Genomic DNA, 119687 nt, shown 5'->3' with positions numbered 1-119687 from the left:
GAGAAAATTCTGGAAGGATATATAATGAACTGCATCAGCTTAGTGATTAATTATAAGGTGTTAATACAACTTGGAATGCCGTTCATGTGCCCCATCCTTCCATCCTCCCGAAAATAACCACTGTACTGACTTATACAGGAATCACTTCGCTGCATTTCTTAACAGCAGTGGTTCTTAAAGCGTGGACTGTAACTTCCAGGAGCCCCCAAACCTTTCTGCACGTCTACAAGATCAAAACTGTTTTCATAATAATACTAAGACATAATTTGCCTTTTTTACTGTATTGACGTTTGTACTGATGGAGAGAGATGGTGTTAAAACTGCTGACACCACAAATATCAAGGCGACAGCAGCTGACTGTACTAACAGTCATTATATTCTTGAACATGAGGCATGCGTGGTTAAAAAAAAAAAGCCAGCCTCACTTAAGAATGTCTTAATCTAGTAATTTAAAAACTATTAAGTTATGAGTCTTGAGTACATGAATTTTTAATATTCTGTAAAATTAAATTTTTTTCCTGATATTAATATTATGGAGAAAATGAGAAAGTATGCTTACTGCACTTCTGCTGATTACTGAGGTATTGTGCTTTTCCTAAAGAATAGTTTATCAACAAAAGCCTTTGAGCTGTTTGCACTCGATAATTTTTAGGAGTGGAAAGGCATCTTGAGACAAAAAAGTCTGAGAACTACTGCTTTATGGTTTTATCACCCTATGTGGATCCCTATACACTTTAATTTAGCTTGTCCAGTTTTTAACTTGATAGGAGTTTTACAGCTTCCCCTCTTTTTTTTTTTTTTTTTAGATGTTTGTTTATTCTGGAGACAGAGAGCATGAGTTTTGGAGGGGCAGAGAGAGAAGGAGACAGAGAATCCCAAGCAGGCTCCATGCTGTCAGCACATAGCCCGATGCAGGGCTAGAACTCATGAATTGTGAGATCGTGACCTGAACTGAAATCAAGAGTCAGACGCTTAACCGAGTGAGCCACCCAGGCACCTCCCCTCCTCCTTTTTTTAAAATGGTTATTTATTTATTTTGAGAGACAGAGAGGGGTGTGTACACTCACATGTGTGCGTGCAGGGGAGGGGCATAGAGAGAGAGGGAGAGAGAGAGAATCCCAAGCAGTCTCCATGCTAGCACAGAGCCTGATGTGAGGCTTGATTTCACAACCATGAGATCATGATCTCAGCTGAAGTCAAGAGTCAAATGCTTAACCAACTGAGCCACCCAGAGGCCCCTCCCCTCCTTCTTTTAAAAACAGGTTTAACTGACGAAAATAAACTTTGGACAACTTCATAAGTTTTGACATATGTATCCACCTGTGAAACCACAATCACAATTATGATAATGAATTTGTCTACCAACTCTAAAAGTTTCCTCATTTCCTTTGATGGTCTGACTTACCCAGCTCTCCATACCCTATCCTGACCTCTGACCTTAGACCCTAACAGGTCTGCTTTCTGTCACTCTACAATAGCTTGCATTTCCTAGAATTTTCTGTAAATCATATGGTATGTTGTCTTTTTTTTTTTTTTTTTTTGGTGTGGCTTCTTTCAGTAAGAATAATTACTTTGAGGTTTATCCATGTTGTGTAGTTTTGAGCTATTACAGATAAGGTTGCAATGAATATTTATGTACTAATCTTTGAAAGGACATAAGCGTTCATTTCTTTTTTTTTTTTTCATTTTTTTTAACGTTTATTTATTTTTGAGACAGAGAGAGACAGAGCATGAACGGGGGAGGGTCAGAGAGAGGGAGACACAGAATCCGAAGCAGGCTCCAGGCTCTGAGCTGTCAGCCCAGAGTCCGACGTGGGGCTCGAACTCACGGACTGCGAGATCGTGACCTGAGCCGAAGTCGGCCGCATAACCGACTGAGCCACCCAGGCGCCCCAAGCGTTCATTTCTTTTAAGCAAATACCTAGTAATGAAAAGGCTAGATCATAAAGTAAATGTACACTTAATTTTTTTAAGGAATTGCCAAAAACTGTTTTTAAAGGTGATTCTACCATCTCATGTTCCCATTTCACGTATGAGAGTTCCAGTTCCTCCATATCCTTGCCAACACTTGGTGTGGTCAATCTTTTTCTTTTGAACTGTTATGTTACATGTGTGTTGGTATCTCATTGCTGTTATGATCCTGCATTGTCCTAATGACTAATACTTAGGATTTTTTTCTTAGCATTTTTTAATGTGCTTGTTTGCCTTGTGTATATTTTTTTACTGGTAAAGGTGTGTTTAAGTCTTTTTCCCATTTAAAAATACTGAAGTATTACTGAATTTTAAGAATTCTTAAATATTCTAGATGCACACCCTTTTACTGGGTATATAATTTGCAAACATTTTCTCCCAGTCTGTAGTTAGTCTCTCCATTGTTTTAACAGTTTCTTTTGAAAGGCAGAAGTTTTTCACATTTTAATCTTCAGGGTCAATCAGGCTTTAGGTCAGTGTCTCTTAAACTTTTGTGTGCATCTTTATCACCTGCAGGGCTTGTTAAAACAGACTCATGGACCTATCCCAGAGTTCCTGATTCAGAACTCATGGATGGGGCCTGAGTATCTGCATTCCTAAAAATTCCCAGATAACATTGATGCTGCTATTCCTGGGACCATGCTTTGAGAGCCAGTCATCTAGATCAGAGTTTTTCAGCCTTGATACTAATGACATTTTGGACCCAATAATTCTTTGTGGTGAGGGCCTGACTTATGCATTGTAGAATATTTAAGAGCATCCCCAGCCTTGACCACCTAGATGCTAGTAGCACTTCCTCCTGAGTTGTGACAATTGAATATGCGTCTAGACATTGCCTAATGTCCTTCTTGGAAGGCAAAAATCACTCCAGTTAAGAACGATTGGTCTGGATCCATGGTTCTCAACCTTGTTGCACACTGAAATGACTTGGAGTGGTTTAAAAACCATTGAGGGGGTGCCTGGGTGGCTCAGTCAGTTGAACGTCTGACTTTAGCTCAGGTCATGATCTCATGGTTCATGGGTTCGAGCTCCACATCAGGCTCTGTGCTAAAATCTCAGAGCCTGGACCCTGCTTCAGATTCTCTGTCTCCTTCTCTCTCTCTGCCTCTCCCCTGCTCACACTCTGTCTCTGTCTTTCAAAAATGAATAAACAGATGAAAGGAGAAGATGGTGGTGTAGGAGGACGCTGGGCTCACTGCATCCTGTGGATCACTTAGATTCCACCCACACTTGCCTAAATAACCCAGAAAACTGTCAGAGGATTAGCAGAATGGAGTCTCCGGAGACAAGCGCAGATGAGAGGCCCACGGAGGAGGGTAGGAAGGGCAGAGAGGCGGTGCATGCTCCACGGACTGGCAGGAGGGAGCCGGGGCGGAGGGGCAGCCCGCCGGCCAAGCAGAGCCCCCGAGTCTGGCTGGCAAAAGCGGAGGGGCCGGACAGAGTGTGTTCTGACAGTAAGCGGGACTTAACATCTGGAAGGTAATAAGTTAACAGCTCTGCTTGGAGAATGGGAGGGCTAGAGGACAACGAGAGGGAGAGTTGTTGACCCCCGACGACAGAGCTCAGCTTGGCGGGGAACAAAGGCGCTCAACTGCGCCATCTCCCTCACTCATCCCCCAGCCAAAATCCCAAAGGGAACCAGTTCCCATCAGAGAACTTGCTTGCACCGCGCAAACACCCAACGCTGTGCTTCTGCAGATCCATCCCTCCAGTGGCAGGTCTGACTCCCTCCCGGTGCCGCAGGGCCCCTCGCTAAGCAGATCTCTGAAGGAAAAGCCAGCTGACCCTGCCCCTCCCGCCCCCGTGCACCTTGCCGATCCACCCCAGCTAATACGCCAGATCCCCAGCACCACAAGCCTGGCAGTGTGCAAGTAGACCAGACGGGCCCCACAGTGAATCCCGCCCCTAGGAGAGGGGAAGAGAAAGTACAGTCTGACTGTGGCCCCAGCGGTCGGCTGGGGGCAGACATCAGGTCTGACTGCTGCCCCGCTCACCAATGCAAGTTACTCAAGACAGCACAGGGGAAGTGCCCCGAAGTTCCACACCACTCCAGGGACTACCCAAAATGATGAAACAGAAGGATTCCCCTCAAAAAAACCTCCAGGAAATAATGACAGCTAACGAACTGATCAAAAACGATTTAAACAATATAACAGAAAGTGAATTTAGAATAATAGTCATAAAATTAATCGCTGGGCTTGAAAACAGTATACAGGACAGCAGAGAATCTATTGCCACAGAGGTCAAGGGACTAAGGAAGAGCCAGGAGGAGCTAAAATTATGGAAAAAGAAGAAGCTGAGAAAAAGAGAGATAAAAAAATCCAGGAGTATGAGGGGAAAATTAGAGAACTAAGTGATGCACTAAAGAGAAATAATATACACATAATTGGTATTCCAGAGGAGGAAGAGAGAGGGAAAGGTGCTGAAGGTGTACTTGAAGAAATAATAGCTGAGAACTTCCCAGATCTGGGGAAGGAAAAAGGCATTGAAATCCAAGAGGCACAGAGAACTCCCTTCAGATGGAACTTGAATCGATCTTTTGCACGACATATCATAGTGAAACTGGCAAAATACAAGGATAAAGAGAAAATTCTGAAAGCAGCTAGGGATAAACATGCTTTAACATATAAAGGGAGACTGATAAGACTCGTGACGGATCTCTCTACTGAAACTTGGCAGGCCAGAAAGGAATGGCAGGAAATCTTCAATGTGATGAACAGAAAAAAATATGCAGCCAAGAATCCTCTATCCAGCAAATATGTCATTTAGAATAGAAGGAGAGATAAAGATCTTCTCAAACAAACAAAAACTGAAGGAATTCGTCACCACTAAACCAGCCCTACAAGAGATCCTAAGGGGGATCCTGTGAGACAAACTACCAGAGACATCACTACAAGCATGAAACCTACAGACATCACAATGACTCTAAACCCATATCTTTCTATAATAACACTGAATGTAAATGGACTAAATGCACCAACCAAAAGACATAGGGTATCAGAATGGATAAAAAAGCAAGACCCATCTATTTGTTGTCTACAAGAGACTCATTTTAGGCCTGAGGACACTTTCAGATTGAGAGTGAGGGGATGGAGAACTATTTATCATGCCACTGAAAGCCAAAAGAAAGCTGGAGTAGCCACACATATATCATACAAACTAGACTTTAAATTAAAGGCTGTAACAAGAGATGAAGAAGGGCATTATATAATAATTACAGGGTCTATCCATCAAGAAGAACTAACAATTATAAATGTCTATGCGCCGAACACAGGAGCCCCCAAATTTATAAAACAATTACTCACAAACATAAGCAACCTTATTGACAAGAATGTGGTAATTGCAGGGGACTTTAATACCCCACTTACAACAATGGATAGATCATCTAGACACACGGTCAATAAAGAAACAAGGGCCCTGAATGATACATTGGATCAGATGGACTTGACAGATATATTTAGAACTCTGCATCCCAAAGCAACAGAATATACTTTCTTCTCGAGTGCACATGGAACATTCTCCAAGATAGATCACATACTGGGTCACAAAACAGCCCTTCATTAGTATACAAGAATTGAGATCATACCATGCATACTTTTGGACCACAATGCTATGAAGCTTGAAATCAACCACAGGGAAAAGTCTGGAAAACCTCCAAAAGCATGGAAGTTAAAGAACACCCTACTAAAGAACGAATGGGTCAACCAGGCAATTAGAGAAGAAATTTAAAAATATATGCAAACAAATGAAAATGAAAATACAACAATCCAAACGCTTTGGGATGCAGCGAAGGCAGTCCTGAGAGGAAAATACATTGCAATCCAGGCCTATCTCAAGAAACAAGAAAAATCCCAAATACAAAATCTAACAGCACACCTAAAGGAACTAGAAGCAGAGCAGCAAAGACACCCCAAACCCAGCAGAAGAAGAGAAATAATAAAGATCAGAGCAAAAATAAACAATATATAATTTAAAAAAACTGTAGAGCAGATCAATGAAACCAAGAGTTGGTTTTTTGAAAAAATAAACAAAATTGATAAACCTCTAGCCAGGCTTCTCAAAAAGAAAAGGGAGATGACCCAAATAGATAAAATCATGGATGAAAATGGAATTATTACAACCAATCCCTCAGAGATACAAGCAATTATCAGGGAATACTATGAAAAATTATATACCAACGAACTGGACTACCTGGAAGAAATGGACAAATTCCTAAACACCCACATGCTTCCAAAACTCAAACTGGAGGAAATAGAAAGCTTGAACAGACCCATAACCAGCGAAGAAATTGAATCAGTTATCAAAAATCTCCCAACAAATAAGAGTCCAGGACCAGATGGCTTCCCAGGAGAGTTCTACCAGACATTTAAAGCAGAGATAATACCGATCCTTCTCAAGCTATTCCAAAAAATACAAAGGGAAGGAAAACTTCCAGACTCATTCTATGAAGCCAGAATTACTTTGATTCCTAAACCAGACAGAGACCCAGTAAAAAAAGAGAACTACAGGCCAATATCCCTGATGAATATGGATGCAAAAATTCTCAATAAGATACTAGCAAATCGAATTCAACGGCATATAAAAGGAATTATTCACCATGATCAAGTGGGATTCATTCCTGGGATGCAGGGCTGGTTCAACATTCGCAAATCAATCAACGTGATAGATCATATTAATAAAAGAAAAGATAAGAACCATCTGATCCTGTCAATCGATACAGAAAAGCATTTGACAAAATTCAGCAAACTTTCTTAATAAAAACCCTCGAGAAAGTCGGGATAGAAGGAACATACTTAAAGATCATAAAAGCCATTTATGAAAAGCCCACAACTAACATCATCCTCAATGGGGAAAAACTGAGAGCTTTTTCCCTGAGATCAGGAACACGACAGGGATGTCCACTCTCACCGGTGTTGTTTAACATAGTGTTGGAAGTGCTAGCATCAGCAATCAGACAACAAAAGGAAATCAAAGGCATCAAAATTGGCAAAGATGAAGTCAAGCTTTCACTTTTTGCAGATGACATGTTATTATGCATGGAAAATCCGATAGACTCCACCAGAAGTCTGCTATGAATTCAGCAAAGTTGCAGGATACAAAATCAATGTACAGAAATCAGTTGCATTCTTATACACTAATAATGAAGCAACAGAAAGACAAATAAAGAAACTGATCCCATTCACAATTGCACCAAGAAGCATAAAATACCTAGGGATAAATCTAACCAAAGATGTAAAAGATCTGTATGCTGAAACTATAGAAAGCTTATGAAAGAAATTGAAGAAGATATAAAGAAATGGAAAAACATTCCGTACTCATGGGTTGGAAGGATAAATATTGTTAAAATGTCAATACTACCCAAAGCTATCTACACATTCAATGCAATCCCAATCAAAATTGCACCAGCGTTCTTCTCGAAGCTAGAACAAGTGATCCTAAAATTCATATGGAACCACAAAAAGCCTCGAATAGCCAAAGTAATTTTGAAGAAGACCAAAGCAGGAGGCATCACAATTCCAGACTTTAGCCTCTACTACAAAGCTGTAATCATCATGGTACTGGCACAAAAACAGACACATAGACCAATGGAATAGAATAGAAACCCCAGAACTAGACCCACAAATGTATGGCCAACTCATCTTTGACAAACCAGGAAAGAACATCCAATAGAAAAAAGACAATCTCTGTAACAAATGGTGCTGGGAGAACTGGACAGCAACATGCAGAAGAATGAAACTCGACCACTTTCTTACACCATTCACAAAAATAAACTCAAAATGGATCAAGGACCTGAATGTGAGACAGAAAACCATCAAAACACTAGAAGAGAAAGCAGGAAAAGACCTCTCTGACCTCAGCCGCAGCAATTTCTTACTTGACACATCCCCAAAGGCAAGGGAATTCAAAGCAAAAATGAACTATTGGGACCTCATGAAGATAAAAAACTTCTGCATAACAAAGGAAACAATCAACAAAACTGAAAGGCAACCAACGGAATGGGAAAAGATATTTGCAAATGACATATCGGACAAAGGGCTAGTATCCAAAATCTATAAAGAGCTCACCAAACTCCACACCTGAAAAACAAATAATCCAGTGAAGAAATGGGCAGAAAACATGAATAGACACTTCTCTAAAGAAGACATGCGGATGGCCAACAGGCACATGAAAAGATGCTCAACGTCACTCCCCATCAGGGAAATACAAATCAAAACCACACTCAGATATCGCCTCACGCCAGTCAGAGTGGCCAAAATGAACAAATCAGGAGACTAGAGATGCTGGAGAGGATGTGGAGAAACGGGAACCCTCTTGCACTGTTGGTGGGAATGCAAATTGGTGCAGCCACTCTGGAAAACAGTGTGGAGGTTCCTCAAAAAATTAAAAATAGACCTACCCTATGACCCAGCAATAGCACTGCTAGGAATTTACCCAAGGGATACAGGAGTACTGATGCATAGGGGCACTTGTACCCCAATGTTTATAGCAGCACTCTCAACAATAGCCAAATTATGGAAAGAGTCTAAATGTCCATCAACTGATGAATGGATAAAGAAATTGTGGTTTATATACACAATGGAGTACTACAGGGCAACGAGAAAGAATGAAATATGGCCCTTTGTAGCAACATGGATGGAACTAGAGAGTGTGATGCTAAGTGAAATAAGCCATACAGAGAAGGACAGATACCATATGGTTTCACTCTTATGTGGATCCTGAGAAACTTAACAGAAACCCATGGGGGAGGGGAAGGAAAAAAAAAAAGAGGTTAGAGTGGGAGAGAGCCAAAGCGTAAGAGACTGTTAAAAACTGAGAACAAACTGAGGGTTGATGGGGGTGGGAGGGAGGGGAGGGTGGGTGATGGGTATTGAGGAGGGCACCTTTTGGGATGAGCACTGGGTGTTGTATGGAAACCAATTTGATAATAAATTTCATATATTAAAAAATAATAATAACATGAAAGGATAATGCAGTCAAATCTAATTCTAATAAATGCTACATTAACAAAAAAATGAATAAACATGAAAGAATAATTAATTAAATAAATAAGATAAAATAAAGTAAAATAAATAAAATAAAAACCATTGAGTTTCCACCTTCAAAGATTCAGATCAAATGGGCCCAGAGTGGAGCCTAGGTATCAGGATTTCTTAAAGCTCAAAGGTGATTATATTGTACAACCAAGCTTGGTCTAAACTCTAATTAACTGTGCAGATTTTATAGTTAACAATAGACTTCCAAAAATAACACAAGAAAAAACAAAGAAAGTGACACCCCACATTCTGAAGGCTCTCTGCCCCCAGAGTAAGGACTCTGATTATATCAATTAATGGGATTCTCATCTTGCCTACCTACTCCCTGTGGGCATTCTGAACAGGATCCCATCTTTATGTTCCTTTATAGAAAATAAAATACTGGGGCGCCTGGGTGGCGCAGTCGGTTAAGCGTCCGACTTCAGCCAGGTCACGATCTCGCGGTCCGTGAGTTCGAGCCCCGCGTCGGGCTCTGGGCTGATGGCTCAGAGCCTGGAGCCTGTTTCCGATTCTGTGTCTCCCTCTCTCTCTGCCCCTCCCCTGTTCACGCTCTGTCTCTCTCTGTCCCAAAAATAAATAAATGTTGAAAAAAAAATTTTTAAAAAAAGAAAATAAAATACAGTTGACCCTTGAACAAGGTGGGGGCTAGAAGTATTGACCACATATAGTGGGAAACCCATATAACTTTGGACTCCCCCCAAACTTAACCACTAATAGCCTACTGTTGACCAGAGGCCTTACTGATAACAGTCAACGAACACATATTTTGTATGTTATATGCATTGTAAACTGTATTCTTACAATAAAGTATTTAGAGAAAAGAACATGTTCTTTAAAAAAAGCATAGGGAAGAGAAAATATATTTACAGCACGATACTGAAAACAATCTGCCTATAGGCAGTGCACCCAGCGGTCCCTCAGATCTGTCTCTTGCTTCAACAGTATTTGGGCAGAACAGGCCCAGGGATGCCCCTCCTCCAGCCTCCCACCACCCTCCAACCTCTTTTCCAGTCACAACATTTAGAATTGTCTCAGCTACCCTCTGTCTGTGGGACCAGCCAACACTGTTTTCTGAGCTTAACTGCTTATTGCTGATCAACCATGAGCCCCCAGATCCATCAGAATTATTCCACTCAGGTGGAGGCCACCATCAGCTACCTGGTCAACACGCATCTGCCGGCCTCCTACACCTCTCTCTCTGGGCTGCGGTTTCAAATTCCACCATGTGGCTCTGGAGGGTGTGGGCCACTTCTTCTGTGAGCTGGCTGAGGAGAAACACTAGGTCACCAAGCCTCTCTTGATGCAAAACCAGCAGGGCAGCCATGTCCTGTCCTAGGAGGCAGAAGCCAGCCCAGGATAAGGGGGTAAAACCCCCAATGCCACGGAAACTGCCAAGGTCCTGGAGACGCGCCCGAGGCAGGCCCTTCTGGATATTTATGCCCTGGGCTCTGCGCTGGCAGGCTCCCATCCCTGTGACTCTGTGGAAAACCACTTCCTGGATGAGGAGGTGAGCTGCATCAAGAAGACAGGGACCATCTGACTAAGGTCCGCAGGCTGGCCAGTCCTCAGGGCTGGAAGAGGATCTCTCAGAAAGGCTCACTCTTTCATGTGACTGGGAGCCTCCAGGACCCAGCAGCCCTTCAGGGGCCCCTCTGGCATCCTCCTGGCATCATGGTTTCTGTCTGATGATCTCAGCCACGATAGGGCTCTTTAAATACCCTAGAGCCCTCTCCTAAGCTGTGGACCAAATGGAAACAATAAAGCTTTCATAGTAAGGGGAAAAAAAAAAAAAAACCGTAGCAAATAAAAAAAAAAGTATTTAAGTGGACCCATGCAGTTCAAACACATGTTGTTCAAGGGTTAACTGTAGCTTCTTGAAGAATGTGTACCACTTAGCAATTTGGTAATAAATTATTCAATTTTTAAACAAAGAACTGTGTTTCTAATTTTTTAAAAAGAGTAAAACTTGTGCTAATTACTAAGGTGACCACACATGTTTCAACCTGATACGTAGACAAGGCTTTGCACCTCTCAGGTCTGCACGACCTCTAATTCTTTGGGTAATCTTGGGTAAGTCATTCAGCCTTTATAAAATGTTTTCCTCTTCTGTAAAATAAAGGAGCTGGCTAAATGACTTTGAGAACATTTAGGTCATACCAATTCACCACTGCTCATCTTATAAGTTAAATAATTGGAGGCAAATCACCTAAGAGGAAACAGATGGTCTCTTGAATGCTGGATTTTCTCTTCTGTTTCATAACACAGAGTGCTTTGCTTTTTCGACTCCTACAAATTTCATTCAACATGAATCCAGTAAATATAAAATGTCATGTGCGTGGTCAATCTAAGGTTGTGAATCCATAAACAAAATTTCTCTCCCAGATATGTGTATGTGTGTGTGATTGTGGGAAGAGAGAGAGAAAGCTTAACCTCACTTATTCCCTTATATTTAAGGTAGTTTCCAAGGTTGTCAAGTGGCAGAGAAATTAATTTACCAAGGTGTTTAAAGAATATGATAGTTAGAGGGATTCCAATTGCAGCAAAGACAGCACGGAACATCTGTTCACCAGCAGTTCTAGGAAATATTGTTCCATAACCTGATAAAAGAAAAAAGGATAAATGCGATCCCCCTCAAAATATGGTAACTTGGTATAATTTGCACATTTGACACTGGGCTTTGAGAACAAATCTTTAGTCGTTGGTACTCTAAGAAGCCTAGCACACACAGCACATATTAAAAAACAAAACAAAACAAAAAAAAAAACATGAGAATTCAGATTTCACTCTAAGAAAATAATCAAGAAATGTGAACGAAAACGAAAAAGATTTTTCACAGTGTCAGCGTTACAAATTAAAAAAAAAAAAAAATTGGAATCAGTATACCTGTTCAGCAATAAAGGAACCTGATCATGTACAATATGGTATATCAATGCAATGAAATATTGTCAGATCTTTAAGGGTCATAATGAAATATATATGACTAGAAAGATACAGATGACATATTGCTCTGAGAAAGCCATCTAAAACTGACTATTGTCATTTATATATGAAGAACTTTCTGAGACAAAAGGTTGACAGTTCAGGTATGGGGAGCTGTGAGATTATGCTTAATTGTTTAAAAATTGTGGTTTTCTATGTATCCAAGTTTTGCACGTAGCACATTCTACTTTTGCAAGCAAACCAGAAAGTGAAGAGCATTTGCTTTATTTATCAACTAATTTTTAAAATGCATGCCACAGTTTATGAGCTCGGGCCTTCACCCAGATTCCTTTGAACCTTTTGGTATACTCTCATTCCCAGGTGCCATAAGTATCAACCGCGAAGGCAGCGTGTCCTTCTCTCGAGAAGTAAGTGTTCCTAGCCCAGTGGAGATGCTGCACCTGGGAGGTCTGCCCACACCTCACCTTGGGAGGCACGAGTACCAACAGCTGACTGACAGAGGGTTATAAAAACACATCTTGTGGGGGCGCCCGGGTGGCTTAGTTGGTTAAGCATCAGGCTTCAGTTCAGATCATGATCTCATGGTTCGTGAGTTCGAGCCCTGCATCAGGCTCTCTGCTGTCAGTGCAGATTCTGCTTCAGATCCTCTGTCCCCCTATCTCTGCCCCTCCCCTGCTTGCACACGTGCTCTCTCTCCCTCTCTGTCTCAAAAATAAATAAACGTTAAAAAAAAAATTTGTGGTGTAATTTAGTAATAAATTATCTGCGGTGCAATCCCTGCTTCAGAGCTACTCTGTTGGATTAGACTAATGTTTGTGGTCATACCTCCCTTTGTTGATTTATCAATTTTAGGTATTTTGTAACTGAAAGGGATTCAACCCCTATAACCATCTTCTTCCATCTCTCCAAGTTTGATATTTATATTACCACTTCTCATTCTTCTATGTTTGCCTTTGTACTTAAAAAAAAATACCCCTGTTTAGGGGTGTCTGGGTGGCTCAGTCACTTAAGCGTCCAACTGTTGGTTTCAGCTCAAGTCAGGATCTCATGGTTTGTGAGTTGGAGCCCCAGGTCCAGCTCTGTGCTGCAGCCCAAAGCCTGCTTGGGATGCTCTCTCTCTCCCTCTCTCTCTGTCCCTCCCTAACTCATGCTCTCTTTCTCAAAGTAAATAAACTTTAAAGAAAAAACACTGTTTAAATATTCTTTATAAATTCTTGATTCCTGATATTGTAATAAGGAGTTTATCTTCCCTATTATCTTTTCTCCCTCTTTCCTTCCCCTCGTCATCATTCCATATTCTAGTTTTTTTTTTTTAAATATTTATTTTGAGGTGGGGAGGGATGGAGAGAGAAAGAGAGAGAGAATCCCAAGCAGGCTCGGAGCTATCAGTTCAGATCCTGACTTGAGGCTCGAACTCACACACAGCGAGATCGTGACCTGAGCCAAAAATCAAGAGTCAGACCCTCAACCAACTCACCCAGGTGCCCCTCTGGTTTCTTTTTTTATCATCCTCTGTAATAGCATTTGCACCCTGTTCTGCAGCTACAACCTACCCCTTTGGGGAGCTCCTTATTCTAAGAAAAAAATTTTTTGAACCTCATTCATGGGTCGATTTTGCCCACGAGTTGATGATGCACCTTTTGGGGGGGTGCGAGAAGAGAATGAAGTCCCAATTGACTTATTTGGGCACATTTTTCTAGCTTTGAAACATTTTTTTGTTGAGATGGGGTGGGGGTGGGGGACAACTTTTTTACTCCCCACACTTTCTGGTTCAGAGACCATACTTTTAGGCCAAGATTTTAAGAGACCCAAGTGTAGGAAAGAAGAAAAAATGTCCTTTTCACAGACAGCCATGAATATTGCCAGCTTCCCTTTTTTCTTAGTAGACCTAGTTCTGGAAGGGTACCTGCCCCTTAAACTGACTACTTTATTTAATTAAATCTAAGATACCAAACATATAAATATATGGACAGTATGCAGGCAGTTCCTTATGCAAAACATTTATCAAATATTTACATCCTCAGAAAAAAAAAAGCACAATATCTACCAATTGTAGATATGATGATTAAAGAAGTCGTTAAAGAGTTTCTAAACATCCAAAAGGAGGCACTAGTCTTATTTCCTAAGGGAGGTATTCCTGATAAGATGAGCGAAGTCATCATCTGCAAATTAAGAGAAAAAACAAAAACCAAAGTTGGGGGTTGTGTAATTTATGTTTCTTCGAGAAGACACTAAAGAAAATTAGTTTCATTTAGTTGGGTTAAAAACAAACCCATATTTAACTGGGTCAAGTTAGAATTTTTCCTTAGGCTCAGGTGAAATAGAAATGCTTAGGATGATCATTTGTGATGAAGAACCCTATTTGTTTTCGGGGTGTCAAACTTTAAGAAGTTGTGTATGGATTAGATAGGACTATAACAATATTTTTGGAGGAAACTGGTGAGAGTGTGTATATAAATTTAGCATCAGGATTAAAATGTTAATAAAGTTCAATTATTTTAAAGTAATTAGCAAATCTGGGTCATAGATAGCTACAGAGAGACTTCCAATTTAAGCAAACTGCGATCATGAGAAATAAAAGAAAAATAATATAAGAGCACAGTGATTTTATCACATCACTGGAGAAAAGAAAGGAGTTCATGACAGAGCCAGCAATTTCTGGAAAGTTTAAAATACATAGAATTTTGTTGGTGAAAGAACCTTGGCCAAATCTAAATCTAAAACAGTAACAATGGGGTGTCCCGGTTGGTTAAGCGTCCAACTCTTGATTGCGGCTCAGGTCACGACCTCATAGTTTGTGAGTTTCAGCCCTGTATTGAGCTTGGTGCTGACCATGTGCAGCCTGCTTCAGATTCTCTCTCTCCCTCTTCTCTGCCCCTCCCTCCCTCTCTCTTAAAATAAATAAATTTTTTTTTAATTTTTTAATGTTTATTTATTTTTGAGACAGAGACAGAGCATGAACGGGGGAGGGGCAGAGAGAGAGGGAGACACAGAATCGGAAGCAGGCTCCAGGCTCTGAGCCACCAGCCCAGAACCTGAGCGGGGCTCGAACTCACAGACCGTGAGATCCTGACCTGAGTTGAAGTCGGACGCTTAACCGACTGAGCCACCCAGGCGCCCCAAAATAAATAAACTTTAAAACAAAACAACAATAAAAAAAGAATGTACTTTTTTAGGCTACCTAGATATTTCTTTTCAAGAAAGTTAAGTTATATGGTTATTTTTCTTCCATTAGAAAATCAATACAAGTTAGTCTTATAAGTAATCAGACTTTTTTCCTTTTCCCATAACGATTAAGATTGCACAGTTGGAATCTTTTTTGTTGTTGTTGTTTGTTTGGTTGCAATCTTTTAATGTATTGTTGCCGGTTTTACATAAGGATAATGCCGATGTTACCACAGAATTTAAAGACTAAAACAATTCTGGCCAGAGTAGACTCACGTCTAGATGACTATAGCTTAATTTTTGATTTTTGATCTAGCCGAGTTTCAGTAACACCTTTCAGGACAGATATATGTGTTAGTATGGGGCGCCTGGGTGGCTCAGTTGATTAAGCGTCCGACTTTGTCTCAGGTCATGATCTCATGGTGCGTGAGATAGAGATAGCCCTGCATCAGGCTCTGCGCCTGGCATGGAGCCTCCTGGGGTTTCTCTCTGTCCCTCTCCTCTTGCCCCTCCCCTGCACATGTGTCCTTGTGCATGTACACACTCTCTCCCTCAAATAAATAAATAAATAAATAAATAAATAAATAAATAAATAAATAAATAAAATAAAGAGTAATAGTAGTGACCTGTTCAAGAGGTCAGTGCCTTAATTCTCTAAACGCTCCTGAGAAACTGCAAATACAGAGTCAGGGAGAAAGTGGAAAGTGATACAATGAGGAGAATAATTCAAAGATTTTTTTTCTGTGCTTCCTGATTCCTTATGAAATGTCAGAATAAATCTGGTACTAATATATCAAAACTAGACATGGATAGCAGAGGTATAAAGGAAGGAGGGAGAAAAGGAATAAAGGAAGGACATTATAAACTGCCTATAAACATAGAAGTCCAAATCTAAATAAAATATTATTAAATAAAATCTAGCAGAGTTATAAAAGAATACATTATGACTAAAAGCATGTACTAACGTTGAATAGGAAATCACTAAAAACATAATAAATTTAATATAAATATATATAATAATATAATAATAAAGATGAAAGCATATATTAATTATTTTAATTAGTACAAAAATAGATGAAATAGTTTTAGGGTAATATTTTGTAAGTTAGAAATAGGAACAGAATGTTTAAATTTGATAAAACAAGTAACTATAACAAACCCCAGCAGCTTCATGTTTAATAGTGAAATACTGGCGGTATTCTATTTCAAATACCTCTAAAAGCAAGGTAAGAATGCCATTATGGGAGTCACAGATAAATCTAATAGCAAAATTAAAATCCTAAAATTTCAGATCTTGTAGTGGTTGGTTACAAAGTACAAAATATGTTTGATTTGTTTAATGAGACAAAAAAAATAGAGACAGGTAGGAATACAAGATTACCAAGAAACACCAAACAAATTTAAAGAGGATAAAATAGAACTTCCAGAAAGGGAAAATATAATTCTCAAAATTAAAAATTCAAAACATTAGAAAAGAATATGGAGTCAAAAAGAAAATAAGGAAAGGTATGTCTTATTGTATTACTCAAAAAAGACAATGTAAAATAGGAGTTAAGAGAAGACAGAGGAGTGAAATAATAGGTCAATAATATTGGTCATTTAAAAAAAAATTAATGAATTTCCCAGAATTGGTAAGAGAAACAACTATGAAGATTCAGGAGGCAAACCCCAAGCAAAATAAGAACAAAAGCTCCATCTAGACTGTTAAATTAAAACTGAAAAAGAGCAGAGATCAAAAGAAGCGCATAGAATCAGAGAAAGTAGTTTCTGATGCCAGAGAGAAAAGATAAATTACCTACAATAGTATAGGCAATTAGATTGACAGAAAATGCCTTAAAAGCAGCTGAAGGAAGCTACAAAATAGTGAAATAATTTAGTCTCCCATGTTCTGAAAGAAAACAATTGTCAACCTAGTATTGCATACTCTGCTAAAATACATTTCAAGAAAGAAGATGAGATGAATACACACTTAGGCCAAAACAAAATGAATAAAAAAAGAGTGCTTTCACTAGCAGACTCTCACCAGAGAAATGTATTAAAGATGTATTTCATAGAAGAATTAAACTGGACCACTTTCTTATACCATACACAAAAATAAATTCAAAATGGATGAAAGACCTAAACGTGAGATAGGAAACCATCAAAATCCAGGAGACAACAAGCAGCAACCTCTTTGACCTTGGCCACAGCAACCTCTAACTAGACATGTCTCCAGAGGTGAGGGAAATAAAAGCAAAAATGAACTACTGAGACCTCATCAAGATAAGCTTCTGCACAACAAGGGAAACAATCAAGGAAACTAAAAGGCAAATGGCAGAATGGGAGAAGATATGAGCAAGAAAAAAAGTGGGGGGGGTTAATATCCAAAATCTATAAAGAACTTATCAAACTCAACACCCAAAAAACAAAGAATCCGGTAAAGAAATGGGCAGAAGACATGAATAAAGCACTTTCCAACAAAGACATCCAGGTGGCTAACAGACACATGACAAGATGGTCAACATCACTCATCATCAGGGGAATACAAATCAAAACTACAGTGACATACAACATCACGCCTGTCAGAATGGCTAAAATTAACAACTCAGGAAACAACAGATGCTGGCAAGGATATGGAGAAAGAGGAACCCTGTCGTATTGTAGGTGGGAATGCAAACTGGTGCAGCCACTCTGGAAAACAGTGTGGAGGTTCCTCAAAAAATTAAAAATATAACTACCCTACAACCCAGCAATTGGGTGACCTACTAGGTATTTATCTAAAGGATACAAAAATGCTGATTTGAAGGGCACATGTACACCAATGTTTATAGCAGTGCTATCAACAATAGCCAAATATTGGAAAGAACCCAAATGTCCATCAAATGATGAATGAATAAAGAAGATGTGGCATATATATATGTATATACATATATATATATACATATACATATATATATATGCCATGGTATACTACTCAGGAATCAAAAAGAATGAAATCTTACCACTTGCAACAATGTGGATGGAACTAGAGTGTATTATGCTAAGCAAAATAAATCAGGCAGAGAAAGACAAAACATGATATGATTTCATTCATGTGTGGAATTTAAGAAACACAACAGATGACCATAGGGGAAGGGAAGGAAAAATAAGATAAAAACAGAGAGGGAGGCAAACCTTAAGAGACTCTTTTTAAAAAAAATTTTTTTTTTTTTACATTTTATTTATTTTTGAGAAACAGAGTGAGATAAAGCGTGAGCGGGGGAGGGGCAGAAAGAGAAGGAGACACAGAATCTGAAGCAGGCTCCAGGCTGTGAGCAAGCAGTCAGCACAGAGCCCAACGCGGGGCTTGAACCCACAAACTGTGAGATCATGACCTGAGCCGAAGTCGGACGCTCAACCGACTGAGCCACCCAGGCGCCCCCTTAAGAGACTCTTAAATACAGACAACAAACTGAGGGTTGATGGAGGGGTTGTCTGTGGGGTGGGGGGGGGGATGGACAAAATGGGTGATGGGCATTAAGGAGGGCACTTGTTGGAATGAACACTGGGTGTCATATGTAAGGGATGAATCACTGGGTTCTACTCCTGAAACCAGTACTACACTGTATGATAACTAACTTGAATTTAGGTAAATAAATTTAAAAAATAAATACAATGACATTTAATATTCATACAACAACAAAAAGATATATTTCACTAGGAAAATTATCCCTGAAAGAACCCCTGAGATGAAGAAAGAATTAATAAAGAAACCAATAAAATGTGAGCAAGTCAAAACAGAAACTACATGTATAATAATACATATGGGAGTTTTAAAAATGAGACTGAACAAGAACACTCTGCGATGACATGTTAGATGAGAACAGGGTGATGGTAACCAGAGGTACAATACCCCAAGAGACAGACTGTAAGCATTAAGAGAAGGGAAGCAAATGAAATGAGCACAACTGTCCAGATGGTTTGGAAGTAATTTCTAGAATGGGACATAGAGAGGGGGATCCCCAAAGAGCATGACGATGTTGCTGAGTTGAGGAGACAGAGATTGGATTTCTGTAAAGCTAAGGTGGCTACAGTTTATGGGCAGAGTTTCATGGTGGAGGAAGCTACACAGAGAATGAGTTCTAGATATCTACACTGAATCTTTGGCTGGCTGAAAAACATTCTGCACATGAAACAGATGCAACTTTGTAAGGCTGGTCAAAAACAATTTTCTGAGCATGGCAGACAGACTCTCAAAGTGGCCCCCATGGTCTAGTGTTCATGCCCTGAGTGATCCCTTCCCTTTGACAGTGGGTAGGACCTATGATTTATTTCTAGTGACACATAATATATCAAAAGTGGTAAGACATCCATGATCCCATTTATGTGATTAAGATCAAATGAGATTGTGTGTTGCTTCTGCTAGTCTCTCTTTACCTTGTTGGCCTTGTTGGCCTTGTTGTAAACGGCCACGGGCAGGGACCTGGAGATAGCCTTGGCAGACAGCCACTGTGAAACTGGGATCCTTGGTCTGACAGCTGAAGGAACTATATGTAGCTAAAAGCTACATGAGTTTGCAAACAGGTTTGTCCCCAGTTGAGCATTGGATGAGACCACACCCCTGTCTGATACCTTGACTGTAGTCTTGCAAAGGACTCCTCTAAACTGTGCTGAGACTCCCGACTTCCAGAAACAGATAATAAATATGTTTTAAGTTCGTGTTAATGTTGTTCTGAAGCAACAGTTAACTAATGTATTGGGAAAAACCAATTACTGTGGCCTGTAAACCGGAATATTCCTGGAGTTCACACCAGGTTAGGAACTGTTTGAGTTTTCTCAGCTGGGGTGAACAAGGCTTCGTTGTGTGTTCAGGGCATTCAGTAGAGAACCCAAAAAGGCAGGGACTAAGGAGTGCAGCACAATTTGCTCCTGAGAAAGGGCTACTTTAAGCCTAAAAGGACCTTTAGACAAATCTTGAAAGGATTAAAGTAATGTGTAAGTAACTTAATTGCCTGTCACAGAACGTAAAGGAATTTAAAGGAATATAATAAAACAAAGCATCTCAAAACAATTTGCAATATCTATCATCTGATTTCTAAAAATCAATGGACATACAAAGAAGCAGGAAAATGCAACCCATTACCAAAAGAAAAACTACTTAAGAGAAACCAACCCATAAATAGTAATTCCATTAAACTGATGGAGTTTGTAGACAAGGAACTTAAACGGGCTAATATAAATATGCCCAATGGGGCGCCTGGGTGGCGCAGTCGGTTAAGCGTCCGACTTCAGCCAGGTCACGATTTCGTGGTCCGTGAGTTCGAGCCCCGCGTCGGGCTCTGGGCTGATGGCTCAGAGTCTGGAGCCTGTTTCCGATTCTGTGTCTCCCTCTCTCTCTGCCCCTCCCCCGTTCATGCTCTGTCTCTCTCTGTCCCAAAAATAAATAAATGTTGAAAAAAAAATTTAAAAAATAAATATGCCCAAAGATGTAAGGAATCATTAACATAATGAGGAGAGAAATGGAACATGTAAGAAGTAACCAAATGAAATTTCTAGAAATGAAAAATACAATATCCAAAAAAAAGAATATTTCACTAGATGAGATTTTCAGAAGAAAAGATTAATAAACTTAAAGATACAGAAGTAGATTTTATCCAAACTATCATAAGCAATGCAAACCAGAAGACTGTGGAACACTTTTAAGGTGCTGGACTAGAATTATATATCCAATGAAAATGTCTTTTTAAAAAAGGCAAAACAAAAACTTTTTCAGACAAATAGAACCTGAGAGGATATATCACCAGATTTTTGTGATTCTTCATATGCTGAGTACTTCTGGATTATATCATCTACATTTTCAATATTATGTTATGAGACTCTGAGGCTAATTTAAATCGTATGTTGGGTGCTGATATTTTCATGTTAGCAGGCAATCCACCTGTTTAGATTCAGGCTGCGAGTTCCAACTCACATTCTATGGAATGTGTTCACCTCCCATGGCTTCTGCAGTATCATTTGGACCTGTCCCACATGTCCATCCCTCGGGGGTCAGTCTGAGACCCAGACTCAGGCCTACCCACTAGCTCGGTGCTCAAAGTCTTTGATGTGCAAATTAGGATCAGATCCAGGCATGTGCATGTCCGGGTGAGTCCAGATCTTCAGCAGTTTGATAGGCTCACTTTCCCAAACAGCTTCCTCTCTGTGATCTCCCTTTCCTATTCCTGGGGGCTCCCCTTGTTGGTCTTCTAGCCAGAAACCAGCTACTACTTTCATGATTGCACCATATCTGGGGCCAGACAGTGGGGCAGAGAGAAAGAAGGAAGAAAAGGTGAAGGATTTGGCTCTGGCCTTGAAACTACAACTTCAGGGAACAGAATTTCCCTCAGAACTTTGCCTCTTGTGGCTTCCTTGTTGCTTCCACTGTTGCTTTTGTCACCACCCTAGGATTGCCTGACAGCTTGGGTGCAAGACAATGAAGAAAAGGAATAAATGGGAGAATTTCCACACGTTCTCTGAGCCATAAGAGCTCCCTTCCTGCTCCTGAGCCAGAACTAGAGGGTGTCTCCAAGAGCTCTCTGACTATTCACTTCTGACTTTTGAGTGCATTAAGGTTAGTCCGGGGGGGGGGGGGGGGGATACCAGAGCGGGGAAAATGGTTAATTCTCTGCCAGTACAGTGCTTCAAATTCTGGTGTTCTTCCTCAATATCTTGCTGCTACTATTTACTTTTCAGATTCTTCAAATACCTGATCTATATATTCTTTCTAGATTTTCAACATTTATTTATTTTTGGGACAGAGAGAGACAGAGCATGAACGGGCGAGGGGCAGAGAGAGAGGGAGACACAGAATCGGAAACAGGCTCCAGGCTCTGAGCCATCAGCCCAGAGCCCGACGCGGGGCTCGAACTCATGGACCGCAAGATCGTGACCTGGCTGAAGTCGGACGCTTAACCGACTGCGCCACCCAGGCGCCTCTATTCTTTCTAGATTTTATAGTTACATTCTGGGGGGCAGAAAGCGTGCAGTGTGCTTACTCTACCTTACCCATTACGGGAGCCCGGTCAATCGACTTTGGACAAAGTTGCCATGGCAATCTATGAAAAAACAGATAGTCTTTTCAACAAGTGATTTTGATACAACAGGTTGTGCGCATTAAGAACACCACCACCAAACCTTGATGCTTACCTCACACAATTCACCAAAAATAACTTGAGATGTATCGTATAGATACATATAAAAACCAAACTATAAAACTTCTGGAAATCTTTGTGATTTTAGTGTAGCTGAAAACTTCTTAAATAGAACACAAAAAGCACAACCCTTAAGAGAAAAAATTATAGACTAGAATTTATAAAAAAAAAAAATACAATTCTCTTCAAAAGAAACCACCAAGAAAATGAAAATCAATCCACAGTCTAGGAGCAAATATTGGCAATTCATATGCCTGACAAAGTGCTTTTCCCCAAAATGTATACCAAACACTTATAACTCTGCATTAACAAGACAAATGAAAACAAGGGCAAAAGATTTGAACAGACACTCACAAGAGATGATATAAAAATGGCCAATAATCTCATGAAAATGCTCAAGATAAATAGTCATTAGGGAAGTGCAAATTAAAATCACATTGAGATATCATTAGATGGGCTAAGAGACTTTACAACATCATTTTTTTGGTGGGTGTAGAGCAATTGAATTTTCACTTTTGCTGAATGGAGTGTAAAATGACATAACCACTCTGGAGAATCACTCTGTTTGGCAGTTTCCTATAGAGTCATACATACTCACCCGCATAGTTCATTTCACATAGTAATTTCCATAGTAATTCCTTCCCTAGGCATTTACCAAAACAAAATAAAAACATGTTTCCTCACAAATACTTACATAAAAAAATATTTGTAGCAGCTTCATTTATGATAGACGAACCTAAAAACAACTCAAGGCTCATCACTGTGAATGCATTAACAAATTTTGGTATAGATATATAATAGAATACTACTCAGCAATAAAAAGAAAAGACATACTGATAAATGCAGTAATGTAGCCTAATGTCAACAGTGTGGAGGTTCCTCAAAAAATTAAAATTAGAAATCCCATATGATCCAATAATTCCACTATTGTTTACCCAGAGAAAATAAAAACACTAATTGGAAAAGATATACACATCGCTATATTTATTGCAACATTGTTAATAATAGCCAAGATATGGAAGCAACCTGTGTCCACCAATAGACAAATGGATAAGGAAGATGTGGTTGGTATGTATGTACATATGTATGTATATATGTATGTATGTATCTATCCATCCATCTATCATCTACATTATAGAATACTACACAGCCATAAAAAGGATGTCTTGTGTTATTTGAGACAACATGGACAGATCTAGAGGGTACTATGCCAAGCGAAATAAATTAGATTAAGAAAGACAAATACCATATGATTTTACTCATAAACGGAATATATAATAAAACAAAAAACAAATGAACAAATAAAGAATAGAATCAGACTATGAACGCAGAGAATAAACTTATGGTTGCCAAAGGGGAGGGGGTGGGAGGTTGGGAAAATAGATGAAGAGGCATGGAAGATACAGGATTACAGTTACAGAATAAATAAGTCACAGGAATGAAATGCACAGCATAAGAAATATAGTCAATAATATCGTAATAGTGATGCATCCAGACTGTAGCTACTTGTGGTGAACATAATGTATAAACTTCTCAAGTCACTGTTATACACCTGAAATGATGTAACATTGTATGCCAACTATACTAAAAAAACAAACTCAACCCCCCAACAAAATAAAACGAAACAAAATCATGCCAAATGGAAGAAGCCAGCCGTAAAAGACTGCATTACATGATTCCTTTATACTAAGTGATTCCAGTTTGCCCTTAAGAATAGTCAATATCATCACATAATAGTTCTCCCCAAATTCAAAGAAATTTCAGTCAAAACCCCAGCAGAATCCATCATAAATTTGACAATCTGACCTTGAAATTTAAACCCAAGAATAGGAAAGTTTATTCCAGGACTTTTTGCAAGGCTATTGTAATTTTTTTTTTTAATTTTTTTTCAACGTTTTTTTTAATTTATTTTTGGGACAGAGAGAGACAGAGCATGAACGGGGGAGGGGCAGAGAGAGAGGGAGACACAGAATCGGAAACAGGCTCCAGGCTCCGAGCCATCAGCCCAGAGCCTGACGCGGGGCTCGAACTCACGGACCGCGAGATCATGACCTGGCTGAAGTCGGATGCTTAACCGACTGCGCCACCCAGGCGCCCCAAGGCTATTGTAATTTAAATAGGAGGGAATAGAATCAAAAGCCAGAAACAAATTTATGTCCAAATGAGAACCCAGAATACGATAGAGGTAACACGAAAAGTAATGAGAAATAATGAATTAATCAATAAATTGTTCTGGAACAATGGACTCTTTATAGAGAAAAAATATGTTCAACTAGATCGTACTTTACACATACACATACACACACATGCATACACAATCCAGGTTAATAATTTAATTAGAAATTAACTATTTAAATGTAAAAAAAAACAAAATTTTAAGACTTTTAGAAGAATGTTTAAGAAGGTGTTTTTGTGACATTAAAGTTGGGAAAGACATAAACTGTACAAACGGTAAAGAAAAAGAGTGATAAGAATGCCTACATTAAAATTATATTTACTCTACCACAAAAGATAGCATAAGGAAAGATTTAAGGGAAATGTGCCCAGAATTTAGACCATAACACTCTCTGGAAAAAGTGGAAGGGAACTAAGCCGTATTTCCTGCCAAAGTCTGATCTCCTTTTCGGAACATCTGTCTGCACTTTCTCTGGAATACTGAAAAGGATCGTTTCAATCAGAATATTTTTAGTTTTTATACTCATGTGGTGATTGCGTTGTAATTGATTCCTTCTCTGACTTCCACCTTCTTCCACCTTCCTATTATCTGCTGCTTTCTTTCCTCTTTCCAGCCTGCATGATTTCTTATTCCTACTCTTCCCTGTCTGGCCCACAGCTAAGATGTAGTTTCCTGTTTGGGTAAACTCTATGTAGTCTCAACGAAGGAAGTTATTGCACAGAATCTCACATCCAATGGCTTCTCTGCATAGGTAGCAGTCTTATGACTCTGAAAATAACCGTGTCTTCATCTCTTACCTGCACGAAGAGTTCCACATCTTCTTGAGTCATACTAGAACGCTTTTCCAGAAACGCAATTTTTGTTTTAACTGCCAGCTGGTGCTCCTGTACTTCCAAGTCTTTCTCCAAGGCTTAAAATATCATCGCCCCAAGCACAAGGTACAGTATATAGGTGAGCAACAGTGTGGCCTTCTGGAATCTGGTGTTTATCTCCTCTTTCTATACTGGAATGAGGGTCAGAGAATTCAAATCACTTTCATGTAAAGTGTAGTGTCCTCTCAAAAGAAACCCAATATAACAAAGCAAAACAAAATTCTCAGGCACAGAATGTGAACTCCCTTTTACTAACCTACCTTTAAACAACTAGACAAAAGAGACCAATCCTAAATAGTCATGGTAACAGAAAAATAACTCCACTTTGTTCTTGACTAGAAATCTGCTTACTTTAAAAAAAAAAAAAAAAACAAAAAACAAAAAAAAAGCTGAATTGTGCTATTTGGGGAGATAGGGAAATATGGCAGGGTCGAAGTTCGCCAAACGACTCAGTTATTCAATTTCCTGAGAGGACATTTTACTATGGAGTATGTCCAGCGAACGTTTTTAAAAGAGTACAACGTTGATGCTTTAATTGATAACATGGATTACGTTAGATCATCCACACTGTACCAGTTACTAGCAGTAACTTACGTATCCTTGCTGTGTTACCTTCCTCTGTAAAATGGAGATAATAATAGCTACTTGATAGGGTTGTTACAATGGTTAAACGAGGTAAGACATGTAAACCCTTAGAATGAAGTCTACCGAATAGGAAATCTTAGCTAGTGGTTGAAGCCGGGGTGGTATTTGTAGTAGCAGCAACAGTGTGGCAGGAGTATCTAGTCTGTATCCGGATTCCTTTACCTCCAGCTCTGCAAGCATGAAGCAGAAAGGAACGGTATCATTGCCGGCAAGATCAAGGAGACTCTTAGCTGAATGAGGCCAGATTCTGATAGTAAGAAAGGTGAAGTCCCTGTGTGTTTCACGTGCCTCTGGGACATTGCTTTGAGACAGGCATTCATAGCTTTGAAGAAGCAGTGTTCTCCACTCAAATCTGCCTCTTCCACTTTAGAGAATGGATGGGGCAAACCTCAGTAGCACGGACCCTCATCACTCGGCTGGGCTTTCTTTGCCAATGGGGTTTTAAAAATAAAGCTCCTGGGGCGCCTGGGTGGCTCAGTCGGTTAAGCGACCAGCTTTGGCTCAGGGCATGATCTCGAGGTTTGTGAGTTCGAGGCCTGTGTTGGGCTCTGTGCTGACAGCTCAGGGCCTGGAGCCTGCTTCAGATTCTGTGTCTCCTGCTCTCTCTCTGCCCCTCCCCTGCTCATGCTCTGTCTCTCTCTGTTTCTCAATAGTAAATAAATGTCAAAAAAAATTTTTTTTAATGAAAGCATGTGACTACATATTTTGTATGTGATACCCAGAACTCTAAGAAAACATGACAATCACAAGCACATTTAAAGCCCATATGCTTAAAACATCTGATATGTACCCTAATAGCAACATTACACAAGTAAACATATCAGAGTCAGTTATTAATATACATTTCCAATGTCAAATAGTACATTTAAGCATACTGCATGTAAATAATTCAAAACGACAATAAATCAGTACGATCTCGTCTAAGCAGTCCTTTCACTTTTCCATTTCCACCAGAATAATAATATGCTTTTATGATCTTCTATTTCCATGTTTAAACTAACAATAAATACTGTGACTAAAAAAAAAAAAGAAAAATATCTGAGTTAAATCTACTCTGAGTTTTCCTTAGGTCTGCCTGGCTTCAGTAAAATGTTAAGAAGAAGGAGAAATCAAATAATTATGACCTAAAACTACAACAATGTTAATGTCAGTTGTATTGCAATTAAAAAAAAAGAATACTTTCAGGAGCCATTACTTAGAAGAGCATTAAAAACGAATGCATCGGGGCACCTGGGTGGCTCAGTCGGTTGAGCGTCCGACTTCAGCTCAGGTCACGATCTCTCGGTCCATGAGTTCGAGCCCCGCGTCGGGCTCTGGGCTGATGACTCAGAGCCTGGAGCCTGCCTCCGATTCTGTGTCTCCCTCTCTCTCTGCCCCTCCCCCATTCATGCTCTGTCTCTCTCTGTCCCAAAAATAAATAAATGTTGAAAAAAAATTAAAAAAAACAAACAAACGAATGCATCTGCTTTAGCCATGTTTTGCACCAGGGCTTTCATTGATCTCTTGGGATAACACATTGGCCTGGAAGATTTTAAACCTTTCATTAGTACCACTTGGAGGTGTATTCTCCAGTCATACTACCAAGCCAAGGCTGCTCCCCACCATCCCTGTCACCCAAGACCAGGCCCCCCACTCTAGTGAGGCAATTTCAAAGTAATCCTACCGCTAGATCGAAAGTTTTGCGATTCAGACTTGTAGGCTGGATTGCTGAAAAGGGACATTTTGAGCCGGTCTAAATGAGCCTTTCACTCCACAGTTCCACCTAGAGCCTTGGGGACAGCTAGTTCTAACACAGTCGCCTCCATATTATTACCACATCCTTCCCGTTGATCTTGCCCAGGAATGTGATTCACAGACATTCTACACCCACACTGTCCTCACCTGCTACATCTTTGCTGTGGCCTCATTCGGCTCACGCTTCCTGTTCTATCAGGCCAGGATAGATCCCTTTCTTGGCAATGATGTGGCTCCCATTGGGAACCTCTTTATATTCACTCCTTCAGACCACTTCAACTCTTGTCCCTTCAGACTCATGCTCAATACTGTCAGGCCTCTGCTTTACCTGTGTTCTTTCTACCTTTGTCTGCATGCTGAAATGTTCTTCAGTCTTCCAGACTTGGATACGTGACATCATCTGTGATGACCTCTCTGATCCTAAGTAGAGAGAAATTTCTCTGCTGTTAACTCAATTATAGCATATATTCAAGCTCCGTCCCCCACAAAAGGTGTAGATAGACTTTACCTTATTCAAGTTATACCCCCTTTGAATACCTAATAGGGTTTTACCCACCCAGAAATGCTTCTTGGATGCAACTGAATAATTTCCATATAGCTTGTATTATTGACAAACTTCGTATTTTCCTCTCTAGATTATAATATCCAGAGACAATATAAACTATTGCAAAAATCATAGGCTTTGGAGTTTGGCAGCATTGGGTTTGATTCCTGGTTCAGTCATTATGTAGTTTGTGACCCTGGATAGCTAATGCCTCTGAATCTATTTTCTCATCTGTAATGTAGATTTCATCATGCCCTTGCATTATCATTTTGGATTTGAGTTTCTGTGCAGACTGCCTGACACAAGATAACGTCTCAATAAATAGCTTTTATGACTTTATAACTAGGTGTAATAATTGTCTTTGCAGAAAGAATCGGCATGGCACATTTGATGGTGACGTCCCTCTAGTGTTACTTTAAAAAAAATGTTTGTTGAGAGAATGGAAATGTGGTAATGAACAAACTTGGGGATGGGGTCTTGACCCAAAGTTTCTGGGAATAAGTCTGGGAAACGTGAATGGGTCATTTCTCCTTTTCTTGAACCCCAAAGAACCAAGTGGGATTCTTCTTCCACTAATTTATTCCTGGCTGTTGTGAACTAGGAATGAGACAGCTGTTTGAGTGTGAACCAAGAATGTGTCTCCCAAACTCTGAGGGAAACATTGGAACTGTTCCAGGTTTTTGTGGACATGAGTGACTTTAAACTTGGACCAACCTTTATGGCTATCCCAAACTGTGTAGAAGGAGGTCACGGTGTCCCTGTATTCAAATGTCCTAGTGGCAGATCACTATTGAACTGGCAGTGTCACCTGCATTGTAATGCTGGGACACACTGAAGGGTAAGATGGGTCAGCTTACTACAGAGGGAAGCTCCCAGACGCTAAATAACAAGTTGGAACTCTAGGGAAGAAAATTATCAATGTTATGCTTTTTACTTCAAAATAGTAACCTAAAGAAGAGGAGGAAAGGGAGGAGGAGGGGGAGGAAGAAGTACAGAAGAAGAAGGAGGAAGAGGATGAAAAAAGGAAGCTCTGCTGTTCTAGACACTTATCATGATTGAATCTTTCTGATCCACTTTAACACCATATAAAGTAATTTTAATTCTGCTGTTTTTACAGATGAAGAAACTGAAGCTTAGACAATGTAAGAAATTTGTCCAAGATCACACAGCCATTGTGACCTCAATAAGGTGAGATTCAAAATAATGTCTAAATAGCCCCAAACTTATGGGTGCCCTTCAATACTATTCATTCATGTATTAAATAAATATCAGTTGAGTACCTGTTTATTATCTCTTCTGGCACTGAGGATATAACAGTGGACAAAATAGACAATAATTCTTGTCTTCCTGGAACTTGCATCCTAGTGGGAGGGTTCAAATAACAAATCAATCAATCAATCGGTAAGATACACAGAAAGTGAGATGATGAAGAATGCCCTAGAAGAGAGTAGAATCATGAAGGGAGTGGTGGAAGTGAGGGGCCAGGGGGCCGCCACTTTTTTAGAAAATTGCTTGTCTTTTAAAATTCCAGTATACTGACCTCAGCCGTAGCAATCTCTTACTCGACACATCCCCAAAGGCAAGGGAATTAAAAGCAAAAGTGAATTACTGGGACCTTATGAAGATAAAAAGCTTCTGCACAGCAAAGGAAACAACCAACAAAACTAAAAGGCAACCAACGGAATGGGAAAAGATATTCGCAAATGACATATCGGACAAAGGGCTAGTATCCAAAATCTATAAAGAGCTCACCAAACTCCACACCCGAAAAACAAATAACCCAGTGAAGAAATGGGCAGAAAACATGAATAGACACTTCTCTAAAGAAGACATCTGGATGGCCAACAGGCACATGAAAAGATGTTCAGCGTCGCTCCTTATCAGGGAAATACAAATCAAAACCACACTCAGGTATCACCTCACGCCAGTCAGAGTGGCCAAAATGAACAAATCAGGAGACTATAGATGCTGGAGAGGATGTGGAGAAACGGGAACCCTCTTGCACTGTTGGTGGGAATGCAAATTGGTGCAGCCGCTCTGGAAAGCAGTGTGGAGGTTCCTCAGAAAATTAAAAATAGACCTACCCTATGACCCAGCAATAGCACTGCTAGGAATTTATCCAAGGGATACAGGAGTACTGATGCATAGGGCCACTTGTACCCCAATGTTCATAGCAGCACTCTCAACAATAGCCAAATTATGGAAAGAGCCTAAATGTCCATCAACTGATGAATGGATAAAGAAATTGTGGTTTATATACACAATGGAATATTACGTGGCAATGAGAAAAAATGAAATATGGCCTTTTGTAGCAACGTGGATGGAACTGGAGAGTGTGATGCTAAGTGAAATAAGCCATACAGAGAAAGACAGATACCATATGGTTTCACTCTTATGTGGACCCTGAGAAATTAACAGGAACCCATGGGGGAGGGGAAGGAAAAAAAAAAAACAGGTTAGAGTGGGAGAGAGCCAAAGCATAAGAGACTCTTAAAAACTGAGAACAAACTGAGGGTTGATGGGGGGTGGGAGGGAGGAGAGGGTGGGTGATGGGTATTGAGGAGGGCACCTTTTGGGATGAGCACTGGGTGTTGTATGGAAACTAATTTGTCAATAAATTTCATATAAAAAAAAATAAAAAGAAAAAAAAATAAAATAAGATTCCAGTATAATGTGCATTGTTATATTAATTTCAGGTATACAATATAGTGATTCAACAATTCTATACGTTACCCATCCTCCCACCCACTTCCCTTCTGGTAGCCACCCGTTTGGTCTCTATTATGTAAGAGTCTGGGTTTTTGTTGTTGTTGTTGTTTATTTCTTTTTCTCTTTGATTGTTTCGTTTCTTAAATTCCATGTTTGAGTGAAATTACGTAGTATTTGTCTTTCTTTGACTTGTTTCACTTAGTATTATACCCTCTAGATCCATCCATGTTGTTGTAATGGAGATTTCATTCTTTTTAAGGCTGAGTATTATTCCATTGTGTGTGTGTGTGTGTGTGTGTGTGTGTGTGTGTGCATATTCATATATATACTCACATCTTCTTTATCCATTCACCTACAGACGAACATGGGCTGCTTCCATAATTTGGCTATTATAAATAATGCTGTAATACACAATAAACATGGGGTGCATATATGTTTTTGAATTAGTATTTTCATATTCTTTAGGTAAATACCCAGTGGTGGAATTAGTGGATCATATGGTAGTTCTATTTTTAATTTTTTGACTAATCTCCATTCTTCTTCCGCAGGGGCTGCACCAGTTTACATTCCCACCACCAGTGCAAGAGGGTTCGCTTTTCTCCACATCCTTGCCAACACTTGTTGTTTCTTGTGTCTTTTATTTTAACCATTCTGACAGGTGTGAGGTGGTATCTCATTGTGGTTTTGATTTGTATTTCCCTGACGATGATTGATGTTGAAAATCTTTTCATGTGTCTGTGAGCCATCTGGATGTCTTCTTTGGAGAAATGTCTAGGTCTTCTCCCCATTTGTTTTTTGGGTGTTGAGTTATAGAAGTTCTTTATATATTTTGGATACCAATCTTTTAACAGATATGCCATTGGCAAATACCTTCTCCCATTCAGAATGTTGGCTTTTTGTTCTGTTGATTGCTTTCTTTTCTGTGCAGAAGCTTTTTATTTTGATGTAGTCCCAAGAGACATCAGGAGATCTATCTAGAAAGATGTTGCTATGGTGGGGACTGCCATTTTAAATGGCACAACTAGGGAATACCTCACTGACAAGATAAACGTTGGGCAAAGACCTAAAGGATTAAGGAGGAGAGTTGTGAGGATCTAGGAGTAGGCTTTCCAGGCAGTGGCAGTGACAAATGCAAAAGCCCTGAAACTAGAATATTAGTTCATTTTTATGTGTGTGAAGAACATTGGGGAAGCCAGGGTAGCTGGAGTAGATTTACTGGGGGAAGAGTGGGCACGCCACAAAATCAGAGTGCTGTCGCAAACAAGAGAGAATGGATGCTATGTGATTGAAAACAGCATTAGCGCATACAGGGTATGTGGAGGAAATTCATAAAAGAAATAAATGCATAGATAATGTCTGTGATTTAACCCCAGGAGTTGAACTCCTTAACTCCAAGGAGTTGAACAGGAGATGGGATGGAGCTTAGATTTTCCACTTAATATGCTTCTCTACTTTTTTTTTTATACCAAGTCTATATTTCATTTTTAAAGTTTATTTAAACAAGGGAATGAGTACTCATAGAAACGTACCTAGGTATGGGCACAAGAATACTTATTTCTTCACTTTTCATAATAATAATAAGTAGGGAACTGCTTTTAGAAAATGGACTATGCATAGAAGGCAATATAAAGATAATGATAAAATAGATCTACATACTGGTGTGGAAAGAGGGCTAGAGTCTAGAACTCAAAACACTGGAGCAAGAAATTTATCTTATAGATGTAATTGAGTAAACGTGTCTGTTTATTTATGTGCCAATGTACAAAATTCCTCCAAAAAGTTGTTCCCGCAATAATAGCAAAACACAATGGAAACTATCTGTTCAAATTATGGAACTGGATAAAAAAAGCTAGCACTCTAATGCTAACCTATTAAACAGTCATTTAAAATTATTGCATAGATCTGTATTTAGCATGAATGATGTGAAGTATATTTTAAATTGATAAAAAGCAAGTTTTAAAATTGCAGATGTGGAAGAATACACTTTTTCTTTTTAAAGAGAGAGAGAGAGAACAAGCAGGGGAGAGGGGCAGAGGGAGAGAAAGAAAATCTTAAGCAGGCCCCATGCTCAGCACGGAGCCTGACGTGAGGCTCAATCCCACAACCCTGGGATCAGGACCTGGGCTGAAATCAAGAGTTTGACGTTTAACCTACTGAGTCACCCAGGTGCCCCAGGAGGATTCACTTTTTATAAAATATCCTAGAATATAAGCTCCATGAAAGGAAGGACTTTATTTTTAGCACTGTATTTTCTATACCTGGTTCCTACAGCACGACTTACACACAACCAATACCTGTTAAAGGTTTAAAGAATAAATAAAAATGTGCACCCACACAAAAACACAAAACCAAAGGACCTGTCACAATATGTTAACAGAATTTATCTTAAACTAATAGCATTTACATGGTTTTTACTTTTCTTCAGACTTATCTACTTTTCCTAACTTTATTTTTTTTAAATTTTTTTTCAACGTTTTTTATTTTATTTTTGGGACAGAGAGAGACAGAGCATGAACGGGGGAGGGGCAGAGAGAGAGGGAGACACAGAATCGGAAACAGGCTCCAGGCTCCGAGCCATCAGCCCAGAGCCCGATGCGGGGCTCGAACTCACGGACCGTGAGATCGTGACCTGGCTGAAGTCAGATGCTTAACCGACTGCGCCACCCAGGCGCCCCAACTTCTCCTAACTTTAAACATTAACATATATCACATAACCAAAATACCACTCTCACTTAATGTTTATTTAGAGGATTCAAAGTCTCAATACATTTCAAGGCTAAGAGTTTAGAAAACACCTAATGTTGAGAATAACTACGATTCATCGTTTTCTGCTCAGGACTCAAACAGGGTTGGTTCACTCAGCAGGACCACTGACTTCTACTGGGTAGAAATGGTAGACTTCTACCATTTCAAGGAGCTGAGAAGGGGAGACTGAACAAATAAAAGGTAAAACCCAAGCAGAGTTTCTAAGCCAAAATAATTTCATGGTGCTGCTGGATCCTAGAAGGCATGCAAGGTATAGATAGCCCCAATCATTGGGGAACTTGATGAGTATGGTTATTCTTGTTTTACTTTTTGAGGCTGTGCTTGCAAATTAGGCAACTGCCTCTTGTGGACTCTCCAGTTAGGGTTCCCCAGGCGTGGGTGTGATGTGCACACGCACAATCAATTACGCATTTTCTCGTGAAAAATGATGCCTTCGTGAAAAAAGCAAGAACAAAATATGGACTTGCCAGTCTGCCTGAGCAGGAATAAGGCAGAGGCTTTGCATTTCCACTGGGACCAGGGAAAGAGCAGTTGGAGCTGGACCAAAGTGAGTTGGCTGTTTCTTTAATAGAAGGTTTAAAAAAAAAAAATCTAGACAGACCTACCTTCATCACGAGGCTATAGGGATACCTCTGTTGTTGTTGTTGTTGTTTTGTTTTGTTTTTGTTTTATTTTGTTTTTTACCTCACAGAATTCTATAAGAAATTTAAGAAGACTTTTCCTGGACTTGTATAACTTCTACAGCCTGAAGAGCTGTGAACTAAAATCGTATGAACCTCAGGCTTTCTGGAGCTGTTTCTTCCTTTTTTTTTTTAAATCTTATTTTAGCTATGTGCCTTTAATTGAATTTGTTTTTTTTTTATTGTTTTTTTTAATTTTTTTTTAACGTTTATTTATTTTTGAGACAGAGAGAGACAGAGCATGAACGGGAGAGGGTCAGAGAGAGGGAGACACAGAATCGGAAACAGGATCCAGGCTCCGAGCTGTCAGCACAGAGCCCGATGTGGGGTTCGAACTCACGGACCGCGAGATCGTGACCTGAGCCGAAGTCGGCCGTTCAACCAACTGAGCCACCCAGGCGCCCCTAATTGAATTTGTTGTACACTGTGTTTGATCTTTTTGTTGTTCTATTATTTCCTTTTATTCTTTTTTTTTAAATGTGTATTTATTTTTGAGACAGAGAGAGAACACAAGCAGGAGAGGGGCAGAGAGACAGGGAGACAGAGACTCTGAAGAAGTAGGCTCTGTGCTGTCAGCACAGATGTGGGGCTCAAACTCACGAGCCACGAGATCATGACCTGAGCCAGAGTTGGACGCTTAACCAACTGAGCCACCCAGGTGCCCTTCCAACTCCACTTTTTCGGTCTGTGGTCATGGACAAGTTGCTTAACCTCTTGGAGCCTTAGTTTCCTCATATGTAAAATGGATATAATAGTAACACCTCTCTCCTACGCTTGTTGTGAAAAACAAATCATGCAAAGGCTTGAAATAGGATTTTTGTGTTATTTTCACATTCTCAAATGTAAGTAAAACACTCATCTCTGAAGACATCATTAAACGTAAGTCACTTTTTGCATCTCTGATCATTTCTGGGAATCCTTTCCTAGGATGGGAATTCCTGGTTAATGTCTATTTGTGTTTGATACCTTAGCAGAGTTTTATAAAAATAAAAAAAAAGGCAGGGAATTCAGGCCTCAAGAGACAATAGTGAGAGGAATATATTCTATGAAAAAAAAATAGTATTTTTCATTTTAGTTGGTCTTTTGGTCACTCTCCCAACATTATAGAGTAGATTCACCCACTTCCTCTGAAGTTGAAGTCTTCCTAAAGAAGAAGTCTTCCTGTCCTTAAATTGAAGTAATTTGGTCCGTTCACAGGTCAAAATTAGCTAGTAACATATCAACATGTCTATTCTGGGGACCACTCAGATGACCTACTAGAATCATATTTTCTTTTTCAGTTAAGGATTCTCTTTTTGCTTTTTGAAGAGAAAAGTGATTTAAACAAAAATCTAGGCTTTTTCCTCCATACAACTTTTGAAAACTCATAGGAGCACAAGGAGTAGGTAAGAGAGTCCTTTCTGGAGGGAGCCTTATTGCAGCCCCCAGGCATAATTTTATTAAGCAGTTTAACTAACTACTTAATTAGGCAATTAAGGAGTTTCATCAACCAATTGTCAATTTCCTCAGGTACACTTTCATTCATCCTGTGTTTTCATTGAAAATGTTAGTATATCTTTAGCTGCCTGCTTTCCACAACATCGAAGAAAGGCCATAGGCTTTGTCCTGAATTCTTAATTACTAATCCTAGAATTCTCTACCCAGCATAGCAGACAAAGAGAAAATAAGGAAAGGAAGAAAGCATCTTCTGGTTTTTCCCTACTTGGAAAATCCTTTCACAAGACCCACTTCTACATAAATCTTTGAATCTTTAAACTACATATAAACGTTATTTTGGATTAAATTGCATTAAACTCATGAAAAAATATTTCATTGACTCCCAGCAGTTTTAAACGTAGATTCTGTGGTGGGTTTATATCTTGAGAAAACGCTTCATTCAAGGACACTCAAGAACTTCCATCTATGCTGCGTTTGCTGCCCTCCTGTGGCTGTCCTGGATCCTAACAACCTGCAAAGCCTTTTTTGTCCCTCTGCCCGTCTCCCCCTTTGTCAATGGCTTTCTCTGCCAGTGAGCCTCCTCCTGACTGACTCTCCTCTACGGTATCTGAAGGAATTCAGTCCTTCAATGACTCATCCAGATTCATGGCTCCATTTTGACCCAAGACTGTAATGTTATCCTCTGCTAGACTCCTATCTCCTTTCCGGCCCCGATTCTCCCACGTGTGACTAAATGCTTGCTTCCTCTTTGATGGAGAGTATACATTGTTAGTAATGGTGCATTCGGTGAGGTGATCATTTGTTTCAAAATGATATTTTCAGTCCTTGCTTATCATCTGGCCCTTCATCGGCCAGCTTATCAGGCTGGACACATTTTTTAGCAAACTTGGCTTGTTCACTGAGCATTTAATAGGCATTTCTGGGGCTACTTATTCTAGGGGGGTCTTTTCCCAGAAGCCCTTTTCCTATGTTTTTGTCTTTCCCACCATCCAGTTAAATATGCCTTTTCCTGGTTCAGAGAATCTCACAAAGATTTTTATCTTCAGTCTAAGGAAGGTTTCTAATTCAGAGTCACTTGCCAAAATGAAATGCCTGATGCAGTTTATGGGAAATTAATCATTTAGCTTTTCCTGGCACTTTCTCAAGTTTTCGGAAATGATTTCCTCTTCTCTCCCAATGGAAACAGCTTTTTAAAATTAAAATTGAAAAATATTTACGAGGGAAGATGCCAATTTCATTAAAAGCTAAAGACAACATTAAAAATGGGCTCATTGGGGCGCCTGGGTGGCGCAGTCGGTTAAGCGTCCGACTTCAGCCAGGTCACGATCTCGCGGTCCGTGAGTTCGAGCCCTGCGTCAGGCTCTGGGCTGATGGCTCAGAGCCTGGAGCCTGTTTCCGATTCTGTGTCTCCCCCTCTCTCTGCCCCTCCCCCGTTCATGCTCTGTCTCTCTCTGTCCCAAAAATAAATAAATGTTAAAAAAAAAAAATTTAAAAATGGGCTCATAAATGGGGTGACACAGAGATCTCAGGAAAGGACATTTGCCTACTCATTGTCTCTTAACTAAACACACCAGTACTAAAAATGTAGGTAAACAGTAGTAGGCACTGGATACATGACACAATACTAGTGAGTTAGCAATTCAAATGGATACTAAATTCTAGTATTCTCTACCTCTGTGAGCAGGTCACTTAAGCTATCAGTGCCTCAGTTCACTCACCTTTAAAGTGGAGATAATAAGGGGCGCCTGGGTGGCTCAGTCGTGTGGGCATCTGACTTCGGCTCAGGTCATGATCACAAGGTTTGTGGGTTCGAGACCCGCAATGGGCTCTGTGCTGACAGCTCAGAGCCTGGAGCCTGCTTCGGATTCTGTGTCTCCCCCGCTCTCTGCCCCTACCCTGATCACTCTCTGTCTTTCTCTCTAAAAAGTAAGTAAACATTACAAAAAAAATTAAAATGGAGGTAATAATACATACTTTTAAGGGATGTTATAACAAATATGTGGTATTTTTGCAAACTATAAATTGGGATACAAATATCAAATAGTATTGTTTACACCCCATCATTTTGGAGATAAAATTAAAAGCTACATCAAAACAGCCAACCAACAAAGATCCTCCTCTAATAGGTTCTTTATAAAACTTAAGCAACTAGGAACTGATAATTCATACAAATACATTTTATTCCAGACAGTTTCCTGTATTTTTCTGCCATAAATGCAAGAATATTTGTAGTGTGCACAACTGATGGTCTCTTACATTGAAGGAAAACTTCTAAGTACAAGTAGACTTTAGGTTGAAATTCACAAAGCAATGAAATTGGATTTTAGGGAGAAAATAGGGTAATGCCTAGTTAGATACTGTCACAAGAGTCTCTGGCCAGTCTGAGTCTAGTTGATTTCAAGGCAAAAGATTGACTTGATCATCGTACTGGAGAAGTGATCGTCTTACTAGAGGAAATATGATCTAAAAGGCGAGAGCATCATCTCAGAATTAATAAACTTCTCTACATGACCTGGAGAACACAATCGGGAATTGCCTTCCCAATTCCTATGCTATTCGCTTCCATGTGCAACCACCTTGTGTTGTGAGACTTCATTCTGCACAACTGCTAACTTCCGCTCACTCACTTGGGTCTTACGAAGCCTAAACTGTCATTGTAAGAGTTCGATTCTATAATGGCTCGATTAAAACAGTGCAGTTATTTTTGGCACAGTAGCCTTGCCAGATAATATTTTAAAAGAAGCAGAACCCCTGTTACAACCAATCCCACATGGAATTCCAATTTATAAAAGAGTTCAAAGGAAGCTGCTCCAGTTGAAATAGGAGTTGAGGAATAGTCTAGATCTCTCTGAGATTCTCCCTCAGCTCTCTCTCCCATCTTCCAACAGTGGCTCCCACGCAAACTTCAAGGATCTTTAAGACTCTAGGAAACACAGGTTGGAAACATTGTCTATGCTACAGTCGGGTTGTTTTCTAAATAAGAAATTAGGATAAACTCTAAAATAAAGGAAGGCGTCATGAGAGAAACCAAATCAGTCTCTAGAAAGGAGAATGCTTGAGAAGGGGAACAAGGGAACTTTCTAAAGTAATAGTAGTGCTCTGTACCTTGACCGGGTGTAAGTGCAAGCATTTCTCAAAATTGAACTGCACACTTAGGATCTCACAATATGCCTCAATAAAAGAACAAGGCTAGAGCCAGGCTGCAGCTATTAAGTCCCAGATAAATGCTGATTCGTGTTCACTTAACTAAAAAGATGCTCTGTCATTTCAATGGGTTTCATCTATAAAGGTCAAGTTCATGTTTATGGAGCACCACAAATTTTTGGCTAGTTAATACTATAATTCCAAATCAAGTAACACAGTCCAGTGCATCAGCTCAGGGGTTGCAGTTATGTACCAGTATTTAATCTCGAGTCTTTATTTATATTTGATCAAGATAAAGAAGGATGTTACAAGCCCTTATTAAATTTATTAATGCTTTGCATCACATAATTATGGTGAGAGCTAATACTGGAGCACCCTAGAGAGCATTCCTAGAAAAATGATTCCATAAAAACAGCCTAGTTTCAGGTTAAAGTGAAGCATTAATTCTCAAGTGGTATTAGGAGTTAGGAGTTTCATTCCAAAACAGTGGTCCGTATTCATGTTGGTTCTTATACACATTTGTGAATCTGATGAGATGGAAACCTTTCTCCCTCAGATACGTGCACACATGTGTACACACACACACACACACACACACTAAATGTTGGATACATTTCGGAAACTTACATTCCCTGAAGCCTATTCATGAATTCAAAGAATTCCTTCACTGAATATTTTCTCAGCTTCAGAAAGTCTCATTTGAGAATAATCACTATAGTTTGGTAGAATAACAAAAAAGTTGTCCAGGGGGCAATGATTTGATGCTCTGTTCCTGAGTGGGTTTATTGTTGTTGTTATTATTGCTGAGAAATTTATTTTCTACAAATTGGCTCATGTCTATTAAAGGAATATCTAAGACGTGTGCAGCATTGTTTGATTTTCAGACACTGGCATAAATGCCGTATGATTTACCTTGGGGATTTTACATAATTGACATCTATTGAATCAAATCTTAAACCCATACGATTTTCCCAACAATGCTAGAAGATTTCAGTCTCATTCATGGATAGGAAACCTTAGGTACAGAGATATCCAAGCTGATATCCAAGCTGAATTAGCGAGTCAATACAAGATTTAAAAAAAAAAAAAAAAAAGACTGAATCCTTGCTCTGGTACTGGCCCCTTTTCTTTTGGCTATGTTGCCAACCAAAGGTTTTAAATAAATAAATAGCAACAACAATAATAGAATAGTTACCATTTGTTGAGCAGTTTCAAGCATTAAGCTACGAAATGCTCAAAAAATCCACTCGGAGCAATAATTTTGAAATCAGAATTTTAAATGTGGATTCACACTGAATGATGATCTTTAAAAAATAATGTGAACATATTCTTTATCATCTGGTGATTGTCTTAACACTGAGTGTCGCTACTTCATCTTAGTGTTTGAGCTCACGCTTATCCCCGCCACTGTGCTCATGCCGTGTGGAAACTAAATAATTTCATGGCATCCTACACAAAGAAAGGTTTCTGGCAGTCCAACTGGAGAAATGTAATGACAGATCTGTGCTCACGGAGCACAGAGTAGCTTGAGAAATGTGCTCAAAAAAATCCTTGTTGTTGATTGAATAGTTTTGAAAATAATATTTAACTTTTCTTCCCGAATGCCAACTTAGCAGCAAATGTTATAGTAAGTGTAAAGAAATTCTGTTCCCACTTCCAGAACTAAATGGATTAAATTCCTATTTAATGTGGATTTCAATTCCCTAAAAATATTAACCTTGATGCTAATCTTTAGCAATTAATAAAAATTGGCATGTAAGAATTTCTTGCTTACAGAATTTTGACAAATTATAACATTTGACTAACTCGCACTATGAAACAAATCCTTGGAGTTTTAAATTTCAGTTTGTACAGCATATTTATGCAAGTAAGCCTTTTCTGCACTGGAAACAAGTGAAGCCAGAATGTTGCAAGTTATAGAACCTGACATGAAGCCTCATCATTTTAAAATTAAATTCAACATGGGGCGCCTGGGTGGCGCAGTCGGTTAAGCGTCCGACTTCAGCCAGGTCACGATCTCGCGGTCTGTGAGTTCGAGCCCTGCGTCAGGCTCTGGGCTGATGGCTCGGAGCCTGGAGCCTGTTTCCGATTCTGTGTGTCTCCCTCTCTCTCTGCCCCTCCCCCGTTCATGCTCTGTCTCTCTCTGTCCCAAAAATAAAATAAAAAACGTTGAAAAAAAATTTTTTAAATTAAATTCAACATTAGTGTCAGTGAACCTTATCTGTCATGTTAAATGAATACTATTAACTTATGTTGTTTTTATTTGCTTTATGTATTTGTTATGATTTTAATATTTATTGTTGAATAGGCCTGTAGGCGTAAATTACTTATTTCTAGTTTTAGGTTTTTATGCTTGAGTAATATCACAATTAAAATTCTAAATCAGGGGCGCCTGGGTGGCTCAGTCGGTTAAGCGTCCGACTTCGGCTCAGGTCACGATCTCACTGTCTGTGAGTTCGAGCCCCGCGTCGGGCTCTGTGCTGACAGCTCAGAGTCTGGAGCCTGTTTCAGATTCTGTGTCTCCCTCTCTCTCTGACCCTCCCCCATTCATGCTCTGTCTCTCCCTGTCTCAAAAATAAATAAAAAAAAAATTCTAAATCAATATTTGAGAGGTCCAAGACTAGATTTCCTTTACAATGGCTCTACATATTACTCAAGTCTGAGAAACATAGGTCCAGATTAGCACTGGTTAATTCATCAGTATTGTTGAGATATATTTTTGCCACTTAGGTATCTAATTTCTCAAGTTTATGTACAAGGGTACCATGAGAAAGTTTGTCAGGTATCTTGATGAAACCAATACATTTTTGGTGCCCTTTTAAGCATTTTGGATACATTTCTGGCACTCAGGCGATCTTTTCATTTAGTGATGCTATAAAAAATAATAAATTTTGGAATAAAGCTTGGGGGATAACTCGGTCTCTCTAGAGACTCAGGGAAAGCCATATTTGTTTCATGTGATTCACTCTGAAACCCATTCTTCACCACAAAGAAGACAGAAGACAAAATGGAATATAAGGAGCTTTGATTTGGGGTAGGAAAGCGCCACAGAGAGAGATGATCTCAACACTGGGTTAGGGGGTCCACTCTCTCTTTCTCTCCGTCTCTTCCTCTGGTAGGAAGAATGATGCGGCCATGTCAGAATGGCTAAAATTAACAACTCAGGAAGCAACAGATGCTGGCAAGGATGTGGCGAAAGGGCAACACTTTTGCACTGCTGGTGGGAATGCAAACTGGTGCAGCCACTCTGGAAAACAGTATGGAGGTTCTTCAAAAAGTTCAAAATATAGCTACCCTATGACCCAACAATTGCACTACTAGGTATTTATTGAAAGGATACAAAAATGTTGATTCGAAGGCGCACATGCACTGTTTATAGCAGTGCAATCAACAGTAGCCAAATTATGGAGAGAGCCCAAATGTCCATCGACTGATGAATGGATAAAGATGTGGTATATATATACAATGGAGTATGACTCGGCAATCAAAAAGAAGGAAACCTTGCCATTTGCAACAACATGGATGGAACTAGCGTGTATTATGCTAAGCGAAATTAGTCAGTCAGAGAAAGACAGATATCACATGATTTCATTCATATGTGGAATTTAAGAAACAAAACAGATGAACATAGGGGAAGGGAAGGAAAAATAAAATAAGGTAAAAACAGAGAGGGAAGCAGGGTGCCTAGGAGGCTCAGTCAGTTAGGCATCTGACTTCAGCTCAGGTCATGATCCCACCGTTCATGATTTTGAGCCCCACATCAGTTTCTGTGCTGACAGCTCAGAGCCTGGAGCTTGCTTCAGATTCTGTGTCCCTTTATCCCTCTGCCCCTTGCCCACTCATACTCTGTCTGTCTCTCTCAAAATATAAACATTAAGGGCGCCTGGGTGGCGCAGTCAGTTAAGCGTCCGACTTCGGCTCAGGTCACGATCTCGCGGTCCGTGAGTTCGAGCCCCGCGTCAGGCTCTGGGCTGACGGCTCAGAGCCTGGAGCCTGTTTCCGATTCTGTGTCTCCCTCTCTCTCTGCCCCTCCCCCGTTCATGCTCTGTCTCTCTCTGTCCCAAAAATAAATAAACGTTGAAAAAAAAATTAAAAAAATATATATATATAAACATTAAATTAAACAGAGATGGAGGCAAACCATAAGAGACTCTTAATTATAGAGAACAAACTGAGGGTTTCTGGAGGGGTGTGGGGTGGGGGCATGGGCTAAATGAGTGATGGGCATTAAGGAGGGCACTTGTTGGGATGAGCACTGGGTGTTACATGTAAGTGATGAATCACTAAATTCTACTCCTGAAACCAATACTACATTATATGTTAACTAACTTGAATCCAAATTAAAAAAAATAGAATAAAATAAAATAACCTGAAATCTTAATAGCCAGTTAAACTTATTGCTAACATTTTGTTGTGTATCCCTCATAGGTATAATTTAAACAACAAAAAAGACCTCTCATAGTCTTTAGTAACCATTATTTTAGGATTGTGTAATATTGTGCAGTAACAAGTATCACATTTATTTACCTCATAGGGGTGCTCAATATCTTCCCATTTTTTTCCTTTTCTTCCTTCTCCTTCAACTCTTCTTCCTCTTCTTCTTCCTCCTTTTTTCCTACTTATAAAGAGATCTGTATTAAGCACCCTTGTAAATAAATCTTTGCACTCGCCTATGATTATTTCCTCACAGTCCATTTCTAGGAATAAATAATTGTGGCTCAAAAAAAAAAAAAAAAAGAAGAGTATGTTGCCTTTGCTGTAGGCCAATATCTGCCTGTATCTTCATCACCAACTACAAGTAGCTGTAGTGTTCTGCCTCCTTCTGGAAAGCGGTCACATCTACCCATTCTAGGTCCTGAAATGGGGGTTCTATTACAGGTTCAGATTCTAGTCTCTGCCAGTCTCTGGACACAGGCCCCATGGACATGAAACTTCACCTCTGTTTTCTGGTCTCCTTTGAGGCTATGAGTCCCCAGGGAAACTATCATGCATGGTGGCATAGTATAACTGACCCATTGACTTTAATTCTTCCCAGCTCCTATCCCAGCCTGTGCTATACTGTGGCTACTCTAAACCTCAGAACTAACAGAATTCCCATATTTGGTCTCTCCTAGCCATAAGACCTGCGAGGGCAAGAACCTTGTTCCTTTTGCTTATCTTATTATTTTGAGCATCCAGCTTGGTACCCAGCATATAGTTGGCTTTCAATAGATACTTATTAAATGAATGAGTAAATGAATGCCCGTCTTGAAACATGTCCGAACTTACCAATTAAACAGAGACCTGAAGCATTTTTTTCCCACTTCAGAAACACAGATGATTTTTTTTTAATGCCCAGGTTATTTCATTTGTGTGGTCTCTGAATCTGACAACTCTTTGCTTATGGTCATTCTGGCTTCTAAAGGACTAAAACAAAGGCTTTCCTCACACCTTTCTCGGTCGCGGAGCAGGAGGAAATGCAATACTCCCAGGGCCTGGAAGCCGGCACCCTGTCTGTTCCAGGAGGTTAAAGAGAGGGGGTTCCAGCTGTCCAAATAGTGGAGGCAGAGACCTCTCCTTTACCTCAACACTGGAGGGAATTTTACTTTATTCTGCTCAGAAGTCCAGAAGGTCCAATGTGAACACAAAATAGGATTTAAAAATCTGTTCCCAGGAAAACTTGTGTAGTTACAGTAACCACACCACTTGTTCTCACTCTCTGCTTCCATAGAGCTACCCCCCAACCCCTTGCCCATTGTTACACTTGAGCAAAATGTACCCATGTACTGAAGTAATCTTATTTTTGCCTTTGCTTGAAAATGCATCCGTAATTTTGCTCATTTTCATTCTCATTTCAAATAAATTTTCCAGAATGAAAGGGCGTGATTAGGATCTAGCTCTCAAATCTCTACTGGAAATTCAGATTACTCACCAGGAATCCAGGACCTTCTCACACCAGAAAAATCTAATTTCTTGCTATAAAAAGCCACACTGTCGGGTGGCTCAGTCAGTTAAGCATCCAACTTTGGCTCAGGTCAGGATCTTGTGGTTCGTGAGTTCAAGCCCTGCATGGGGCTCTGTGCTGAGCCTGCTTCAGATTCTGTATGTCTCCCTCCCCTGCTGGCTCTCTCTCTCTCAAAAATAAATAAACGCTAAAATAAATAAATAAAAAAAAGGCTACACCGTCATTAAAAAGTGACATATTTGAGGAAAGTTAGCCTAAGCAGAAATAGAATGATTAATCACACCTAGCCAACATCTCATCTTAACATAAAAATTATGTCAAATTTTCAGTATCCCATTGTGCGTCAGGATGTTAAGAGTATTTTCAAATAAAAGGCCACAGCCATATTCCTGGTCCTGCACACTTTTCGTCAAGCAGTAGAGTCTACTTTCCTTCCTCTTGAAGTTGAGGTGACCACTGTGAATGTCGCCTAAACAAAGACAACACGGCAGAGGTAACACTGCAACCTTCCAAGGCAAGATCACAGGAGTTCTCTCTGGCTCTCAGTCTTGGGACATTCACTCTTCCAACCCAAGGATGACATTGTGAGGAAGCTCAGGCCACAAGGGGAGGTCACATGTAAGTGCTCTCGCTTGACGGCCCCCCAATCAGACTCAACTGACGGCAGCATCACCACCAGAGCTATGAGTGAGCAAGCCTTGAGCCTGTAGGTGATTACAGGCCTTGTTTTCAAACCGCCCCACCTGAAGCCCGAATGAAGCAGGAGCAAGCTATTTCCACCGCGCCCCACCTAAACGACAGGACAAAATAATAATTGTGGTTATTTCCGGCCACAACACCTTGGGTTGTTTGTTACACAATAGACAACCAGACCAGTCAAATACTATATTATCTCAATCCTGTGTTCATTTAATCCTCCTAACAACTGAAAGGTAGGTATGCTTAACTCCATACTGCCAGCGAATAAACAGGCATTGTGCTAAGCTCTGGAAATACATTAGTGAAGATGGCTGACATGTTTCCTGCCGTCACAAGCTTGCAGGGCACACTGACTATGTTCCTTTCCTTTAGAACCATAAGCCATTGGGGGCGCTCCTGACCCTTTACCCCTTCACTATACATACGAGAACAGAAATCATGTGTTTCCCTAAACATTGTCTTAATCATAATACTCTCCCACAGGAATAAATTAGATCATGTGTTTCTCTTGGCTTCAGATGCAGTGTGTGTGTGTGTGTGTGTGTGTGTGTGTGTGTCCTTGCATTAGAATTTTACAGACTGAGTCTTAAACGACAATGGTTGGCTTCCTAGTTTTCATTTGATCCTCTTAAATATGTTTTAAACTTTCTTATTATTCAATACGAATAAATACACAAATAAAAATATATTTATAAAATCTACAATATAAAACCTAAATACGTGTTTATTGAAGGAAAGTTAGAAAATACAATTAATACAAAACTAAAATTATACAAAAGTGATAATATGGACATAGGCATCCAGAAATTTGTTATGCCTACCTACGTATATCTCTGTCAAATGGTGGAATATTGCTGAGGGACACAAGACTTGTAATTTCTTGCATTTTAACCTCATTCACATTAGTACTAGAAATGAAATGACGGACGCTTAAAATCAATGCAAATAAGGGGCGCCTGGGTGGCTCAGTCGGTTGAGCGTCTGACTTCGGCTCAGGTCATGATCTCATGGTCCGTGAGTTCCAGCCCCGCATCGGGCTCTGTGCTGATGGCTCAGAGCCTGGAGCCTGTTTCAGATTCTGTGTCTCCCTCTCTCTCTGACCCTCCCCCATTCATTCTCTGTCTCTCTCTGTCTCAAAAATAAATAAACGTTAAAAAAAAATGAATGCAAGTAAAATCAACTTGACTTTGAAAAGTGTGATGAGTCTAAAGAGGACTCCCTTCGATTATTTTTTATTTTCTTTCACTTCAGGAAAGTAAGATAATTCAAATAGAGTATCCCTAATGTTATAGGACTCCTCAACCTCTTGGCTTATGTGTATTCCTGTATACTTACAATTATCTCAGACCTCCAAGTTCATTAACACATCGGCTGTGACTTTGAAGCCTTGGCTATGGAAGTTGTACTTCACCCATTAGCAACATCCCACATTCTCAGATGGCAACCTCTGGATTCCGTTTTAGCTGATTGTGGCAATCTGGGTTTCGTTATTTAAGAGAGATAAGATGACAGATTGGGCTGGTTCCCACTATCTCAGAATAGCAGCCTTAAGTATTTGGAAAATGTGAACACAAAAATATTTAGGGATTTGAAGAGTGAATGCTATTTGCTTTCTGAAAGAGCAAAAGCAGAAGATTATCACCCACACAGTGTTGATATTGGGTTTTATCTTCCTGAGACAAGCAGACTATGGGTGAAAGAGTCTGGTGCCATTTACTGTGAGACTGGGACTTAACTCATATCTCCAGCATCTCCCATTTGTTTCCAGCTTCATGTTTAGTTAATAACAGTAGAATCTGGGTACCAACATGTTTTTAGTAAATACTGTCCAGATCTGCCAGCGATTTCAGCTGCTCATGGCCATGTAGAAATAGAAAGCAGGAAAAGCAATGAAGAGGAAAAGAGCTTTCAATGAGGGAATGTTCAGAAAGGTTTCATAGGTTACAGTTCAGCTGTGAATTTCAACTTACTGCACCTGTTCTCTTACAGTATTCACACATTAATGAAGAAATGATCCTGGAAAAGAAATCATTTTGGATTATCTTTTTTTTTTTAATCACATGGAGGGTTATTTTTATTTTTATTTTTTTTAATGTTTATTTATTTAGAGACAAAGAGAGAGAAAGCGGGAGCAGAGGAGGGGCAGAGAGAGAGAGAGAGAGAGAGAGAGAGAGAAGGAGAGGGAATCCCAAGCAGGCTCCACACTGTCAGCACAGAGCCTGACACGGGCCTCAATGTCGCCAACTGGGAGATCATGACCTAAGCTAAAATCAAGAGTCAGACACTCACCCGACTGAGCCACCCAGGCAAACCTGGGTGATATTTTTAATATCCAATGGCTCATATCTTACAATCTTTATTTCTAAAAAGAATTCTATTTTCAACCACTAAACATGGCTCTACACTTAAGGGACTGTCTTCCTTCAGCAGTGAATGGAAGCCATGCACATTAGGTCTTAGCTCTAGCAAAGATCAGTCCTCAGGAAGCCTGCGTTCTTGCCATCCCTCATATGATACTCCGCATTTAAATTAGACCACCCAAATGGAATAGAAATGTGACCAGCAGTCATAAGCGTAGTAGAAAATATAAAGCCAAAATTGAATGACCCAAGAGATAGTTGCTGTTTATACTCTCTGCTTCCTCATGGTGTTACATGTGCATAAATAAAAGTACCAAAGATAGGAACAGAAGGCCAGATTGAACAGCTGGCAAATGTATGACAAATCTATAGTCAACTCACCTTCTGATTTCATTTCAGTTCTTTGCACCGAACGGTTCCAGTTCTATAGCAATTCATAAGCTTATGGGAGAGTCATTATCTTGCTCTGCAACACTAACTCATTTTGGGGTGAAATAGGCAGTGAGATTGCAGGTTACAACAGTTGAACAAAGGAAAGCCAATTCAATATTATTTTTATCTGACTGGGCATTTTAATGTCACTGGGAACAAAAGAGTTCTCCTCTTCCCTTTTCTTAACTGTGACCATCAAGGAAGACTTAGAAATGCTATTATAATTATGGCTTACGTTTCATAATTTCTTGATTCCCTGGAGTATATAGAAAATGAAAAGATAATGTTTTACCTTGAAAGGCTGAAATGGAAAAACCTCCTGTTCGTGAAATCTCTCTGGAATGGAGTGATTTGTGTGATTGCAATCACAGAGCCAGCTAAAATAGCATACGAATTCTCCAATGTCTTCCTTCTGTCAAAAAGAACATTTCGTTGAAACTACCTTTATAGCCTGGAATGGCTGTCTGCTTTCCAAAAAAGAGTTCTAAATGGCTATTAAGCAACCAGTAACTCTGCCTAAATGTGGAGCAATTAGAACCATTTTCAAAGTTTTGAAAGATTGTTCTAACCTCACCCCTTCCTTTGCCAAGACTTAGATGGAATCAAGAAAATAAGGGGCTTGGGGATGAATAAGACTGAAGACGTAAACGAGTCAGTGCGATGTTTGAAAGGGAAATGTGTCCACACCTTTGGAGCAATTTTTGAATTTTTAATTATTATGATTAACTCTGGAAAATGGGATGTCATACATCTCAGAACATTTCCTCCATTAAAAAAACAAAAACCATCATCGCATCAACCTCAACCCACATCATTACGTGTCTATGCAAGGCCCATCCTTTTTAAATCATTTTTCTCCACTTTCATTCTCTGTAGTGTGGTCATCTTCTCCAATGTGCTTGATATGTATTCATATGGATGAATAGACACTTATAAATATACTTTGTGTGTGTTAATTTACATAATGGTATTGTGGTATAGATACTCCTCAACAAAAACATTTTGCTTTTAAGATATACCTCTGTGGCTCTATGCATATCAGATGTTTTGTCTCTATCACTGCGTAGTAGTCTGTGGTGTGCAGTCACTGATTTCTTTATCATTTTATCTTTTATCTTTATCATTTTCTCTTTACCATTCTCCACTACGGACACTTCAGTGGCCTCAATCTCCACCACAATAAGCAACACTTGATGAATATCCTGGTACAGTCTTTCATGGATCTCTAAGAGAGTTTTTCTTTTTCTTTTTTTAACTATTGCTATTTTTTAAGTATATTTATTTATTTTGAGAGAGAGCGTGCAAGTAGGGGAGGAGCAGAGAGAGAGGGAGAGAGAGAGAGAGAGAGAATCCCTAGCAGGCTCTGCCCTGTCAGCACAGAACCCAATGCAGGCTCAAACTCACCAACTGCAAGATCATGACCTGAGCTGAAGGCGGACACTTAACTGAGCCACCCAGGTACCCCGAGAGTTTTGCGAAAGTATGGATCCAGTGGGGCAACTGGGTGGCTCAGCTGGTTAAGCATTTGACGTCAGCTCAGGTCATGGTCTTGCGGTTCGTGAGTTCAAGCCCCACATCGGGCTCTGTGCTGACAGCTCAGAGCCTGGAGCCTGCTTCAGATTCTGTGTCTCCCTCTTTCTCTGTTCCTCCACCTCTCACTCTCTCTCTCCCTCTCTCTCAAAAGTCAGTAAACATAAAAAAATTAAAAAATTAAAAACTTAAAGTATGGATCCAGGAGTAGGATTCCATAATTATATATGCCAAGCTAATTTTACTAAGTACCCTCGGCCCTACCCCTCTTGCTTCTCCAGGACAGCCAGGCCAGTTTCCTCTTCCACCGACGGTACACAGTTTGCCTCCTCACATTCTCATTAATATTTGATGTCCTTCTAATTTTTGATAATTTAATGGGAATAAGGTAGCACCTTGCTGTTTTAACAACACTGAGATTTTCCAGGGAGGTTGAGTTCATCTTGCTTGTGTGAGGCTAGTTACATTAAGTACGGGCTTGCTGTTGCTTCAAAGTTTGAGAATGGGAAAGAGAGTCTGTATGAGTGTTGAGCCGAAGGAGGTGCTCCAGACAGATGTGGATGCCCAGCTTAGACTGTTCCATGAGTCCTCCCAATGATTCTGTAAACTGCACATACCATTTCATAAACCCCTTTCTGCTTAAAATAGTTAGAAGGCATTTTCTTGTTGGCAACTGAGAAGGCTGGTTTATATAGTAATCGGTACCATAAGTGGTTGCAAACCCTCAAGGAATAAAATGGGAATCAAGGATAGGTTATTCAGATAGGTTAAGTGTGAAAGCAGTGAGGATCTGCTTCCCATTATAATATAGGTCACTGCAGCATTTTATCTGTGGACTTTCATTTTTCCATATACATTTTGGAATAGATTTGATGAGAGTACCAAAAGTACTCTTGGATTTTTAGTAAAATCATATTGAATTTATAGAACAATTTGGGGATAATTGACATTATTACAATATTTTGTCCATCGGTGAACATCGTATGGTTTTCTATTTGGGTTTTATTTTATGACCTATAATAATATTTTTAAAAGTTCTCCATAAAAGCTTTGTGGATTTTTGTTGGATTATTTTCATTTCTGGGTGATGTCCATTTCTCCTCTAGTCCAATAATAATCCTGTTTGATATACAGGAAATTATGAACCCTATTTTGTTAACCATTATAACCACATTATATGACAACTGTAAAATAGAAAGGGAATGACAAAGAAAAAAATTAAAAAACTTATTATGTATAAATATCTACTTACAGGTTTTTTAATGCTCTTCTGGATGATGCCTGGATTTCTAATGCATTTTCTAGTTGGTCGTTGCCTGTATAAAGAAATAGTATGAGCTAAGGATACTATCTACGCTCTCTTATTCAATCAGCTTCCCAGTTGATTCAACTTTTTAAAATGTAGATTGATCTTTTCATTTTCAAATAATGACTTTCCTTTCTTCCCTTCTAACCTTTAAACTCATTAATTTCATTGCCCTATTTCCCTAAAACTCTAATGCTGTGTTGAACGGGGTCAATGATAGAGAAAGTCTAGTCTTGTCTCCAGTCTTAAAGGGAATGCATAATAAAAGAAAGATGAATAACTTTGCAATCTGGCCTCTCCGTTTGCCACCCCTTTTCCAAGAATTGTCTCCCTCAGTTGTAACCAGCTGTCCTTGGAGTGTGCAGTGCTAGAGAAGGAGGGAAGGTGGGGAAGCCCAGGCCCTGTTTAGTTGTTTGCACTCATTTTATTCCTCCCCATCTCTCCTCAGCTCAAAGATCACCCTTGCATTAATCTCACTGATCTGGGCTTCTAATCTGCTGCCTCAAGTTTAGACAGAGAAGGCAAGAGCCAATCAATGCTCTCTTTCTATACCCATGCTATCTTCCATCGCCTCTTCCCTTCCAAGGCTCTTACTTCAGCTAGGACTCAGAACGGAGCCAACTTCTGTCTCTCCAGGGACTTTTCAGTTTTTCCAATATTTTCTTAGATCCACCATTTTCTTTCTCCCTTCTGTGACATCTTCAGGATTGGGTTTAGAGTAGGGCTCCGGAAATTCCTTCAGGTAACATCTTAAATTTTTGCTATCCTGGAATGTTGTCTAAAAATGAAAAGATAAGAGATAAAACTTGGTTGACAATGCAATAAGGAGGTAGCCACAACCTGCATGCCTACTGCATTATCTGTGAAATGCTATGAAAGTTGGCCTCAGGTGCCTGGGTAGCTTAGTTAAGTGTCCAACTCTTGATTTCAGCTCAGGTCATGATCTCACAGTTCGTGGGTTCAAGCCCTGAATCGGGCTCCGCACTGACAGCTCAGAGCCTGCTTGGGATTCTCTCTCTCCCTCTATCTGTCTCTGCTCTTCTCCATACCCCCGCCCCATCAAAATAAATTAATTAATTAAAAAAAAATAAAGTTGACCTAAGACTAGAAAGGAGACTAGAATTGACCCAGACCTCTGTACACCTCAAACTAAAAATAGATTTCCCTAAAATCTTGAGGGTTTTCATAAAATCTAGTGTCACAGTGCTGAAAGACACATCTTGATTCTTTGCACAGAGTGAGAATAACAGAGAAAGTGGCTGCACCTGAAGAAGATGTACTCATATTGTATTTCCATGTGTCTAAATTCTAATTTTCAGTCTATGGGGCTAGATGTTGTGAAATTGGGTAAGAGAAAGAGGGAAGGTGACAATGGGCAGATCATACACAAAAAACTTTGGCCAGAGGTCTTTGCCCTTGAACACCAAAAACTGAGAGAGACATTTCCCAGGGCAAAAGAAACAAACAAACAGATAAGATGGCATTTATGATAAACCTAAAACAGCTTTGGACTGCCCATCTTGGGCCTCCTCCTTCTTCCCCACAATATTCTCTAGTAGGAAATTAGCACTCCTCCAAGATGAGCAATCATCAGACAAATACTGATACTGGACCTGTGCACGGATATTAGATCTAAGTGGAAAAGAGGAAAGGAACATAAACAAAAGACAAATTAAAAACTTACATCACAAAGAATATTTATTTTTTAAAAATATTCACTTATTTTGAGAGAGAGAGAGAGAGAGAGAGAGAGAGAGAGAGAAAGAGAGAATGAGAGGGAGAGAGAGCTGGTGAGGGGTAGACAGAGAGGGAGAGAGAGAATCCCAAGCAGGCTCCGCACAGTCAGCACAGAACCCGACAGGGGGCTCAGACTCATGAGCCATGACCTGAGCCAACGTCAAGAGTTGGGCACTTAACTGACTGAGCCACCCAGGCGCCCCATAAAGAAGCTTTTAAAATGAAAATCTAGGGGCGCCTGGGTGGCGCAGTCGGTTAAGCGTCCGACTTCAGCCAGGTCACGATCTCGCGGTCCGTGAGTTCGAGCCCCGCGTCAGGCTCTGGGCTGATGGCTCGGAGCCTGGAGCCTGTTTCCGATTCTGTGTCTCCCTCTCTCTCTGCCCCTCCCCTGTTCATGCTCTGTCTCTCTCTGTCCCAAAAATAAATAAAAAATGTTGAAAAAAAAATTAAAAAAAAATTTTTAAATGAAAATCTAAATGAGGAAAGAGTTCATTATCTCAAAGCAATTACAAATCATGTTCACTCCACACAGGAACTGCTGCTGTTGGAGTCCCTCATTTTATGTGACTCCAGGTCTTCTCTCATACCTACTCCAGGGGAAATACCTTCCTCGTCTAGCTCTTGGTGAGAGTCTCATCACCTCCCAATCTCGGCCTTTCTACTCTTCCCAGGCGGGTTTGTTTTTCCCATGTATGAGCCAGTCACCACACACTTGAAAGGTCCCAATGATGCTCACCTCCCACAGCCTCCATCAAATCTCTTTTGGAAGCAGAAAAATTACCAAGTAAATATACTGTATGAAAGAAAAACATTTAAATGTTGTAAAATTTGATTTTATGTAAGCAAAAGATAACATTAATTGCATGGATTCAAAAACCAGAAGAATGTTTATATAACTATAGGCAAAAAATTATTATTTTCAGTAGCATTTATTTTTATTGTTTATTGTTTATTTATTTATTATTTTTTTCAACTTTTTTTTTTTTTTTTTTTTTTTTTTTGGGACAGAGAGAGACAGAGCATGAACGGGGGAGGGGCAGAGAGAGAGGGAGACACAGAATCGGAAACAGGCTCCAGGCTCCGAGCCATCAGCCCAGAGCCTGACGCGGGGCTCGAACTCACAGACCGCGAGATGGTGACCTGGCTGAAGTCGGACGCTTAACCGACTGCGCCACCCAGGCGCCCCTATTGTTTATTTATTTTTGAGTGAGAGAAAGACAGAGACAGAGACAGAGCATGAGAGAGGGAAGGGCAGAGAGAGAGGGAAACACAGAATCTAAAGCAGACTCCAGGCTCTGAGCTGTTAGCACAAAGCCCGACATGGGGCTCGAACTCACACACTGTGAGATCATGCCCTGAGCCAAGGTCGGGGCTTAACCAACCAAGCCACCCAGGCGCCCCTCATTTAGTTTTCTTTTTAAAAACTTGTGTTAAAATTTACATAAAATTTTACCATTTTAACCATTTTAAGGGTACAGTTCATTGGCATCAAGCACAATCCCATTTATGTGCAGTCATTACCACTATCCATCTCCAGAACTTTTTCTTCTTTCCAAACAGAAACTCTACCCATTAAATAATTACACCTAATTTCCTCTTCCCCTCAACATTTTTTGAGTCAATGAATTTGACTACTTTAGGCCCCTCATATAAATAGAAGCATTTAGCATTGTTAAAATCAAATAAATCACATTTTAGGGGCGCCTGGGGGGTTCAGTTGGTTGAGTGTGCGACTCTTGATTTTGGCTCAGGTCATGATCCCAGGGTCATGGGATTAAGCCCTGGGTCGTGGGATCAAGCCCTGGGTCAGGCTCTATTCGGAGTGTGGAGCCTGCTTAAGATTCTCTCTCTCTCTCTCTCTCTCTCTCTCTCTGCCCCTCTCCCCTGCTTGTGCTCTCTCTCTAAAAAAACTAAAAGAAAATGTAATTTAATTTCATTTAAAAATCATATTTTATTTTTCTATTAACCTCTACTTTGCACACTCACCATTCTCCTTGTTCCCCAGACTGATTAGAAAGAGGTTTGTTTTAAGTCCCAATTGTAACCATGTTACAGGGGGCTTTTCTTGGTACCAATAAGCAAGTCTCTCTGAGCTTTAAATGTACTAATACTGGAGAAAATTTATTCTGGATGGAGAAATAAAACGTGAAAGAGAAAGTTGAGAGAGTTCTACAGAGAGGAAAGAATCACAGAAAAGACCCAGCTAACAGAAGTCAGTGTCTCTCAGTGGATTGTGTAGTTTTAATTTAGTCATTAAGTAAGTGTACCAGCTGCCTTGAAACCACAGGGCTGGACATATCCGTCCTGGACTGGAATAGAAGGCAAGGTATCTGGCTTTGGTTCATCACAGGAGCTCATTCATAATTCAGAAAAAGAGAACATAGTCAGGCGTTTGTTCTTATTCTTGGTTAGGAAACTTTCAAATGCTGCAATTGTGAAGAAATAGTAAGATGATGGATGCCTGGGTGCCTCAGTCAGTTAAGCGTCCAACTCCTGATTTTGGCTCAGGTCATGATCTCAGTTCAGGTCATGATCTCACAGTTTGAAAGATTGAGCCCCAAGTCCAGTTCTGCGCTGACAGCACAGAGTCTCCTTGTGATTCTCTCTCTGCCCCTCCCCCACCCCTGTGTGAGCATGTGCACACGCTCTCTCTCAAAATAGATCAACGTTAAGAAAAAAAAGAAATAGTAAGATGATATTTCTGACTTCTAAAATTGATTCACTGGCTTTTCATAATAGATAAAGACTTCACATTTCAATTTTTTTATGTCTATTTATTTTTTGAGAGAGAGACAAAGTGTGAGTGGGGAAGGGGCAGAGAGAAAGAGGGAAACACAGAATCCGAAGCAGCCTCCAGGCTCTCAGCTGTCAGCACAGAGCCTGACACGGGGCTCAAACTCACAAACCACAAGATCCTGACCTAAGCCAAAGTCAGATGCTTAACCGACTGAGCCACCCAGGTGCCCCAAGACTTCACATTTAAATGGTATTCCAAGATGGCCTTTTATAACTGAGCTTTGTTTAGGTAAAATTCTGAAAGGCATCATTCACTAATCATCAATTATTTCATGATTCTCTGTGATGTTTCAGACACTGTGCTGGGCACTGGGGTAAAAAATACTACACTCAAATGCTTCATGAGAAAACAGTTGATAAGTGGGTAGGTAGGTTAAGTAGTCAGCTACATAGATGAAGATCAGGGTGAAGAAAAGAAGAGAGAGAAAGAATAAAAAAAACAATGTGGCAAACTAAGAAATCTGGGTAAAGGGCAAATAAAATTTCTTTGTACTATTTTTACAACTTTAAGTTCGAAATTACTTTTTAAAGGTGCTACAAAAAGTAAGAAAATAGAACATATAAGTGGTTATAACTAGTTCATTTAAAAAGTCATGTTATAAAAGGGACTTCCAACGTCATTTTTAAAAGGAATGATTCCTCATCACACTAATAGATATTTAGAGGAAAATGGAGCTCCACAGTTATAAGTTCACAAAATATATACCATGCACCTCTCCCAGTCGAATGTACATCTTAGCATACTCAAAGATCAGAGAAGTCCCATAGGAAATAAAGCCAACTACTGTATAATGTTTAATACAAAATATCCCAACGCATTTGACCATTGACTCCCCACCTCTTTTTTTTAGTGACATCTACTAAAATAGAGATTTCAGAAATGCCATTGTGAGATAAGGAACATTATCTCGATGTGTGCAAACTCACTTAGAAGAAGGAGTCTGCTTGCAATGCATTATATGTTCCTGAGTTTACACAGATGCAATTCCACTTGGTTCTCAGAGATCATTGTGTGAAGGTATAGACATGTGGTTCCTCTTTTAATTGGAAACTCTTATGCTTGATGTGGTATTTATTGAATTTCATGCTGAGATAAATAGCTTTTTGTTTATGCAATTTCCCAGGACTAATTGCTGAGTTTTTAGAACAGTCTTTCACTAAGCGTTAATGATTACAATTAAATGAACCACTAAGATAAAACAAATTATCAATTCAGCCACCTATTGTGAATCTGTTGATCTTGAACTACCTGATGTAAATATGTAAGACGGCTGGCTTTTTCCCATGATTGCTAGAGGCAAGATGATCCAGGTCATTTCTGCTTGTTCCCTGGAATCTTTTTCCTCAAAATTCCCTAAGAGTAGAAGGTGACTTCAGAAATATAACATCAGGTTTTTCTCTATATCAATAAAGAAATCTCTGTTATATGAATTCTCACGGTATGCTTTGTTAGTGGAAAAGGCTACGAGTGAATACTTTGGGGAATTTTAAGAAGTAGTTGAGAACAATTTTTCCTTCATAAAAAAATTCTAATAAAGATCTTGAATAAGATGTCTTATTTCTTAAGTGATAAAGACACATCCTCCTGGAAGTGAATTCAGAGAGTGCTAATTTTTAAAGTTCACAAACCATTGTGTATTCAGATGTTACTGATTAATTCTAGTATTCTATTCTCATATATATATATATACATATATATATATGTATATATATATATATATATATATATATATATATATATACATATACATATACATACACATTTAGGGCAAATGCCCCAATACCTGATCAAAAAATGGAAATACAAATCCAGTTTTATAAGGCATATAATGAATTGTCTCCACAATAATAATGTATATTGCTAGTAATAATGTAATATTATTGCTAGTAATAATAATGTAATTGCTAATAATTTTAAAAATATTTCCTAATTAAAGTAGGTCTTCTTCATAATTATACACGTAAAGTCATAAAACAGAACACAGTGATTCTTTTTGTTGTTGTTGTTTTTAAGTTTATTTATTCATTGTGAGAGAGAGAGAGTGCACCTGTGCATGGGAGAGGCAGAAAGAGAGGGAGAGAGAATCCCAAACAGGCTCCACACTGCCAGTGCAGAGCCTGACTCAACATACAAACCCACAAACTGTGAGATCATAACCTGAGCTGAGACCAAGAGTCAGATGCTTAACTGACTGAGCCACCCAGGTGCCCCCAGAACACAGTGATTCTTAAAGAACAAGTAAAATCTATTAATGGACCAATTCTTATTTAATTAATTGACTACACTGCTAAAAAAGTAAGTGTATAATGTAAAGCATGGTATTATTTTTTTAAAAAATTTTTTTAACATTTATTTATTTTTGAGACAGAGAGAGACAGAGCATGAATGGGGGGAGGGCCAGAGAGAGAGGGAGACCCAGAATCTGAAGCAGGCTCCAGGCTCTGAGCTGTCAGCACAGAGCCTGATGCGGGGCTCGAACTCACGGACCGTGAGATCGTGACCTGAGCAAAGTCGGACGCTCAACCGACTGAGCCACCCAGGCGCCCCAGCATGGTATTATTAAGTAGATAAAGGGAAGCAAGGTATAATGCCAGACAGACGAAACTTCAAAACATCAAATTGTCATCTTTCAATGATATTCCTAATTTGCATTTTTTTGAGAGAGAGAGAGAAAGAGAGAGAGAGACAGAGAGCACACAAGATGGGGAGGGGATGAGGGAGAAGGAGACAGAATCTTAAGCAGGCTCCACATCCAGCAAAAAGCCTGACACAGGGCTCCATCCGAAATCAAGGGTCAGTCCCTCAACCAACTCAGCCAACCAGGCACCCCCTTTATTTTTTTTAATTTGAGAGAGAGAGAGAGAGAGAGAGAGAGAGAGAGAGAGGGAGAGAACACTCAAACAGGCTGCACACTCTGCATGGAGTCTGATGCAGGGCTTGATCCCACAACCCTGGGATCACAATCTGAGCCAAAATCAGATGCTCAACCAGCTGAGACACCCAGGTGCCCCTACGTATTTCTTCACTGTTCTCTACAGTTATGCTCAGTACACTATGTAAACTGTCATTTAACCATGTTAATTACCATCTTGATTTCTTTGCTTAACCTTGTGCCTTGGATTACGCGAAATAAGAAGAAATAAGAAAATAAAGATTAAGGGAAGAGAGACAAAGAAGAAACCAACACTCCCTGAGACAGTTCTGTATTAAAATATAAAACGACATAAATTTTGTTCCTGAGGGGGAATTGTTATGTGTGAAATGCTAATTCCTTATTTTTCTTGGTTAGACCAAAGGTAGAGAAAGCGGTGGGCTTTAATTATTTGCAAAAGAACTACAAATTAGAGTTTAGTTAATTCATTGACTCACTTCATAACCACCTATCACTCATTCACTTAATTCAGAGATTTGTAAAGCACAACCCATGGGACAGCCTCCAGGTTCTATAAAGTTGAACTGGAACCAATCCGTGCCCATTTGTTATATTTTCCATGGCTGCTAAGAAATCAGAGTGAGCGGTCACAAAAGAGACTTTCTGGTCCATGAAGCCTAAAATATTTCCTATCAGGCCCTTTACAGAAAAAGGTTGCTGACTCCTGATTTAAGCAGGCCTTTAGTCATTTGTTTTCATTCAACAAGTATTTTGCAGTCGAAGTGGCATTGGCCTCAGTGCTAGGACCACAGCCATGAACACACAGCCCTAGTCTCTGCCCCTGTGGACTTTACATTCTAGTGGAAGAGACAATTAAACAGCAACGACATCAACAGTGTGATCAGGTCTAGAATACGGAAAGATGTAACAGGTGATGGGAACCCAGATCAAAGGCACCAAGCTGGAGTTGAGAGGAGCGAATGTAGTAAGGGTGATCCTGGAAGGAAATGATACCTAAACTGAAATCTCAAGAGTGAACGAGAGTCAGGAAAGTAAAACCCGGGGCTGGGAGGGGTGAGGCAGAGAAGGAAGGAGTCTGAGGTAGGTTGTGAGTATTGCAGGGAGAAAGACATATGTTGAGTCCCATGGGTAGATGAGAGTGTGGCATGAGCAATGTCTAGTCCAATGAGAACAAAGGCTTATTGGGAGAAGTAGTAAAAGGAAAGCTAGAAAAGCAAGCAGAACCCAGATTATGCGTCTTATAAGGAGCTTAATCCAAGGAAAATGGAAAGCCATGAAAGGATTTAAATCATGAGAGAGATACAATCATATTTATATGTTAGCATGATCACATACTCTTCAGTGTGGAGTTGGAGGGGAGAAAGGCTAGAGTCAGAAATAAGAACTAAGAAGCTATGTAGATATTTGGGCTCTTTCCATAACTTGACTATCGTTGATAATGCTGCTATAAACACCAGGCTGCATGTGCCCCTTCAAATTTGTAGAGTTACTAATTTGTAAAAATACTGATTCAAAGGGATGCATGCACCTCAATGTTTATGGCAGCGCTATATACAGTAGTCAAATTATGGAGAGAGCCCAAATGTCCACCGACTGATGAATGGATAACGAAGATATGGTATATATATACAATGGATTATTACTCAGCCATAAAAAAGAATGAAGTATCGCCATTTGCAACAACATGGATGGGGCTAAAGAGTATCATGCTAAGTGAAATAAGAGAAAGGCAAATACCATATGATTTCATTCATATGTGGAATTTAAGAAACAAAACAAGCATAGGGGGAAAAAGAGAGAGAGAGGCAAGCCAAGAAACCAACTCTTACCTGTAGAGAACAAACTGATGGTTACCAGAGGAGAGAAGGGGTGGAGGGATGGGTTAAATAGGTGGTGGGGATTAAGGAGTGCACTTGTGATGAGCACCAGGTGTCGTATGGAAATGATGAATCACTAAATCCTACCCTTGAAACTAATATTACATTGTATGTTAACTAACTGGAATTTAAATAAAAACTTTAGAAAAAAAGCTGTAGGGGTGCCTGGGTGGCTCAGTCAGTTGAGCATCTGACTTCAGCTCATGTCATGATCTTGCAGTATGTGAGATCGAGCCCTTCATCCGGCTCTCTGTTGTCCATGCAGAGCCGGCATCATCAGATCCTCTGTCCTCCTCTCTCTCTCTCTCTCTCTCTCTCTCTCTCTGCACCTCCCCCACTCACACTCTCTCTCTCTCAAATATATATATATATACACACACACACACACACACACACACATATATATATATATATATATATATATATATATATATATAGAAACTGTTTTAGAGATGAAATTCCCAGTTATAGCCAAGTGAGGAGACTGGCAAATCTGCTACCTGAAAAGCAACTATAAAGCTGGAAAAAACAGCAAACAAAAAAAATCACCTTTTAACAGTCTGAAAATGAACAAAAGCACGCAACAATCCGAGAAGCATTTATATTTGAAAATCTGCTTAACTTCCCAAGTAGGAACATAGGAATCTGTGGTGCTCTCTGGGCTTGGCCGCCCCTATCCCTCCTCCAGCTCGGTGGACAAGGAGGCTTTCCAGGGCAGGGCAGGTCCTAAGGACCAGCAGCTTCTCCCCGACTGGGGGAAGGGGCTTCCTCAATGAGGTGTGGTGGGAAAAGCCTGCACCCAGCAGTGTTATTGCTAAGAGTGACAACACAGCCCTAGTTGAGTAGGAAAGGCTCACAGCTCTGCCAGCCTGAGTTTGTAGTCATTGTGGGAGAAGGCATATTTCTTGTGTGTGTGTGTGTGTGTGTGTGTGTGTGCGCGCGCGCGCGCACGCGCGCGCGCACGCGTGCCGCTTCTAATGGAGAAAACCCAAACCAGTTACAATGCCTCGCTCACACTGAAGCTGAACATAAAAGGGCCCAGCAAAGGGCAGAAGCCTGGGCATACTTGAACATGGCATGAGCTTTGAATGTCGCCCCCCTGTACTCTCATATATATTTATCGGCAGAGAACAGAAGCCTTACGGGCTTGAAGTGGTTGAGTACGACCCCGATCCAACCTCTGTCTAACCAAGGCAATGCAGACACAGGGGTGACTTCACAGAAGCAAGGTTAAAAATAAAAACCAGAAGATTTTTAAAAACAAAACAAACAAACAAAAAACCCATGAAGCAGAGACATCGGCATTCACAGACCAGAGAGGAGACCGATTTCACAGATCTTGCCCGGGAAAGCACGAAACAAAGAAATAAGCAAAACCGTAACAACAACAATCTTCATGAGCGGAAAAATGAGAATCCAGAGTTGCACTAATATATTATATGAAATGTCCAGATTTCAACAAAAACTGCTGGACACACAAGGAGACAGGGAGGTGTGGTGCATGCTCGGGAAATAAAGGCGCCAGTAAAACGTGTCACATGTAGCTGAGTTGTGCTCTTCGGCAGTTCACGTCCTCTAAGAAGCAGTCCGAAGTGAGATTAGACACACAAGAGATTTGGTGGTGGAAATGCTTGTGAACGTGGAGAAGGCAGCAGAAATGGGTAGGGAGAGAGGCACCTGGGTGGCTCAGCTGGTTAAGACTCTCACTCTTGATTCTGGCTCAGGTCATGATCTCACGGTTCATGAGTTCCAGCCCCAGCCCCGAGTCAGGCTCTGTGCTGACAGCCTGGAGTCTGCTTCCTATTCTCTCTCTCTCTGCCCCTCCCCTGTGCTCACTCTCACTGTTCCTCAAAATAAAAAAAATAAAATAAAGAAATGATAGGGAGAGACTTCAGTCCACAGTGCAGGTCTGGGATCTATAAAATGAGAGCAGAAAAGGAAGGATTGGCTAGGGGACCCTAAATCGCAGTGCAGTTCTGAGAAAGTCTGGGCTCTGTGTGGTAGAGGAGCCTCATGCTGGGCGGGTTCAGCTCAGGTACCCACACTGAGTTCCAGCCCGGGAGTGACCCGGAGAAGTGTGGTCTTGGTGCGAGTAGATAGATGTGAAGGGCTCAAACTCGAAACCTTTTGGCCTTCCACGACACATCCACGCCGGCACGCTCCCTTCCAGCAGCTTCTTCCTCCTGTTTTGCTCCCCTTTTCTGCTGGCCAGAATAACTCTGGCCTCTCCACTTGACCCGGCATCAGCCATCTCTAGTCTTCTAAGAGCCACCCTAACCGTGAGTTTACCTGATCCTCTGGGGCCTCACCAGAGCCCCCCAAATCAATGAATTCTCCCTTAACCATTCTTTTGTTCCAACCCTCTTGATCAAGCACCCTCTCAATCTAATTCCAGGGGTAATCCACTCATTCTTAATGGTACATGCTGGTGAATTCTTATAATTCTTTTAGGGTGTAATTTCCTCCTTTCTCTTATCAGGCCCCGTACATCCCTGTCCAGGTCACGTGAAGATTTATTTAGCCCTGCTCATCACTCTGGTAGCCAGGAGAGGAGGCAGGAGTAGCTCCTGAGCAGGAGCACCTGTTTCCTCGCAGGGGAAATGTCTCTGCACTAGCAATCACAGGCAGGAGGGGGGATAGCTCCCTACTAGGGAAGGGTAGCCACCTCTGAAAGCCCTGAGTGTTCAGGGTCCCAGGGGTTCCCAGCCAAGGCCCTGACCTTAGCACGAAAGACCTGTCTGGTCTGAGCATTTAAACATCGCTGGAGCTCTGTGACTCTGTCATAGCTTCTTTCTGCTCCTGGGCTGTTTTTACTCTTCCATTTTAGAAGATAAAGATCTTTTCTTAAGCTGTCAGGGCCCTCTGGCTCACACACTTAGCCTTTAATGGTTTGTTAACTGCCCTCAATTTCTCATTATCCCATCAAAGGACATCAATATGGCTTGTTAAAAATAAGGCAATTCCACTCCTTGTAGGCATTACTCCCTGATATCTTTCACATGTCAGAATCACTGCATTTCTCTCTAATGGGACATTTTCTAAGGTCACCATTGGGGAAACCTTCAGCAACTGGGCTCTCACCTCGTGCCAGAGACTCTATCACGGCCCCCACATTCTATTCAGGATAGAGCCCTTTGTGCCAGCTAGCCAGTGAGGGTGCCAGTCCCAAGCCCCGTCTTTTTTTTTTTTTTTTTAATGTTTTATTTATTTTTGAGACAGAGACAGATCATGAGTGGGGGAGGGGCAGAGAGCGAGGGAGACACAGAATCTGAAGAAGGCTCCAGGCTCTGAGATGTCAGCACTGAGCCCAACGCGGGGCTCGAGCCCATGAACTGTGAGATCATGACCTGAGTCAAAGTTGGACGCTTAACCAACTGAGCCACCCAGGCACCCCCCAAGCCCTGTCTTAATGTCCGTTTTCCCAGACCCAACACTTGGTACCACCTATGTTAGTCTAGGTCCTTCAAGAAGTACACACTAAATTGTGTTAGCCATGCAAGAGGTTTCCTGGGGGAGGAGGAAGGGAAGGGAGCAGGGGTAGGTATGGAGAGCCTTCAGATTGCCCTGCAGGTAACTCCTGCAGAAGGAGAGAGGTAGGGAAGGATTGGGTGGGAAGAGGCTCAGACGACAGTGTAGTTCAGAGAAAGCCTCAGAGGGGCTGGTGGAGGGCCCCAGGGAAGACTGCCTCTAAGGAGTCCCACAGGAGGGAGGCATGGCCCAGCTCAAGTCATTGGCTTAGTTAGGATACCTTGCTTGGTCACTGGCTTAGTCATTGGACGGGAGCAGTCTGGGAAGCGTGGCTTGGGTGTGAGTGCCATGTGGCTCTAGGTGAGGCGGCTGGAAACTGTCAGTCAACTGTGACCCTCAGCAGTCCTACTGAATGATGATATGAGAAATATAATTCCATCCTCTACATGTGTCCTCTGCTGGTGTTTCTGAGGATCCCCAGACCCGACTGTTTGCACAAATGTCTCCTTTTGTTTTGAATTCCTACTCTTGCTTAAGTGATCTGTTTCCTTTAGTGATCTTACCACTTCTGGCAACCTTAATTCTCTCTTGGCATCGATGGCCCCAATCCGAAGATCTCACTTCATTCCCCAAAGTGGCACTATCACAGTGTTGTAAGTATCTGACATATGAAAGATTTGGTGGTGATGGGGAAAATTCCAAGAGAGGGAAATGAAACACTTGATTTTTAATTTTAGATGCTCTCGTGCCTAAAGTTCACTGACCCTTGTCTGTTACGAGGAACCTCCGTCAAGGCTTTCCCACCCCCTCCTCCACTTTACTCTTTCAGAGAACTTTTCCCCATCCATTTCTTATTTCAGTCTCCATTTGCAAAATTCTCCTTCCCCTGGGTTGTTTGGAAGGGGAAAAAATAATCAAGATTCCTCTGTTTTGCATTCCTTCATGTCGTTTGTGGACAATTTTTTTCTTTTATCTCAACTGCTACCTAAGATGAGGATCTGGGATCTAATTGGGCCTAGCCAGAAAATAAGGTGTTTTTAGTAAATATTATAGTCAATGCCAGATTTCTGGTACATTCTCATATCTTGGTTTTGGCCACTTCTCATCATATTTTTATTTGCTAATAAATTATTAAAGACTCCATCTCAGATTAAACAGAAGGTTATGATAGACCTAATGCAAAGACACAAGACAACAAATAGCCATAAGCCACAGACTTTTCTATACTATTTCTCATCTTAAGTTTACTTTCCAATCTATTGGTATTTTCATCTTTGAAGGAGGTAACATTCAGTAATGGCAAATGTACACAAAAAAAGATTGCATATCAATTTATGAACAGATGTAGGCATGTAGCCAACATGTATAAAAGGAAAATGTTTTAGGGAGCTGATTCTTTGATGTGCATGTTCTTTTATAAGAATTTTTCTTTATCTCTCCCATAAAAAAAAGGAGCCTAGTTCAAAGCACAATCAGTCTTTCATGGTAAGGACAATGGATGGAAGCAATTTGAAGCAAATGCCCTTTGATTAAATAGATGACTGTTTGACTTCTTAATAAATAATCAACATCAAAATAAAAGTCTAGATCTTTTCAAGTTCACATGGCTATGGTTTATTTTAGCAGAATTAAATTGTATATGCACTTTGAACTCTGTAGCTTAAATATTTTTAAAAGACTCCTTGGAAATGATTTTAAATAACCCAACATCATTCATGCACCAAAGCATGGAAAATTGAAAGCAAATCAAGATCCCCAGAATATATATTTGCTTTTCAGCATCACCTTGTACTTAGAGCTTTGATTGCAAAACGCCCCCTGCAGGTGTTGGTTTTGAAGCCACGTTTTGATAGGGGGAGGTACGTGCTGCAATATACAGATAAGCAGGAAATGAACCATGGAGGAAAAATCTATTAGTTCCCAAACTCAAAGAGAACAGTGGCCTCAGCACTGCATGTGTGTCCCCCTTTGCCAGTTTAAAAGTTTCTCTGTTCCAAATGATGCTGCACGATCGTCCCAATTTTGAATGAGCCTATCCTGCATTTCTTCTAGTTTACGAGTACAGTGAGTTGATTTTTATACCTACAAATTCCTAAGAAAGGTGATCATTTTCACACGTGTTTCCTGCTAGGATGCCCCAGCGATGGCAGCTATGGTTACACCACAGGGACGCCAGGTGCTCTTCCGTTGACAATGCCAGCTGCCTTTTGCTTCAGTTATGGCCAGCTTTTAAAAGCCAGAGTTTTGAGGCGTCTGGGTGGCTCAGTCAGTTAAGCCTCCGACTTCAGCTCAGGTCGTGATCTCGTGGTTTGTAAGTTCAGGCCCCGCATCGTACTCTGTGCTGACAGCTCAGAGCCTTCATGATCCTGCTTCAGATTCTGTGTCTCCCTCTCTCTCTCTGCCCCTCCCCTGCTCATGCTCCGTCTCTCTCAAAAATGAGCGAATTAATTTTCAAAAATTAAAAAAAAAAAAAAGTCAGAGTTTTATTTTCTTCCCCACGGTTGGGACAATGTGCCCTCCCCAGTGAGTCGGAGATTCTTTCCCATCTACACACACAAATAAAAATACAAAACAGTGGCTCTTCACCAAAGCGTAATTCTAATTACATAGTTCTCTGAGTAGGCATTAGCCGAGAAAAAAAAGACCTCGGTATGTCTGCATACAAGCTGCTTGGCCCTTGCTTATGGCAGAGAGATTTCCTAAATGGTTATAGTTATTAAACTAGAATAAACAGGGGCACCTGGGTGGCTCAGTCGGTTAAGTATCTGACATCCGCTCAGGTCATGATCTCACGCACAGTTTGTGAATTTAGAATTATTTGAGGCAAGGACCTTACGTTGTTATTCAAGTGAACACAAACCACCATTTTAATGTACATGATGCTTTCTGAATTTTCAAAAAATACGATTACTATAAAGGGAGAGAACTTTGCATTTCTTTTGTTTGGAATCATATCTATGCGACTTGTCTGCATTTGTAGCTATTGCTTCAAAGCATCAGATAGCACTCTTTTACCTGGTAATTTCATTGTGCCTGAACATTTACATAATTAAATAAGATATTGTATTCATCAGGGTTCTCCTGATTAATGTAAAGAGATTTATTGTAAGGAATTGACTCACGTGGTTATAGACGCTGACAAGTCCCAAGAGTGACTTGGCAACCCCAAAAAGCCAATGGCGTAGTTCTTGTCTGAAGGCCAGCAGGGTTGGGACCCAGGAAGAGCTGACATTTCAATTCAAGTCCAAAGGTGGGAAGAACAACAAGAGCAACAAGAATAACAACAACAACATGTCCCAGTTTGAAGGCAGTGAGGCAGGAGGAATTGCTTCTTACCTAGGGAGAATCAGCCTATTTGTTCTATTCAGGCCTCCAACTGATGGAATGAAGCTCACCTACCACAGGAAGGACAATTTGCTCTATTTAGTCTGCTGATTTAAATGTTAGTCCTCTCCAGGGGCGCCAGGGTGGCTCAGCAGGTTAAACATCCGGTCTTGACTTGGCTCTTGACTTTGGCTCAGTTCACGATCTCACAGTTCGTGGGTCTGAGCCCCACATCAGGCTCTGTGCTGGCAGTGTGGAGCCTTCTTGGGATTCTCTCTCTCTCCCTCTCTCTCTCTCTGCCCCTCCCTTGCTCATGTGCTCTGTCTCTCTCTCAAAATAAACAAATAAACTTAACAAAAATTTAAACAACGTTAATCTCATCCGAAAATACCCTCACAGACACACACAGAATAGTGACTGACCAAATAAATATCTGGGCACTCTGTGCCCCAATCAAGTGGACACACAGAATAAATACATCTCAGATATAATTGCTTTTCCTTCATTTCTACCTCATATTTTAGTTAAATGCAATATTGGTTTCTAAAAAACTAATTACCTAAGGTTATCTTATCTGTGCATTTTGTTTTGCAATAGTAAAGGGGGAATTACAAAATATTCATTACAAAGAGGAGTCACTGGCTGATAGAAGATAGAGAAGCACTCATCTGGATATGCTGCATTCTACTGTAATGGTTTAATCGCCCACCATATATGAACATACAATCATATATTTAATTAATTAACACTTCTGTTGTTGTTTTTTTTATTTTTTTGAAATATCATGGAGAACACCCTCATACGTGTATCTTTGTACATTTTACAATATTTCCGTATAATGGATTCCTCAAAATAGAATTCCTCAAAAGAGTATGCACATTTAAAATGTTAATAGACACTGCAGCAGTGGGGTTCAAGACTAGAACTCCCCTTTCAATGGAAATTATATACCAAAGGGTATAAAACAGATATAAGTAAAGTTGCTTTTTAAACGAGGATGGAAATCTAGAAGTTGCCTCCATTCCTTTGTTGACCAAGGCAGTCCTGGGGGCATCTCCACAGAGCTCTTCAGGCATCCTCACAGAGCTCTGCAGGGGTTGGAGCCTAGCTTGAAAACCACAGGCCTGAGATTTACTCCTTTCTTGGTAGCTTTGGCTTTGTGAGGCTATGAGGTTGCTCAATACCTTCTCCTCATATCAGGTGTATAGGTTAACCAGCTAGATTCCCCATGCTGCCTTTATTATTATTATTTGATATGCAAACTAAAAAGTACATAAAATATAAACATTTTATAAACAAATGTAAAAGCCTAATAAAATAGCATGATGCACATACCTCTATAGGCACTACCCAGATGAAGAAATAGAACCCTACTAGCATCCCATGCCAAACACAACCCCCTCATCCCACCCCAAAGGTAATCACTGTACTAACATATATAGTAATCACTCCCTTGTTTTTCATTATACTTGTACTCTAGAAAGTATTATATATAAGTTAGTACACTATAGTTTCTTTTTTTCCTTTTGGAAGGACTTCATATCAAAGGGATAATACAGCAGCCATTTGGTCCAATACTGTTTTTGTGAAATTTTTAATTTTTATGTGCTATTGCATATGGTTATAGTTTGTAATTTTTATTGCTATAGGACATTCAATTTTAAAAATAAATTTTTAATATTCACTTGTTTTTGAGAGACAGAGAGACAGAGCACGAGCAGGGGAGGGGCAGAGAGAGAGGGAGACACAGAATCTGAAGCAGGCTCCAGGCTCTGAGCTATCAGCACAAAGCCCAATGCAGGGCTTGAACTCATGAACTGTGAGATCTTGACCTGAGCTGAAGTCAGATGCTTAATCCACTGAGCTACCCAGGTGCCCTGATAAGGCATTCAATTTTATGAATACACCATAATTAATTTATCCACTCTATTGTTGATGGGCATTTGGCTGTTTTTAGTTTAAGGCTGTTATAAATAATGCTGCTATGAACTTTCTCATACCTATCTTCTAGTTCACATAGTCTTACATTTCTATTGCACAAAAAGCTAGAGATAGGATTGTTGGGACATAGGACATGAACGTGAACTTTCTATTCTAGGCTGTTTCGCCAAGTAAACAAACAGCTCTACAAAGTATTAAAAAAAAAAGTTTGTTTTAAAAAAGTATTTGTGGGGCACCTGGGTGGCGCAGTCGGTTAAGCGTCCGACTTCAGCCAGGTCACGATCTCACGGTCCGTGAGTTCGAGCCCCGTGTCAGGCTCTGGGCTGATGGCTCGGAGCCTGGAGCCTGTTTCCGATTCTGTGTCTCCCTCTCTCTCTGCCCCTCCCCCGTTCATGCTCTGTCTCTCTCTGTCCCAAAAATAAATAAAAACGTTAAAAAATTAAAAAAAAAATAAAAATAAAAATAAAAATAAAAAGTAAAAAATAAAAAAGTATTTGTTCTGTAGATTACCTGATATCCACGTGTAATTGCAATAATCAGTTCTCAGATATTTTTTATAATATCTATAAAATATGGGATTGTACAGGGTTTCTTTTGTGGTAATGAAAATATTCTAAAATTAGTGGTTATGATTACACAACACTAAATATACTAAAAAACCTCTGAATTATACACTTTAAAAGAATGGACGTTTTGGCATGTGAATTATTCTCAATTGTTGGTATAAATGAACAAACAAACTCCCAATGACAATAAGAATTCAGGATTGTTGGGGCACTTGGATGGCTTAGTTGGTCAAGTGCCCGAATCAGTTGGTTAAGTGCCCAGCTCAGGTCATGATTTCACAGTTTGTGAGACTGAGCCTGATTCAGACTCCTTGCTGACAGGGCAAGCCTGCTTGGGATTCTCTCTCTCCCTCTCTCTCTGCACCTCCCCTGCTTGCTCTCTCTCTCTCTCAAAATAAACATTTAAATATAGATTTAAAGAAAAAAAGAGTTCAGGACTGTTGAAGACAGAAGCCATGTAACACGGGACTGTTTCAACCTCCAGCCAACCTACCAGGAATTATGTGTTGGGGGTGGGGTGGGGAAAGGAGTGGAGAATTGGGGGCAAGCTAGGGGGAGATAGGTAAAGGAGAGAGGACAGCAGAAAGTGATAGGTTTAAATGGTAGCTTAGAAAAATGTTTTGGTAGCTTGTATTATTTGATTATGGGAAATAAGGAAAAGGAAATGGAATAAGGTTGGTGGTGTACTTTAAGCAATGATCATGACTTTTTGATCTGCAAATATCAGCTCTCCACATCCCAAGGAGTGTTGTTATGTTCACAGAATACATGAAGAAAATTGAGTTTTAGGGATAGAACTGGGGGTCACGGGGTTAATATAGATAGATAGATAGATAGATAGATAGATAGATAGATAGATAGATGCTAACAATCACAGTTAACCCTTATTATTTCATATTTATTTTGTATTTGTTATAAGATTTCAAGTTCTGTTATAGCACTTACTAACTGTGTGACCATGAAGAAGCTACTTAGCTTCTCTTGACCTTACTTTCTTCATTCAATAAGCTGCTATTGTGCATTTCAGTTCTGGAAAGTATGTCATGGGAATTGCATTGTCCCTCCTCTGCTTTACTTAGTAGTAGATACACCAGTGAGAAGGAGCATACACTTATCCAACTCTTCCCCTTGCACACCCCCAACATAATCCCCTTAATGAGGTAAGGCTGCTGACAAGAGACAGGGACATCTCCTGGGTCAAGAGAACACCGAAAACTGCCTCGCTGCTCGAAACTAGAGAAAAGAGGAACATCGGAAAAATAACGTCTCAACAAATCATCTTGTCACATGAGCATCGTGCTAGCTGAAGAATTCTAAGCAGTGGAACTACTACAAAAGCCCTTGTTTGAATTGTATGGTATTCTGTGCCTCTTAGGCTCTGGTATGGGAAATAATCTTTTTAAATCCATAAATGACTCTTTGAAATACATCTTTTTACCTTTTTTAAAGTACAGTTGGGGATAAGCTCATTTTTGTTAAGTATAGGTAAGTAACACAACTCATGTCAGTTTTGTTCATTTAGAAGGTTTAGGGACCTGTAAAGCGCCCAGAAAATTCCAACAGGCTGTTGCTATCAAATGAATCAAGATGGCTTCTTCAGCAGTTGAATATCACTCTATATAACACTTTCCTTCTATAAATGAAAGCCTTGTTTTATAACTGGCCTGGATGCTTCTGATTTTATTGGAACTATACTAAGAAGCTGGTTTGCTGTGAATTCCTGCCTTGTGGCTAAAGGTGCACAAAGTCAATACAGTGCCTGAGCTGCCCCTGGGTCTCGTGCCACCCACGTCCCAGGTGGAATTAAATGTCCTCAAGTAGGCTACTTTGAAATTCTAGTTTTTAAAGCATGCTTTTCAGAGCAGCAACAACACAAATGACTGTGTGTATATTTACCGCATTTTATGCATCTCATATATAAAAGCTGTATTGAACATTTATGAGGGTTCTCCTCTGAAAAACTGCAGATCATAATAGAAAGTATGTTTTTGCATTTTTACTCAAACCTCAGACTCCAATAGAATGAGGGCCTAATGGAGCCAAGAAAAAAGAGGGAGTTGCTTACCACAACATACAGTTTTCCCGGCACAAATAAATCTGTCTCACTCACTCAGCCCTTGAGGCAAAGGAACAAAAGAACCCAAGAAGTTCCAGAGAATGCTTTACTCACATCTACCCATACCCCTGCTCTTTTTCTGCACAGGGAGCCAAAGGGGAAGAAGTAATACAGGCAGTGAACATGAGCCCTGCAAGATGGGGTGAAAGGGAATACTGGGAGCCCTTCCATCTTTCTCTGTTGCATACCTAATACATTTGCCTTGACTTTCAGATTTCAAAACTATTTTACATTGTTGAGACGATAAAGGTCTAATTATGAGTGGCTTCCAAATGTTTGTGTTAAGCAAGTCAGCTTGTTTCCAAGGTAATGTAGTAACAAATCTTCCCTGTATTTATTGGTTGAAAAGTATTTAAATATACTTGCTTTCTTCCCACCCATCTACTTGTAATAGTCAGGGTCCAACAAGGAAACCACTATCTTTTTTTAAAGAGAAATCCATGCTGGGAGATAGTTACAGGGGTGATAGAAGAGCTGGAAGCCAAACAAGAGATAGTGAAGCCAGGCAGAGATAAACAACAGCAGAGAGACAAAGGGATGTAAATGGAGGTCCCAAGAACCCAGAGCCAAGGTCACCAGACAGTAGCTGGTACCACAGCCGACCTGTCCAGTGGGAGCTGAGCCAAAGGAAAGAAGCAGTCACTGCTGGAGAAGCCATTCAAAGCAGAGAGCTGTCCTGTGTGTACCCTTCCTCCTGCACCCCTACTCCTAACCCCACACTATAGCCTCTGGCCAGTATCTTGCAAGGCTCAAAAGCCAGAAACCAACTAACATGAGAGTCTAAGAATCGGCCTTGCAGGCAGGTTCAGCCTCACCACCTTGGAGAGCAGAGAAGAGGATGGGAAATGAAGCTGAGAGCACGCCGAGTTCGCGGTTTTTCTCGATCATTCTCTGAATTCTCAAAGCTAAAGAAAAAATATTCCTGACAGGAAATCTCTAGCTTACTGGGGAATGGGGAAGATTGAGTTCTGAATGGCTGCAGCCACCAAATAAACTCTGCCCTGCGCCTACCTGCTAACTCGGTACCACTCACCTGTGGTATTACCAGCCTCTACCGTTCATCCGGCAAAAAAAGTTGTCCAGTGGGACCCAATGAAGACGGATCCAGGGGACCAGTTGCCTTTTGCTTGATTCTCTTGACGTTGTTTCAGTATTTTCTCATACTCACACAGGAACTATTATGCAGCATTTTATGAGCTGTCACAAGGGGGAAATGGCTGTGGGATGTGTCCGTGGTTGACAGGGTGCTTTTATCATGTATATCTTCCAGAGCTTTGAGGTATAGGGAGAGAAAAAGAGGAAAAAACTGATGTAAATGAGTGGTGAGTTACCTCTCCCGTCCTCTTTACTAGAGTGAAAACACCTTTTCCTTTTCTTATTTTTTTTCCTCCTTTTTAAGAAGAAAGGATATACCTAAGAGAAATATTTGGATTATCTAAGGGTGGGGAACAAGGGCAGTTCAGCCGAAAACAGCTGGAATGTATCTGCAATAGGAGTGGACAAAAAACACTCTTTTTGTGCCATCAGTGAATCCTTGCTGTGAGTAAGCCAAAATAGCAACTTCTTTATCTCCAAAACAATTCTCCCTGAGGCCAGTTCCCAGCTTTAGATGCATACCCAGGACACTTCCCAGCTGTGTGGCAGTGCTGAGCTCTTCTCCACTGACCAGAGCCTTAGATCACAAAGGAAGCTGCTACGTCCAAGGACACCACATGCTTGCAGTAGAGGGGGACATCACATGCAGTAGAGGGGGACAGTAGTTCTGGGCCAGTCATGTGGAGATAAGACACTACACTGGTCAATCTGAATACAGAAGGAAACTATTGTCTTTAATATAAGTGACATAACTGGCATCTATTGGGCACTTGCTATGTGCCAGGCTCTCTGCTGTCTTATTGAAACTTCACAACAGCACTTTTTGGTCACCATTCTTATTTTCCCCATTTCCCAGATGAAGATGTTGAGGCTTTGAGGTTGGGTTATTTGTCTAGCATCTCACAGCTAAGAAGTGGCAGATTTGAGACTCAGACCTATGTCTGTCTCTCCCCCAGATCCAAAGTTCTTCCCCTTTATACTATCCTGCGTATCAACTCTAAGGGAAACTCAATGGACAGTTTGTATGTTCAGTGCTAGCCAGCATCGCAAATAATCACTGATCTCATTACCCATGGTTTATGGAAGAGATAGTAAACAGAATCATTGCTTGTTGGTTCTCTCCATGAATATCTGAGTGCAAATGATCAGTGAACTCTTGTTACCTCTCTAGTCCTAATGACTGAGTCATAGCATATCTGCTGATGTTCTAGAAGCTTCTATGTTCTGAATCTCTCCAGCTACCCAAACCCTAGAGAATAAATGCTCCATTTCTGCAACTTTTCTTCCCAGAACTTCTCAGCTGGAATCCCAGAGATTGGAATCTGTAGGCTGAGATCCTGGCCAGTTCTGGAGTGACTCCTAATCTCATCTTCAGGGAAGGTCATTTATCTTAACAGCTTTTTGCCCAAGATCTTTGTATCTGTGATAGATATTATGGATTTCTATTCTACTCCAACTGGTTTAGCTAGACTTTGCTATCATCTCTGCTGCATCACTAGAGCCCAGATGGCTCATGACTAGTGTACAGACTCTTCTCCCTAGAAGTTGACCCTGTCCTTTGAATTCTTATATTTATAGAAGTAAAAGCGTTAGCACAGGATGACAAATACATTGCACATACACTGCTACTTCTCTTTCCTACACCCATAGTTAGGATGATCATTTGATTTATTGTCTGAACCAGGATGCTTGGAGAGTGAAAAGAAGGGCTAAATTACATGAAGACAAACAGGTTTGTAAACCAGGGCAGTCCCACAGTAGACAATGCTCATTGATCCTACCCTTCTCAACAGGGATCCAGGCAGCCCTTCAGAGATGAAAACTATGAGTAATCATATAATTGGTACCTTAGGACATTTACTGTTTACATGTGCATGCATCTCATTTCATTTTTTCAGCATAGGTTTGAGTGTTTACTCTGCAAATTTATAGATGAGGAGCTATTCACTTTATAAAGAAAAGGAAGATATAATCCTGTTCACGGATTAGAATCTAGTTATGAAGAAAAGACAACATAAAACAAATAAATAACTTTATGAGTGCAAATATTCTCTTCCATGAATGAATTTCCCTGGGTAAGAAGACCAGGTAGCAATTTACAAGGCGAGTTAGGCTTGAACATGAACATTCCATTGGGTTTCACTTAGAATTGATATGAAATATATTCAAGATTTTAGAGTCAGAAAGTCCTAAATTCAAGTCATGAACCTGAATTTACTAGTTGTGTGAAAAAAAAAAATGGAATATAGGAAGTAAGTCCCAAAGGAGAGGTAATTATGCTTTGAAAGTGGAGAAAAGGAGGAGAATAATTCTGTTTAGAGATGTCTGTCTTACTGTGCTCCTTTATATAATTTCTTCCTAAAAATATTTATTGGGTTAAAAAAATAGCACAGAGGTACAAACAAGAAACAAAAAAAAAGATCCACAATCCTATCCTAGATCACCATTGCTGATATTAGAAACAACAAAAGAAATATAGATACATGATCACAAAGTTCAAATAGTATAGAAAGACACAAGAAAGTCTCTTTCTCCACCCCCAGAATCACTCCCTGAAGTGCCCACCTCTAGTATTTTTTTTGCATAGTTTTCATAGGGAAAAAAAGGCATTTATCTGCATGTACATACTCTATACCTTGTTTTTTCCCACTTAATAGTATATCTTGGAGGCCTTTCCATCTCCACACATACAAATCTTTATTCTGTTACCAAGAGGAAGAGTCCATCGCAGAGATTATAATTTATTTAACCAGCCATTTTTTATTTATTTGTTTTTGTCATGATAAGCAATGCTGTGGTGTATATGTGAGCCTCTTTAAAAGAATATAGCTTAACCTTATAGGCGTATTAAAAGTGAACCTAACTAAGAATATGCACTTTGTCTCCAGAGTCCATTCATCATCTCTCATTGTCCATTCCTGCCAGCTCCTCCTCATTTCTAGTTTCCTGTGTCCTTAATCCCCTGATTTTTCACAGGCCATCTTATTGTCCATGGTTTGCTTAACCCCCTTGATGATTGAACTTCCTTTGGACTTGCTCTCCTGGCCTTGCCCTCAGCATCTTCCCAGGACCCAACTGTAATATCGCCTTTTGGCTCCATAACCATCAAATGTGATTGAGAAGCACTCCCTTTGGACACTTGTGATATTGTGATTTATAAATTAGAAATATGTATATTTGATTTTCATCCCAGTTCTTGCATAGAGCTACTAAAATCCTTGAAATTTCCTAAGTGACAAGAGCTTTGAAGGTGCCTTTTGTTATGTTAATGAGTAACTTTGGGAATCTTCCTAGATCCCCTAAGGAGAGGTCTGGTCACCAAAGGCACAAACTGTGTGATCAGAGGGTTGGGATTTTCAGTCTCATACCCTCTTCCCCAACTCCAGGGAGAGGAGAAAGGGGCTAGAGATTGAGTTCAGTCACCGATGGCTAATGATTTAATCAGTTGTGCCTGTGTGATGAGGCTTCCATAAAAACTCAAAAGGATGGGGGTTCAGAGCGATCTGGAATGGTAAACACAAGTAAATTTGGGGAGAGTGGTGTACTTGGAGAGGGCATGGAGCTCTGTACTCTTTCCCCATGATTTGCCCTATGCTTCTTTTCCATCTGGCTGTTCCTAAGTTATTTCTTTTTATAATAAATTAGTGATCTAGTAAGTAAAATGTTTCTCTGAGTCCTGTGAGCTGCCCTAGGAATTAATTGAACCCAAGAAGGGGGTTATGGAAACCTTCTATCTATAGCCAGTAAGTCAGAATCACAGGTGATAACTTGCACTGGCATGAAGTCAGGGGAGGGGGTCAGTCTTCTAGGATGGAGCCCTTAACCTGAGGGATCTGGCACTTTCCAGGTAGAGAGTGGCAGAATTGAGTTGAATATAGGACACCTAGCTGCTGTCTGAAAATTGCTTGGTGGTATGGGGAAACCACACACACACACACACACACACACACACACACACACACACACACACTAGAATTTGGGAGACCAGAATCATTAGAACTTGAACCTTGCCAAGTACTCCTATTAGGTGAATGTGTATTTGGCAGAAACGTTTCCAAGAGTGAGACTCTAGCTGTCCTTTAAAGGACTGATGGATTTTTAAAAGCAGGACAAAGTCCTCTGGGGAGGACTAAACAATTTCTCCAGATACTCTGCAATGCATGACTCTGTATAAGGCAGGTATTCTGTGAAAAGTCAACTAGTTTAGCAAGATTCCTCTAAGCACCACATTAGTACCTGGAGGCCAGTTTAATGTAAATTAAATTGCAATGTATATTCTCAAGCCAGACAAACTGTCTGCAAGATTATTGAGGGCCCACAGAGTACCATAATGACCTAGAAACAGAGGCCCAGCGGCACTGACCAGGAGCTTGTGTAGAGTTGATCTCTTGGGAGGATTCAGATGGAGGGTTAAGGATTTTATGAAGAATTATGATTCTCAGTGATGAATGAAGAAAGCTAGAGCAAAACCACCCTGCCAAAAATGAAAGTGTCTTAAAGACTCGACAACAGTGGCAGTTCTGCCTGCCAATGCTGTAGGATAATTTATGAACCACACAGTTCAGAGCGGTTTAACAACCATTACTGAATGATGAATACATACTTGGAAATGTTATTATTTCTGCAATAGCATAATGATATCAAATTCACAAATTCGAGTTTAGTCTTCTATCTGAGGAGGCAAATCAATCAGTTAAATATGTATAGGCAGAACCCTACTTGTCGAAGGTTCCAATGTTCTATAAAGAGTGAGAACCTCCTACATTTGGAAAAATGTGGAATCTACATGACCAAAGATGGTTTGGTCTAGTTTTTATATTTACCTCATGTGGTAGGAAGACTAACGGCCCCCCAAAGATATCCAGGTTCAAATCCCCAGGACATTTGTAAATATGTTACCTCATATAGCAAAAGGGGCTTTGCAAATTTAATTAAGTTGAAAACCTTGAGATGGAGAGATTATCTTGGTGAGTCCAATGTAATCACAAGTGTCCTTATAAATGAAAGAATGATGGAATAAGAGAATTAGAGTCAGAGAAGGAGATGTGTGTGATGACCAGAGAAGCGGAGGTTGGAGTGATTTGAATAAGGGGCCATAAGCCAAGGAATGCAGATGGTTTCTAGAAGCTGGAAAAAGGCAAAGAAATGGATTCTCCCTTAGAGCCTCAAGAAGGAATATGATCCTGGCAACATCTTGACTTTAGCCCACTGAAACCCATTTTGGACTTCTGACCTCCAGGACTGTAAGAAAATAAATATTTTAAGGCACTTAAATTTGTTACACCAGCAATATAAGATTAAGACACTTAATATCTTTCATTATTGTTTTCTTCATTTCTTTGTCTCATAAATTCACAGAGAGGCCAACAGCCAAGTTCAATACTGAAGGAAAATTCAACAAAGCGTGAGAAAGATATCACATAGATCCAAATGAAAGTAAGAGAAATATAGAATAATACTATAATTTTTACACCATATTAGCCTAGAACCATCCTTGGTTACTTGTTAATTCAATTTATTTAAATATTTTCAGTGCCTCTTACAGATTCATATGTGCTACAGTTCCCGAAGAGAAATCTCTTCCATGTATTTCTTGGATATCTGAATATTTTAAAGGCAATAACTTTAAAATTTTAGGATTTCAAAACTTGAATTTAGATGTTGTGATACATCTTTTTTGGATTCTCCTTTAATTTCCCTGATAATTTCCACCTCTTTGGGAATTGCCCCTTGATCTACAGGGTCTAAATTTAATCCTTCCTTCTAGTCAGTCTGAATTGGGACAAGGAAGGGCCAAGAGGAACTCCTGATCCAAGTTAGGCCAATTATTTCTCCTGGGAATCTAAAATCTGAACTGCAAGATTCAGAGTCTGGGAATTGGAAACAGAGTTACTTTAATGTCAGAATGTAGACAGAGGTTCCATAAGTTCCATAGGTGAATGTTAAGTCTTCCTAGGTCTGGTTGTTAAAGTCTTCCTTGATTCCACAAGACACTCTATGTGGCAGAATGATTTGTGTAAATAGCAGCAATTCTCACCCCTCCCCCTGTCCGGTACTCTTGCCACACTCTTGGGATTTCAGCTCCTCTCAGTGCTGGAATAAGTTAACCTGTCCTGAGTCTGGGATGGCCTTCTGACTTGCATTAAACAGTGGAATGTAGTAAAAATTATATAGAAGTCTCCACACTTCCTCAGTCTGTTTGTCTGTCTGTCTCTCTTTCTTCTCCCCTGCTTCCTATGAGAACAAGCTCAGTGTAGCCTTCAAGGTAAATAGACATGTTACCCACTCACAGCCTTTGTCCCAGCCAAGAGCCACTCAACCACTGGACATGTGAATGAGGCATTGAAGATATCCTAGACCTGCCAGTCCTCATTTGACCCACTAGGCTAATCACAAATTTATGAGCAAGCCCAGCCAAGATTAGCCAAATCTTGCCCAGATCAGTAGATCCATCCATCTGACTCATAGATGTACAAGTAATTTTTTTTTTATCATTTTAAGTCAGGGTTTGGGGTGATCTATCATGAAGCAATGTGTCTAATTGATATACCCTAATTTGTTTGCTTGTGTGTTTCTTCTCTTATTTAATAAATATTTGTTGAGCATCTAGTAAATGCTAGATAAGTTCTTATGTTAAAAATATGAGACTACTATGACATTACTATAAAACAAAGTTCCCACCCTCATAAAGCTGACATTCTGGTGGGCATCGTGGGAGAGGTGAGAAGACCGACAATGAACAAATATAACAAATGGAAAATTAATAAAACAGGATTAGGAAAATAGGGAGTGTCCTGTCAAGGGAAGAAATTGGTATCTTATAAAGAATGCAGATGAGGGGTGCCTGGGAGGCTCAGTTGGTTAAGTGTCCGACTCTTGATCTCAGCTCAGGACTTGACCTTAGGATCATGAGTTCAAGTTCTGCATTTGTGTGTGGAGCCTACTTAAAAAAAAAAAAAAGAATTCAGATGAAAGGTATATTTATAAGATGACATTTGAGTAGATATCCAAGGGGAGTGAGTGAATAAATCATAGAAATGTCTGAAGAAAAAGCGTACCAGGTAGAAGAAACAGCAAGTGCAAAAGGCCTGTTTGTTGTGTTTGTGAAATAGGAGGTGAATTTCCTGGAGTACAAAGGGGCCAGGGATAAGTCAGAGCAGTGACCAGGGCTCAGGTCATGGGAAGCTTGAAAGTGATGATGACAATTTTGGATTTTACTCTGAGCAAGATGGGAGGCAATTAAAGAGCTTCAATCACAGTAATTAACTGAAAGGAATCACATTTTAGAATGCTCACCCTGATGACTGTAAATAAACTCTAGATGGACAAGGGAGACCAACTGGAAGGCAGTTGCAATACTTTGGTGGATATGATGATGATGTGGACCAACATATTAACAGAGGAGCTAGCAGATTCTGGATGTGTTCCTACAGGAGTGACCACAGAATTTGCAAATGTTTGGTAATGGTCGTGAATTAATGAGGGGGAAGGGAACGCTGTAAGGTTTTGGTCTGATAACTGAAGGGACAGTCATTAATGGGCATGGAGAAAGAAGAGGATTAAGGAAAATCAGGACTTTGGTTTTGGACATGCCACATTTGAGAGTGGTTTGAGTTGGCCACAAGGATCACATCCAGTAGATAGTTGGCTGTATGAATATGGAGCTGAAATCAGAGCACTGAATTACAGACATGAATTTGGGAGTCGTATGTGTATAGTGGGACTTGAGATGTCTGAGTCTGAGAGAAATCCTCCAGGGAGCACAGACAGAGAATGGAAAGAGCTCTGGGGCTCCCTAATGATTATATCCAGGGAGACAGGAAGAACGAGCAAGAGTTGACAAGGTACAAGAACCAATGGGGATTTCTGCCAATAAATTCCTTTCTTTTCTCTTTAACCTAGCTTAAGCTGGTTTCTGTTATATATGTAATTAGATAATACACAGAGATTTTAAGGAGAGGTTTTCCTTTCTGAAAATTATCCCTGTTGCCCTGTGGCTCTCCATGTGCTGGGTCCAGAGCATCTATGGCTGCATGGATGGAGGGCAAACACAGACAAAGACTTCCACTGACTCAGTGATTTTTTTTTTTTTAAGTCATGGAGGCTTAATAGTCTAAAACCCAAGCATTTTTGATTTGTGAGAGCTAAGAGTACGAGAAAGAAGTGGTTTTGTTTGGATTTCTAAAAGGGTTTGATGGAAGAGTAAGCCAGAGCCTAGGGTAGAACATAAAGTCCTGAAGGAAATAATGTAGGACAGGGATTGACAGCAGTTTCTTGTGTCCCCACCCCCAGCCCCACCCCTACCCCAGGAGGGGGACAAGATCACTTCCTGGGCAGGAAAAAGGCTGGAGAGAGAAATCAGCTCTGAGATGCTGGTGAGGAGACTTCCCAGCCTGCTCTTCAACCTCTTCTCTACCTTCCACTCCCCCAACCTTGAAAGCCCTGCTGGGGTGGGGCAGACCAAGACTCTCAGGCAAGTTTGAAAATCTCCCAGCTTAAAGGGTTTTGTTCCCCACTTCCCATCTGTGGTGCTAAAGGGACTAACTCAAAGTCCATCTCACACCAATTCAGGAGAGTGGCAGCAAAGTGGACAAGACGGCTCCGTGTATTTAAGCAGAGAGAGCCTAGGCCAGTGAATGGATACCTCCCACGGTCCCCTCTGATTTCTTCAAGCCAGCATGCAGCACAGATGAGATTCAAAGATTTCCACATCTCCCAAGATGTTGGATGTTGAAGGTGGCTGCAAGTTGAGTGCCTCCAGGCCTGCCAAAGAGCCACCAAGGCCAGGGGCAAAGTCCCAAACCAAAAGTCTCAGGGTGGAGAGCTCAAAAGCCCGAGCCACGTGGAAGCGTGAGCTGAGGCTCAGAGGAGCCGTGGTGACAGTGGGAACCACAGGGGTCGACTGCACACTGCCTGTGTGGGAGACCAGCCTGAGTTAGGTGAATTCAGCTAAAGGGAGATTTGGTTATACCTTAGCTTAGGGATACACATTTAAAGCATTTTTCCATTACCCTTGCAATGGAAAGATCCCTGCTTGATTTAGATTTCAAAATTCTAGTTGTACATCCTGCATCTCTTGCTCAACAACCAACCAGATATTCTGTAAATTCTACTAAAAATATTTTGGTGATGTTTGTGCCACTAATAATAACGAGCACGCCCCAACTGGTGGTTTAAAATTTATCTTTCCATATAAATGATATAAATAGTGGTTAGTATCCCATATTCATTCACCAAGTCTATGTAATTCATAATATAATTGAATTCTAACTAGTCTAGTTGGTGCCAGAGTTGTATAGAGAAAGGCTGTTTCAAATCCCAAGCACCATTACTCACAGCAGATCCTCAGCTATATACTTAGCTTTCCTGGGCCTCAGTTTCCTTATATGTAAAATGGGGATAAGAACATCTTTTCTTGGGTTTGTTGTAAGAATTAGTAGCAATTTTCCTAAGTCACCCAAATCTTCAGATGTGAGGATTAGTATCATTTTTATAAGGCACCCAAACAATTTCTATAAAAATACTTCAAATCTTAGCAATTGATCTTCGCTTAGCATTGGAAAAAATAATCTGACTGAACAAATCTATTGTAAGCTATGGACTGTTATGCTCCCTTAATCCTCATGGAAGTATTTCTGATCTAACTAAATTCTAAATAAAGAGATGTTTTAGTAATTCTTTTAATAACAAAGCCAACTAAAATTTAAAGTACCATGATGATGGGGCACCTGGGTCGCTCAGTTGGGTTAAGCATCTGACTTTGGCTCAGGTCATGATCTCGGAGTTTGTGAGTTTGAGTCTTGCATCAGGCTCTGTACTGACAGCTCAGAGCCTGGCCCTTGCTTCGGATTCTGCGTTTCCCTCTCTCTATGTCCCTCCCTTGCTCGTGCTCTCTCTCTCTCTCAAAAATAAACATTCAAACAAATTAAAGTTCCATGAGGGTAATTTCAAACTTTAGTTTGAAGAATGATGACCATCTTTTAAGCAAGATAGATCTACCTGTCCAAGCTAGCCTAGAGTCATCTGCCTTAGGATTAGTTTGGGCTGCATATATGAGAAAAGCTGTAACAGCTTAAACAAGATAGAAGTTAATCTCTCTCATATACATAAAAGGAATCTGGAAGTTAGCAATCCAGGATGAGCATGGTTACTTTGCAGAGTCCACAGCTCCTTTGCCATCCTTGAGAGTAGTTCTTGTTTGTTTTGTTAAATGTTTATTTATTTATTTTGAGAGAGGGGTAACAAGAGAGAGTACATGCACGCACACAGAGGGAGAGGCAAAGAGAATCCCAAGCAAGCTCTGCGCTGTCAGCCTGGAGCCTGATGCAAGGCTAGATCTCAGAATCTGGGAGATCATGACTTGAGCTGAAATCAAGAGATGCTTAATTGACTGAGCCTACCAGGTGCCCCCTTGAGAGTGCTTCTTGTCCTCATGTCCAATATGGCTGATAGAGCACCAGCCATCCTATCTACACTCTGAGCAGGATGGAAGAAGGAGCAAAAAAATAAAAAATAAATAAAAACAAAACACTTCTTGGAAGCCCCCACATAAAATTTTCATTTTCATATATTGGTTAAAATATGGTCGCATGACTATGACCATATCTAGCTGCAAGGAAGGCTGAGAAACATCCTTTCGCTGAGTTTTGCCTTCCTAATAATTGAGGGTTCTATTACTAGAAATGAAAGGAAGAAGAGAGGTTAAAAATAAGCAACAAGCAATCTCTGTCACAGTTCTATTGAACTTCTCATTTAGCTCTTGCCTCTCAGTGGCAATTTCTCCTTTTACAGGCTGCTTTGTGCTGATGGAGATGGGGGCTTTGCGCACCCCATTCTGCTTTGCCAGGGGATTCTGGAGGGAGACTAGAAGACTTGAGGAGGAAGGATGCCGTCCCTTTCTGTGTTACACAGCTCTGCTTCCTCCACCTTGGCATTGGCAGTTCTCTCCGGGAGCAGTTTGCTGGTTTTCAGCACTCATGGACCAGCCTCCTCACTCCTCACTTCACATACACGAGTGCCAGGCCAGCTGGCACCCCCACGATGGGCTGAACTGTGTCCACTCAAAGCACATATGTTGATGCCCTGACCCCCATTGTGACTGCATTCAGAGACTAGGCTTTTAGGAGATAATTAAGGTTAAACAAGGTCATAAGGTCGGGGTCTGAATCCTAATCTCTCTCTCTCTCCACTAGCATGCTCTCAGGAATGGCCACGTGAGCACACAGCAAGAAGGTGGCCATCAGCCAGCCGGGAAGACAACCCTCATTAGAAAATGACTCTGCTGGCACCTCGATCCTGGATGTCCAGTGTCCAGAACTGAGAAAATAAATTCCTGTTGTTTAGGCCACCCAGTCTGTGCTATTTTTTCATGGCAGCCCAAGCAAACTAGCATGGCACCCTCCTCAGTGGTCGGTTTTCAGTCCGTGGGACCCATTCTCCAATCCTTCCCTTCGCTCCTCCAGACTACAGCTGTTCTTGTCAGTTGCCACCTTTCTGATAATTGATGTTCATTTTTTGCCTTTTAGGTTCTTCAATATCTAGTCAATTCTTCATATTAATTCTTTTCTCCTGAAATAGGTGGTTGTGGTTTCTGACCCTTGACTGGACCTTGACTGATATAATATGAACAATTCCAAGTTACCCCCAGCTGTGGCTACAGATACTTTATAGAAGTGCCAGTAGTACAGTTCCCAACCTTCATCTGCCCCAAACGCATCTCTACCAAATCCCATCTGTCGCTTTGCATTTCTGCTCATGGCTCGTCTCCACTTTTGCCCTGCAGTGGTCCTCTATCTGGATTCTTTCTCCCTTTACCCAGCTGGATGACGTTGCTGGCTTTTGGTTCTCTTGGTGTATAAAACACAAATTCTTGTATTCTTGCCTCAGAACTGGTTGCACTGCTTCCCTAAGTCCCACGTTTTCCCAGATGGGATAAGAGTCACAATCTAAAATCATATACTCAAACCAACTCCCTTTATCAAGCTGTTGTTTTTTTCAAAGTTGTAGAACTTTCTACTCTTGTAGCTTGCAAGTTCATAAAATAGTTCCAATTTGTTCTCCTGATGGCAGCAGGGGGAATTCTTTGGAGTAGGTGGGACATTTAATATAAGAAAACTAATCAATTAGTAAGGCAGGAATTTTATGCCTGAAATAACTGTGCACTTAGCTGTGTAGTCAAAGATTAATTTCCAGGCAATACATCATCTTCACACATTTCCAGGTTGCTTTCACAGACTCAAGATTTCTTTTCTGCCTCATCTATTCCATGCCATATTTAAATTGTTTGTGTGTTCATGAATGAGAAGCCATGGAAAATAAAAATTTTTTTGGAGACATTATCTTTCCTTTCATAATACTCTTCCATTATCTCTGTTTCTCTTCTTGGGCTGTCTGGTTTAGTTTTAACAGACTTTCCTTTACCTGTCACCATAAATCCCACAATCACTAAAAAATGCTAGGGAATAAATATACTCTCTCAAAGTGCTCTCTTATCAGGTTATCCTGTATAAGATAATAACGTTTTAGGTCCTATTCATGTCAAGAATCTTGTTTGTGTGAAGAAGACTTCTGGTAAACGTGTTTTTACAGCCTTAGGCATCGGCAAAGAGGGAGGCTGGGGAACTAGTCACTGATGTAAATTCTCTTGCTTTCTCTGTGGCCAAAAAACACGAAAATTCTCATATATGTTCCAACATGAGGAGCTAAATTGCAGGATGCGGGTATTTTAAAAATACCTAGAAGTCCTCAGGACTGATGATGGTCATATTGATTCAACACAGTGATAACTGTAGCCTCTGTCTGTTCTTCTGTGTTCCTAGAGAACCCTGGCATCCATACCCGTGGGGGATATATTTGTTAAACCAAAGAACAAAATACACTATCAAATCAGTATAAATTCCCTCATGTATACATTATGAGGGCAACAGAGAAATGACCCTGGCCAGGACTGTCCCAGGAAATTGTATTATGGCTTCTGTATCCTTACCAGCTAGGTAAAACACACCAGGCAAGCCCACAGAGACTTTGCAGAAGCTTCGCTCTACTTTAAACACACGAGTTGGCACGCTTCTTCTATAAGGGGCCAGAGAACAAATATCTTAAGCTTTGTGGACCACACGGACTCTGTTTTAACTACTAACTTTCGCTGTTGTAGCATAAAAGCGGTCATAGATAGTATGTAAATGAACCAGCCTGTGTTCAATTAACATCAAAACACAAAGAGAGCCATTTTGGCCCGTGGATCATGGTTTGCCAACCCCTGTTCTAGGATATCCAAGAACGCACTTTTATCTAAAAAGAAACATGCCACCAAAAAATCTGTGCTCTGTTTTCCCAGCCTTCTACATAATAACCTACACATGTTATACCTATAAAAACACAAAATGTTGTCCTTCTTCGTTCAGCTTCCTGAATTGAGACAACGAATTTTTATGCCCATACAGAAAGGAATTTAGTGCCATTTTGTCACTTCCTATTTGCTAGGGTTGTATATCAAGGCAAGACGTTGTAACTAGCGGGATCCTTTATGGGCAAGGCCTGAGTTCTAACTTAACCTCTTCCAAAAGGGTAAGTGTAAGAGCATTCCAGGCCATTACAAACCAAATAACCCAGCAAAGACAGGTGAAGGCTAATGCCTCTAATGGCACTCAGGAAAATCAATCAGCCAAGACAAACAGAGAAGACTGTCAATGTTATGTTGACGAACTGGTGGGTGGTTAAAGGGAAAAAAAAGGGAGTGGGTGAAAGGAATATTTAGAAGAGCAACAAAGGATGAAATTCTTTCTAGACCCTTGAGGCAAAGGTTCAAGTTCAGGGTTGAAGTTAATGGGGTTCACAGAGAAGAGGCTTCATCTACCAGATCATAATGATCCAGTTCTTCTGGGATTTTTTTTTGGTAAATCACGAAGTTTTCAAAGCCTAACTTTAAAGTAATTGTGCTTGAAGTCCTCAGAGTGGGAAAAATAATAATAGCTAATACTTGAGTGTTTGCTTTAGTTTTACATATTATCATATTTAGAATTTATTATTATACCCAATTTTTAGTTGAGGAAACAGGCTCAAAATGGTTAAGTAATTTGTTCAAGGACACATGGATATGAAGAGGCAGGACCAGAATTTGTAAATGGGTCTGGCTGACTTAGAAGCCCATATTCTCAATCTTTACATTATACTATCTTCCCTCCTCACTCTTGTTGATAGCTAAACCTTCAGGTCACAAAAGATTCTGGAGTCATTTTTAAATACACATTATAAACTAACACTCATGTTTCAAAGACACATGATCAAAGATCAAATTCTCCACCTACCGGGTTTTGCTTGAAGTTCCGTTACTGAGAGGATGATATCTTAAACTTGGAAATATTTATCCTGGGCCAGGAAAAAAAAAAGAAAAGAAAAGGAAAAGAAAGAGATGGCAAGAGGAAGAGTTTAGTAAGTTTAATATTTAATTAATTTCATCAAATATTTAATTTAATCATTTGTTTCCATATAGGTTTGGACAAAATATTTTAAGGCCAGCACACTGATAAAATTAAAATAGAAAATGCCAGGTTAGGGGCGCCTGGGTGGCGCAGTCGGTTAAGCGTCCGACTTCAGCCAGGTCATGATCTCGCGGTCCGTGAGTTCGAGCCCCGCGTCAGGCTCTGGGCTGATGGCTCGGAGCCTGGAGCCTGTTTCTGATTCTGTGTCTCCCTCTCTCTCTGCCCCTCCCCCGTTCATGCTCTGTCTCTCTCTGTCCCTAAAATAAATAAACGTTGAAAAAAAAATTTTTTAAAAAAGAAAATGCCAGGTTACATAAAGTGCATGATGGTAGTGAGGGAACGTCAGGCAGACACAAATAATGAACAATCTGAAAAATGAATATGTGTGTGTGTGTGTGTGTGTGTGTGTATAATATATATATTATATATACAGATTTTATAAAAGTATTCCCATTATTACACCCAGCTAGTCTCTTGAAGGAGCATTCATTTTTTTTAATTTTTTTTTCAATATATGAAATTTATTGTCAAATTGGTTTCCATACAACACCCAGTGCTCATCCCAAAAGGGAAGGAGCATTCATTTTAATCCGGTGTTATTTCTTCCTTTCTGCCACCTAACACGTGTCTTACAAATCCTAGCCTTACAAATTTAAAAATCAATGTGGGGTTGTATCACCTCATTCTTTGAGATGGCTTTCACCTCTGACAGATATATTCTGCTTCTTCTTTTTTAGCATAGAATTTGACATGTTTATGTAACACTGATCCTGAAGTCCAGGGTTGTTTTCCTAATTTGTCTTCATTACTGAATCCCGTAGGTTTGGTAGGTGGAAGCCTTCCCTCCCTCTCACTACAGCACATTACAAAGCTCGAGAGAGCTCGGTTGCTTACATACTAGTTAAAACGAGTAGGCATTTATTTGTTTGTTTGCTTATTTGTGTATTCATGTGTTTATGTATTTACTTTTTTGGTTAAAGAAAGGCAGAGAAAGGAAGTCCGAGGTAAGGAAGCTAAGTTCCCCTTGGGGAACTGCTTCTCCTTGTTTTCATAAAATCACTTCTGATTTCTAAATGGTTTGTCTCCAGAAAACCATCCAGAACTGAGTTGATTTAAAAATATTAGTCATATTCCAGGACCCAAGACCCCAAGGAGTTAAACTGGCTACAGATCATTTAGACCACCCACCTGTAATAGAGGCACGGTCTGTCTAAACGCCGCAGAAATGCAAAAGCCTGCCTCTTGCTGTCTCTCCAAATAGTGCCCAGGAGGCTTTGCTCCCCTTTAGAACTGCTGAGCTGGACAAGAATTTTACTCCTCTGGCCCAGTGTCACTTGCAGGTGGGAGGGGAAGGGAAATTAAGACACAAATTCCATTGCTAGTGAATACATGTGGGACCCAGGAGACCAGTTCATCTAAAACTGAGAAGAGAATTTTGGGCTTCACGTACTTATGCACTGTGCTTCCATTCAAATATTTCTTTCTTTTTTTTTTTTCTTCCAACACATCAGTTCCCGTAAAAAGCATTCCCTTTTCGGTAGCCTAATCAAACATGAAATAAGAAAACTTCCACGTTGAAATTAGTTTCAGATCTTGTTTATGGGTCATGCAAACAAAATGCACCTATTTCTTTGTATTCAAATCACAAAATGACTTTTGTGCACGTCCAGAAGAGTTGATTCACTCCTGGTGGCCTATAAAAAGAACACTGGCTGTGAAAGTGTGGTAGGCAGAATTCTAAGAATGACCCCTAAAGACTCTCACTTTTGTATAAGACCCTTCTCTGTGGATATGATGGGACATCAAACGTCACATTGCATGGCAAAAGGGATTTTGAAGATGTAATTAAGGTTTGACCTTAAAAGAGAGGTCACTTAGGTGAGCGAGGTCTAATTACATGATCCCTTAAAAGCAGAGCATTTTCTCTGGTTGGTGACAGAAGAAGTCAGAGAAATTCCCACCTAAGAATGACTGGACACACTATTGCTCATGAAGATGGAGGGACCACGTGATGAGAAATGAGCACGGCCTCTAGAATTTGAGAATTGGTCCCCAGCTGGCAGCCAGCACTGAACGCGATTCTTTTTTTTTTTTTTTTTTTTTTTGGAGAGAGAGAAACTGGGGAAGGGGCAGAGAGAGGGAGACCCAGAATCTGAAGCAGGCTCTAAGGCTCTGAGCTGTCAGCACAGAGCCTGACACAGGGCTGGAACCCACGAACCGTGGAATCATGACCGCAGCCCAAGTTGGAGGCTCAACCCACTGAGCCACCTCACCACCCTAAACAGGATTCTTAAACAGCCTGAATGAGTTTGGGAGCTGATGCTTTCCCTAAGCCTCCAGATAAGAACACAGCCAAACCCCACAAGGACTTCTGACTTACAAAATAGTGAGCTAATCAATGGGTGTTGCTTTTAAGCCAGTAAGTTCATGGCATTATGTTTTGCAGCAAAAGAAAATTAATATAGAAGGAGATAAAGGGGACCTTTAAAGGAGATGAAGAGCACCAAAGGCATTCAGAGTAATAAGTTTATCTCTGGAACAAGCATCCCCCTTATAAGGGGAGGAGATGACTAGAGCTGGGAATAATGTTCAGGCAGATGTATAAATTCTGAGGCAATTCTTTTCTTTTCTTTTCTTTCCTTTTCTTTTCTTTTTTTTAAGTAGGCCCCACGCCCAGCATGGAGCCCAATGTGAGGCTTGAATTCACAACCATGAGACCAAGACCTGAGCTGAGATCAAGAGTCAGACACTTAACCGACTGAGCCACCCAGATGCCCCTGAAGCAATTTTTAATATGTTATTTGATAGCCATATTCCATCTGCTGTTTTTGGATCTGCTGCTCAGAATTTACTCCTCCACTCCGAACCCACTCTAGGAAGAGGACAAGGAGATCGGTGAGTGTCCCTGACCAGGCCAACAACATATGGTAGCGGCACATTGGGCACATTTCTCCCTTCCTATCCCACATGTGTCCTTCTGCCTTTCAGGATGAAGGATCTGACCCTGTATTCTCTTGGAAACCTGCTCTTGCCACACCGTTGGTCAGTCCCCACAGGCTCCTCTAGCCCCACTGAACATGCTGCCCAACCCCTCTGCCAGTTGACGAACCCATTTTCTCCCTGTCCAAGGAGGTGGAAACCAGAACGGTCCAGAAAGGTCCTTCCTAGACTACATGGAAGGGGTGTTACTGGTACTCCCAGGGGGAGCTGGGATCCATGACCAGGGACCCCAACAGAAAAACAGCAGGCTCTAGCCAAACAGAGAGTCACAGGAGATGGTGGGTGAAAAGTAAATAAACAGCCTGGCCCAATTTCATTTTGTTGGAAAGAATCACACTGGGTTGAGTCATTTTAAAAGATTAGACACATACCTATTGGACCTGCACTGTGTTCCCACTTACCACTTTGAAATCTCATGCATTTGAATTTCAGTGTTTTCAGCCTTACTATGTTGACGTATTTGTAGCACTGACACTGTCACTCGCTCTATATGTCAAAACTTCTCTCATAGCTTTCCTGACACCAGCCTCTCTTGCTTTTCCTACTACATCTCCGGTTTCTTCTTCTCTTTCTGAGACTGCCTGCCTCTACTCACCTTTAAAATTGGTATTCCACCCTGACCCACCCTTGACCAGCTTCTCACTGTCTCCATTCATCCTCTGTTGTTATTTCATTCACTCCTATGGCTTGGTTTCATCACCCACATGTCTGATGATTCCTAAATGTCTATCCCTAATCCATTCACATCTTGAGCTCTAGGAATGTGCCTACAACCATCTTCTGAACAGTGCAAGTTGGATGTTCTGTTGGTACCTCTAACTCAACATGTCAGCTCCCCAAACCATGTTCTTCCTCCTTGGTCCCTTATCTGGGATCTATCACCATGCACCAATTGTTAATTACAAATCTATCTATTCTGGATGTCGCATTCTCATTCTCACAGCCTGAGACCCAAATTACTTAGGTTAATAATGAAGGGTTAACATTTAATGAAGAAGAGTCAGCCAATTAATCTTTAGCTTTAAGCAAAGAGATAGAGACAGCAAGAGAAGAAATGCCAGTTGTAGGACATCATTAGCTGGTAGGGATGTAGGTGAGAAGTGTCTCCTTGATCAAATCTATATGCCAATAGGAACAGACCTCTCATGGGGAACACTGCTTTAGACAAGGCACAGTCTGACACAGACAGGATAATCTCCTGCTAAAAATTCTCTCAACCTAGTCATAGGAGCTCATGCTTCTCCCTAAACTGTGAAAGTTTGGTCCTTTGATGATTCAAAGCCAGGATCCCGGCAGTTGTCTTACTTGAGGCCAACTCCCTAATAGCTTTAGCTTCCTAGCAAGGTGGTAGGATTTCCTGGAACAAATAGTCTGTAGACAGAGCTTTCCCCACTGCTCTAGGTCCACTCGTGCTTCTTTTCACACAAGCCAGGAAGATAATTTACACACACCTCTTGTTACTATTCCATTTAATTATAATATAATCCTACATATGCAAACATGAAAACAGCAATCATGTTTTATTCCAAGTTCTAATTGCGTGTAGCAATCATGTGCTTTCGCTAAATTATTTCCATCAAGCGTACAGAGCGCCATTATTTCCAGCATGCCAAAAGGCCCACCTGCAGCCTCCCAGCCCCATCAGAAAAGCCAATCGGAGTTTCCTATTCTTGCTCTGATGTTTCAGGTAGTGGTCCATCCCCCCGCCCCCAATTTCTATGTGCTCAATCTGTGTGACTTCAGCTCCCCTGTCAATTTTCTTTCTCACCAGCATCAGAGACCCTGAAATGTTGAGTGTCTGCTCACCACTCCTCTCTTGCTTTTGTGCGTAGAGGTGCCCTTAGTTGGGCTTCCTCCTTAACCATTTCCTATTCTTCTGATGCTAACATGTTCGTCTCTGTTCCTCACAGGCAGACCCCTCAATAATCCCTTTTCTTTTTAAATAATACCTTAAGCTAATCTTATTAGCATCAACCGACAATCTTTCTTCTTCTTTGAACCTCTCCCCCACCCAAAATACAGAATAAAAAAGAGAAAGAGAAGAATGCCCTTTCCCTAAGTTCATCGTGAAACTCATTTCTCACTGTAGGAATTGTGCATTCTTTGCTTTATTCTCTCCCCACTCCTTTTCTACATTACGTCATTGGAAACGAGCCTAGAAATTAGTCAAGTCACGTATATAAAAAATGAACACTAGGGAAAGAAAACACAGGACAGTGAGGTGGCAAATTACTAAGCACTGGGGTCTGAAAATGTTTGAATTTTTGCTTCTGCCCTTCAAAGTTTTCGCTGCTGGGTACGTTCCAAGCTAGGTCTCAAGCCATTACCAGAACAGGTCATCCCAGTAGGTTTTTCTTTTACTTTTTTCCAAAGATGTTATCAATCAAGTTTTCCCAAAGGCTCATGGGCTATTAGCAAAGCAAAAGGGAGCCTCAGTGTCTCAGACGCAGGATTACCATCTGCTACAGGAAGCAGGGCTAAAACCGGAGGACTTGGCCTTGCACCGTGTGTCTGTGTTTGAGAAAAAGCCTGAGAGAGCTCTGAGGACCTGAAAACAACCAACATGACGTGACCATTTAAAAAAGAAATCCTGGAGCATTCCAGAGACATGAAGACAAGCTCAGTACTGTGCAGCCAAAGGAGATCACTCCTCTGGGACTGGTTTGTGGAATTGAGCGAAATGACTTTTAAGAAGTGGCTGTCTGAGTGAGAACAATCAGGGACTTTCTTTTTCTTTTAGGGCTGAGCTGCATGCTCCCTAGCCTGAAATGCAAAGATTGAATATAAAAGGAAACGGAAAAAAATAAATAAATATGTTTTCCAACTGTCTCCATGTGGCCGGCTGCCAATCTGGCTGGCCTGGGTGGGGATTCTCGCCCTCAAGTTAAGCAGAGACATGGGTTGCATGTTCTTGTTGTTCTTCGTTTGTGTTACATTTTAGCCGCTTTGGTTGGGAAAGGCTTTGAAATTTCACAGGAAGGACGACAAATTGTGGTCAGAGTTCGGGATTATAAACTCACTTCGAGTATTCAACTGAGGCAAAAACGCACACAGTCTCTCAGCCTTGGTTTCCTGATTCATAAAGTGAAGAAATAATGATGCTGCTTCAAGGCTGGCTTCTTACTGTTATTCAGGTCCTGGTTTAAACGTCACCTCCTCAGAGAGATATCCTGTCCGAGGTATCTTCTTCCAACCACCTGGCCGCTTCCTGTCACATCATCCAGTCCCAATTCCGTTCCTCCAACTCTGCTTTCAAATGTATTTGTTGCCTGTCTCCCCCGAGGAGATAACATTTTAAGAGAGGCCTGAAGAAAGGGAAGAACGAGATGTGCTGAAACTTGGAGCTCGTGTATTCCAGGAAGTAGGAGCATGAAGGGCGAGGGCCTCATGTGGTTTTTCCAGAAACAGCAAGGGCAGGGCGGCTGGAGAAGAGTGAGTGAGGGGCCTGAGGGGAGGAGATGGAAAAGGAGCCCAGCTCCTGGAGGTGCGCGTGATTTATGGTCATGGCTTGTGATTCTATACTGAGCGCGATAGGAAGATGGGCTAGTTTGGGGTGAAGGAGTAACTTCTGTTTTCTTTGGCTCACTGTGATGGCTGTGTGGAGGAGAGATTTAAGAAGGGCTTAATGGAAGCAATGTGACTGTGGAAGTTATTTATAGCAATGATCCAGATAAGAAATAAAGGTGTTTGTTGTTGTTGTTGTTGTTGTTGTTGTTGTTTGAAAGAGAGAGAGAGAGAGAGAGAGAGAGAGCAGGGGAGGGGCAGAGGGAGAGAGAATCCCAAGCAGGCTCCACACTCAGTGCAGAACCTGATATGGGGCTCAATCCCACGACCCTGGGATCACCACCTGAGCTGAAATCAAGAGTCCAACACTCAACCAACTGAGCCACCCAGGTGCCCCAGAAATAAAAGTGTTTTGAATGGTGGCAGCCACAGCAGTCGTGGGATGGGCTTCAATTCCAGACACATTTTAGAGGTAGAGGCAACAGAATTTCCTGACAGACTCAATGTATAGGGGCAAGCAGGGAGTAGGGAGAGAGCAGAATCAAGAGCGTTTCCAAGGTTTGACATATTAGTTAATTTTGAGATACGTATTAGAAATCCAGGTAGAAATGTTGAATCAGTTAGCTTAAAGGAAGCTATAAAGACTGGAGATATAAATTTGGGCCACATGAGCAAATAGACAAAATTTAAAACCATCTCCTTCATCATTGTTGGTTCCCAACACTGTAAGGACACTCAATAAATATTTGTCAAGTGAATAAATTAATGAGGACCAAATGAGATTATGGGTATGAACGTGTTTGTCAAACTGTAAGTGTCTCTGAAAATAAAAGGAAACAGAAAAACGTTGAATGAGCAATAAAGATTTAGCAAAAGCACAACTAGAGATTTTGCTTCTAACAGAAACAAACTCCAGATGGCTCCTTTCCTCCTCCCCTTTTCGATATTTAAAGTTGAAAGTGTCTAATACTGTAATTAAGGGCAGTAAAGCACCATAAAAAACTGAATGCGAGTGAAATATAGCAATGCTTTTTTTTTTTTTCTCCCAATGATGGCTCTTCAAATTGTCAAAACGATTTTCACAGCAATTTTTCAAACTGTTTCAGGAGTACTTTTTCAAAAAGTAACTCTAAAACTAGATGGCTTTTGTGTGGACTTTCCCATCTCAGATCACGCCATAACTCTAAATTCAACTGGCGTTATTTTGCATTAAATTAAAAAATAGCCCTGGCTTCGTTCTATTTGCCTTTTAAGTCACGGCCTGATACTGTCATTTTTAATAAAAAAATGTTGCTTGATGAATTTTATGGGGGAAACTATTGGTTTGGGACTTAAGATACCACCTGATAAAATTCTCTGGACTTTTCAAAACATGTGATAGAAATTAGAAGTTGCAAGTTACATTCCCCCTACTGGTTACAGAAATATAACAAAGTCAAGGGTTTTCTACCTATGAGAGTTGAGCATTGTGATATAAAGACTTAAAGTTCTTCTAACCAAGAGAGGAGACAGTCAGGAAGATGGATGGATGAGGGGATGGATGGATGGAGAGAAATGAGGGTTGAGAGAAAGAAAGGAAGCAGGGAGACATGAAAGAGTGAAAGGGAAAATGAGACATTCTGACTTTTACCCAGGGGTCAAAATAATGCAATAGGGTAAGGACAGTCGTCTTCAGAACTGACTGGTACAATTAATATCCCTACTGGAAAAATAAACCTGAGGCTTACTCCACATGATTTGCAAAAATTAACTTGAAATACCGGTGCCTCGGTGGCTCAGTCAGTTAAGCATCCGACTTCAGCTCAGGTCATGATCTCATGGTTCATGAGTTCGAGCCCCACTTCAGGCCCTGTGCTGACAGCTCAGAGCCTGGAGCCTGCTTCAGATTCTCTGTCTCCCTCTCTCTCTGCCATTCCCCCCTCCCCCTCTCTCTCAAATATAAATAAACATTAAAATCCAAAGAAATGCAAGTTAAAATCACAAATACTACTCCATACCCACAAGAATGGCTCAAATTTAAAACAAAACAAAACTGACAGAGATATCTATACTCTAACCTGAGGAAATAATAGGGACCAAACTAGAAACTAAATATCCATCAACTGGTGAAGAGAAAAACTGGCAGGTTCATACACATATTACTCAGTTATAACCACTGACACATGCCAGAACATAGATGAATACCAAAAGCATATACTGAGTTAAAGATGTCAAACACAAAACACACACACACACACACACACACACACACAACACACACAATAAAAATAAAAAAATAAAAAAATAAAAAATAAATAAATAAAGATGTCAAACACAAAAGACTATTTTCTGCTTAGTTCCATTTACATGTTTGTTTTTTTTTTCTTTTAAGCCAAAATTATAGTAACATAAACTGGTCAGTAGTTACCAGGAGCTAGGAGTGGTAGGAGGAAATTGACTGCAAACGGGTAAGAGAGAACATGTTGGAGTGGTAGAAATGTTCCATATCCTCATTATATGTCTAAATATATTTGTCGCCACCATAGACTTGGTAAATTCTAAAATTGGTAAAGTTTATTGTATGTTAACTACATCTCTCTAAAGCCGACTAAAATAATCATTTGATGGGATTAAAACATATTGGACCATCAACAAGAAAGGATCAATAAACTAGGAGGCAAATCAATAGAATTTATCCAAACTAAAACACGAAGATCATAAAGTTTTAAGAAATGAATAGGGGCTCAATGACTTCAGGGCCAGTATCCAGCTATCTAAGCAACAAATGTACGTAGAGCTTCAGAAGGAGAGGAAAGAGTGAATAGGGTAGATAAAAATGTTTGAATAAGTATTGGTCAAAAATGTTCCATATTTAATTAAAAACATCAATCAACAGACATAATCAACTTAGCGATCCTCAAACAGGTAAATGCAAAGAAAATCAAAACAAGGCACATCATAATCAAGCTGCTGAAGCCCGAAGATAAAAGCAGCCAGAGGGGAAAAGAGATAAATTACATACATTTTAAGAATGACTACTGACTTACTCAAAGCAATGTAAACCCAAAGAATAAAACTTTCAAGTGCTTAAAGAAAAATTGGTCAGGATAGAATTCTATGTGTAATAGAAATATTCTTCAGAAATGAAGGCAAGATAAAGACATATCCAGATAACTGAAAGCTGAGAGAATAAAGTCCTTGGAAACTCACAACCAGAAGAACCAAAGAAATTATCCAGGGTGAACAGAAATGACACCAGATTTATAGGAAGGAATATAACCCACCAAAGATACTAAATATGTGGTTAAATATAAAGACTACTTTTAATTAAATTCTTTAAAAGATACTTGACTATGTAAAGCAAAATAATAACCATGTGACTTTGTAACAATGTAACAAATATAGACACTAAAATGTACAACACCAATATCTGAAAGATGAGATGGGAGGTAATGGAATAAAGGTGAATATGGTAATCCCTAGAGCAACCACTAAAACAAATAAGAATACACAAAGTTTTAGTTCAAAATCCAGTAGAGATAGAATACCATAATAAGTAATATTTTATTAATTCATAATAAGGCAGGAAAGAAGGAATAAAGGGAAAAAGGAAGAGGGGACAAACAGGAAACAGATTTACACTCAACCATATCATGAGGCGCCAGAGCGGCTTAGTTAAGTGTCTGATTCTTGGTTTCGGTTCAGGTCATGATCTTGAAGGTCTGAGTTTGAGTCCCTCATAGGGTTCCATGCTGATGGTATGAAGCCTACTTCAGATTCTCCCTCTCTCTGCCCCTCCCCTGCTGATGCTCTCTCTCTCTCTCTCTCTCAAAATAAATAAGTAATAAACTTAAAAAAAATACATTAAATGTAAACAGACTAAACATTTCAGTCCAAGACAGAGCTTATCTTATGGGATTAGAAAAACCCAAATGCATGCTGTTTGCAAATGATGCACTTTAAATATAAAGACACAGATAAATCCTTGATAAGAAAAAATTGAGGAAATATACGTTTTCAATATCAAGAATGAAAGAAGAGATATCTTCACTCTTCCTGCTGCTATTAAAAGGACCATGCCAGTTATGTTCATATTGAAGACTTACAACCTAATATTATATCCCAACTGGCTAAATACTCATTAAGATGATGACCAATAGTTACCAGAAGCCAAAAATTGTGCTAAACAATTCAGATACACCCTTTTATTTAGTCTTCTCACAATCCTGCAATGTAGGCATATTTCTCTTCATATATTATAGATGAGAAAAATCAAGGCTTACAAAGGGTAATTGACTTGCCCGAGGTCACAAAGCTTGTTAATATCTGAACTACTTGCTTCCTGAACTCACATCTTCTGTGTATTCCCAGCTTCATAAGTATCTCATTCAATGAGTTTAAATGCATGTATTATATTCTAAAGGAAGAAAAGGGTTTGTTTGTTTGTTTGTTTCCCTGAAACAATCTTACAGCCTGAAGGTCTTGAAGGAAGAATGGAAAAGCTACTCACTGAATTGCTACCACTGTTGCCATGGAAACCTGCAGAGATTACACACACATCAATTTTACAACTCCATCTTTTAATAAGTGCAGAACATAACCACAGGCTGCTGACTCCTCATGGAAAACTCCCTGAAAAATCCATCTAATCAAAAATCTCCACAGCTTTTCTAATACAAAAATCCCAATTCACACAGTAAACTGAACTTTGCCAGATGGGGTGGATAATGATTCTCTTTTCCTAAACTGCTGTCCAGCCTTTTCCTCTTGAGAAGTGAACCAAGACAAAAAAACAAAACCAAAAACAAAGTAATACTGAAAAGCAAGAAGGGGCTACAATGCCTTGGATGCTTTTGTCCTAAAAGCCAGATCAGGAGGTGCTGGGGAGAGAGCGACAGGCACTGACTGAAAGCAGTGGTAAATATCACTGAGATAAAGAGGCAAATGTAAATTAGTCTCTCACAATGAAGGCAGCATTTTTCACCAAAATCAAAATAAAACATTCCTTGGCAGTACAGATTTGACTCTGTTGAGGATTTCTGGTACTGCTGAGACACAGACTCTGTCAACTCAAAGTCAGCTGTCATAGTAAGATGAAATTCTGAAATTCAATAAAGCATACGTCTATATACAAAAAAAAGGGGTGATGTCCTTGCTTACCTACATTTAGGCTCTTTAATATGCCTCCACAAAAGCTGATTTGAAAGGTCACAAAAGAGGGGCGCCTGGGTGGCGCAGTCGGTTAAGCGTCCAACTTCAGCCAGGTCACGATCTCGCGGTCCGGGAGTTCGAGCCCCGCGTCAGGCTCTGGGCTGATGGCTCAGAGCCTGGAGCCTGTTTCCGATTCTGTGTCTCCCTCTCTCTCTGCCCCTCCTCCGTTCATGCTCTGTCTCTCTCTGTCCCAAAAATAAATAAAAACGTTGAAAAAAAATTAAAAAAAAAAAAAATGAAAGGTCACAAAAGAGGTGCCTGGGTGGCTCAGTTGGTTAAGTGTCTGACACTTGAATTTGGCTCAAGTCGTGATCCCAGGGTTGTGGGATCAAGCCCCACATTGGCCTCTGCACTGAGCTTAAGAGTCTCTCTCTCCCTCTCTCTGTGCTCCTACCCCCCTGCTCATGCAAGCTTGCTCTCTCTCTCTTTAATACTAAAAATTAAAAAAAAAAAAAAAGAAAAGTCACAAAAGAAAAGTGAAACAAGAATAGTAGGTACAGCGAAGGAAGATGTGATGTGCCAATTCTTTTCATGACATATGACTCTGGCTCAGCCAGCAGAAATGATTTAGGAAAAATGTTAATTACAATTTAGTTCGGTTGCGAATGGCAGAAAGCCTAAAGTAACAAGGGCTTGAACAACGCAGGATTTGATTTCTCCCTTACTTAAAAGTCTACATAGATCATCTACGGCTGATATAGCAGCTTTACAACCATCAGAGACCCAGGCTCCCCCCCGCACCCCCAGTTTGTCCTTCCACCATTCTTAGGATGCGACTTGCAACCTGTGCACCAAGATGGCTATTGGGATGGCAGACCACACAGTCACAAAAGAGCCCACAGAAAGGAGAGAGGGATGAAGACAGATGCTCCCGTTCCCTTTAAGGACATTGTTCTCCAGTGTTATACACTTCCTCTTATACCCCGTTGGCCGTGTCAGATGTGACTTGGTCTGCCCCTATGTGCCAAGGACAAACAGGACCTCGCGTGTTGTATAAAAATAGCCAGAGGAAGAGGAAACTATTCCTGCAACTGCAACCCCGGGGGACCACCAGACTCAGGTTTGATTGATTTATTCATTTGTCATATGTTCACTCAAGACACAATGATCAGTCATCCTGCATGTGCCAGGCTCTGTGTCAGATTCTGGAGAGAAGAAAGATGATAGCGACCCAGAAATAAACAAATCGCTTTGGCACAATGTGTAGGGAATTTCAGAGAGGTGAAAAAAATAAAAGGAGCTAACTGTTGCATTGCAAGGAGAGCTTTCAATGAAAATTGCACAGAGGAAGTGCCATATAAGGTAAGTCTTTCAAAAATATGACTTCGCCAAGGATACTGGTGGAGAAAAGCTGGGGTGGGGGCGGGGAGACAAGAGTCGGAGAGTGTCGGAAAGTAGAGAAGGCATGCCAGGCAGAAGGAGGAACAAATGCAAATGTGACAAAATGGCTTGCTAGGGAGCTCTAAGCGGTTCCACGGGGCTTGGAATGGGGATGAGGGTGTGAGAAGGGAGCCAGGGAGGAGTGGTGGTTGAGACGGAAATGGAGACAGGTTAGAGAGCTTGTGCTCTGTAGGAAGCACTGGAGAGGTCTAGGAAGGAGAGGATCACAATGAATTTGTGTGTTGAATAACAACTCCGGAGGGTATGTGGATACTGGAAGGATAATGGAAGATGGGCATTACGGAAAGCAGAAAACATGTTCGTTTACGAAGCGTTACTGAATGTCAAGTCTGCACCACCCACTACGGCAAGTGCTAAGGATACCAAATGGAGTGCAACAGACACAGGGGCCCTCAAGGACCCACAGCAGAGGAAGGGACGTGAACCAGTGTTAGCAGTATTCTACAACACGTGTGACCACAGGAAGGTCCAGGGTCATCTGGGAGGGCAGAAAAGAAAGTGTCTAACCCTCCTAGGATGGGACCAGAAAATTTCAGAGAAAAGCGAACTTTAGTTTGTAAAGACTGAACAGAATTTTGACAGGGAGTCAAGAAATGCAAAGGGCATTCTTGCCAGAGAATAGGGTACCTACAGACATAAAGAGGCATGAAGAAAAACCACAAGTAGTTCAGTCTAGGGGTTCAGGATGCAAGTGTGTGCGGAGGGGTGGAAAGTTAGGCCCAGATCAGGACAGAAACAGCTGGAGAGTCACATGATCAAACCTGATAAGAGGTTACAGCAAATGCCTAGTTAGGAGGAGATGAGAGCCTGACATAAAGTGGGTGGAAAGAGAGGTCACTGAGCTGTAGCTCCCCCTTTGCTCCCCCCTGATCCTGATCCACACCGTGACCTTCTCTACTCTGCTCCACTGCCCAGAAGTCCGAATTGCACGGACGGCATCGACCAGCTCTCTTGTCCTCTGACTTCCAGCTGGGTTTGGCCAATGGGGAACGACAGAAGGAGATTAGTGGGGAGGAGAACTTCAGAGAGTGAGGTCAGGTTCCCTGCCCATGGAGTTAGTTACCCAGGGCTGGCTTCATGCTTTCCTTCAGTGTTCCCACCTCCGCAGGAGCTCTCGCACTTTTCCTCTCTGCCCCAAAGCTCTGGCTTTCTTTGTTCTCTTTGTCCCCAGAACCATTCCCTGCCCTTCCCCACTTGAGCATGGGAGTGGTAACAACAACCCACTACCTACAGGGTGTCTTACTATCCCCGTGGTTTCCCTACACTGCGCCCTTTGTGAATAGTCCCTTTAGTAAGTTCCCAAATTATGCATTAAGCGTGCCAACTGAGTCCTGCCAGGATCCTGACTATGTAATCAGTAAACACCACCCTCGCTTAAACCATTTCTTCACAATTCTCGTGACTTTTCTGTGAAATCTGGAGCACTCCGTTTTCCAGGGGGGATGATCAAACCCCCAAGATGGCTCATGGCTCTCACAGTACATTTAGTTAGTTCGGTTATGTCAGAGATTACAGTCCAGTGGGTTCAGATGAATTCAGGGGAAGGAAACTAAATTCTTGCTACCAACTAGTTCATGAGTTGAGGGCAGGGGTAAATAAACTTGTGGATAATTAACAGTAAAACCCATCAGACTAATCTCTGGCATACCTCAGCATGGCACAGTTTAACCAAATAGTCCAGAATGAATAAAAATCATTTCCATGGGGATATATTGGTCAAAGGGTACAAACTTCCAGTTATATGATGAATAATTTCTGGGGATCTAATGTACAGCATGGTGATTACAGCTAGCAATATTTTATCATGTACTTGAATGTTGTTAAACAGTAGATCTTAAATGGTCTCACCACAAAAAAGAAATGGTGATTATATGATGGGATGGAGGTGTTAGCTAATGGTAGGGTGGTAATGCTTTTGCAATATATAAAAGTATCCAGTCAACCTGTTGTATACGTTAAATTTACACAATGCTACATGTCAGTTATATTTCAATAAAACTGGGCTGGTGGGGAGGGGGGGAAAGACTGACAAAAAAAAAGAAACAAAACAAAAACCTAGTTTAAAGGAAACAAAGTCTCAGGGATGCACTTCAGCTTGTGCAAGACCCCACAGCTGGCCCATGTGGGAGGCAAGACTTGAACTCCAAGCAATTCAAAAACAATAGCAAACTCATGTCTGCTCCACCTCATCTCTCTCCCGTGCTAGAACTGCATGCTTCAGAATCTGTTCATTAACATCTAGTAAATAATTTTTAAAAAATCATCACTTCTAATTCCCAGTGCCAGATGGGCAAAGAATCTGATTGTCCATCTAAATCGGGTATTCAGTTCTAATCCAGTCCGGGTATCTTGCAGTCCAAACAAGCTGCCTGTAAATTCAACACTCTATGGGGAAAGGAAGTTTCCAGGAAAAGGGTACTGGTGTAAGATGAGCAGACATCCCTAAAAGTATTTATTACAGTGGATCATAGGCCCTGGTTAGTCTTTCTTTAAAGGAATAATTTCATAAGGCAGATTTTGAGGTGCCAAGAAAGACTGATTTAAAGTCCATCTTGTCATAAGGTATTTTAGTGCTTTTTTTATTTTGAAGAGAAGGAACAATAGTATATTTACAACTCAATTATATTTCTATTATTCTACGTCTAGTCCAATTAGACATTCCTTAGTTCCACAGTGATTTTTCAGGGGGGGAGGGGTGTTGTCACACCTGCCACACAGCTGGGTCCAAGGACTGCCTGCCTGCTCCCAGCATGCTCTGGGGTTAGTTTCCATGCCAACCAATCTAGGAGTGTTTCCACCCTATCTACCCGCTCCAGGACAGGCATTAATAGAATAGGCATATATGAGAAAGAGTAAGAGACAGGTTGAATAAGTGTATGCAATTATTTTTATAGCACTGTGGTCCTAAATTATTCCTTATGCTAGTCCCCTTTATAATACAAGATAATTGGAGACAGATTACCATGTCTTTCCTGCTAAGTGCTCAGAACTCTTTCAAATATGCTATCACATTATCCTCACAGCGTCCCTAAGAGATAAGAAAGGTCTTATTTTGCAGGTTGGGAAACTAAGGCACAGAATGGTAAAATGTCCACTCTATACACACAGGATAAGGTAACACTAGCATTGGGATGGAATTCAAGAACCCTACCTGTAAAATCTGCATTTTCACTACTCATTTCTGCTCCCCTGTCTCCATCAGCTTTAGGCTCCAGAGAAAATCAATTCAATACAATTTTTGATTAACTCTCATCCTCATTATCGTTCGTGTAAACTGTAAAAATAACAAAACCAGTAGAGGTGGTTAACTGGGAAGGACAACTGGGTAAACTATTGAAGAAAAAGGCAGGTGAATACAAAGATTGAGAAACAGGAAAGCAAATGTGCGCGTTTCACTCAGGTTAAAATATTTTACCAAATTTTCTTTCAAAGAAAAGAAATCACCACTCGGCATTGGAATAGAAGATTACTCTACTGGCATGAGGCCTCTTTGTGACTCAAGGAAACAATAATATGGCATCAAATACGGCCAACACTAACAAGAGACACCTCAGAGACTGAAAGGGAAACTCAGAAAGATGTGCCTCCCTTCCCACAAAATGAGCTAAAAGGAGCCCACTTTAGCCACATTGTTGCCTTTGCCTTCCGCTGTCTCAGGGAAAGGAGGCCAGGAGTATACCACTGGACAGGATAAGAATTGCCTTTGTGAGATGGAGGCTGAGGCCACATCAAACCCCATCAAAGTGCTGACTCCATTGTTTGAAAGATCCTGAGATTCATTTCACCTCATTACTCCACGTAAAAAACTACAACAAAAAAGGACAGCACTCCAGCCAGTGAATTCAGAAACACCAGAATGTAATTTCACACCCCTGAAGTTTCTCCAAAGCAGTAACCAATCACTCCAAAAGTCAACTGCCAGTGACATTCTAGTGTCAGGTGCTTTATGAACCCAGTACCCAGAGCTTTGGCACCCAGTATACTTATTCTGAATTCATATCTATGTAACTATGCACACACACACATTTATATTTGTCTCTTTCCTCTCTTATTCCTTTATCATGCAACATAAGATGTATTCACTTTTCATCATAGTATTTGAGTATTGTCAATTTTAAATCATTGTATTTCAGTTACAGGATATCAAAGGAGAAAATACATATTGCTCAAGGGCATTATCTATGAAAGGGCCTCTTCTATGAAAGGAATTAGCATGTTTTTGGTTGTATACAAGATAGTTGTATCGTGGTAGGTGGAATTATGACCTTGTTAATGTCTTTATTTGGAGATTAAGTATGGTTTAAGGAGTTGTGTATGAGTATCAAGTCGATAAGGGGTGAATTTGTGATGATTAATTTTATGTGTCAACGTGACTGGGCCTTGGGATGCCTAGATATCTGGTTAGACATTATTGCTGGGTATGTTTCCAGAAGAGATTAACATTGGAATTGGTGGACTGAGTAAAGAAAATTGCCTTCTCTTCTGTACGTGGTATCATGTACCTTTGAAGGCCCTCACCAGACCCTTGAAGGCCATATGAGGAAGTGTTGATCTCCCCTGACTTCTTAGATCCAGGATGTGTTAACTCACATCATTTCACACTATGTCCAGAATCTTCATTGCGGAGTAGAATACTAGCCTAAGACTGTCTTCTTTGACCTACTATAACAGAGTACCATCTCTGTGCTATCCATTGCCTATTTGCCTTAGGGCAACAAGCTCTAGCTGGGCTCCCCATCCCATTCTGTCCCCAGGAAAAGGAGCAGGGCTCTTAAAGCTTAAGAAGTTCAAATCCTGGCTAATGGTGAACACTTTGTTAACCAATAACACTTATAGTAAGTGAACAGAGGCAGTGTTACTTCTCCTCTTTGACATGTAGTGTTTCTGTCTATAAACCGTGATTACTGACAACAACCTCATAAGGATATTGTGAGGATTAAATGAGATAATTCACATAAGTCTAAGTCTAGTTTAGTTTAGTCGGCACGCAATAACTGTTAGCTATTTATTAGAACAACTCTCTAGAAATCTGTCTCAATGAGGAGCTGTGCCTTTGCTCATCAGACAGGACTTTATGTCACACTCAAAGAGGGTAAACACAAAGGAAGGCGAGGAAAACTAAGAACTGGAAAATGGGGAGGCTGTGGAAGTGGCCAATCAGGAAGAGCCAATTAAATAGTTGCCTGAAGCATGCATAAAGGGTCTCTCTGGACAGAATGGAGCATAGTGTATATAAAACAATTAAATGGGCACAGTTTAAACCTCTTAGGGCAAATCTAAGAAGGGGCATATTAAATGTATTCATAAAAATAGACAGACTTTGGAAAATATACTTAATTAAATGAAAGATTTGCATTGAAAACTAGTCTTTTTCCCAAGCTCATTAGAATGGCAAGTCAATGATCCCTTAATAAATTTAGAATGTTGCTTTTATTATGGTGGGAAGATGAGAAGACTGAAAAAACTCAGTGCCCTAGCAGTAAATCTATGCCACGTCTAGACCTCAAGCAGAACTCATGCATTCTAGGAGGTGAAAAAGTAGACTCTATAGGAGAATTTAAGAGACACAAGTGATATGCTTAACATATTCTAAATGTATCTGAAAAGAAAAATTTATTCTTTGCTGCTTTCAGTATATTGCCTGGAGCAAGAATAATCTCTTCCTCACTCTCTGGTTCACACTGGCTTTCTTTTTTTTACATGCTGCCCTTCATTTGCCACAAAGATCTTTCGAATCTGTCATAAACACAGACACTCCCCATGCAGTATAATGATAAACTAGCTGTTACAAAGAGCTTAGAAACCAGACAGAGTGTTCCTACATATCTAACCCAAGTGATTTTCTGTGGCTTAACATATTTTCAATGGCAGTTCAACACATGCTTAACTCTAACATAGAATTCCTTTCACCAGCTTTGGAAAAAAATAATCAAAGAGACTATTGCTTCTGTGGAAGTTCTTGTACATGACTCCAGGGGAGTTATCCTTTCCCTCACTCCAACATGCTTTATGAGGTCGCCCCAAACTGGCTGCACTAAACCCCTAAAACGTATGACTCTGTGTTCACCACAGCCATGGAGGTTGGAAGAGTCCCAGGAGTCTTGGAAAGACAAGAAAGAATGCTTTACAGCCCTGAGACCATTAATTATCCTGCAGAGCACCTCAACAGGCAAAGCATTTCCCCTCCATGGTCTGCATTATTCCAGTCCCTTTCAAAGTACAGCAGTACCCCCCTCATCCGTGGGGGATACATCCCAAGACCCCCCATGGATGCCTGAAACTGCAGATACTATCATACCCTATATAGACTATGTTTTTTTCTATACGTGCGTACTCATGATAAAGTTTAATTTATAAACTAGGCATCGTAAAAGATTAACACAAAAACTAATAATAAAATAGAACAATTATAACAATATACTGTAATAAAAGTCATGTGAATGTTGCTCTCTCTTTCTCCCAAAATATCTTATTGTACTATACTCACCCTCCTTCTTGTGATGATGTGAGATGATAAAATGCTCACGTGACAAGATGAAGGGAGGTGACTGATGTGGGCATTGTGACATAGCTTTAGGTTAGTACTGATCTTCCGACAATTTATCGAAATTGATCATCTGCTTCTGGACTGCAGTCGACCACAGGTAACTGAGACCATGGAAAGCGAAACTATAGACGGGGTGGGGGGTGGGGTGGCAGTTACTGTAGCATTTCCAGCAACTGTGACAGCCTCCATCCTTCAGAACTTCCGGACGTCCTCTGCCCTTCCACCTGGATCAAGCTTCTGACCAAGGAGACAATAGGGCCTCGACACAGGAACTGGCTGGCATTCAACTCTAGCTCAGCCTACTGCCACCTTACTATATGATTAAGATTTTGGGTTAAAAAAAAAAAAAGTTAGGTTTATGGTAGAACAAACCGGGTTTGAATTCTGGCTCTACCTCTCACTAGCTCTAAGACCTTGGACAAGTTATTCAATTTCTCTGAGCCTCAGTTCCTCATCTATCACTTGAACTGAATAATATACCTACCTCTCTGAGTTTGTGGGAAAATTAAATGAGATAATTTATGTAAAGAATTCAATAAGCACAATAAGCAGTCAATACATAATAGCTATTGTTATAGACTTCTACTTTAGAGATGCAGAGTCTGACCTTCCCCCTCGCAAACATTCCTTCATTCATTAAATGATGATTGATACATTTCAGAAATTAACAAACCATCCACAGAGCTCCATCAGCTAGATGTGTGAGAGCTCTGGATGCAAACTACATACAAACATTCAAATTTGAGAGTATTATATGCAAATATGCAAATTGGAGGACACTAGTGCAGTTAAACCCATCTGCTTCTAGTATCAAATTATCTTTTCCTGACCCCTAAGAATTATTTTACCAGACTGCTGGGTCTGGTCACATAAAAACCCAGCAAGAAAGTCAATCAGTAATTTATATAAGAAGATAAACAGATTACCCAAAAATACATTAAAAAGTTTAACCTTACTAATGATTAAATAAACTGAAAATAATCCAATAACACCAGTATACCTATCCAAAATGTGAACATTTATTTTTTTTTAAGTTTATTTATTTTTGAGAAAGAGAGAGAGAGAAAACACACAAGTGGGGGGAGGGGCAGAGAGAGAGAGGGAGACACAGAATCCGAAGCAGGCTCCAGGCCCTGAGCTGTTAGCACAGAGCCCAACACGGGGCTCGAACTCACAGACGGCAATATCGTGATCTAAGCCAAAGTCCAATGCTTAACCAGCTGAGCCACCCAGGTGCCCCAACAATGATTTATTTCTATATAATCAGCAGGCTATAGCTATGCAACTGATCCCCATTGCTATGAAGGTGGAGGCTGAGAATAGTTTCAAACCAGACTTTGTCAGAAATGGCCTGATCTCGGAAGAGTAAGTATGGCAGAACAAGCATGGCCCTTTGAAGTCATCCTTTGAGTCACTGTCCAGCACGGGCCCAGGATGTGAAGGACAAAAAGAGATACATATTGTGCTGAACCTCCTGGTTTCTGAAGGCACATTCTATCAACTTGGCGAAATTGCAGTATTGTTCATTCCTATTATTTAGCACCCATAGAGTATTCTATTATTCTGGGGCATCTTGCCAACAATAATTAGTAACTTTTCTCATCATTCTGAACAGCATTGTTAGCATGATTAGCCTCTGAAATATACAAGAATATTATGAAAGCCAATGCCACAGCAGTCACAGGCAAAGCCAAAATTAAACTTATTTTCTGGCTTCTTGATTAATAGTTAGAAGTTTTATATAATATAGAATTTTCCTACTAGAAGTAAAAGATGCATTATTTATATATAAGATAAATAAGTTGGTTGTGATTTTCTCTCCTCTCAAATAAAAATTATTGTGTATTCTTCTAATCAAATAATATGATTATACTGTCTGAGTTGCAATTAGTGTCTTCCTTCTCTTGCTTTCCTAGGATGGCTTGGTCTCTATTTAATTTCTTCTGATTATTTGTGTCCATGGCTCTTGCTGGCTTTTGTGTTAGTCATCTATTGCTGCATAACAAATTACCCCTCTAATTTAGAAGCTTAAGACAACAAATATTTATTATCTCACATAGTTTCTGAGTGTCAGGAATTTGAGAGTCATTCAGCTGGGTGGTTCTGGCTCAAGATGGCTTTATGAGATGGCACCCAGGCTGTCACAGAGTCTGGGGTCATCAGTAACCTGACAGCTTGACTACGGCTGTGGCTGTTGGCCTCAGTTCCTTGCTGGCTGTTGGCAAAAGGTCTCAACCCTCATCCTGTGGGGCCTCTTCATTGGACTACTCACAACATGGTACCAGGCTCCCCCCACAGTGAATGTCCCAAGAAAGAACAAGGTTGTGAGACAGCAACCAAAATAAAAGTCACACAGTCTTTAATAGTCTCTTTTTGAAAGTGACATAACATTGCTTCTATCATATTCTCTTGGTTACACAGAGGAACTCCACTAAAACGTGGAAGGGAATCATACAAAGGCATGAACATTAAAGCAGCATGGATTGCTGGGGCCCATTTTGCCTACCACAGCCTTTAAAGAAAGTGTGATTTGTTTGTTTATCCAATGGTTTCTCCTTGTCTCAGTGGCGGTAAAGTCTTTCACATTCTTCCACAACCTAACCAGCAGCAGGATGATAGCCAAGGAAATGTATTTAAAGTACAATCTTCCAAAATAACCTGCCTTAACTTAAAAACATGTTTTTAACTAAATACATTTTGATCCTTTTTTAATTAGCTTCACTGGCCATAAGACTGTGGATCAGTTGACATCGTTAGAATTTTTGGTACAATTGGATTTCCAAGAGAAAATAGTAACACCATGCTAATAGGAAAAACCATTTAAAAGACTGGAAGGCACTGATACATAGCAATTAAGACTCAGATCCTAAGTCATGCTGGCCTGTGTTGCAAATCCTAGGGCTGCCCTGTTCTTGCTATTTGACTTTGGACAAACTGAGCCTCAGAGTGTCAATTTCCTTATCTATAAAATGGGCACATCCTGAGCTCTGTTGCCTGAAAACCAGGCAAGTGCATAGCCAAGTGTGATCACTGTTAATAACAAGGCTTTTGTGTTTTGGTATAGAACCCACGCGGGCAAAAGGGTCTTTAGGAAGTTTTTTCCAGCTTCATTGACCCCTCCCTCTCCTTTCATCTTAAGGAAGTTATTTAGTCTTTTTTGCTTTCTATAGAAGGGGGCTGTTTCTTAAGAGATTCTTTATTTTCAACGCTCGAAGGCTGTGACCAGCAAGGGAAAGCAGTGAATAGGTGTTTTATTTAATTTTTAAAATTAATTTCAAGAATCTGTCCGAGGCAGGCATTTCGAAGCTAGTCTGCTGTGGACTGTGAAGGTTGTTCCCTCACCTTTCCCCTACTCTGTGCCCTGTCCCCCAGAGTGGAGCAAGTACGTGACCTGAATTGCGGTGGCAGCTTTCACGTGTAGAGCTGGCCTGTGGAGGTCCCCGGAGAGGTGAGTGGCTGCAGTGTACCAGGAGGCATCTATTCGTTACCAAGTACACTGATTCTCCCTGCTTAAGTCTTGAGCAAGGTCATTATCCTCAGTCTGCGATGCAGGGGTGCACGGCAGGCCCAGCTGATTGTGCACAACCCATTAGTATTCTGCACATTCCATCGGCTAAATTTGCCATTTCGTTTAGAATGCTTCTGATTGCACATTTTTAATACTCCTGGCCTCCTCAGAGAAACGCATGCCACTGTTGGTGATCTGACAGGCAGCAGGGCACACAGTGACGCGTCTGTGATCAAACTAAAGGGGAAAGTTAGTAAAACACTTGGCCGTCAACCACAGATTTGGTCAGAATCATTTAAGTCATAAAAGTGCTTTTACAGGCAAGAGCCAAAAATAAATAAGTAAATCAAGGAAGAATTGGGGGGGGGGGGATTTTCATCTCATAAGTTAGAATTTACTGAAAAGACTGCCTTTCTTCTATAATTATGTCCAAATAAAAGTAAATGAATGCAGACTTTTTTTTTTTTTTTCCAGGCTACAAAATCATTATTGGGCCATTGATCTCGATATCTGCTCAAGGCACATTTGGCATCACATACTTTGCAAACGCCAGAAACGACATGTTTTAAAGTATGCACCTTTAAAAGATAATTAATATTTATATTTAATTATGCTCTTCTCAATATTTCTTCGATGTGATAGGCCAGAAGACATCTGAATTGCTACTTCACAAAAGAAATAAATGAGGAGCATTGTTTTATGGGCTGTGAAGGGAATGTAAAATTTGTACTCCTATCAGCAGACCTACTAAAAAATGGAAATTTATGATTTTTGCCCCCCAGAAAAACCTCATTAAGCTCCTTGAAGAAATGGAAACCTCATGAGCAGTAATCAAAGCATATGAAGCCTCCTGAGTGGTTAACAGAACCCACTTCATCAGACAATTCCACTGAGGACGGAGTTGCCCAAGGACATGCTTCTTGCGGAATGTATTATGAATTAAAATTCAGCTGCAGAGAGTGACTGAGCTAGAAAGCTTGAACACTAGGATCCTTCCTGAGAACATATTGGCCTTCCATCATCGTCAAATCCCCCAGGAAACATAAACAAGCAAGAGGCAGACTGATGGGCTCCATTCAGGGCAAATCCATGGACAGAACATTCCAGACAGATAGGCAGTGGAAAGCCCCACTGCTGGAGGTAAAGGCAGCTAGATAATACCACTCCTCAACAAGTCAGTGTGATTTTGAACCACAGTCTGTGTATGTATCAGCTTGGACTAAGCACGCCCTCTCTGTTTCCACCAAGAAGACCACTCATACATGAGCCTAGATACTACTAGCCTGAGGAAGGAACATCCAATAGAAAACATTAAAAATACTTTGATTTTAAGGACATCCTGTAGGATGGTCCAGCTTGAGGCTGCTGTAACAAAGTACCACAAACCAGGTAGCTTAAAACAACAAAACATTGTGTCATAGTTCTAGGGGCTAGAAGTCTGAAATCAAGGTGTTGGCAGGATGGTGCTCCCGCCGAAATCTCTAGGATGGAGTCCTTCCTTGCCTCTTCTAGCTTGGTATTTGTCAGTAATCCTTGGTGTTCCTTGGCTTAAAGATGCATCACTCCAACCTTTGCTTCTGTGGTCGCCTGGATTTCTTCTCTCCATGTGTCTCTGTCTTCACATGGTGTTTGCTTTTCTTATAAGGATACCAGTCATTTTGGATTAGGGCCCACCCTAATGACCTCATCTTAACTTGATTACATCTGCTAAGACCCATTTTTCAAATGAAGTCACATCACAGGTACCAATGGTTAAGACCTGATGTACCTTTTAGGAGACACTATTCAACCCACAACGGACCACTTTGGTTGAAGGAGGCTGGAACAATTCATTTAGATGGATAGGATGCAGACTATGAGAGAATTCACTGCAGAACACAGAGGAAGAGACTTTTAGAAGAGTGTGGCCAATAGCAGTGGATTGATTAAATTAAAACATTAAGTAAAATAAAAACCAGGTATCCATTGGATTGAACAGCAGGGAAGTCTGTGACTATGGAATGATCAGGGCTAGGACCATATTGCAATGGGTAACAGAGTGAGCAGCACATAAGGGCACGAAGACCATGAGTGTAGGTCAGTCTCAGGACATTTAGCTGTGCAGAGATCCGAGACAAGAAAGCTATGGGAGAGAACACGGATTCTATGCAGGGCTTTAGTGTCAAGAAGCTGGAAGCACATAGCATGTTTTGGCGCTTCTCCATACTGAATGGCCCTTGATTCATTCATACACCTGCTGTGGATGAAAACACTAGCACCTCCCTTTTGGTGGCAACGATTCTATTTGAGAGCATATTGCTCCCTGCTTATAATGTGGTAGGCAAGGTGTTTGAAAAGGTGGTTTCAACTGGGAGGGGCTTGTTAAGCATGCTTCAATGAAGACCACGCTTTCCTCTACAGACTGTCCCCAAAACTGACTCTGAGCAGCTAAGTTTGGCTAACTCTGTGACACTTGCTTGCGTCAAGGGCCCAATAAACTCTCCTGTGATTTGCGGGTCACCTGTCTCTATCTGTCTTTCACTACCTGTATCAGTCCGGGTTCCCCAGAGAGAACCAACAGGATATATATGTACGTAAAAAATATTCATTTTAAGAAATTGGCTTAAAGGATTGTGGGGCCCTGGCAAGTCTAAAATTTGCAGGGAAGGTCAGCAGGCTAGGAATTCAGGTAAAGAAGCTGATGCTGCAGTAATAACATTTAGAAAAGCAGCATTAGGATTTAGAAATGCAGAAATAGCATTTCTTCTCTGAGAAACCTCAGTTTTTCCTCTTAAAGCCTTCAACTGTTGGGATGAGAGAGTCTCCACCCTCATTATCGAGGGTCCTCTCCTCTACTTAAAGTCAACCGATTATAGATGTTAACCACAGTTACAAATACCTTCACAGTGACATCTACATTCATGTTTGATTGAATAACTAGACATTATAGTCTAGCTACGTTGACACATGAAATGAACCATCACCTCCTCCTACAGACCTCTGAGAGGCCACAGCTTCTGAAAAAGCACACCCATTCTGTCCACACCAATCAGGCTACTTTATTGTTACAGGCTTGGATTTAGGTATTTATAGAACAGTATTTTCAGAGAAAAATCTACATGGTAAATGGAGTCAGTAGCCACAAATAAAACTATTTAAGACAACTGGTTCACAGAATTATAGACACTTGCGTTCTTTCTAAAACAGAAGTTGAACTGGGATGTGCTTTGCTCATTCATGGTATAAAAACACCAGACCCTGCCTGTGGCAATTAGCTCATTTTCTTATAGTAACACTACCTATTACTATCTGGAGGTGTCATTAACCTCCTTTCTCCTCAGAGGAGAATTTAATACAAGGCAGCTCTGTCTCTCTTACCATTCAGTGGAGCATTTAATTATCAAAGGATCAAAAGCATCTTGTTAGTATGTGGCTGTGCAGTGTGGACTCCGAGGGAATTATGAAGGACAATTTAAGCGTAATTTCCTAAAAGAAAAGGCTGTCAACAAAAAAAATTAGAACACAGAAGACGATAACTTCAGAATCATAAGCCGCTTATTTCCATATTTCTATCACAGAAAACTCTATTAGTGTAACTTACAACAGGAAAAGCATCCAAAGAAAGCCAGACTGTTTCTCATATGCATGCACTGAACATATGAAAGTGTCACCAAAGGTGCTTACTCGAGAATGCCATATATTGTTATCAGCCTTTAACATTTCAGTTTAGGTCACGTATCAAAAGACTGTGGTAAATGGTGAAACACACACACACACACACACACACACACACACGCACGCACACACGCGTGAGCTTCCCCAAACTCCCGCAATTAAATGAGGTTTAAGATCCTTCACTCCCTAATCATATTCCTTCCACTCGGAAATGATTTTATTATAGCTTCTCTTGAGATTTTTTTGAAATTGAAATGACATAATATGCCAGCAGAAAGATAGAAACTCACAGTTGAATATACAAAGGTGTCATTTCTAACTCATCCTTCCAAGACAAAAACGAGCTCGCCTTTGTATAAAAGCTTGACGGGTTTGTGCAGGGGCTAAAACAATGCAGACAGCCATTTAACGTGAGCATTGGAGAGAAATCCGAGCGCCGCCTTTTCCTGTTGATATTTCTCATCTCCAACCCGCATATATGATTAAAAGATGTCACTCAATTACATTTCAATTTTTCTGCCAGCTGCATTCATTACAAAATTTCAGAAATGTTCTGGGAAGGATAATTTATTGAACGGATGTTGACTCTGCTGTTAGAAATTGACAAGTACCAGGAGCACATTTTGTTCTCTCTCAGAGTTCATTTATTTCAAAATACTGTAGTTTTGATAAGTGGACTGTGTTTGGGACTTTAGCGTGTCATCCAGAGTATAGTAATTCCTTCTTACAGTGATTTAAATGCTTTTATTACTAGGTCTTATCAAGGAAAAAAATGTGGGTTATATTAGTGAAGGGGATTATTTTTTATTACATAAATATTTTATGATATCTATTTTCCATTTCTTGCCCTGACACTTTATTACTACCCATTCTTATTAATTCCATGCTTGATATAAATTAAATGTGAGATTTTGATGTGTGTGGTTGCAAGGCCTTGAGGGCATAAAATCTCTTCTCTAAAATTACAATTACCCAACTTCTCCTAGGATTAATATGCCTAACCACAGTCCCTAAGCTATCCAAGAAAGGGATAATTTGGAAACATAGCAGTAGGCTTCAGATGTGATAACTCATAACCTCTTTATGCAGTTTGTGGGAACTCCAAGAGAGAGTTCACCAAGAAACCTTTTATAAAAAGCTTGGGAAATTGAATACACTCAAACTCTCCACTGTTCAGAGGCCAGTGCTCTTGTCTGGGGACCTCATTACTTGCTGGCACCTCCGCGTGAGGCTAGATTGGGCTTGGGGACCCACACCATGGTTACCACTTGTTAGCAACTCGCAAGAAATGTGGGTATGGCGGCGGAACCAAGCTCTGCCTTCCTTGGGGACTTACTCAGGCCCTCCTCACCTCGGTTATCATCACAAAATTGATTCGACTGCTGTTGTTTTTCTAAGTTTCTCCCCAAAGAGAAAGGATAAACACAAGTAGAAATGCTTAAACCAACAGGATATGATTAAGAACAGGGAGGATGACAGAGTCATAGGGTAAAGGGAAAGAACACTGGAAAGACAGGCTAGATGGGATGTCAGAAAGACACGAAGCTGAAAAGTGTGCATGTTTTCTGCAGGCTGTAGTTCCTTAAGTACCTTACAAATGCCTTTTTATGTTATTTATTTATTTATTTATTTATTTATTTATTTATTTATTTTGTTAATATTTATTTATTTTGAGAGAGAGGGAGCACACACGTGCATTTGGGTGAGCGGGGGAGAGGGAGAGAAAGAATCCCACGCAGGCTCTACACTCAGCAGGGAACCTGAGGGGGGGGGGGGGCTCAATCTCATGACCTCCAGATCATGACCTGAGCCGAAATCAAGAGTTGGTGGCTTTGGGGCACCTGAATGGCTCAGTGGGTTAAGCGTCCAACTCTTGATTTCAGCTCAGGTCACGATCTCATGGTTTGTGAGATTGAGCCCTGCATCGGGTTCAGTGCTGACATCCGAGACCCTGCTTGGAATTCTCTCTCTCTCCCTCTCTCTGCCCCTCCACTGCTCTCCCTCTCTCTTTCTCAAAATAAATAAATAAACTTAAAAAAAAAAAAAGAGTTGGTTACTTAACGAACTGAGCCACTCAGGCACCCCATAAATGCCTTTTTAAAGGAAACAATTATCCCAGTGTTAACTTTATGAGATATAGATACATATACATATATATATATATGTGTGTGTGTATATATATATATGCACACACATATATACATATAATACACGCATATGTAAAACATACGCGTGTATTATATGTATATATGAAAATTCCCCACTCGTGTTCTGCGTGGTTGGCTGAAGCTCATGGTTAACCTTGCGTTATCTTCGTTATGGGGTCAGGGCTGAAGAAGAAATCCCTTTCTACAATATTGCTGGGCTCATGCCAGAAAAGAAAGAAGAAAGAAAGAAAGAAAGAAAGAAAGAAAGAAAGAAAGAAAGAAAGAAAGAAAGAAAGAAAGAAAGAAAGAAAGAAAGAAAGAAAGAAAGAAAGAAAGAAAAGAAAGAGAAAAAAGAAAGAAAGAAAGAAAGAAAGAAAGAAAGAAAGAAAGAAAGGAAGGAAGGAAGGAAGGAAGGAAGGAAGGAAGGAAGGAAGGAAGGAAGGAAGGAAGGAAGGAAGGAAGGAAGGAAGAAAGGAGAGGGTGAGATACGTAGTGGCTCTGAAAGCTTCCTCTTGAAAATGGCACATTCACGTTCATTCACATTCTATTTGGCTAATCAAGTGGTACAGCCAAATCTAAAGTCAGGAGGGTGGGATGTAGTTTTCCCACAAGGTCTGTGATGTGACCAGATAGTGGCTACATTCTCCCCACACTTTTCTCTACTGGAGCCATTGTACTGAAAACCTGCCTACAAACAGTTTACTGTCACAGCGTTTGGACTTCACATGGATCAAACTCATGACAAATTTCGTCCACTTCTGTTCATTTTTCATTAATGCATGACATTTAAAATCGTATAACTTGGCGCCAACAAGATCATAAAGAGATCTGCAACACAGACAGTGAAATTTTATGACAGTGATAAGACAGTCGTTTAGATGTTCTGGGATATACTTATACTACTTTTTAAAATGATTTTTTTTTCGTTGTTATTAAACACACAAAATTCAGAAAGATCCCAGGCAACCTAAACGTGACCTCCCTCTTCCCACAAGAATGTCACCCCAGGGGTCTGGGAACACCGCTATAATGTGGAAGGGAGCCGTTGAGAATTTCATGCCATCAACTCTTAAAAACCAAATTTATTTTTGAGAAAGATCACGCTTAGGAAACCGACGGGCACCAGTTTGGAGGCATGACAACAGGCTGGGTAAAGATGGGTGAAGGCCTGAACTTAACGGTGGTACGAATAAGATGGAATGAAGGAAACTAAGTGTTTAAATGGCCAGCTATGAAATCTGGAGAAGAAAACTTTGAAGAAGCAGGGAGAGATGAATGGGGGATAAAAGGCTCACCTGAAATCAGGTACATAACATCTCCATGCCAGCCTCCCGGAGCAAGAGGAACTCATCACAAATAAGTCTGTGGGTGGATGATAAGTCACAAAAATCGGAAAGAACACTGAACAGAGTTTAAAAAAAAAATATCAGAGTTCCAGTTTCAGCTCTGCCACTCTCCAGCTTTGTCACCTTGGGGACACAACAGTCTGAGTCTATAAAGAGAAGATTCATGAGCAGTCCTGCCTATGTCACAAGTGTTTCCGATAGCGATACACGAGGAAGCACATGTAAGCAGTTTTACATTCAGTTCAACAAATACTTCTTAGGTATCTACTACACTGAGGGAGGAACTTGGAAATTTGTCAAGTGCTATACAAGTATGTTACAAGTAAATTTTTTTCCCCTGTTCCTTCTGTTCCTGGAGCCCGGAAAGCCCAATAATAAAGTAATAGCATGGAAAGTTTTGTATGGAACTCATCTGAGCAGGAGCCAGGCACTCTTTCAGCATAAGGTAAGAACGTAAGCTAGAAAAAAAAAAACTCATACTGATTTCCTTTGGAGAGTCTGCTCTTTCCTGTTCCATTACACGCTTAGCGCCTGGGCTTCCACTTGTCCCTGTCAAGCTCATAACAGAAAATGGCCACCCGTGCCAGAGGCTGTGACACAGGAGGATAAAGAAACTTCAGAGGAAGAGAACTGGCCACAAGGCCAAGGGATTGAGAGGAGGAAGCAGAAAAGGAAAGAAGAAATGTGTCAAAGGGGGTGCTTTCTGCTTCTGAATGGGGAGCAGTCAGGTAAGGCACCCGGAGAGTCCAGGAACAGAGGCCCCAGACAACACGTAGATAAGTCAGTATGAGAAGGGACTCCGTACTGGTCAGATTGTTGCTGGAGGCAAAAAACGGCTTGAACATCCTCTGGGGGTCTGTGTGTGTGTTTGCTCAGCTGAGGAAAGGCTTAGCCCGCTGCCTTCACACTTCCTCATCCCAATCACCAGAAGATACCTGGAATCTGACAGGAGAAAAGACCAGGAAGCAAACAAGTCATGTGGGATTAATCACTAGCTGACCAGTGAGACATTCTTCTGAACTTCTCCTTCCCTCCCACCACGACAAGAAACACAAGGTTCATCTTACGCCATTCTTTTAAATCCACCCCTCTGCTGTAGCATGATGGACTCTCCTTAAAGTTCAGAAACCACTAAACATTGACCTGAGCAACAAACAAAGAGCTTCTTGTGGGAAAGCAGGTCTTAGAACAGCATTATGATTTGTCACTGTTTGATGAGTTTTATCTTCTATATTTTGATTCCTGACTTTCCTGCCATTTTCTGAGGCTTTCAAACTGAAAGTAAATGTGGGTTATTGGCTTCTAAGCCTTGTTAAAGGAAGTATTAAAAGGAACTGTGGTTAAGCTACTGGCCTTCCATCTTACAGAGGGCAATTCAGCTACATACAAGGACACATTGTGGACTTAAAGTAAATCAGATTCAGCAACTTTTGAAAGGTGGATTTGAAATCTGCAATGGTAGCCAGGGAATTAAAACGTTGGAGAACACCGAGGCAGACACCGAAATCATAATATTTATCAAATCTTACGTCACCTTACCCTTCCAGTACAAAAGGTCGCATAATATTATCCTTGAGCAAGAAAGAATGTTGTTCAACATCTGAAATGAAACACCAATATGGCTATACTACTTTGCAGGAGTTTTACAAACATTATTATAACAACAGTGTTCTCTCAAGAACGTTAAGACCACTTTTCCTTTTCTTAGACGGGCAACTTAAAGGACTATCTTCTTCCTCGACACCTTCCAAAGCCTCAAGACACTCCCCCAAATTGTGTAGGTCCTAGTTTATCAGTCCAGAAACCTACAAGAACAAAGCTTCTGATGACTATCTGTAATAGCCCATTAGCACCTGTGGT

The 119687-nt window shown here is 40.6% G+C and overlaps 1 long non-coding RNA gene and 1 pseudogene across 1 annotated transcript; one reads left to right on the top strand and one right to left on the bottom strand.

The window, feature by feature from the left end:
• Window positions 1-10106: 10106 nt before the first annotated feature.
• On the top strand, window positions 10107-12454 carry LOC111560883 (annotated as a pseudogene).
• Window positions 12455-27425: 14971 nt separating this feature from the next.
• Window positions 27426-119439, bottom strand: LOC111560882. The gene is made up of 9 exons (XR_006599654.1): window positions 117777-119439; window positions 87357-87417; window positions 72989-73227; window positions 51831-52014; window positions 51183-51246; window positions 48693-48812; window positions 43493-43583; window positions 29510-29590; window positions 27426-28105 (listed from the first exon to the last, which is right to left on the bottom strand). It is a non-coding gene; the product is annotated as an uncharacterized LOC111560882 (long non-coding RNA).
• Between the last annotated feature and the right edge of the window lie 248 nt (window positions 119440-119687).

Source organism: Felis catus, chromosome B3 (assembly GCF_018350175.1).
Source record: "Felis catus isolate Fca126 chromosome B3, F.catus_Fca126_mat1.0, whole genome shotgun sequence".
In the NCBI taxonomy this organism is placed as follows: Eukaryota; Metazoa; Chordata; class Mammalia; order Carnivora; family Felidae; genus Felis; species Felis catus.
This window is presented reverse-complemented; position numbering and strand designations above follow the sequence as displayed.